The following is a 115110-nucleotide window of genomic DNA, read 5'->3' as shown; positions in this document are numbered from 1 at the left end:
GTACTGTGTAGATCCGAGCGGCCGTAGACTGCACTGAAAGAGTGGGCGGGGTCTATGCTGCAGCCTGGTGTTGCCATGTCGGCGTACTGTAAGCGCTGTAGGGCCAATGTTGGTGGTATAGGGTTCGTTTGGTTTGGCCTCGTTTTCATAGACCTTGCTGCTTGTTTCTCTCGCGAAACCTGGCAACGACGCATGCGATCAAGAGTCCCCCAAACGAAGACACCACCACCACCACCGTGAGGTTACTAGAATTATAGGAGGATGTGTGAATGTACTTTAATGTGAAGACATGTGTTCTTTTATTTATAATATAAATTATAATGGTTTGGGAACACAGGAATGGAATAGGGGGGGCGGCAGTGGCTCAGGGGTAGAGTGGCCGGGTAGAGTGAACTGGAAAACCGCAAGGTTCCCAGTTTGATCCCGGGCTGGGGCGCTCCCCTAGAGTTAGTGTCGAAGTGTCCTTGAGCAAGACGCTGAACCCCTAATTGCTCCCGGTGAACAGGTTGGTGCCTTGCACGGTTTCCTCCGCCATCGGTGTATGAATGTGTGTGTGAATGGGTTAATGGCACAATCAATGTAAAGCGCTTCGGATAGAAGCGCTATATAAATGCACCATTTACCATTTATTTACCAATAGAAAATTTATAAATATAAAGTATATTATCACATTTAAATTTTAATTTAAATCAACAAACCACTGGCATTTAAATGTCGGAGAATGCATAAATCAACAAACCACCGTCATTTAAATGTGTGAATGTGCTTTATATTTATAAATGTTCTATTCCATTTCTGTGTTCCAAAACCATTATAATTTACATTATAAATAAATGATGTATTATTATTATTTACTATTATGCATTTCTAAAAAAAAATCTGAGGCAGAGAATTATTGTTAAATTGACCAATTATATATATATATATATATATATATATATATATATATATATATATATATATATATATATATAGTACTTTACTGTCATTACTTTTTTTTAAAAAGGCGTAATAGTAAATAGTGATTTAAATAATAAAAATCATCAATATAAATCATTTAGATAAATATATGCAAAAAACTTTCGCTATTCAAAAATAGCAGATCTACAAGCTCATAAGCGCCAAGTGCCGCGCTATAGAGACACACGGCCGGAAGCGGAAGGCCTATAATTCACGCCCACTTTTGAGATACTGCCGCTGCTGAGGTCCGTTAGAACGATGAACTGCAACTGCCAATGCAATCCCTATGAGAAGATATGAGAATTAGCCTACTTTTAAAATATTCCTACATTAACTGGAGACGATATTGATTTAAATAAAAATATGTTTCCAAGTGTATGGAGTGTCTTTGTCAACATATCTTCTTGTTTTCTTAATAGTTGATGTGTTTCACATTTAATTTGCCACTTTAACGAGTTACCCACAATGTTAACACAGCAGAGGCGAAACGGCAGACAGACAAGTTGTCGCATTTCAGTGACATCACTGTCTTTACGAGCGCCGAGCGGCGACCAGTGGTGTACCCACACTGTAGAGGAAGGACAGGCGGTCGACTGCCCAACAAAGATCTTGCCTCCCCTAAAAAAAACAAATAACCCAAAACGGTGTCAATGCGTGCTTAATGTCCTCAAAGTCACGCATCCAACAAGTTTTGAACTGAGCAGATTGGACCTTCGTTTCCAGAGATAATGACCAAAACATCTTGAAAACGGACACTTTCGCCAGTTTTCTGGGTATTGAAAACCTCAAGGGATGCGTCCGTGACGTATATACCATGCGACCACTTAAACTCTAGATTTCCGATGCTAGCGGTTTTGACATACTGATGGAGTATATTATAGTTATATTGTGGGTAGTATATCGAGATGGCAGATATGGGACATTAAAAAGGACAAATTAAACAAATGGGACAGTTTATTAGAACACAAAAAAAATCGCTACAGCTTCAAGTTAACCAGTGAAATAACGGTATTTGACAATGCCTCTCATAGAGATTGCATTGAGAGCTGCAGTTCATCGTTCTAACGGACCTGGAGTAGCGGTGCTGGGTCAAAAGTGGGCATGAATTTGTAGGCCTTCCGCTTCCGGCCGTGTGTCTCTATGAGCTTGTAGATCTGCCATTTTAAAAAAATCCTGTGTAGATCTTTTAATACATATTTTTGACCAATAAATTAAATATAATAAATAAATTAAATTGACCAATTATATTTATATATATATATATATATATATATATATATATATATATATATATATATATATATATATATATATATATATATATATAACATATAAAAAAAGGGGTGAACCTTCAAAGAAGGGACTGCACACTCCAGGGAACAGAGATGGACAACTTACTATTGCATAAGTATTTATTAGCACGACGCGTTTCGCCGTGAGCTTCGTCAGGTGCTATACAAAAGTGTGAGTGTTCAATACAGTGACACATATATAGTGCCATTCATTAGGCAGTTCCACCCCTCCAGGCGTGGTATAAATCATTCAATTATTTAAATACATTTCAATACAGGAGAGGGCAGACAAAGATGCTGTATGCACAAACACCAATAAACAAACAGATCAAATAAGGACACATTTAAGGAGAAAAGAAAAAAAATGTATATATATATAAATATATATATATACACATATATGCATACATGTACACATACATACACATATACATACACATACAATTACATACATCAAAAGCAATGTCTATAGTACTGACAAGAAATCACATGCAGATGCAAGGCAACTCATTTATAAATGAAGTCTTTGAGTTAAAAACTTTTAAATTGGGACAAATATCATGGTATAGGCACAATCGGTCAGGATATGGGTTAAGCATGGATCAGGCCAGGTCAGTCAAAACTTTTTGGACTGTTAATTTAAATATAAAGGGCGGTGCAAACATATTTATACAAATAAGCACAGTGTGGTAATAACACATTAATAACTTTTAAGATTTATAGAAAAGGGCTGAGGTCTAAATTCTCATTTAGGCCATTAGGTTCCATTGTATTTAAGGTAAAAATCCAGTGGGCTTCTCTCTGCAAAAGCAGTTTTATCATCATATATATATATATATATATATATATATATATATATATATATATATATATATATATATATATATATATATAGTACAGTACTTTACTCTCATTACTTTAAAAAATCGTAATAGTAAATAGTCATTTAAATAATATAAATCATTTAGATAAATATATGCAAAAAACTTTGGCTATTCAAAAATAGCAGATCTACAAGCACATAAGCGCCAAGTGCCGCGCTATGAGCTTGTAGATCTGCCATTTTTGAAACATCTTGTGTAGATCTTTGAATACATATTTTTGACAACATTTTTAACTCAACTCTTTGTTTCTGGAGGTCCCTGGAACAAAATATTTTACAAACGCTATATTCAAAGATTTGCACACATTTTCACGATTATAAAAAAAAATGTAGCTCAAAGTGAGTGAGGCACTTGATGCCGCGTTATCTGCTACTTTTGAAAAGCCAAAAGACATCTTAAAATGACATTGATGCGTTCCCGGTATTAATGGGTTTTAACCTGCTATTCAATCTCACGGTACACGGCTCAGAATGCAACCAATAAGCCCTGACGCCTGAATACACAGAGTGGTAGAAACAAATGAATGTATGTATGCGTTACACACATACGACACATTCATTTGTTTCTACGGTATTGTGTGCCGTCTATTGGATGTATTGTGCCGTTGTGTGGTGCTGCTGCTGGCCTTGGACTGCAAGTTCCAATATATCGTCTCTGTCGGGTGGAAACCTCATACGTCCAAAACTGTCACTTTTCAGGATTAGAATTCAACAGCATCAAAAGTAGCAGGTCCACAAGCTCGAGCCTGTAGAGCTGCTACTTTTAATGCTTTTGTGTGACGCTGTTTGATCAAGTAGGGCATTCATTTACGAAAATAAAAAACACAAGTTTAATTGTGGAGATAAAAGGTCTATGCCCGACAGCGACGATATCACACGTCTTATGTTACTGACTATTTGTCGAAAAAAAAATTACTGTATCCCGCAAGTTGTCACTGAGCCAGAATACTGCTCAAGTATGATAGTATTGATTGATAGATTTTTTTTATTAGTATTGATTTCTTTATTATTATTATGCTGAATGGCCTTCTATTTAGTAATATTATTATATTACTATTATATATTTCTGTTTTTCATGCTTATCACCCAAACCCAAATGCAAATACAGTTGTTAGAGATCCATGCATTGTATATAAATGTACTTATATGTACACTACAGTCGCCTTTATGAACAGTGTTGGGAAGTAATAAGAGTTACCTAATGTATTTACTTTATTATTTATTTATTATTTACTACTACTAGAGAATTGTTAAGCAGACCAATTATATTTATATAAAGAGTACTTTACTCTCATTACTTTCAAACACTGTTCATAAATTATTTTTTTAACATTTACCAAAAAAATAAAATAAACCAATATACCTGTTTCCAGAATAATCTTTTGTAGTTCTCGCCGATATGGGAGGTAGTTCTCTGTGCTCTCTGTGTCAGAGCGTTTCACTCACTGACTGAATCATGTTGATGTGGCTGAGTTAATTATTATCTCATGGACTTGAAATATTAAAGGGATATTTCACTTTAAAAAAAACTTTGGGTTATTTTTTCGTCTACTCAGCCTTTTGTGAGGCCCCCAGACAGTTTGTACGTTGCTTGATTCAGTATTTAGATATTTGATATTAGACAAATATCCCTTTAACACTCGGTTTCCCAATGTTGCAGCACATACTGTATATCATGAGACTGATTTTGGTAAACGATTAAACTTACGATTTTGCAAGTTTACAGCTTGGCTTGGCTTGGCTTGCCTCATGCCCCGGTAGTGTCAACATTATTGAATAACGCTGATGCAACTCTGATACAAGGTTAGAACAACATGACCATCTATGCTTGTAATAAAATTAGCAACTTGGTGTGATTCTGCTTGATTTTGCCTCATGACCCGGTATTGTCATGACTGACACTTATCATCATGTTTAAGTCACTGTGATACAAGATTAGAATAACCTGACCATCTATGTAATACACTTTGAGACTTGTGGTGTGATAACACCAGCTTTGTTTAAAAGTGACAAACCCTAGGTGTAACGATGTGACACACTCTAGCAAACAACAGAGATTATTAACAACATCAACAAGGTAAGTTAATTTTAGAGTGATATCAATCTTATTGTGATTGTAGAGTAGAATATATGATGTAGTATAACTATGGTCTGAGCCCTGAGCTCGTTGGCAGAGCTCAGGGATCATGCTGCGTTCCATGGAGTCCCCAGCAACATTGGGAATATTGATAAATTCATTATTATTTCAATATCTCACCAATGAGAGAATTTATAACTATATTTTATCATATGGTTCACTCTCTCCACTGCTGTTAACTCCCCACCTACAGTTGAAGAAATCTGTCCTAAATCTAATCTAACAATAACAGTCTTCTCTTATGGGGGTCTCTGGCAAAAAAAAGTATTTTCAAATGGGGGTCCATGGCCTAAAAGATATCAATTTAGGGGTCCTTGACATGAAAAAGCTGTTGTCTTATACAACAATTGACTTCTGATCCAGCAATCTTTATCAGCAGAGTTGTGTGTTATTTGCTATAACATTATGTCTAGGTCACCTAGACATGGTCACATGGTAGATGTAAAAATACAGAGCAGAATTAATTAACTGTTCTTCAAAACATGACATGTCCATTTTAATGCTCCAACTAGGCTAAATGTAAGTAGTTACAGACAGCATAGCTCCTTGAGCAGAGGTGGTAGTGTACACTCCTGCCCAGCAGGGGGCAACATGGGACTACAGAAGGTGAGCATAGATCAATTAATAGTATAATTATTACTATTTCAACTATCACCTCTATGCCTCTATGTTAATGCAAGAACAATACAGATGTGTATCAACCTATGGTATCAACGCTCAGATACTTACAGGTAACAATCCTAAATTAAATGTAAGCATTGCAAAAATGACCTGATAACATTCATGTAGCAGATATTTAGGCCAATGTTTTTATAACAATAACACAGGTAACCAGAACACAAGCCTAAGGGGAAAATATAATGTATAGAGCCATGTATGTTTACTGTTGCTAGGTCATAATATTTTGGTGTGTATTTTCTAACACTAAGTGGAGTAAGTGGCGGTTATTAGATGCACAGGTACAGTGAGGGCAGACTTACAGTAGAGAAACAACATAGCTATTGAATTTGGAATGGAATAAACCTGGTATGTTCAACTCTTTGTAAAACTCGGCTACTTCAATAAATAAACAAAACTGCAAAATCTAATGGGGTTTTGGGTCTGTGTGTATTACTGCACCCTGTGTAGCCTACTGGCAACTGGAAATGGACATTGGAAAAATGGCATTACAAGATCATTAAGTTGACACACCTGCCAAGCTAATATTTACTATGGATGGATATTTTATTAGTCTCGGGCACAAAGTCTAATTTCTACAAAGCTCACCATAAAAAGGCTGTCTCCAACATTGGCAGTGCTGAGTCAATAACCTAGATCTACTGTATTTAAAATATATACTGTAGGCTACACCAAGGTTTTTGAAGGTTTTAGGTAATACTATGGTATACTTACTCATATCATTGTGATGCTAGACAAATCAAACCTATTTATAGCAATTATGTTTTAGGCCTTGAAACACCAGTCCATGAAACACCTGTTTAGTCTCGGTATCAACCTAGTCGGCTTAACCATTTTTCATTTAACAAAACAATATAGTGAATACGTCACTTTCCTGGCTCACTAACACATGTATCCATTCAGAATAAGGGACTGGCATAATTCTGCGGTTTGACACAGTATACATAAAATATGTTGAGGTTGAGAACTAAATATTCTAATGTTGATTTCACAATGATTACTGGCCACAATTAAGCACTAAGCCCTATTTAAAAATAGCAACATATAGCCACAACACACTGTGAGCTTGTAAATAAGTAGGAGGAGTGAAATTAAGGAGTTTATGGTTTCCTTTTGGGAAATGTAGACTGTCTGATATGTTTGAAATGTATGTTTGATATCAGAATTTAACAATTTGATTAAATATGTATGTTAACCACATTAACCCCGGTGTCCCTGATTTGGGAATGTTTGTCCACATCTGTAGGAAAAAAAGTTAATTAAATAATAGTGAAAATAGCAGATCTACATCTAGAAGCTCTCAATGCACTGCATTGAGCTGGTAGACAATGTCTTACAAAGAAGTAAAATGCCACCCTCTGTTTTTCTTTTGTTTTGTTTTTACAAATCAAACCCTGCATGCCAGTATACTTATCTACATGTGAGTTTTGTAGATTGATTTTTTTTAAATTATGTTGCCTTGTTAAAAGTGTTTAAAGTTTTATGTTCTGAAAATTGATATTCCAAAAATAGTCTCTTCATTGAAATGTAATTCTTAAATTAAACAGTGAAACAGTTCAAAAAGTTGTCATAGCAAAGTCTATGCCTAGGAGTGGCCAAGTTTATGCAAAAGTCAGTTAATAAGTAAACCAGTTAAACCAGAAATACACTTGTGTCTACACAAGGAAGTCTTCTTTTACAGTCGCTCATATGGACTGAATATGCACTTGCTGCGGAAAGCTGAGGAGCTGATACGGAAATTAAATTGGTAGGGAACGCAAAAAACAAATTAACAGTTAACCTCAGCTAGGTCTTAGATCTCTATATTAATGCTGTTAACTTATACATAGCCTACATTGCATGTACTTTTAAGAACAGTATTATGGTAGCACATAGCCTACTAGTGCAGTTGTGAGCTGAACCATCTTATTCGGTACGCCTAGAGTTTCAGTCGTGGCTTTTTGTTCTAGTTGACAAATGTTTAGATCATCCTCAGGTTAATATAATCTTTTGTCCTAGTGTGTGTGTGTGTGTGTATGGTATTTGTCCAGAAGAGGTACAGATAGAACTTGATCAATGCTATGCTACACTTAAAACTTGTGTAGGGAGTGTCTTGCTGTGTACTGAATACAGGGAGCAGAAATGCAGGCTACCCTACTGTACGCTTCAGAGACGGACAGTCAAGGTTTACCATGTTTATTGTCACATACAATACAATCCTCAGAGTCTGCTTTCGGCAATTAGAATGGTAGCTTTATGAATGATTGGCTATTATATTTCCACAAAGGCTTGTCATTTAACATTTGAATTGAAATACTTACAATACAGCGGCTATCAGGCTATCATACAGTTATAACCGTTTTTTACACGGCCTGGTTGAATGCTTGATTCTGATTGGTCAATCGTCGGTCATTATTTCTTGATAGTGACCGATGATAATGACCGCTGTCTCATAGACTCAGAGCACCTGCTCATATCAACCTGTGCTGCTTGGTTTTATGCAGTAATCCAACATGACAGCCATGTAGACAACAAACAATGTTATTTACAAATAAACGTTGCTCTTAAGAATGTTTTTGAAAACATTTGAAGTGAGAAATAGACGATGCAATAACCGAAAAGTGATTATATTTGATCCACTACACTTCCTTGTTTATCGTTGCACACCAACGCAAGAATACCAAAACACTCTCCACAAAACACAGTCGCCCCGGGGCAAATCCGGCGGTATTATAGGCAAATCCAGCGGTATATAGAATGGGGGCGAGTGCGTTTTGGGGCGAGTCTTCCGGTTACCTTATGGACTTCGTCTTCCGAGGCGAACTTGTCCGCCCAGCCCAATACTTCTGGAATACTTTCATTGCCGCAAGCAACAAAATACTTTGTTTTGTTTTTACTTTTGGGTCAATTTATTTATTTATTTATTAAGTAGCCGTGTAATAAGCGGGATAATGTATGGGGAGGTGGTCATTATTGAAAATTAAAGCCCTTCAGGGTGATTATCCACCTCCACTATCACGTCGGTGGATAATCACCGGGCTTTAAATTTCAATAATGACCAGCTCCTCATACATTATCCCTTATATATTTTCAATATTTTTACATTACATTATCACTTAACACAAATGCCAATCTACATTGTCATTTTTCTATCCTATGGACCTCAGGCTAGTATAGAACGAGCGACCCCCCCCCATCCATTGAGTTCAATGGACAGGTGGCACCATCTTGTGAAGTTTTCAGCTATTACTTTCAATGGTACTTTTCAATGATGTTCTCTTTCTACATAGGCTACATTCTTTAGAATAAAGCGACATGGCGTGTACAAGTCAGTCTGCTGTGGACTACATCAAGAACACCAGGACCCACCTGGTGGGGGGATTACAAAATCTTTCAATTATTGTGGAGAATCTGTATCAGCGAGGAGTGTTCACTGAGGAGGAGGTCAGTAAAATACAGACAGAGGTTGATGACTTTGATAAAACAAGAGCAATACTGGACCGGGTCACAAACAAAGGGGAGAAAGCCTGCTGTGAATTACTGAGGGTCATTGACAAAACTAGGCAGAGGACCTTAAAGAGCCCTGTATCTGAAAAAGCAGGCTTCACCTCCACTCAGAAGAGCACTTTCGACCTACACCATTGGATCAGCTGCTTTCCTTTCAAATATGATGGGGAAATGGAGATAAACTATTCTCAAGGTAGTGTACTGTATAAAGAGGACAAATTGACAAATACAGTATTGGGACACTTATGTTGATTACATTTTGCAATTTCAATAGAATTGTGATTGTTAAAATATGAACCCATACATGTACTGTATGTAATTGTTAAACAATACTGTTTTTTCAGTCAATTTACAGATGATTAATCTACTGTACTTGCTATTATTTTCATTTTAGGTACAAAACCATGCCACAGATACCAGGCAAAGTTAAAAGCAAAAGCTCTTAAGCTATCAGAAGCTGTGTGGAAACACAGCAACAGCTTTCTAGGCCTACCAAAGGATAAGTATTCAGATCTGTCTTACACGCCACTGGTATTAGACACACATGAAAATGCACCAAATAAAATAATAACATTCAAGAGCAAAAAATGCAAGAAACCCCGCCCTAAAAAAATGAAGACCTACATTCCTGTGGATAAACAAGAAATATCTGTAGATGACTTACTCAAAAGAGATGAGAACAACGTTCTCCTGGTTGGTAAGCCTGGAATTGGAAAGACAACCGCTGCATGTCAAATTCTGAAAATATTGGGAGGAAGAAAGACCAATACCCTAGACTACATGTTCTACTTTGATATGAGAGAAAGGTCCTGCATCACAAATCACATGAGTTTGGAGGATCTTCTCTTCAATACATTTAGTGAACCCGATGAAGGAAAAGAAGAGGTCTTAGCGGACATTCTAAAAATGTTACCATCATTTTTGATGGACTGACCGATCTCTCTTCCCCGGTGATAAAGAGACTTATGGAAAGGGATCTGCTTCCCGATGCAAAGATTGTGATCACATGCAGACCAGAGGTTGAATCAGAAGACTTCCTATCAGACTGGGCTTCTCTCAGAGTGGAGGTGAAAGGCTTCAGCACAAAGTCCATCAGAGAGTACTTGGCTAAGATGTTGAACACTGAGCAGTTGAGCACCGTTTTGAGCAACCTGGAGTTGTTCAGTCTTTGCCATGTCCCAGTATATGCATTGATGGTGGTTTCCTGCTTTTCTTTTACAAATTCTATGGCTCCTCAAGAACCGTGTACTGTAACTGAAATATGCATCCACATTCTCCGTGGTTGCATTCAAAAGCACAGTGGCAAGGCAATACAAAACAAATGTCTAGACAGCTATGTCGGAGACCATCGTGAAGAAATATTTGCTTTGGCAATGGCTGCTTTTCAGGCAACTCAAGGGAAATCTGTAAACTTAACAGGACTGTCTTGTGGAGAAAGCTGTGTTCATTCAGCCTTCCTCAACACACTTGATGTTCAAGTTCGACCTACAGTATGGAAACCATACTGTGCATTTCTCCACTACACCATACAGGAGTTCTTTGCAGGGTTGTGGTTTTTGAAGAATCCTGACAAAATAACTGAACTTTGGCAACAGTGCAGCACTGAACAGATGAAGCACATGAAACATGTGATCCCTTTCGTGTGTGGTTTATGTAGTGAGAAGAATCTTGACATGTTGAAATGTCTGGCTCCAGATCAGCAGCTGAAGGACATATCTAAGACTTTCATCAGAGACGTGGTAGCCAACTTTCTCTTCTCTCCATTGAACCAAGATCATGGTGACACTGATAACAGCAACATACTGTTCTTATGTCAATGCTTGTACGAATATCAGTCCACTGATGCCTGTCTTCACTTTCTGGACAAAGTGGATTATTGCCTTGATTTGAGGGAAGAGAATCTTGATCCTCACCATTGTTGTGCTGTGTCTTATGTAATCAGTCAGTCCTACGAGAGCAAACTAAAACTAAAACTTGGGAACATGGTATCAGAACCAGGACTGCGATTAATACTTGGCTGCCTGAAAAATGTCCAATTGTATGGGTGAGCATGAATTTTGATTTTCACTTTGATATTGCATTAGATGATTATTTATTTTACTCCAGTGGGATTCAAATGTTAAGCTTTTAAATACCAATAGACCATATTCACACAGCGGCCATGAGAAAGTGTCCCTAGTACAAACGTCTCACAACTCTAATCTGCTTCATTTGTCTATATGAAAGTCAGATAAACAAAGTTTAAGTATTATGAGACATAACTAATAATATGTTTTATGATTGCTCCATTTTGCAAAGACTCCTTCATCTAAAATGTGATGGACACTGTCCAGTGTTATAATATTGCTGCTCTATCATTTCCCTCTCATGTTTCAGACGTGATCCAGGATTCTTCCAGCACGTGTGTGAATCCATCACTGTTAGATCCAGAGAGGAGGTGAAACAGCTGGTCTCTCTCCTCCGTCTCTTTGATTTCACCCTGGTGCTGACAGGGAAGTTAATGACCAACACCTGCAAGTCTGTGGGGAAAGTGCTGCAAGTCTGTGGCTCTAGGGTGGATCTGGTCCTGACACCCAGCAAGATCTCTCTCAAAGGAGTTTCACTTCTTTTTAGACATGTAGCAAAAATCCAAAGGCTAGGGTATGTTTTACATTCTGTAAAGATATTCACTATTGTCCTACTGTATAACCAAAATGTTATCTTGGCTGAATTATTTGATGTAGCTAGTTAGGATTAGGAGTGTTCATAACTAAAAGCTTTTCTTTCTTTTCTGTTAATTTTAGATTGTCTGACAGCATGGTATTGCTACTTTTTCGATCAGTAAGAACAGGAGGTTTGCCCCGTCCAGTGGCTGTTAAGGAGCTTTCCCTTCTAAATACCACACCACAATCAGAGAGACAATTGTCCAGGGTTGTTAGTAATGTGGCATCCCTGCTGAGACACTGGGCAGTCACATGTTTGGATATGACCAAGTCCAACATCCATTCAGACCTCCTCCTTCCACTGTTGAGTCACCATGATCAACTGACAATCAAGTAAGTCAGTTTATTCTGTTGAGCCATAAAACGTGTTGAAAAACCTGTACCTACTTTCATTCCAAACATGTTTATTAATTTGTCTACATACATACCCTGATCCATAATTTCATTAGACTGGGTCCAGAGGTTCTGCTGGAGCTTGCTGGTGTTGTGGTCACAGCTCAGGATGAGGACTTGACAATGTCTATCCTGCAGAAGGTTGGTGGGGATATGACTGACTGCTCTCTGCTACACTGGTGCTTTCTTCTCTTTCTGCTACGCCAGTCATCAGCCCGAATGATGATTCTGGACTTGAACAGGATACAGAACATATCAGAGAATATCACAGGGGTTTTAACCTTTCTGGATGGAGCTTTCTTTAAAAGGTGAGTATAAATAATCACTGAATGGAAATACCATTCTAATGTAGTGTAGACTAGATGTGTGGACAATAAGAAATAATAGCATAGTACATCTTACTGTTAAGTGTTACTGTAATTGAAATTCTATAATATTGGGCCTCATTTAACAATATCTTCCTACATTTTTCTTAAATGTGTCAAGAAAGGTTCTAAGAAAAGTCTTTGTCAGATTCATGATGTGTCCTTAAACTGCAGAAAAGTTTGCACCTGTGTCCTTATAATGATGAATCAATTATCCTCCAAAGCATAGCCACAACAATACCCATAAAAAGGCATGAGACTGCAGGGCTGTGTGCAAACAGAAATTACATAGAAATTAAGTTGAAATAATTAAGTCAAGAATGCCTAAACAAAAGTAGCAGTACAGTAGTTCTGAAGTGAAGGTATTTATGCAGAAAGTGAGCAGCAATCGAGCTACAGAATAATATTCAGTAGTGGATATAAAATAACACAAAAAAGATGCATTGGTATTACTCATTCAGTGAGTAACAAACGTTGAGGTAAAAAACAAATAGGTTTGATGCCAAATTTGAGGCCATATGGCATATACTCTGTGTGTGTGTGTGTGTGTGTGTGTGTGTGTGTGTGTGTGTGTGTGTGTGTGTGTGTGTGTGTGTGTGTGTGTGTGTGTGTGTGTGTGTGTGTGTGTGTGTGTGTGTGTGTGCGCGCGCGTGTGTTTGTTTCCAAACGCAGAAGAGAGACGCTGAACACTGGAGGACAGGCTTCCCCAGATATATCTGAGCTGGACCAGCGCAAAGGGGCCATTTTTGGAGAGACAGCAGTCTCTGGTGTGCCGTCAGCTGAGCCTTTGGACACAGACCTGGACGCCATGTCAGAGGTTTCATCTCCTAGGCCATCTACTATCTTAGTATCAGAAGGTAAGCTGTTTTTTCAGAATTAATACAATTTCGTACATTTAATCTAAAAGCTATAGCTATAAAATATGGACAATATGACACATTAAAACAGCAGACCAGTTTGTACCGCTGCCACATTAGTGGTGTACACACCAATGTGTTGTGAATATGTATTCTCTTCTTCAACATATCCATGCATTTAAAAAATATTTCCTAGTTTGTTTTAAAAATGTAAACATTTGCTTTTACTGTATTGACCAAACATTGCATAATTGAAACCTAAAACAATTAAGGTTATTTCAATGGTTTGATTTTTATAAATGTATTTACAGATGAACTCCCACTGAGGCAGCCATCCTCTGAGGCAGAACCTGGCACCTCACAACCAGTACCTTCTTGCAGCACCTCTATGTGTGCACCCAGGACCTGTTCTACTGCCCCATGTCAGATCTCAGATGTGATCCTAGACAGCCAAGTGAGAATTAGCCAAAAGCTTTCGCAGAAATTCAAAATGTTTTCGCAGAAATACAAAATGCTTTCACAGAAATTCAAGATGCTTTCACCATGCTTTCAAGATGCAGACCAAGATATTTCACGGCTAGCCCAAAAGCTTTCACTGGTAGCCCAAATGTTTTCCCAGAGAGTGCAAACGCTTTCCCTATCAACCCAAATGCTTTCACAGCAAACAGTCCAAAAGCATTCACAGATAGTCGAAACGCTTTCACGGACAGCCCAAGGGATTTCACAGAGAGTCCAATGGCGTTCACAGATAGCCGAAACACATTCACAGACAGACAAAACGCTTTCACAGATAGCCGAAACGGATTCACAGATAGCCGAAATGGATTCACAGATAGCCGAAATGGATTCACAGATAGCCGAAATGCTTTCACAGATAACCTACTTGGAAGGTTTTCACTGACACTTACAGTGTATAAGAAATTCAAACAAATAAAGATATGCACGGAAACCAGTTTTATTTTGTGATGCATTTCTTTCTTGAGATTAATTGCAAGCTATAAATAATCAAATTATAAAAGTCTAATTAATTTTAAAACAATTTTATTTACAAACAAGCAATTCATTGCTATCAAATTTGGAAACGATTGTTGTATTGTGTATTTAGCTGATCGAGGTAGTCCATAGGCTCTGTAATGTTTTTTTTCAAGATTAAAACATTTCTCAGCTTCTGCTGGTTATGTAAAGCAGCTTGCCGGCTTGTGTTCATACACATCCAGCATCCTGTTAAGATGCCAATGGTGCACTCAATGGTGGAGCAAGTTCATGCATGCTGCTTATTGAAGGACACCTCCTGAGGGTTGGTGAGTGGCGTCATTAACCAAGGATCCAGGGCATATCCTCAATCCCCCAACAAAACAAGTAATTATGGGAAATAGATGCCCACTGTTGCTGTAATGTATAATTACTCAAAGATACCAATGAGTCATGCATCTCAAGCAGCTCCTTGTTTGAGTCGCATATGCACAGAACGGTTTAAAATGTAGGTGTCTTGTGCACACGGGAGACCACATTCAACAGGTGGTTCTGGGAGTCGCAGATGAGTTGGACACTTATGGAGTGGTATTGCTTGCGACATCTTGCAGCGGCAGTAAATATGCCACCGTGCAAGTAGGCCTACTTTGGTCCTACGTATAAATAATGTGATCAGACACCATTAGCCTCCAATTAGCCTTGGATGGCAGGGTTACCAATTAACGTGAGTTGAAGTGTTAGTGTAGCTGGGATGGGCACGTTTAATTTTTTTGAAAATACCATAATGCTTTGTACAACAAAGAGTAAAAAAAAACAACTATATATATTTTTTTTTTATTTGCTTGAGTGTTGAGTGTACAACGATTCTGTTCTTACCAGAATAAATCACAAATAAGAAAACATTGGTGAATGTCAGTGTCTTCATGAAAACTGCATAAGTGGGTTTTAAGAAGAATCTCGTCTTTAGAACAGTTGGTGAATGAGGAACACTAATCCATGTTTTGAGGCCCAGTCCCAGCTTTGTATTGTGTGCCATCAGAGAGACATGTAATCTTAATATTGTCATAATCGTTCCATGTTGAAAAATGTTAATACAATTCAAATATTTCCCCCAAAATTGCGGAAACAGCAGATCTACTGTACAAGCTGACGCATTATGAGATTGCAGATCTGCTATTTCCACAATTGTTTTGTTATTTTGAAAGTATAACGTTATTAAATATATCAGTCATTTCTTTGTATGTTTACATTATTTGTCATTATCTGCCCTGTTTTGTTTATGAAGAACACAATTTAGAAACACAATTTAATTGTTGTACAGTATGACAATTAATTATCAAGTAAAATTCCATTATCTTGACAGCCCTAATGATACTCTGCTCTTTTTAATCAAACAATCTGACAAAGTGACAGCTACTCTGCTACAAACACTGTACTCTTTGTCACAGTGAACCAACATCAGCAGATGACCTTGATTTCTTTGCTTGATGGTGTTTTGGGTGCCATGTCATCTACTGGTGTTGGTGCACTGTTTTATCAAGTCCAGAGTCAACACCGCAATCTACCAGGAGATTTTAGAGCACTTTGTGCTTCTGTATGTTGACAAGCTTTATGGAGATGCTGATTTCCTTTTCCAGCAGGACTTGGCACCTGCCCACAGTGCCAAAACTACTAGTAACTGGTGCACTGACCATGGTTATTACTGTGCTTAACTGACCAGCCAACTGGCCGGACCTGAACCCGACAGAGAATCTATACTATAGGGCATACATGGGCAACTGGCGGCCCGGGGGCCACATGCGGCCCCCACCTTCACTTATTGCGGCCCGCAGGTTGATATCGGAATACTGATATATTATTGATTTCAGCTGTTACAATTCCAAACATGCAAACATGACCCGCTTTAATTACTTCAGTCTATATTAGTAGCTTAATGACTAGTATTACAATTATATTGTCTTTTTAAAGGGACTACACCATGAATTTTAACTTTATCTTCTTTTTTGTGTGTTTTTGGTCTCCCCTACCTCTCTTCTATCCCCAAAAATACCCCAGTTTGAACACTCAGGCTTTCACAGCAAATCTGGGATTTTCTGAGTATATCTGAGGCTTGATTTAGGCTCAAACCTTTTGAAAAACGTTTGAGGGACATAAACAATATGATATTATTATTATTATTTTTAATTCATGGTGTAGATGCTTTAATGTATTTGTATTTAAGTTCATAAAGTTATATAAGTAAATGCATTTTTAATTAAATACAAATGTTACTTCAAATTACAAAATTTGCAACAAAAAAAAATAAAAATAGCAAAAATAGCAGATCTACAAGCTCAAAACGTGTCGCACTGCGACACGTTTTGAGCTTGTAGATCGGCTATTTTTGCTACTTTTGTGTGACATAGAATGACGAAGTATACGGCATTCATTTTGAAAAAGGTTAAAATACGGAGATAAGAGGTGTCTGCCTGACAGTATATGTGCAATGTGGGCCCCTCTCCATCATCAAAGTTGCCCACCCCTGCTATACGGTATTGTCAAGAGGAGGATGGGAAACAACAGACCCATGAACAGTGTAGATGAGCTGAAGGCTGCATGCTCAAACCTGGGCTTCTAACACCTCATTTATGCTTGCCCTGGTATCCACTGTACATCTGCTACTGTCATTGTCACTAGTTAAAGTGATATTGTTTGTTTAAAACAAAAGTTTTTTGTTATAAGGTTAAAGCACTGTATTCTGATAGTAATCATTGCTAGAGTGTTTGTTCAGTAACAGGAGTCTCCCTGTCTCTCCAACTCTTTAATAAACAGAAAATCCATTTTCAGGTACAGTAGGTGACAAAATGTCAGCCAATCAGGAGAGAGTACCCATTTATCAGCTTCATTTTTATGGTGATCCAGTTCCAATTGTGTCTGCTCATTTATTTGTGTCATCACTTCCAATTTCACTTGTTTAATCTGTATCCTGTTTGAGGTCTCCATCTTGATTGGATAAAATTGATATCCCGACCTGAAACTGCATTTTCTGTTTAATAAAGAGCTGGAGAGACATGGAGACTCCTGTTACTGAACAAACACTCTACAGAAATGAGTACTATCAGAACACAGAGCTATTTACATGTGACACTTATTTTAATCATAGAAAATCACTCTGCAATCTCGTACTGAGGCTATAAAGGTTCACCCAAATGACATTCATTGAGGATTTACTGTAGTTTAGTTTAATTTACTGTAGTTAAGTTTAAAAGATATGATATAAAATTTTAAGAAATCACTATAAAATATATAGACTAGTCTACAACATATGTTATCCCTGTATTCAAAAATGCAGCTTAATCACACGAAACCTCCACAAGAAGGCAGTGTTGCCCAGTGGACTCTAGCTGTGGATGGTTCTACCTTATTGTATCTTATAGTTATGGCTACAATAAAGGAAAAATATGCATAAAGTCTTACATCAGAAACATTTTATGTACAATTATACTATTCCATTTTCCATTACAGCTGAAAACTGTACCTATTAGGGCTGTCCTCCACAAAAAAAAACGAAGTCGACTAAAAGTCAGGAATTTGACGTGCAATAGATTCATTTAATTGACAAATCTGTATGAATCCTGCATATTTTGTTTTATTTTTTTCAGGTATTCGGGGTTGTGAGGTTGAGAACTGAACATTCTAATTATATTATTAACCCTAACCCTAACCCTCTATATTATGCTTATAGACGTTCAGAATTAAAGGGATATATCAATCATTTATAAGAGATGAGCGTGGGGAAAAAATCATACAAAATGAAAAGGTTATAAGACCAAACCAAATTATTCATTGATTAATCAACTTATGATGAAACAGCTCTTAACAATTTTAAGAAAAGTACTCTTTAAGTAAAAGTACCAATACTGCAATATAGAAATACTCTGTTAAAAGTAAAAGTCCAGAATTCAAAATTTACTTGAGTAAAAGTACAAAAGTATTGGCATCAAAATGTACCAAAATAAAAGTACTAAAATGTTTGAAAATAGCTGATCTACAAGCTCACAACACGTCGCGATGCGACGCGTTGTGAGATTGTAGATCGGTTATTTTCAAATAGGTATAAAATAGGGCTCAAGTGGTTAATGTATGTTTTATAATGTAATAATTCATATCTGCAAAGTAACCAGTAACTAAAGTTTTAAAACATTTTTAGTGGAGTAAAAGTACAATATCTTCTTCTGAGATGTAGTGGAGTAGAAGTCAAAGTACTGAGAATTGTAAATACTCCCGTAAATTAAAAAATACCTCAAAATTTGACTTAAGTACAGTACTTGAGTAAATGCACTTAGTTACTTTACACCACTGCACTTAAAGAATCAGGTTCTCATCAAAGCAATTCTCACCAAAGCAATATGCAAAAAAAAAAAGAAAAAAAAGTCCCACTCTATCTTGCTACTGAATCTGTTACCCACAAGGAAGCTGAAGTTGCAGCGCAACCTTGATCACAGATCTGATAAGAATTTGGATGCATGGGGGGAATTCATGCTTTAGAAGGAAAAGTGAGTGGGTCTGCCATTGCTCATGCAACTGCGTAATATCCTGTAAGCAATGGACATCAACGGTTTTGTTGTTGTTATTATTGATTGTGGTGTAAAGTAACTGAGTACATTTACTCAAGTACTGCTCTTACGTACAATTTTGAGATCATTTTTACTTTCTTCAGTGTTTACAATTTTCAATACTTTTACTTCTACTCCACTACGTCTCAGAGGCAAATATTGTACTTTTTTACTCCACTACAACTTCAGTTATTAGTTAATTTGCAGATTTAACCACTTCAGCCCTATATATATTTTGGCCATTTGGAAATAGCAGATCTACAAGCTCACAATGTGCCGCGATGTGACGTATTACGAGCTTGCAGATCTGCTATTTTCAATTCTGAATTGTCATTCTGCACATTGAGTACTTTTACTTTTGGTACTTTATAAGTATATTTTGATGCCAATAATTCTGCACTTCTACTCAAGTACATTTTGAACTTACTTTTACTTGACTTGTAACAGAGTAGTTCTACATTGCAGGATGTGCGCTTTAAAGCCTTTGATCCCCTCACAGTTTTAGTCAGCTTATTAGAGCGCTTCCCTGAGAACGGTGCACCCTAACGGAAGCCACACTGGCTGAAGTGTGAACTTGAACTACCTTCCTGTGTGCTTTTTAGTCTTGACTTCTGAATGAGGAACATGTCTTTTACTACCATGTTTTGTCTTTCTGCCATCTGCCATGCTGACTATATGAAACCGTTCAGAAGTCATTTGCATTAACCCATTGAGACCTGAAGCCGATTCTACATGTCTCCGAAATCTCAACAGTATTCTGAAAAACGTATGTTTCTATATCAGTGGTGCTCAATCTTTTTCGTGTCAAGGACCCCCAAAAGTATATGTATTTGGCCGCGGACCCCCATCAAAATATGTTGTTCCAGGGACCCCCCAGAAGCAAAGATTTGAGTTACAAATGTTCGCTTTAAATATATATATTCAAAGATTTGCACACATTTTCACGATTTTAAAAAAATAGCAGATCTACAAGCTCGTAGCGCGGCACTCGGTGCCGCGCTATGAGCTTGTAGATCTGCTATTTTTGAATAGCCCAAAGTGTAAAATAATGCTTTTTAGCTCAAATCTAAAAATGACACAGTTCCAGGTCTTTATTGGTTAATTTGCCCCGAAACTCGAAAGCAAACCAAAACAAAAAAAGTAATTCCTGAAATCCCTTGAAGCAAAATGAAAAAAGAAAAAAAAAAGAGTAAGCTAGTCACTTTACTGTTATGAGTAAGAGTTTGTGATGGAAGAAGTACTTAGATTTTCTTTACTTGAGTAAAAGTAGCAATACCGCAAGTAAAAGGCCGGTGTTGACATTTTTACTTAAGTTTAAAAAGTACAAAAGTTTTGGCATCAAAATATACTTGACGAGTAGGATTACTTATATTCTTATGCTAATACTTCTGTACTTTTGGGTCGAGTAAAATGGCTGAATACAGGACTTTAACTGTATTCAGACTGTGACAGAGTATTTCTACGCTGTGGTATTGCTACTTTTACTTAACCCATTAAAACCGGGGAAGCATCTGTATCATTTTAGACTTGAGCACTTTGTGCCGCCCTGCGAGCTGGTAGATCTGCTATTTTTGAACATTTTTGAAAAAGTCTTGAAAACATTACTTTTGCTTCTACTCCACTACATCTCAGAGGGAAATATCGTACTTTTTACTCCACTACAATTGAAAACTTTAGTATACGAGTTACTTTGTAGATTTTGATTATTATTACAAAACATACATTAACAAATTCAGCCCTATATACATTTCAGCCATGTAGATCTGCTATTTTCAAAAGATTTTCAAAAAGAGTACTTTCGACTTTTGGTACTTTAAGCACATTTTGATGCCAATACTTTTGTACTTTTTACTCAAGTGCATTTTGAATCCCGGACTTTCACTTGTAACAGAGTATTCCTATATTGCAGTATTGATACTTTTACTTAAGTAAAAAATGGGAGTACTTTTTTCCAACACTGGCCCTCAGGTCTTAAAGGCTAAAAAAGTAAAAAATATATATTTTTTAAAAAGAGCACCTCTTCCACCACGGTGCAGAATGGAGAAGTACACTCCCCCTCTCTGCAGTGGTGGCAGAGGTGTTATGAGCTGATAAGGAAACAGTGGCTGCTAAACGGTAGGTTGCGTGATGTTGCGTCTCACAAGCGGACCCGGCTTTGGACGCGCAGCGCACCAGATAACCTCCACAATCTCCTTCGCAATCCCAGGCGTTCTGTCGTCATTTTTTTTTGGGGATCAATTCACTGCCAACGTGGGAATTCCTTTTCAAAAATGCACCTTCAACGCAAGTCATGCCATCGTGTCATCCTTGGTAAGTGGCATAATACACTGTAACATTGTGACTTGGTTCCAGCGGTGGAAAAAGTACTTTTCTTTTTTTTTTACTTAAGTAAAAGTATCAATACTGCAATGTAGAAGTACTCTGTTACAAGTAAAAGACCGGTATGTATTCAAAATTAACTTGGGTAAAGCTATAAAAGTTTTGGCATCAAAATGTACTTAAAGTACCACAAGTGTAAAAGCAGTCATTATGCAGAATGTCGCATTTCACAAAGGTCAATATGTAAACAAATCTTTTGAAAATAGCCGAGCTATTGTAGATCGGCTATTTTCAAATGGCCGAAATGTATATAGGGCTGAAGTGGTTAGTGCATGTTTTGTATTTATCAAAATCTACAAAGTAACTAGTAACTACAGTTGTCAAATAATTGTAGCGGAGTAAAAGTACAATATTTGCCTCTGAGATGTAGTGGAGTAGAAGTAAAAGTACTGAAAATTGGAGATACTCCAGTAAAGTGAAAATACCTCAAAATTGTACAGTACTTGAGTAAATGTACTTAGTTACTTTACACCACTGGTTGCTGTCATGTTGTATTCCTCATATTGTTTGTTTGTTTATTCTAGGTATGATCATTGTTTACCACTCCTCCTTTTCCCCTGTCACCCAGGTAACAGGTAGGTTGTCTTACTTTCTCACTGACTTTAATCTGTTTATATTGTGATTACATTTTATTTTATTCTATTATAGTGCCAAATCACAAGTTGTCTCAAGACACATGACGTAATAGAGCAGATACCTCATCGTCCCACCCTGAGCGTGCATTTTTGCAACGGTGGCAGACTCTAGGGTGAGAGGTCATCTGCCATGACCGGGTCAAAGGAGACAGAACGAGAGAGAAAAAACGAAAGAGACAGGCAGAGAGAGAGAGAGAGAGAGAGAGAGAGAGAGAGAGAGAGAGAGAGAGACAGAGACACACACACACACACACACACACACACACACACACACACACACACACACACACACACACACACAATCATGGGTAAAGGAAACAGCGCCTACTCCAAATTGAGAGGCTTCCTATAATAGCTGATATTGAGCAGTACCTTGCTAATTGTTTAGCCTAAACTACTAAAGATAAAAAACAAAAGTTTACATCTGTAGCCTAGCTGAGAGATGGTCTGCTCTAGCTGATGATATTTTAGCACTTTGGTTAGGAAGGCTTCCTCTAAGCTGTAATCAAAAGTACAGCCGACCGTGAGAATGAACACCTCCCTATGGTGGTGACATCAGGGGTGTTAGCTGAAATGTTAGAGAACACAGAATCGTCATTACACAGGTTAAACATGCTCGGCTTCACAGTAGAATGCTTATACAGCATGACGGAGGACCTGAAAATAGAAGTGATATCTTTTGATATCAAATCCACTATTCTGTCATGCCTACTTATGTAGAGTCCCCTGTATACACGGCACCCATTTAAGATGTGGGACATGGTTTCAGCTATTTGTTCATGACCATGATGTATACAGTGAGGAGCATGGTTGCCTGGAAACCAGATGGCGAGGTTAAGTTTAGATGGTAAAACCTGCAGCCTCGCTTTCAGAGTAAAGACAACAATGCATTCGTCTAAAGCAACATTTTTGAAGAGACAGAATGGTCCGCAGCAGGGAGACATGCAGTCGTCCCTTGCAACCTCAGCTCAGTCCAGTGTTGTCGCTGCCTTTGCTGTTGTGCCCATAAGAGGCGACCTCGGGCATTAGTCAGTGGGAGTTGGTGTTCTGCTCCACACACAGTCATAGATGCTCTGACAGAGATACTGGAGTCAGATATAAAGTCCTCTGAGCCAGCCATCGCCTCAGAGTTTGACCCTACCCACTTCAAGGTAACATCAGCCCAACAGCACAGATCGTTTAAGTCCGGCCAGTCTGACCACACACCGAAGCCGGGAGAGCGACTGTCTAGCTTCCCACTAGGTTTCCTCCTGAAGCCTAGGAAGCTAGGATCCGAGCCACATGCCAGGGGGACCTGACGTCGTTTTAGGTCCAGGAACAGAGATGAACGTGCAAGCTCTCTCACATACTGGTCATCATTGTTCAGCATATTTAACAAATGGGAGAGCCTCGTAGCAATAATATGAGAGAGCCACCCTCACGTTTACTGTGAAATATAATGTCACGTGTTTAGTGTGTTAAGACCAGTAAATTGTCTCACTAGGTGCACAGTTTTGTCGGTCAAATCACGTAGTGATTTTCGTGGAACATGTACATTGGAGAAAAGATGTTGTACCTTGGCCAATGCTATTATTCTGACTGCCTCCAGTTTCATGATTAGAGGCGATGCGTGGATTAAGTCAAGTCTGCTGGAGTACTCAGAAATGATTACATCGACCTGATCACCCCACTTGCCTGCCACATTAAACTTGTGACCCAAATATGTGTAAGTCTCGTGACGTGAATAGACTTTAAGGGGTTTATTGCACATAGTGAAATCAGTTTCTCTCTCTCTCTCTCTCTCTCTCTCTCTCTGGTGTAAACTAACTAAGTAAATTTACTCAAGTACTGTACTTAAGTACAATTTACTACTTTTACTTTACTGGAGTGTTTCCAATTGTCTATATTTGTACTTCTACTTACTTACTTCTACATCTCAGAGGCAAATATTGCACTTTTACTCCACTATAATTATTTGACAACTTTCACTTTAGCCCTATTTTATACCTAGGCTATTTGAAAATAGCTGATCTACAAGCTCACAACATGTCGCATCACGACGTCTTGTGAGCTTGTAGATCTGCTATTTTCAAACATTTTAGTACTTTTACTTTTGGTACTGTAAGTACATTTTGATACCAATACTTTTGTACTTTTACGCAAGTAACATTTGAATTCCGGACTTTTACTTGTAACAGAGTAACAGAGTACTTCTACATTGCAGTATTGATACTTTTACTTAAGTAAAACATTTTAGTACTTGTTCCACCACTGCGCACACACAGAGAGAGAAGAGAAATAGCGGAACAGAGAGAGAGAGAGAGAGAGAGAGAGAGAGAGAGAGAGAGAGAGAGAGAGAGAGAGAGAGAGAGGGGGGGGGGCAGACACTATATGTCTCAGCAACTTATTTCCTATTATGATCTTATCCTACTTCTAAAGCATTAGTTCCTATAGGGGTCCTTCCTTAGAGGGGGTCCCCAGCAAAATGGTTCATAGCAGATCTACAAGCTCGGGTGCCGCGCTACGAGCTTGTAGATCTGCTATTTTGGAAAAATCATGAAAAAAAAACGTCTTCTTTTTTTAAATGCGAACAATTTTAACACAAAGCTTTGCGTCTGGGGGTCCCTGGCACAACACATTTTCAGGTGGAGGTCCACGGTTACATGCATTATCAATTTGGGGGTCCTTGGCACGAAAAGGTTTGAGAACCACTGCTGTACCACGGCTCCATTTGTACACTGTCAGAGTTACATTAAAGGCATAGTTCACCCAAAAAAAAAAAAACATTGAAAAACCAACGGACCAGCGGTTCCGGTATAGGACACAAAGGAGACTCTTTGTGTCTCCTACCACTGCCGGTCATTAAATTATTGGCTTAGAATGTGACAAAAAGTAAAAAAAACTCTACTCTTTAACAGAGTAGATTGGGGTGTCCCCCCCCCCCCCACCCCAGAGTTGGGTGGGGGTCCGTGGACCAATGGACGTCACACTGAGGGTCCTTGGAATGACAACGTTTGAGAACCATGCGGTTCTATGGGAAACTGAAACTGTGCATTCATTCACAAATCCCTATGCTTTTGTGTGTGTGGTGATTCTGATGGTGTCATTTCCACTAAGACAATGAACTGTGGTTTCCTGCAAATCTGAAATACAGTTAAAAATGACTCAAGACGAGATGCATGTTTACACGCGCATCTTTTGAGATGACATCATCGATCCAATCCAAAACCGCAGCAAACTCATTTTTGAACCATTATGTTTACAGGGAAATGTCCCACGAAAATGAAGAACATCTCCAGATATGAACACTGCATAGCTCAACAAGGTAATAGGAAAATATATATGATTCATCCCAAAATATGAGTCATTTCTCTTTGTGTCCCCAAAGGTTAACTGGATTAATACTTAATACACAATATGAATCATGAGGAAAAACGATAACTTGAAGAACACATAGTGTATAACGATGATGACCTTTTAACGGTTGCTTATCTTCAGTAACTAAGTACAATTACTTAAGTCATTTTTTAAGGTATTTTTTACTTTACTGGAGTAATTCTGATTTTCAGTACTTTTACTTCTACTCCACTACATCTCAGAGGAAAATATTGTACTTTTACTCCATTACAATTACATGAAAACTTTAGTTACTGTAGTTACTTTGCAGATATAAATTATTACATTATAAAACACACATTAACCACTTTAGCCCTATTTTATACCATAGGCTATTTGAAAATAGCAGATCTGCAAACTCACAACGCGTCGCGATGCGTTGTGGGCTTGTAGATCGGCTATTTTCACTTTTTTTTTCGTACTTTTACTTTTGGTACTTAAAATTTTTATACCAATACTTTTGTATTTTTACTCAAGTAAATTTTGAATTCCGGACTTTCACTTGTAACGGAATACTTCTAAATTGCAGTAGTGATGCTTTTACTTAAGTAAAACATTTGAGTACTTTTCCCACCACTGCTAATCTTTCAGATGGAGCGCGTGATTTAGACTGCTTCGGTACAATTACCAAATACCAAAAATCAAGTTATTCAATAAAGGACTGGCAGTGTGTGTGGACGCCTGCAAACGACACACTGAAAAACAATTACACACTCATAATCGTGGAGCAAAAGTAAGTTATTTACGTTTTTTTTTCCTGATTGATTTTGTTATTAATTTACAGAATGGATAAACAGTCAATAGGCCCTATGCACAGCAGCCATATTGTAAGACATTCACAGGTGTTATCAATGATACTAATGAAGGCTCTGTTCCATTCTGGTCAGACGGAGTCAGGGTGCTGATATTGTAGCCTGGTAAACCCTCCCTCCGGAAATCATTTGTAATTTATTTCAGGAGTGAGTCTGGCATGATCGCCCATTCTGCAATATTGGCTGTGGGCTGGAGTTGGGCGGGAGTAATACCGTTGATGATGATCGTTGTTCCCCTTCAGCCAATCAGCAGTGCATTTTACCACCTCCAGACTAATGTGACGCAACGGGACTTTTGAGACGGCCATGCCCAAAATAGGTTTCCTTATTCGGATACATGCGTGTCACTGCCCGCCCCTGCCGGTTCTCTGAATTTGTATTTTTAAATAGGCTCTGTCATGATTAATTGACCACATAAATGAAGTTAAACAACTAAATTCTATCCAAGCGATATCTTAAAAGTAAATTCAGTGCCTCAAAAAAGAAGTTTGAGAGCGTTTTAAAACCTAAAGTAAAAAGTTGAACTGCCCACAGAAAACAATGGCGGCTCGTTCCATTTTTGTCGGCTGCACTCGAACTCGCCACCTGATTGGCCAACTTTCGCTGTCAATCACAGAACGATGAGCGACGACGCTGATAGGCTCGGTTTTTTGGTAATGCGCTAGAAACGCCCAGACAAGCCTTCATGCCAGACTCCTTCCTGAAATCAAATGGAAATGAGATTTTCCGGAGGGAGGGGCTTTACCAGGCTACTGATATTGTGCATGTTGGCTCACTGGAAACACTCCCAAATGGCCCTTTGCGGGTGTGTAACTCTGAGAGTTATGGGGGTCGTGGAAATCTGAAATTCAAAAATCTGAGAACTGTGCTACACTAAATGGAACAGAGCCTTCATTAGTATCACTCGTAACACCTGTGAAGGAAGTGATAATATGGCTGCTGTGCATAGAGCCTATTACAACACAGAACACGCCCCTGAAGTCACAAGTATTAATGTCTGTATATAGTCAGGGAATATTAGCAGAAAAATGGCCAAACCTGAAATAAATTCCGTACCAAGAAATGTCTTCACCAATGTGTTTGTAAAGGTAGCCTAGTAACACAATTCACAAAGGATGCAATTCAATGGACCTCCAACCTCATTGTGAGCTTGGAGGTCCATTCAGATGTTCTTATCAATGATGAACAAAACCTCCTAACTCCACTTTTTGTTTTGTTTTTGTCATTTGAAAAAAAAAAGAAGAAAAAAACAACATTTTGGAGTTAGCTGGTTTCTGCCGGACAGCAGAGATATCTGAGTACTTCTTCCACCACTGTCCCTGCAGCGCGATTTGGGACAAGACCGGTGCTTTGGGTAAACCACATGGAGACGGTCAAAGGGGCGGGATTTGGAGTCCGGCGGCCCTTCGGGGGCGTGGTTTGCCCAAAGCACCGGTCTCGTCCCAAATAGGCTCTATGCACAGCAGCCATATTATCACTTCCTTCACAGGTGTTACCAATGATACTAATGAAGGCTCTGTTCCATTTAGTGTAGCACAGTGGTTTCCACGACCCCCATAACTGAGTGTACAAATGGAACCAAATGGACCCTTACGGGTCCATTTGGTTCCATTTGTACACTCTCAGAGTGACACACCTGTAAGGGGTCATTTGGAAGCCCACTGGAAACAGAGTGTTTCCAGTGGGCCAACATGCACAATATCAGCACCCTGACTCTGTTTGACTAGAATGGAACAGAGCCTTCATTAGTATCATTGGTAACACCTGTGAATGTCTTCATAATATGGCTGCTGTGAATAGAGCCTATCACACGTCCCTGCCACACTCCTCCTTTTCAAATCAATAGAGGGGACAGCCCAGTACTCCCTAGTTTTCCAGACCCCCCCCCCCCCCCCCCTTCTACCAACACACCCACACATCCACCCGTCCCAGACAAAACACATTGGTGAAGAAATTTGGTATGGATTTTTTTTTTAAATATCGCCTGACTAGTGAATGATGTTTGATATCAACCCTATACTGTATCATTGAATTCTGTCTTTTATTTTATTTATTGTAGGAGCAAAACCAGAGTGTACAGCGAGTATAACTTATCCGGAACGAGTCAAAAGATCAACGTATGTTTATCTAACAACGTTTACATGTCAGCTCATGTTATAAATAAGAGTGATCCAAGAAAATGCATGCAGGCATATTTCAGTGGTTTGCCAAGAAACTTTGGTAAGTTTACAAAAATATGTTTTTATTTTTCTTATGTGACAGCATTGTGATAGATGTATTCATTAAAGGGATATTTCACTTAAAAAAAATTGGGTACTTTTATCGTCTACTCAGGCTTTTGTGAGCCCCCCAGACAGTTTTGAAGTTGCTTGATTCAGTATTTATATATTTGATATTCATTTTATCAGACACGCCCCGTTCCTATACAAACTCATTGTAACTTCAAACCCCATTTTTAACATATTAGATTCATCAAAAACACCGTCCTTGGTTCTGGTGACTCATCCTGCCCTCCTAATACGTGAAGGGCCTGTGCTTTATCGATTACATTTTTAATTTATATTATTACACCGTTTTATTGTATTATTCTTCAATTTTGAATATGAATTAAATGAATATCAAATATCTAAATACTGAATCAAGCAACTTAAAAACTGTCTAGGGGGCTCACAAAAGCCAGAGTAGACAATGAAATGACCAAAACATGTTTTGAAAGTGAAATAGCCCTTTAATGTCTCTGTTGGGTGGAAACCTCATATGTCCAAAACTACTACTTTTCAGGATTTAAATTCAAAAGTATCAAAAGTAGCAGACGCTCGAAACGTGTCGCTTGTAGATCTGCTACTTTTGAGTGACGCTGTGATCAAGTAGGACATTCGTTTTAAACACAAAAGGTTAAAATATGGAGACGAGTGGTTTCTTTCCGACCGCGACGATAACCTGAATATGTCTTTGTTTTGTTTTTCCAGTGAGATGTGGTCCTCCACATGACGTGTCTTTTAGACTTCATCCGACACGCCTAGAAGTGACAATGACGTTGGGAAAGGAGATTAAAGCCATCAAAAACTATACAATCAAATATAAGGCACTTATGAAAGGTGCAATGTGGAAAATCAATGTGAGGACAAATTACAATTACAATTTACCATTTACGTGAAAACAATACTTACAGTATATCCTTTAAAGGGATAGTTCACCCCAAAAATATATTTTGGTTTGTTTTTTGTTATTGTCGCATTCCTAAGCCAAAAATTTGATGACCAGAGGACCGGTAGGCGACGGTTCCAGAGGAGACACAAAGGAGACTCTTTGTGTCTCCTACCATTTCCGTAGGAGACACAAAAATGCGTGGGAAATAATTATCCATGAATTCAAGTCTCCATGGGGTGACTAATCGATAGAAAATTTGGGGCTGAACTATCCCTTTAAAGAATATAAGTATTGAATGGACGGATATTCGATCGTGGATATGTTTTTGTTTTTGTCGCATTCCTAAGCCAATAATTTGATGATCAAATTATTGGCTTAGGAATGCGACAAAAACTAAAAAATATCCATGAATTCAAGTCTCCATGCATGGGTGACTAATCGATAGGGAGGAAAAAGTCATTATGGGGTGAACTATCCCTTTAATGACACTTTCCATGTGTTGTCTCTATTTCAAGATGAACAGTATTCCTATTCGCACAATGTGTACACAAGTGTAGGTACAGATGGTCATGCCCTATGTTTGCATGTTTTTAATGTTATGTTGATGTTACTACTGCTGCTATAGTATACTGTATCGTTGCTGTCGGGGCAGAAACTTCTATCTCCATGTTTTATTGCAGCGTTTTGAGCTTGTAGATCTGCTATTTTTGCAATTTTTGAATTTGAATCCTGAAAAGTAACAGTTTTGGACAAATGAGGTTTCCACCCGACAGAGACGATATACCCACCCACCCCCGCCCCTCCTTTTATTGTGTTAGGCTGATGTCGCTACTGCTGAAGGCTTCTTATTTTTTGTCGTGGTTTTATATCATTGTTTTGGGGCAATTTGGCACAGTTTTTTTGCAGACCTTGCCTTTGCTGCTTGTACTAGTTGTATTTGCTAAATTGCAATTATGTGGGGGTCCCCACATCATTTTTTGGGGGGTCCCTAGATGACAGTAAAGTGACAATTTAAGGACTTTTAAGACCTTTAAAAAAAAAGACCATTAATGCATCAAAAGTAATAAGCAAACTTTACTATAAAACTGGTCAAACATTGGCCAAATTGTCAAATAATACAAGAAAGAGGGAAAAAAAAAACGCCTCGCGTTGCTACTTTCACAGCATTGAAAGTACAGAGCACAGAGTCAAACTAAATGTAATGCCTCAACTCCTACAATTCCAAGTGCTTGTCATGGTGGGTGGTCCCCAGTTCAAATATGATTCTTTGGGGGTGGTCGCGCCTTGAAAAGGTTGAGAACCACTGCACTAAAACAACATGTCGTTGTATGTTCCAATACGGTGACAATAAACATCTTATCTGATCTTATCTTCCTTCACATTGTGGGTGAAGCCTCTGTTGGAGATATCCAGCGATAAGGTGACGGTCACAGCCACTGTGGAGAACCTCAACACCTCACTGGGTTATGAAGTGCGAGTCCGCTGTGTCAACAACAGCGACTGTCCACAGTGCCCGTGGAGCCACATGTACACACTGCCTAAACGTGAGTTGGAGCATGAACCATACAACCTTAAGTAAAAGTATCAATACCTTAATGTAGAAATACCCCGTTACAAGTAAAAGTCCGGTGTTCAAAATTTACTTGAGAAAGAGTGCAAAGGTATTGGCATCAAAATGTACATAAAGTACCAAAAGTAAAAGTACTCATCATGCAGTATGTCCCATTTCACAAGTTCGTCATGTATGAAAATCTTTTGAAAATAGCAGATCTACAAGCTCACAATGCGGTGCGATCTGACACATTGTGGGCTTGTAGATCTGCTATTTTCAAATGGCTGAAATATATACAGCTGAAGTGGTTTGTGTGTTTTGTAATAATAATCAAAATCTACAAAGTAACTAGTAACTAAAGTTTTCAAATAATTGCAGTGGAGTAAAAGTATAATATTTGCCTCTGAGATGTAGTGGAGTAGAAGTAAAAGTACAGACATTTGGAAATACTCCAGTACAGTAAAAAAAAATACCTCAAAATTGTACTTAAATAAGGCCTAGGCTACACGTATATGGATCTTTTCATAAACGGATATTTTAGTCCTCCGTTTTTAAAAAGAATCCCTGGCCACATGACAAAGATTTAAAAAAATCCCTGTCCACACGTAGACGCAGAAACGCATTGATCAGCGCCAAGTTTCAAGTTCAGATTTTATATAGGCTACATTTATTTTATATATGAGGGGCCAAATACAAATACATTTTAATCACATGTTAAGGCCCAATACTGCAATAGCTGCATTATTTTAATAGCATACGTGAACAGCATACGTGAACATAAACGAAAACAACATTATTATGGCGCAGCTGCAGCGCAAACAGTAGCCATGGTTCACATGACTCATGGTGCCACCCGAGTCCCTGGTTTATACTGGTGTTTTTTTTTTTTTTTACATTGCCAACTCTCACATGTACATAAACGTTCAGATTTCAAATATAAAGTGCTTACCCCCGAGCCACGGATGTTACAAGGGGATCCGGACCACGATAAGTACCCGTATCTCCCGTATTGTTCAATAAAAAGCATTTTTTTGGTAATGTATCAGAGTGCAATACACCTCCCAACCATTAGTGTCGCATGGTTGAAAGCATCGAAGACAATTTGGAGAAAATGGCCGGCGATTGGATTAAAATGTTTTTTATTGAACAATACGGGAGATACGGGTACTTCGCGATCCGGATCGCCTTATAACGTCCGTGGCTCGGGGGTAAGCACTTTATATTTGACATCTGAACGTTTATGTACATGTGAGAGTTGACAATGTAAAAACAAATCGAACACCACTATAAAGCAGGGACTCTCGGCACCATGACTGTCATGGTATATGCCAGTCATGTTTCAGGGCTGAGTTTTACTTCATCAATTCATTCCATGGGCGGTCGTCCCAAAACTCCCCGCCCCACGCACCTTTGGAGCGGGCCACCCGCGGCCGCTCCATGGTCGCTGGATTTTGACCCGGGGCGATTGTGTAATTAGGACCACAGACCCCACATTCAACCTGTGTGCGCGCCGTGTGCTCTACTCGGCGCAGAGAAAGAGGGTTTTCGTCACACAGTGAATGAGCTACTTTTCCCACCACTGTCTTATTATTAATTATGACATTATTTTGCCATAAATGAGCGTGCCTTGTTTCATAGACTGTAAGTGTTGCTCTCTCTCTCTCTCTCTCTTCATTTATTATTATAATGACCATGAGCGGTCCGGTGTGTATTATTATATTATTATTTATTTATTATTATAATGACCATGTGCGAATGCGCGATGACGTCATCGTTTCTCAAAATCTCCGGATTACATGTCCACATAGATCCACTGAAACGCATGCTTTGGAAAACCTTCACTTATTTATCCGTTCACAAAAATATCCGTTTTAGCGGCCAAAAACACCGTTTGCGTGTGGCTGAAAGGCCCAAACACACACAAAAATGTGCGTTTAGAAAAAGATCCATGTACGTGTAGCCTGTGTACTTAGTTACTTTACACCACTGTAAAGCAGCCCTATATTCTGGACATGTCATAAATGATTGGTGAATATTCGGGCAGAAACAGGCGAACACGCTGCAGAAATAGCTAATCTACAAGCTCACTGCGGTTGTAGATCAGCTATAATACACCCCAATAATTTGACGACCTAATTTCCTACTGACCAGCAGCCCCGTCATTGAATTATTGCAGACAAAAAATGCGACAAAAAAAACTCCATGAATTCAAGTCTTCATGGGGTGTGTTATTGATGGAAAATAATTCATGTTTTGGGTTAACTATTTTCAAAACTTGATTGCTTTTTAAAATGTGGGTTTTCATTACGACCACTAATAGGCTCTATGCACAGCAGCCATATTATCACTTCCTTCACAGGTGTTACCAATGATACTAATGAAGGCTCTGTTCCATTTAGTGTAGCACAGTGGTTTCCACGACCCCCATAACTCTGAGAGTGTACAAATGGAACCAAATGGACCCTTACGGGTCCATTTGGTTCCATTTGTACACTCTCAGAGTTACACACCTTTAAGGGGCCATTTGGAAGGTCATGACCCCAACTTTAGACCCACTGGTGTAGCAGAGTGTTTCCAGTGGGCCAACATGCACAATATCAGCACCCAGACTCTGTTTGACCAGAATGGAACAGAGCCTTCATTAGTATCATTGGTAACACCTGTGAATGTCTTCACAATATGGCTGCTGTGAATAGAGCCTACTATTGCATTATGATAACTATGATAACTGCACTAACTTACTAATCAGTACTAAACACCCAATAATGTTTGCCGATATGGACATGTCATACATCATACACAGAAGTTGAATATTGAACTATAGTGTGGAAAGGATTGGTGTGATAATTATAATTCAATTGAATACTAATTTAAATGGTTTACTTGTATTACTATTATTATTGTTATTATGTTGTATTTAGGACTGACCTCCAAACCTGTCTATCATCACGAACCAAAAGACATAAATACTGGACAAGGGTGGCGACTGCTCCTTCTAAGATGGAAGGTACTGTAAAATGCTTTACGTTTTGATACTGCAATATAGAAATACTCTGTTACAAGTAAAAGTCCGGAATTCAAAATGTTCTTGAGTGAAAGTACAAAAGTTTGGGCATCAAAACGTACTTAAAGTACCAAAAGTAAAAGTACTCATTTTGCAGAATTTGCGATTTCACAAGTTTTCAAAAGCATAACATTTATACAAATATTTTGAAACTAGCAGATCTACAAGCTCACAATGCGTCGCATCGCGACGCATTGTGAGCTTGTAGTCGGCTATTTTCAAAAGGCCGAAATATATATAGGGCTTTAGTGGGTATTGTATGTTTTGTAATAATAATTAAAAAAAGAAAGTGACTATAATATTTGCCTCTGAGACGTAGTGGAGTAGAAGTAAAAGTTCTGCAAATTGGAAATACTCCAGTAAAGTAAAAAAAAATCCTCAAAGCTATAACTAAGTACAGTACTTGAGTAAATCTACTTAGTTACTTTACACCACTGCTATTAACCACATTTAAAGTAAACATTATTCCTGACCTTGCTATTTGTCAGTATCCTGACAGAGACGCGGTCACGGGCTACAGCGTCAGAGTGTGTAAAACCTCAGGAGACGGCCCTGACGTGTGGATGAACACACAGCACCCAGAGATGAGGCTGAACCTGTCTCATTCAGGGTATTATGTGAACATCACGGCCTCAGACGGAGTCAGCACTTCCCCTGCACTAAACCACATCGTACCACCACACGACAACATGCCGGGTGAGTGCTAATTTAAGATAGGTTTCACTTTGCCCTGCACGGCATCCTCTCTATTATGAATACGGTAGTTCCCTCACCACTAGTTCTGTTACCCAGGGCCGTGGTTTGCTGTAGGCAAGGCTATTTTTGAAAAATCGTGAATATTTAAGCAAATCTTTTTTTTTAAAGCAAACATTTGTAACTCAAATCTTTGCTTCTGGGGGGTCCCTGGAACAAAATATTTTGAGATGGGGGTCCGCGGTCACATACATATCATTTTAGGGGTCCTTGACATGAAAAAGTTTGAGAACCACTGATATAGAAGCATACGTTTAAAAAAAAAAAAAAACGGTTAGGATTTAGAAGACATTTGTAGAATATGTATTCAAAGGAAAAAAATCTCCACATCTCCACACTGAAGCCTCTTGAAGCAGTCTACCACAGTGCCCTACGTTTTATCACTGGTGATGATTATCTCACCCATCAATGTATTTTATATGATAAAGTGGGTTGGCCATCTCTCGCAGTTCGTAGAGAGCAACATTGTATTTTATTTATTTATAGGCCTTGTGTGGTAAGCTTCCTTTGTACCTATCTTCGCTTTTAGAACCAAAGGTTACTGGACGTTCAACACGTTCACAAACACACATTAGATATTGCAGTCCACGTAAGAGCAGTGAACAAGGAAAGACTGCTTTCATTTATTACGCTCCACACAAATGGAACAAACGTCAAGACTCTCTGAAACTGGAGCGATTGGTCTCAATAGAGACATTTAGGGTGCTTCTTGAGGACACATTACATAGTAACTGCACCTGTTTCATGTAACACTACAGTATATTTATTTGCATCTGTGATGATTGTAATATGATTCAAATGTTTGTTATTGTTTTTCATTATGTATGTATTTTATATGTTGTATATGCTGTTATCAGGGCGTCCTTGAAAAAGAGAGATTGGTCTCAAAGGGCTTCCCTGAATGAATAAAGGAAAAAGAAAAAGAAAGATTTTCAAAAATGTTCAAGCATTTTTAAAATAGCAGATAGTGCCGCGCTATGAGCTTGTAGATCTGCTATTTTTGAATAGCCAAAGAATTCTAAAATGACACAGATGCATTCCCAGATTAAATGGGCTAATGCTGTGTGAAGCACTTTGTAACTCTGTTTTTAAAAAGTGCTAAACAATCAAAAATGTCTTATTCATATTATTGCTCTGTTGCCTGATTTAATTATTCTACAATAATAATAACCAATGTCGTCCCCCACACACACACAGGTTTGCCAGCTGGAAGTCTGAATGTGACTTTTATCAACGACACATCGTTTAACATCTCCTGGAAACATCATGTAGTGGATGGAGAATGCTACTCCGTGGAATGGGGCACGAGTGGAGAACTTCAAGTTCCAAGTTACAGGTCCTTTTATGTGGAGGACAGCTATAAGGTCGTATACGTCTACGGTGTGTAAGCAAGCCACGTATAGAGTAAAGCCATTAAAACCGGGAAAGCAGTGTCATTTTCGATTTTTCGGAAAACATTTATTTTTGGAAAAATCGCGAAAGTGTTCGAAAACATTTAAACCCTTTAAGTCATGTTCGATTTTAACCATTATCTTATACTTTGGATATTCAAAAATAGCAGATCTACAAGCTTGTAGATCTGCTATTTTTTTTAAATCATGAAGATTTGTGCAAATCTGAATATATATTTTTCTAAATGAACATTTGTAACTTAAATCTTTGCTTCTGGGGATTCTACAAATGTCTTCTAAATCCTAACTTTCATGTCAAGGACCCCCAAAATGTAATGTATTTGGACGCAGACCCCCATCTCAAAATATGTTCCAGGGACCCCCAGAAGCAAAGATTTTAGTAAAAGAATTCGCTTTAAAAATATAAATATATTCAAAGATTTTCACGATTTTTCAAAACAATTGCAGATATGCAAGCTCATAGCACGGCACTCGCTATGAGCCTGTATATCTGCTATTTTTGAATAGCCAAAGTATAAAATAATGGTTAAAGTGGTTACACGGATGCGTTCCCGGTCTTAATGGGTTAATAATTTAGAAGTTTTTAACACAAATCTTCTCTTCTGAACTACGGATGTGGAAGGCATTTGTAGAATCTGCCTCAGGTCTTAATGGGTTAAATATAATGGAGGAATTAAGCTCTGATTCTAACCGGCAAACAATCTTATTTGTGTGTTTGAATAATCAGAGCCCTTTGAGTCTTATAAGAGGTACAACATCACTCTGTATCTGCGAACACGCCGGACAGACAATGAAAGCTGTAACCTTAAAGCCATCAACAACAGCGAGAGCACCTATGGAACTAAACAGGTCTACTTCAAAGAAGGACGTAAGTATGGATGCAACTATACATTCTTTTCATATCAAGTACATGTTGGATTAATCAAATACTCTTAAATAAGATTTTAATATCTATTAATAATTACCTTAATAAACATTGTCATAGTCTTCTTTCAATCATCATTGATCGGATTTATATGTGTTTTGGTAAATTATGGTCCCATTTATTTTAAAATTGACGATAAAGTAGGGAACGGCCAAGGAGGGGCGGGATGATCCGATTGACAAGCTACACAACCAATAGCATTCATTTAGCGATTGATTTCCGGTTGCTTTTTGGTATATATTAAAGATGGCGGATTTGAAATCATTGAAAAATAGGCTTCATTTCACTTCATGAGGTGTGTAGAGTCTGGCGGGGGTCACTTTGTCCATCTCTTTTATACAGTCTATGGTTACAACACAACACCATCGTGCGATAGATCTGATAATTAAGCAATTTTGACGTTTTTTGAAGATAAAAAAGAAAAAAAACATTTTCCTCATTATTGATTATTGTATTAAAATGTAAAAAAAATAAACACATTTTTAAATAATCAATTTGTTAGACTAAATGTTGCACCCCTAGATGTAAATCCATAATCCTCCTGCATTCTGGTAAAAATACTATATTATAATACAGGGGTTTTCAACGTTTTCAGGCCAAGGACCCCTAGCTGAGAGACAGATGAAGCAGGGACCCCCTCTCTATTGTATAAAAATTGTGTTTCAGATTTTACTGTTTTTGTTTACTTGGCCTGCTCTTTCTTCCCTCTAGTCTACACCTATACCCCTTTGCCAAAAAATAGCCGATCTACAAGCTCACAACGCCTCGCAGCGCGAGGCGTTGTGAGCTTGTAGATCTGCTATTTTTTGGCTAAAGTTCTCCTCAGAAAAGGGATGCTAGGGTTCAAGTGGTTAAGGTAAAAAAAAAATCCCATCACACAAAGATTTGGCGGACCCCCTGTAGTAACTCTGAGGACCCCCTGTTGAAGACCCCATATATATTTCCTGTCATTGTGACCCCCACAGCACCGATCAGTGCCCCCACCATCAGCACTCTTGTTACCCAGAATTCCATGCTTCTAGAGTGGTCGCCCATTCCAGAAGAAGACGTCAGAGGCTTTCTGTTGGGTTACACGATCTACTACAACTACACTGACCACGGTGGAACAAAGACTCAGAGAAGTAAGCATGAACCACTCTTAACCCTTTAAGAACCGGGAACGCATCTGTGTCATTTTATAGATTTCTTTGGCTGTTCAAAAAATAGCAGATCTACAAGCTCATAGCTATGAGCACATCTGATATGCTTTTTTATCGTGAAAATGTGTGCAAATATTTGAATATATCTATATTTTAAAGCGAACCTTTGAATATATCAAAATTTTAAAGCGAACATTTTTAACTCTAATCTTTGCGTTCTGGGGGATTCTACAAATGTCTTCTAAATCCTGACAGATTTTTGAAAAATCGATTTGCTATAATCAGTGGTTCTCAAACTTTTTTCATGTGAAGGTAAGGACCCCCAAAATGACATGTAAAATATTTTTCAAGGACCCCCCTTGAACAAAATTTGCTTGAGCACCACTGGAAAACTGTTTAGAAGACATTAGAATCGGCCTCAAGTCTTAATGGGTGAAATAATGTGACTGAGTATTTGTAACCACCGAGTGTATTGCTGTTATTTGGTGTTGTTGCTGTTGCTATTGTTGTTGGGGTATTTGTTATCCAATGGTTCATTAGTTTTAACATGTGCTGTATTATCATTCTTGATTCCAGATATGAGCACACCTCCTGCATCAAAGAGTCAAGAATTACGGGATCTAAACAGTGGTACTGTGTACATAGTCCAGATCTCTGCTTTCACCCGAGCTGGAGAGGGAGTGCGGAGTGCAGAAAAATACGTCCAAACGCATCACCCAGGTACACTCATTTTATTTTTGATTACTCCCAAGGGTGAGCTTATATCATATTATTATTAGGATACCAAAACCCATTACTGTGTCATTTTAGAGTTTTAGCTATAACGATTATTTTATACTTTGGCTATTCAAAAATAGCAGATCTACAAGCTCATGGCGCGGCACCGAGTGGCGCGCCATGAGCTTGTAGCATTTTTTTTAAAATCATGAACATTTGTGTAAATCTTTGAATATATATATTTTTAAAGCGAACATTTGTAACTAAAATCTTTGCTTCAGGGGATTCTACAAATGTCTTCTAAATCCTAACAGTTTTTTTTAAATATATATATATATATATATATATATATATATATATATATATATATATATATATATATATATATATATATATATATATATAGCTATAATCAGTGGTTCTCAAACTTTTTCATGTCAAAGACCCACAATTATATGTTGTTCCAGGGACCCCCGAGACACATTTTCACGATTGTTTTAGAAAAAAATCTGCAAGCTCATATGAATGACACAGTTGCGTTCCCGGATTGAATGGACTACATTTTACATACCTGCATAAGCTTGTGATTTGCAGCCTAAAGCTGGGCTCGCTGTACAGATGTTATACATTCTTAAACAATTTTGAAATCTGGTTGTATCACACACTACAGCAGGGTTCCCCAATTACTTTTCCCCAAGGGCCAAATGATGTCTCGGGTACCAAGCCGAGGGCCACGCGCACAATGCTGTGTTACACTGTGTTATTAAATCCTGTGTTGAGGGTCACACAAGGAAAACAACACTTTTCATAGACCAGGGGTCTATTTCACGAAAGCAGAATTAAATTATCCTGGTTTAAAAGGCAAATCCAGGTTTGACAAGCCTGCGCTGTTCAGCCTGGTTTATTCAGTTCCATGAACGCCAAGCCTGGCTGAGAAGGAGCGACTTTGTCAAGCCAGGATCGTTAAACCAGGCTGAATGTGAGTTCACCTATTCCTATAAAAGACCATGAAAGTCGATAGCAGAATCCTTGAACTTGACCAATCATGGAGCCCAAAACCAGAGCGGCGTTCTTCTCTGTGGCTGAACAGCAGCACTGCAGCAGCTCATGGAATCATACAAGGAAGTAAAATGTATAATAAGCCAGAAAGGAAACACGGCCGCAATAAATATAGATCCAGGGAGAAAGCGTGGCAAAGTATTGCAGACAAATGAAATGCAAAAGTTGTCCAAAAATATGCAACTAATTTATATACAAGTCCATAAATATATAATTCAGTTAGGCTTAAACATGAGGAGTTTATGTGAATATTGGAATTATAATTATAAACACTTAGAATAAGTTTCTAATTTCTAATTTCTAAAATCGAAGATCTACAAGTGAAAAGCTTGCCTTTTGGCAGCCGGGGGTCCCCGGTCCACGGGGGTCAACGGGGGTCAAGGGGGGTCCAGGGGTACACGGGGGCCGGGGGTCAACAGGGGTTCGGGAGTACCCGGCCCCCCGTGTACTCCCGGACCCCCATTGACCCCTGACAGGGGTCCGGGGGTCTGGGGGACCACGGCCACCACGGGGACCCCGTGGACCCCCGGCCGCCATAAGACAATTTCTTTTCGAGCTTGTAGATCTTCGATTTTCGCATAAGAATTGAATAAGTGTGGAAAAACTCATTGGTTTACGATTGGAGTCATTGGACTAACAGCTATTTCACAAAACTTGAAGAACAAGGCACTGGATTAATAAAGCTTGGCTGTTAGCCTGGTCCGGACCAGGCTAACTTCACAGCTAAATTGCCATGGTAACTAAGGCAGGATTGCTTAAATTTTCTTTTGTGAAACTGGATCATGGATAAACATATCCAGGTTTACTGGCTAAGTTAATCTGCCGAGCTAACTCATCTTTCGTGAAACCGATTCCTGGATAATTTAAACCAGGATAGCTGATTAAACCCGGTTTATCCCTAATCCAGGTTTCGTGAAATAGACCCCTGCTTGTTTCTCTCGTGAAATCTGGCAACACTGCAGCCCTGTCCTACAGTGTAAAACTGTTCTTAACATCCATAGTTAAGATGAATCTATAAGATAACCACCAAACTGTAACAGTACTGTCTTTCCTATCCTTCCATAGATAACACTGTTCAAAGAGTTGTTGCCTTGTTATGGCTTGTGGTCGTTTTGGCTGCAACCGCCGTGCTGATATGCGTGATCAAACGATATGGCTGTCCAGATATGTAAGTAAACCATTATATCTGATGCTGTCTACAGCCACTGGCACTGCTGTATTGAGCTTGATGTAGCTGTTGTGCCGTTATTAATCCTAAAGTAAAATGTAAAAAAGTAAAAAATTGAATTTTTGCGTGACGTTGTACAAAGAATATAAAATTGTGGTTAAGATGGACTCAACTAACATTATTCAAGGGAATCATCTAAATATTGTTACCAATATTGTGTTATAGTAGAGCATGTTCCATGCTCAAGTTGTGTAATAGATAGGCTATATTAATACCACACAAAACAATATGTACTTTAAACTGTATGTTGCCTGCTCCTAATAAGAAGACAAAAATGTAAGATCTAGCTGATCTACACGCTACAACGTATCCTGTTGCAACATATTGTGATGCGTTGACAGCTTGCAGGTCTGCTAATTTGAACGATACTAGAGGTTCCGGGCCATCCAAAATTTAATTTTGTCCAATCTGTATGGTAGAGTATGCCATAGGGCTGGTAAATTAATATTCGATATTCAAATATTCCTCGAATATGGGGAACATATGTATATTCAAATATGAAAATGAATAATCATTTTATTTGTGTATGTTTATTTGACAGGGACAATACAAAAAAATTATGTATCAAGTTAAAAATATATATATATATATGTTTTATTGGATCTGAGCATTTGATACATTGTTTTTGTATTGTCCCTGTCAAATAAGCATAATAAAAAAAAAACATTTATTTTTATAATATTCTAATACATTTTAACACATCGGGTGCCAAACACGGTCTGAACCGTGTGTTTACTTAGTGGCGGTGCCGAACACGGTCTGAACCGTGATTTCAGTCTTTTTGTTTTTTTCGTTTTTCTCCGCGCGGGCGGGGCTAGAGCAGCTCTGGGAGCACCCATTGTAATCCTGCGAAGGAAGTGCCAGATCGCTCACCGGAAACACTTTTTTTCCACCCATCCGGTTCCTGTCTATTTCCTACATTGAAACGCCTATATCTCCGAATCTGTTTCCTGTGGGGAAAAACGGTCATGCGCGATGCGCGATTCCCCCCCCGTTGTAACTCGGCAGGGTAATGTTATGGTTCCAGCCTGTAGCCAGGCTCATGGCAGAACATGAATCGATGCTTTTTTTTGCGTGGATTTGCTTGTAACGCACGCGGAAACGACAAACAGCAAAGCGCAGTCAATGGGAGAATGCTGGCACCCACGGTAAGTTGTTATGAAAAAACGCTGGCACCCGATGTGTTAATATCTGCCAATTTTTAAGACCAATATTCAAATGTCATTTCTGAGGAATGTTACCAGCCCTAGTATGCCAATACAATATAACTTATACCATTATTGACACATTTAGATCGTGGCAAAGGTCATGTTCCACCTAGACACAGGATCTGACACGAATTCTGACCTGATCAAGATTCAATTTAATCCCCTGAGCAAGCAGGCAGGCTCAGTGGTAACAATGTGAGCACTTGAGCAGGAAATCGGGTTCAAATCCGGGGTAGAAGTCAGAGGAAAGTTACAAAGTGCTGCTTTAAACTCATCTCCATTCACACCAACATTGTACTAACTACAGTATGTTTTAAAATGTGTCACTGACTCACTGGTCATTAGACTCGGTACCCAGGCTTTTTTTTTCAACATCCTCTTCCTGTCTGATCTGCATCATTTTAATTTCTTTCAGAATAAAGGCAATATTTTGGCCAAATATGCCTAATCCTCACAAAAGCAATGCAATCCAAAAAATACACGGGCCTTGTGAGCTGGTGAGTACATCCTTTACCTTAGTGTTCACACATACACTATTGACCTAGTCAGATTAGACAGAACGTTTTTTAGCATTGTTGTACATTAGGATTGTTTGTACATAAGATATAAGGATGACACAAGGTCCACCACCTGTTTTAACCCATTAGGACCGGGAACGCATCTGTGTCAGAAAGATTTCTTTGGCTATTCAAAAAAAATCGCAGATATACAAGCTCATAGCGCATATATATTTTTGTTTGTCTAACGGTTCTAAATGGGTTAAAAAACAAGCATGTTTTTTATCCACTCAGCAACTCCTGGAGCCTTTCAACCCAGACAACATGGAGGAAGAGAACTCCAACAACAGTCTGCAGATAGTTGAGAAAAGGGCAGAGAGCGCTCCTCTAGCGTCATGTCTTCTCCACGACACCGAAGACCAGGGATTCATCGACTCTCACCTGGACTCAGTCTCTCTCTCACCAGGTGATTAGTCACCATTATTACACAATTGCCTGATAATCACGATCATTTTTTTAACCACTTAAACCCCCACCGGAGTCCCTCATACTGGTCTTTTCCATTTTGTGTTCTTGTGGGGAAAGCTTTCGCTGAAAATGGCTGATCGACAAGCCCACACTCGATCGGAGATTTTCAGCGACAATACGGACGCTGGGGTTTAAGTGGTTAATCATCAGACGATTTTCCAAAATAGCCGAAATAGCAGATCTACGAGCTCACCACGTGTAGATCCGCTATTTCCGCTATTTGAAAACCGTTTCTGAAAGTGTAAAATTATTTAACATTATGGCCTATTTTGGCACTCGTACATTATTTATTTTGCATTATTGCTAGCAGTCATTTCCTTGTAAATGTATTTGTATTTTGTATATTTGTATGTATAATGTATTTACATATCTGCAATTTCAAACAGAAATTACATTTTGACTTAAATTGCGTTCTTATTTGTATGACAATCGTCAACATTTCTTGATGGTTTTACTTTACAAACATTACAGGTGGCTCTTCTGTGGACCGCTTCCACAACCACCTCCCATCCACAGGAGGCAGCAGTGGAGAGCTCTCCCCTGACGTTACGGCACTACGAAGCCCCTTCGACGCGCAGACGGACGCTCAGAGAAGCACCCGCTTCCCGTTCCCCAGTGACTATACCACCATGGAGCTGTTCCAACATGCCGTGCCTCCTCCTGGTTTCGGCAAAGAGAACCCTGGAGCCATGGAGCTTCACACAGACTTCGGCGTTCACACACCAGGACTGGACTACGTGCGGCAGTTTAGCACCAGTCCAACCGCAGACCATGAAGAAGCAGACATATACATACAATGAATCACTTTATTTAACTCTCTGGCGTGTGGCGTCCACATTTTGTTTCAAAATGACCATCCTTTTTTTTTGCCCGGCCACCCTATTTTGGGCATATATTTTTTTTAAAGATCCAATTTTGTTTTAACCTTTTTTTGTACCTTTTTTTAGATCGGCATTTTTTGCTATTCAAAAATGGTTTTCAACGTTCTGATCAAAGTAAAACTCCTTACCGTTCTAGTTAAGATTTGTTTAAAGGTCGGTTGATATTTTTTGGTATTTCTTTAATTTTTGTTAAAGGTTAAAGTACTATATTCTGATTTTGCTACAGAGTGTTTGTTCGGTCACAGGGGTCTCTCCAGCTCTTTAGTAAACAGAATATAGTACATTTTCAGGTAGGTGACAACATTTAGACCAATCAGGAGCACTGAAAATATATTTTCTGTTTATTAAAGAGAGCTTGGGACAAAGCTTTTAATTCGGAACAGAATGAGTGCACCTGTAGTGCACTGAATTGTCCATCGGCAACGCACCAACCGATCTGAATTCACCAACATCCAGAGAGCACTCCACGCTCTCAGAGTATTTCCAAACGCACCCTTAGCGATGCTTCCTAGTTCCTATATATATATATGAATGATAAAATGATTGCTAGCAAACCATTAAGACCGGGAGAAGCATCTGTGCCATTTTTTTATTTGAGCTAAAAAGCATTATTTTACACTTTGGCTATTCAAAAATAGCAGATATACAAGCTCATAGCGTGGCACCGAGTGCCGCCCTATGAACTTGTAGATCTGCTATTCATGAGAAATCGTGAAAATGTGTGCAAATCTTTGAATATAATTTTTTTTGTAACATTTTTTTCCCCAAAAGCGAACATTTGTTACTCAAATCTTTGCTTCTGGGGGTCCCTGGAATAGAATATTTTGAGATGGGGGTCCGCGGCCAAATACATATGCATTTTGGGGTCCTTGACATGAAAAGGTTTGAGAACCACTGACATAGCAACGTACGTTTTTTTTACAAAAAACTGTAAGGATTTAGAAGACATTTTTGTAGAATCGGTTTTGTAGAACCTCAGGTCTTAATGGGTTAAAAGAAGAAAAAAGGCATGAAACTGTGAAATAAAATATTTTCATTTCATTTGGTAAAGAATGTATCAGAGCAGAGAATCTGAGACGCATTAACTGAAGCATAATTCTCTTTATTTGGGTATTTTGTTATGGGAACATATGCAGAGATACATGTTTTGTCAAAGGTACAAATCTTTTCGGAGGTCCCACCCATCCACCTTCCCCAACAGCCGAACTCTTTAAAAACGGTATTAACAAACCTCTACAGTGTCATCGCAAACGTCGCCACCCCAGCAGTGAAGCCAACATAGATTCTACAATATGTATATATGGATATAAAAAATAAAATTCTTTACATTATTATTAAAGATAACAGTTACTTGAGGTGAAAATGCCTTTTTTTTTTTTACCCAAAACAATATTACAAGATACTGTATGGTTTACAGTACCAACCTTGAACTCAGGCCTTAGCCTATGCACCTTGAAAAAGGCCATAGAATGGAATTTGGCTGAGAAGCAATAATGTTTCGCTCATTCTAAAATCTGTAAGCAAAACTAGAGATACTGAAATATATTCAACTTTTAACAAAACTACAATACTGTGTGGGGATAAATTCCAGATACCAGAGGTTTTTTTTTAATATATATATATTTGCCACGTAACACACAACTATGGACTTCTCTCCACCACAAACTTCAGCAAGACAAAATATAACATGCATTTAAAAAAATATTTTTTTTTAAAGGAAATTAACAAAACGTTCAGCAAATATTCAGTCTCTATTCGTCTGTTATTTACTGAAAACAATAGTACTCACAACAATAGTCATTATGCCTTGATAGTTGAAGCTATACAACATCTGGGTTTAGCTAAAGAATACATTTTGAGTAGCGTCCTTGAATAATTCTTCATGTACTAATAATAATTCTTCACATACTGTTGTACAATCGCAGTCTAGGCACTTTGACGTCTCTGTGCTTGAATGTGTTTTTGTTCATCTCTTGACTGTGCATTAGGGCTGGGCAATAAGCCAAAAATATATCCAAGGTAATATTTAGAACCAATTGTGAACCAATTTAGAAGCAAGACTTAACCTTGCTCATATAGGTTATTCGAATGATCGAGAAGCAATTTTTTTCCATATACATGTCAACGAATAGTCAAAAAATAATAATACTTTTCTTTCTTTTATAATCGACTGAATCTATTGTCTGATCGACCACATAACCTTGTCACTATTTAGAAATACTGTGTATTTATTTTTAATATATATATATATAATCTTTCATTAGTAGTAATCAAGGCAAAAGTCCTATTGCCCAGCCCTACTAACGGCCTTGTTATTCTAGCTATATACTGCTGCCTTGTGTGAGATACTGCTGTAAGCAGTCAATAGACATTTTGCGTTGCACCACAATTTACTATTTTACAATACAGGCCCGTTTCATTTTTACTTAAAGTAGAAATTTAAGCAGTTTTGTCTCTGCATTACATCAACGATGGGAACCAAGCAATACGGTGCTTAAACTATGATCTCGCTGTAAACCATAAAGTCATTCAAATGCAAGACCGCTTAGCATGTAAGAGTGATGCCATCCTCCCCAAATATTATTACCACAATAACATACCATAAAATACACATTTTTATATTCTACATATGACAAAAAATAATAATAATTAAAGACGTCCTCTTATATAATAAGCTGCTCATAATCATGTTTTTTCTTATTTTTTAATGAAATACCCACAGGTTCACAGCAATGGTAAAATAGGGAATATTCATTCCCTGATAAATACAGCACTTCCAAGGCATGAAGAAACCAAATCAAAATGTTATTATTAATAACTTACTTATTAATTAACATATTATGTGCCCACCGTCTTTGTTCATTTCTATACTTCAGTGGATCTGGTAAGAAGCTACAAATTGTGGGAACCTCCTGATTTTACAGTCTGTCACCGTCACGGTGGAAACCTTGCATGTCCAAAACCTATTAGGAAATGTAAAGAATATATATATTACCCGTGTTCCAATGGATCCAATGTAGTTATTATTTAGTCACAAGCTCTTGTTAATACTTTTCATTGGTTCAATATTTATAAAACCCACGGACGCACTTTTAACACTTCCAACCTCCTGAGAATATTTTGGGTAAATAGCGAAAATAGCAGATCTACAAGCACACAATGCGTCACAGCTTGTTGTGAGCTGGTAGATCGGCTATTTTTGTTACTTTTGGTGCGATGAATTATAAAATAGGGCATTAATGCAAAAATTAAGTGAAATATGGAGATACAAGGTTTCTGCCTGACGACGACGAGCTGTTCCCTGCAATCAATGAACCGTGGTTACATTTTGTAACTTGTCATCATCATTTTTCATTCAGTACACTTGTGCAACAGTACATTGGAACGTACATTTACATTTATTATGTTTCAAATGATAAGGAATTGGGATGAAAGTAATTATTGATGGACTTGAACCATGGAATATGTTGAACGTCCAGATCCAAATGCTTTGCATGGCAATAGCTGGATGCAAGTTCAAGTGGAAAGGCTTTGATCAAAAGCACTTTGGCAATAAATGATAGCACTTAGATGTTGAACGTGTACCTGATCCATCCGAGACCTTATGTGACAACTGTAACAGGCCACTAAGCATCCTAACAAACGTAGACGTATCCAATGCAAAAATCATAGTCCAGAAGGAAGTCAGAGAGAGCCCCAGCATTACCAGGTTTGCTGTCATTTTTACTGCGTGGCTCCTGGGGGCAAAACCGTCAAAGAAGAGGGTCTGCGTTCGCGACTTATCTCGCAAACCACTGGACCTACAGTAATCAGTGCCAAATGTAGGCCTAGGAAGTAACTCCCTGCATCGTAAATGTTTCTTTAACTTTTTCTTTTTACTTTAATTTCCTCCTCGAAGTCAAAGGAGGTCAGGTCGGGCCGAAAGGTCGCTCAAATTTTGAGTCGTACGTCATAGAAACGTTGATTGATTGATGTCAAAGACCGACCCACAAGAAGGCGTGAGAGCCACACCGTTATTGGCCATCATTATGCTCTGATGATCTTTGCAATGCATTCAAACTATTAAGAAGCAGAGATACACTCTACAATACTTCACACAAGCTGTTCATTGGTTGAGGTTTTACTATGACAGCGGCAGAGGTCGCACTCGGATCTTTTGGATGCAAAAGTAAAACAAAAAAACAACCTCAAGTCGTCCGTGAAGATGAACGAACGGATCCATTCCAACGCTGCAAGTTGCACATGTTTACTCTATGAAAGACAACTGAAAATACAGGCGATTCGGCGACAGCGAAAATACTCGGGTGTTTCTTACTACAGTGGTTCTCAAAGTGGGGTTCAGGGACCCTCTGGGGTTCCTTGAGGAGGGTTCCAAATTGGACCCTTTACAGGGTCTGCAACTCTCAGAGTTATTGGGGGGGTCCTTGAAATTCAAGGTTTGAGAACCACTGTCTTACTAAGGCCCAGATAGAAGTGAACGTGTGTGTGTAAATAAAGATGGTAGAGAGACAGGACTAATTTGAACAGTTTTACTTGTTTTTTTGGCCACGCGGAGCAGCTATGTCCTCTTCTGTGTGCGTCTTGTACCTGCCGTTGTGCTGGGCGCTCGGTGACGACGTCATGTCCTCACTGGGCGTGGCGGAGTCTTCCCTGTCACTTTCATACTGCCTTTCCACCTGAAAAAACAACAACATAACACAACACTGAATGACAGCCATATCACTGGGTGCATTAAAATTGTAATAAAAAACAAACAAACACGTAAGCCGTTTTTTTTGTGTGAGTGTGTGTGTGTGTGTGTGTGTGTGTGTGGCGCAACAATGCAAAAGAAACTGAAATCAAACGCACATAAATTTGTTTACATAACACACATTTTGGCATAGAATTCGAAGATTGCGGAATAGTTGTCTGGCTACGCGATACTACTAAGTGAGTAAGTGAGACAAAAAGTGCATGGTCTGGATGGGAGCGATCTCCAATTCTTTTCAAACCCATCCTTACTGCATAACGCACATGTGAACCAAATTAAATCCTGACCAATCATGATACTTCATTAAAAACGAGAAAACATCTGTGTCACTTTAGATTTGAACCACTTCAACCATATTTTATACTATTCAAAAATAGCAGATCTACAAGGTCACAGCGCGTCACTCTGTGCCACGCAACGAGCTTGTAGATCTGCTATTGTTTTTTTATCAGATTTTTTTTTGTGCAAATCTTTGAATACATACATTTTTTAAAGCGAACATTTTTAACTCAAATCTTTGCTTCCGGGGGTCCCGGAAGATGGGGGTCTACGGCCAAATACATATCATTTTAGGGGTCCTTGACGTGAAAACGTTTGAGCACCAATGATATAGCAACAATAGTTTTTTTCAGAAAACTTAGGATTTTAAAGACATTCGTAGAGTCGGCCTCAGGTCTGAATTGGCTAAGCTTCTTCCTTATTTTGAAGCACACAGAGTCCGCTGCTTGTCGCCTGAAATATGCTTTATGAATACATTTAACTTCCTGTCGTCATGGGAGGTTTACATAACGTAGTGTGACAGAGAACGTGAGAACACTGTGTCCTCTGCCACGCCTCTGTAAAAGTCACACGTCGTCCCCTGCCTTTCACACCGCAAAACGTCTTTGAGTTGTTGCACAATCCATGATGACAGGCTTTCTGCCCAATATACATCACACTGACACTCCATTTAACCCATTAAGACCAGTTTCCTGAAAAACCTCTCTTATCTCCATATTTTAACATTTTCTGTTTTTTTCGTAAATAATTACCGTAATGCCCTACTTCAGGGGTTCTCAACAGGTGGTCCGTGGACCACTTGTGGTCCGTGACGGTATTGCATGTGGTCCCTGACCATGTTTCAAATTTTTTCTTTTTTTTTTTTTCTTCTTCTTGTTCCACGGAACAGTGCATATTACCGACCTGGTGGACCTATGACGACATGTCAATGTTGTCAGTTACTGGGGTATGTCGGAGGTCAAGAAATTCCACAGAAAAGGGGGATTCGAATCTCAAGAAGGGAAAGTGTACCGGATTGCCTGATGGAGTTCATCATCATTAGGAAATGTGCCCATATAATATAGCATGTGTCTGTGTTGTCCATGGACCATTGGTTGAGAAACAGTGCGATGTGTAGACATGGGACGCATGCATAGCAAAGTGTTACCAAAGCACACATCGTAGCTCATATCCCCACCCAACACAACAGGTTGATTCTTAGTCAGGGTGGTGGTCCCTGGTTCACAAATCAGTTGAAAACCCCTGCCCTACTTGATCACTCTACAGCGTCACAAAAGGCATCAAAAGTAGCAGATCTACAAGCTCGAAATGCGGCGCGAAGTGACGCGTTTCGAGCTTGTAGATCTGCTACTTTTGCCATGTTTTAATTTGAATCCTGAAAAGTAACAGTTTTGGACATAAGGTTCCCCATCGACAGAGTACAGTATAGCTAACATCTAAATTGGCACAGACGCTTTCCCAGTTTTAACGGGTTAAGACAAGAAGAAATGGTGCATTTTGGAGAACTGAAAACTGTTATCTTGGGTCAAAAATATCCAGTTCCACATGGCCCTGTATGTTGACTCCCAGCTGAAAGAGTTGGTGCTGCTGGAACAGGCTCTATGCACAGCAGCCCTTTTGGAGAGAAATTGGGCCTCTTCTTACTTCCTTCACAGGTGTTACCAATGATACTAATGAAGGCTCTGTTCCATTCTGGTCAAACAGAGTCAGTGTGCTGAAATTGTGCATGTTGGCTCACTAGAAATACTAGTGGGTCTCAAAGTGTGGTCCAAGGACCCTCATGGTTCCTTGAGGGGGTGTAACTCTGTGAGTGTACAAATGGAACCAAATGGACCCGGGACGCTCTCAGAGTTATGGGGGTCCTTGAAATTAAAAAGTTTGAGAACCACTAAATGGAACAGAGCCTTCATTAGTATCATTGGTAACACCTGTGAAGGAAGCAAGGAAGGGGGCCAATTTCTGTCCAATATGGCTGCTGTGCATAGAGCCTATAGTATTATTAAAAGCAGAACTAAAGTTTGTTGGGTGGTATTGGTCCGTAGCTGCTGCGAGACGCTGTGAATGCAAAGGGGAACGGCGCCCTCTACAGACCTGTTTCACCTATGAGCTAATTGAAACATTAACATCACACTTGGACACGGTGTGATATCCAGTGTAACTGGATACAGAAGGTTTCTCAAACACCCGTCCTTCATACTAACACAAGTCAAAATGCCACATGTCTGTGTAATTGTTAAGATAAATTTGTTGTTTTTAGGTACTGGAACAATTATAGCAGATTTAACACAAGTTGGTATACCATGCATAGTTTATGAGGCCAGTTCAATGACATCAGCCTCACCAACTTCACAGTAGCTGCAGAAACAGTCATTTTAACACACTCCTGACCTCATCAACCTGTCGAGAATGGCGGCTCCAGCAGGGTGCTGCACCATTGAAGGAGTTACAACTACACATACTATTACTATCAAATATATGTAGTGAAATTAATTAATTTAGTTAGAGATCAAAGGGGTTATTATCATCATCAAGGATACGATGATTAGTTTTATAGTTGGTTATATCCGTTTTTAAGCTACAGTATGCCAGACAGCCTTGCTATCATGGGCACTAAGTTTGCCTCCTAGCTTGGCTCTTTTGCCATCTTATTTAACTGCCTTGAAAATGGCCTAATTCTTGTCGCTCGACAAAGTATGAATCGGTCTTAAGTATGCCAGAATAAAGTGAACCATTTGGGAATTCCCACGGTAAACACTTTTTCAAGTTGACGTGTCTTGAACAATAACCGTCTATCTTTAGACGTGCAAATGTCAGCCTTTGTATGACAGAGCAGATGAAGATTTTAAAGTGAACTAAACTTCAGTACGGAACAGAACCACCCCTGCAGTGTGTCGCCGCAGAACAGAATTTTTGCCTCCAGGTCGTGCTGATTGTTATCAGCATAAGATCAGATAGAAAGAAGAAAAAAAAACGTGTCGTCTTTATCAGTGTAACAGATCAAATATGTTTGAAGTTTCCAAAAGGTATCATCTTTTGATTTAGTCCCCAAAAAGTAGGCCAGCGTTCAATGCATTTCATACAATTGAGCAGAAACCTCAAAAGATCACATAAAATAAAGTGTATCTGTCCCCATCTGCTAAATCTGTTCTGCATGAAACCATCAAAACGTGTAGCAAATATAAAAACCACCACTGTAGCACAACACAGAGCAGCAGTAACCATCACATACCTTCTTCCTGAAAGCCCAATGTTAGTTTGAAGATATTTAACCCTTTTTAACCCATTGAAACTGGGATAGCATCTGTGCCATTTTAGATTTTAGCGTTTGCTATTCAAAAATAGCAGATCTACAAGCTCACAGCGCGCCACTTCGCGCTGCGAGCTTGTACATCTGCTAGTTTGAACTTTTTGAAATTTATCTTGAAAGTGTTTTTTTAACATTTTCAGACGGGGGGGGGGGGGTGTTCCACAACCAAATATATATCCATTTTGGGGGTCCTTGGCACGAAAAAGTTTGAGGATCACTGCTTTAGAAGGCATTTCTTGAATCGGCCTCGGGTCTTAATGGGTTAAGATGTAGTGTTTTCTTTACCTTGGTGGGCTTAGTCTTGCGGTTCATCTTCTCATCTCTGCGACTCTTTTTCCTGGAAGTGGAGCGTTCCTTTCTGTCCCTGCTGCGTTCCCTTCTCTTCTCTTTATTCCCCCTGGAAGAGAAATGAATACCGATTATTTCTAAAATAATAGTCAAATTAATATCAATTATTTCACTCTCTATACTCTGTCGACATTTCCTGATATTATAAGCCCTAGTGTGGAAAAAAGGGGGGTGATCTAGTACTGGGGGGACGCTGGTCAACTAGGTATATAGGGTTTAAGTGGTTGTGGATAATTGGATTTTAATACATGCAAAGGAAAGGCAGTGTCACTAGATTAATATCAGAAAGGCAGTGTCACTAAAGTGGGACTAACTTAGATAACAGATCGGGCAGAAACCTTGCATCTCCTCCATACTTAAACTTTGTACGCATTTTGTTCAATGCCCTACTTCGTCTTACATGAGTGATGCGGAAAAACTGGCAAAAAATAGCCGATCTACAAGCAATCTGCCATTTTCCCTGTTATTAAAACGTTTGGAAAATTTAAGTCTGTCCAAAACTGTTACTTTTCAGGATTCAAATGCAAAAATAGCAAAAGTAGCAGCTCCACAAGCTCGAAACGCTTCGCACCGCGTTTCGAGCTTGTAGATCTGCTACTTTTGATGCTTTTGCGTAACTCTGTAGTATGATCAAGTAGGGCGTTAATTTACGGCAAAAAAAAACACAAAAGGTTAGAATATGGATATAAGAGGTTTCTGCCCGACAGCAACAATATATATATCGAACCAAGTAACACTTCTGTGGTCTACAGCCATGAGAAGAAGCACAGACTATGCTGAGGTGTGTTTACCTCCTCGGTGAAGGAGATCTGGCTTTCCTCTTGGGACTCTTGGACCGTTCCTTGCTCCTCCTCTTGTGGCCCCTGACAACATAAAGCACTGGTTCTCAAACATGTTCATGTTCCCATACAAGATTAAAATGTTTCACAATCTTTACAACATTTTTTGAAAACGGCAGTGGCTCAGGGGTAAAGTGGCCGGCAGAGCAGCCGGATGGAAGCCGTGAGGTTTCCAGTTCGATCCCGGGCTCCCCCAGAAGAGTTAAGTGTCCTTGAGCAAGACGCTGAACCCCCTAATTGCTCCCGATGAGCAGGTTGGTGCCTTGCGTGGTTTCCTCCGCCATCGGTGTATGAATGTGTGTGTGAATGGGTGAATGTAATGCACAATCTATGTAAAGAGCTTTGGATAAAAGCTCTATATAAATGCACCATTTACCATTTGTAGAAGTATAAAGGGTTAAAGTGGTTAAACTGATTTTGAGGCTATATTAACACATTTTGCTGGGGACTCCCTGCGGGTCCCCGAACCCCACTTTGAGAACCATAACATAAAGAACCATACCAGTGGGAAAACTAGAACCAGGAGACCTGGTACTGCCAGACCCCTAGTGGTTGAAATCTGAATGGCCGGGCTTCGCATGACGTGTGTCCCTTCTATGTCCCTTCTATGACGACAAAGGGACAGACTTTTTTGGCTGGGTACCCCATAGTATCCCAAGTATCCCATTAATGCTTACATTTTGACCAGGGTCATTAAAACATGACCTAACTAACATCACTAATTAAATGATGAAATGCAATAAAATGCATCAATAAGCCACGCAAGCTCATGGTTTACCGTATTTTTACAGCGGTTAAGAGGGTGGGACGCAAAATGAGTCTGTCTATCTACATCTTTGCATGGTACTGTACCTAGAGCGACTGCGGCTGCGTTTCCCGTCTCTGGACCGAGAGCGTCTCCTGTGGCTGCCTCGAGCACCGCGGGAGTCGGCCACCCTCTGCCCCGACCGCTGAGACGGTTTGCTCCTGAAGTGGACAAAGACCAAAAAAAAAGTCAGTGGACTTTAGGACCTGGCACAAGAGTTCAGTTCAACCAGTGGTTCTCAACCAGTGGGCCGGGGACGACCGGTGGGGCCACGAGGGTATCGCAAGTGGGCCCCCAATTCATTGGCAAAAAACTACGATTATAATGGTAATACAACATTGATAACCCATTAAGACCTGGAACGCATCTGTGTCATTTTTAGATTTGAGCTAAAAAGCATTATTTTACACTTTGGCTATTCAAAAATAGCAGATATACAAGCTCATAGCGCGGCACCGAGTGCCGCGCTATGAGCTTGTAGATCTGCTATTTTCTTTTTTATCGTGAAAATGTGTGCAAATCTTTGAATATATATATTTTTAAAGCGAACATTTTTAACTCAAATCTTTGCTTCTGGGGGTCCCTGGAACAAAATATTTTGAGATGGGGGTCCACGGCCAAATACATATAATTTTGGGGGTCCTTGACATGAAAAAGATTGAGCACAACTGATATAGAAACATACATTTTTAAAAAAAAGTGTGTAATAAGAACTTCAAGTATACAACCTACCGGTAGTTCCATTGATCGGTCAATAAAATAAACATGCTCTGAAAATGCACACAGCCCACCCATCTGACCACTTAAGCGGTCAGGAGGGTGGGCCCGTGACTGCTTTCGATATTTTTCAAGCGGGCCCTGATGCAGAAAAAGGTTGAGAACCACCAGAGTTAAACCACCTAGACGGGGTTTGAATTTGAAGCGTTTCACACCTGTGCTTTGAGCGGGACCTTTTTCTGTGTCTGGAACGGGAGCGTGAGCGGGACCGATGGGACCTCCTGGAATGGCTGGACGAACGTTTCTTCACGTCCACTGGAAGAAGAGGAACACAGGGTTTACACATCAAAACTTCACCGTCACATCACAGGTTCACAGGTGGAAAGTGAAATTATTTTCATACAGGGTTATATGGTATCATTTGCAGTTTTTCGTGGGAAAGGGAAGAGGAATGGAAACAAGGAAAACAGACCAGATATTGCAAATATTCCTGATATGAGAGAGTCAAATATATAGTACACATAATGTGCATGGTTAGAAGAAATGGGCAATGGAATGAGGCAGTTAAAATAGCAGCAGATATAGTAGTAACAGACGGTTTTGCGACACAGCCACAAGATTAGTGCAATAATATTGGGTGCTTGTCACAAAAACGCAACTTCAAATCGGTTTCACTGAACAATCGATACAGTTAGATCATGATAGACCAGTGGTTTTCCGACATGTTGTGCCCAAGTCACACCAATGGGCAAGTAAAAGTCTCACAGCACACTTGTATTCATAGCGAAAATAGTTCATCTATGTGCTCACAACACGTGAGCATGTAGATTTTTTACCTATAATGACATCTCCAAAATAGGCACGCCAGGTTGAAAGTTGTGAATAAACAACATTCTTTTAGGGTATAGAATTTGCCTCTGTATTAGGTATTGAGTGTGCACAAAGTACTGATATAGTCTATAACAAATAATGAATAGGCTCTCTATGCACAGTAGAGGTGTGCATTGGCACTGCCCTCACGATTCAATTCGATTACGATTCACCAGGTAACGATTCGATTACAATTAACCTTGTAATAATTCGATTCGATTCGACGATGCATCGCGATGCATCACACTTTTCTATATTATTGTACAACATGGAAACTTTTTCATCAGTCAATACAAGCAGTCAGATATACTGAACGACATATAAATCTGCCTGCTTCTCTGTGCAATTAGCAACATGATTAAAAAACAAAAATATATATATATATATTAAAAAAATTAAATAAAAAAACATATTTTCTTTTTCAAAATTGATTATTCGATTCATAATTGTCCATGTCCGCATTGCGATTAATCGATTATTCGATTATTTTTTACACCACTAATGCACAGCAGCCATATTTTAAGACATTCACAGGTGTTACCAATGATACTTTTGAAGGGGGAACAGCCTTCCATTTCGACATCCCCCCACTCCGACATTGACTTCTAATTGTCGGAGTGGTGGTACTTTCCCATTTCCATAAACGACCTGCCATTCCGACAGTGTCGGACTGGCAGCATGGCACTTTATTTTTTTTTCATGAGTCCCGCCATTTCGACACGCATCTCTGTGTCTGTCTGTCCGCGCATATAGTCAATAAGATGGTTATTATTATTCATAATTATTCATATTATTATTATAAAGACAAACAGTGCATGACTGACGGACAGAAAGCCTTCTCGAATGATGCCCCGTTGAAATAATATCAAAACGAAATCATATAATGCTTGTATAACGTCCCATGTGTATTGCATTATAATCATTATCATCATAATATTAATCAAATAGACATGTGTGGCACGCGTGTGTCATGCGCAATTACGCGTGACTGCAACCATCATATAACAAATAACATAGCAGGCACAGTGGCAACTGGATCAAATGGATCAAGCTCGCGGCACAGTGCGCCGCACCCGTTATTTTTTACCTAATCAGATGATGAGAGAGAGGTGTGCGCTTCTTATGGTATAAGAACTATACAGCGACTGGACTGACATGACCTTTTAACACTGCCAACTTTCCTACTCATTCCTGTGTGCGACCAACCAACCACACCCCATTTACAGAAGGAATATGCTATATGTCTGCTATTTAGCTGGCCAGTAAACTCCACTTGTCTTGGACGAATGCCATTGAAATAGCCTAAACACCTTATTTAATAGCCTACTGATGAAGCATTTGCCTTCATCAGATAAATACTAATGTTACTGGCCTATTTGAAGAATGAACTGTCCGGACCTGGACCATGACATGTATTTGGGCTGCTGTGCGTAAAATGGATTGTTTAGCTATTTTATGACAATAATAATAATAATTATAATAATGATCATCATCATCATAATAATCATAATTTAATGGCCGCTTGTTCCCCGGCCGCACACAACTCGCTACAAACAAGACAGTCACCGAAACCTACGATCAATGGCATCCATTCATGCCTTGTGCGTCTGTCTACAAACTAAGTGCCTTTGATCCTAATCACCTTTTATGTGTGCGCGAATGGGCCATCAAGTTTGTCTGATCTCCCAGTGGGGAGTTAACGACCGCTGTTGATTCATTGACTGAAGCAATCCACACCTACTAAATTGTTTGTTTTTTTTCCTCGAAAGCAAAGACTCATGGAGAAATCATGATGTCATCTCAATCAGCTCAATCAATCATGATTGAATGGCAGTAGTGTATGGCCACCGTAAGTCCTTCGATCCCAACTCTCTTTGATGTCAAGTGGGCCATCAGGACGTTTGCTCTCCCAGAGGGAGTTAATGAGCGCACATAAGTGTGTGTGCCACGTATGATATGGACTGCACATTATGTTTGATTTGGATGCACCAATTGAGTGATTCACACCTATTTATTTGTTTATTCCTGAAATTATAAGCAGTGCATTTAAGTTGTTTATTGCCTTTTAGTTTACTACTTATTGAAATGTAATGAATTGTTTCCCTGCTTAACTGTTTATTATATATATATATATATATATATATATATATATATATATATATATATATATATATATATATATATATATATATATATATATATATATATATATTATTCGATGCTTTAATTCAGGGGTAGGCCTACTCAACAGGCGGACCGCGGTCCATTTTTTCCCCCCAAAATATTATTTGTAGGTCAGGCCATTAATCTGCGAATTACCGCGACCACGAGTCAGAATTTTTCTTGTATTCATTTCATGCAGCGCTATGCATGTGGACTGACACAGAGGAGAGGAGGGCGGGATGGAGATACGGGGGCAGACAGAGTTTGAGACGAGGGTGAGAAAGATGACACCTCCAATCTTATACAGTGTATGTGAGGACGTAGTTGAACACAGCTGACGAGCTGCGCTATTGATATGCTAAGTAGCCAGGTACTCGCTCGGCGCACGGATCGAGTGGGACGCATTCTTGCATGCACGCTCGTGCACCTCGCGTGCACGCGCGTGCACATCCGTGCATGTGCCTGCGCCTCCCCTGGCCAAATAAGTGGTTGCACGCCGTGCAACCGCGTCCACTGAGCATTGCACCCCTGCCCACAGGTCACGTTATCAATCAGTGGGGGGGACAACACCACAGGGTAATCAGATAGAGAAAAACATCTAATAGATACAGTGTTCAACATTTAGGCCTACATATCCACAAAACAACAGTGAAAAAAACACAAATGGACACTTGATTAATAACATCTATAGAAAACAGAATTTAAATAATCAGGTAGGCTACATTAAACATAGGAAACAACAGTTATAATTAAAGAAAGTGGCTGATTGGGAAGTCCTCATTCATTCCTTTAGGAGACATAGTGTAGGGTGTAGGCGGCCTAAATCCAAAAAGATTCCCGCTGTAGCAGCAATCTAAGATCTCCTCCTCGTCTAGGGCATGTTCAATCCCCTGATATCTGTGAGTGGCCACATTGTGCTTAGCGGACATGAAGTGCATTGCAACTGCATGGGCTCTTTGGATCTTGGTTGCGAATGCTGCTTCTGTGTTCGGAAATGCGTGTCTTTAGCGCCCTGTTGGTCTTACCAACATATCCTCGACCGCATGGGCATTTTAGCAGGTGTTTAACATTTTTGGTTGTGCATGTTATAGTGCCCTTGATATCAAAACGTTTCCCCCCGTTAGTGGGTGCGTAAACCTTTCGGTGAAATGACATTGCGCAACGGGCGCATCTGTAATTGCCTTCGGGGATTTGAGTCAAAAAAGACGATTCTGGCATTTTGGGGATGATATCCGATTTGACAACTGATTGTCTTATATTAGGAGGATGTTTATAGACAACTCTGGGCATGTCCTTGAAAGTAGTGGCCAATTTTGGGTCGCTACTGAGGATATACCAATTGTTCTTTTTGTGTGCGTTCAAACTCCTTACCAAGGGCTGAATATTGTACAATGCATAAGGGACCGTTACTTAGGGAGGCGTCCCGTTTGGACTGTATAGGGTCATATCATACAGGAAAATAAACTAGAGAGTTCACAGAATAAATACAAATTTGAATACAGTATTATTTGACAGACATGGCTATAGCCAACATGTTACTGATTATTTGGAATGATATATTATTGCAGCTGCAATATTGATTGTAATGGATTCATAAAACTCTGGAGAGGAAAAGGGCGCGCACACAGTGCACCATGCGTAATGGAGCGAGGGAGGGAGTGTTATGGGCTGTTTTTCCAACAATTTATAATACATCTGCAGCATTTCATTCATAGTCTAATGTTAAAGTCCGTTGTTACTCACGCCATGGCCCTCTCAGAAGCATTGCAGGTCAAATCCAAGACATATTGTAGTAGGCTACAGTCAATATAGTCTAATAGGCTGCTTTTAAATCTACAATAAAATGACAACGGATTGTCCCCTCTCCTGTTTGTCGTTCTGTGATGAGTTTTACTTTTTTCATAATATCAACCATTAAGCACAGTCAGCTGGCTGGTGTCAATTATCTTTCTATACTCAATGACAGCTGACGGAGGAGACTCAGGAGAGTAGCCTAGACCTCAAAACAATAAAATAACCAAATAAATATATACCGGGCAATTATATCAATGAGAGAGCGAGAACGAGAGAGAGAGAGAGGCTGTAGGCCTATATAGGCTATAGCCTATATAGGCCTACATGAGAGAACATTAAACGACAACTAGTACAGTGAGTGTGCCCAGTCCAACCACAACAGCACTACAACTACAAGGGACATTCCAATATAAACGTAAGTTGCAGCGGGGATATCATTATGCGGTATGCTACATTAGAGGCAGTTGTGCATCATTGATCAAATAAGCAACACATTTAATATAAGCCCAGATGATTCCAGCCAGGAGGAAAGAACGGGAGAGTAGGAGAGAGGAGAGTGAGAGAAAATGGGAGAGAGAGAAGGTACCAAAAGCTTTTTCTTTTCTTTCTTTTTTTTGCGTGTTTGCGCAGCCCGCACCATCCCGCACTGCGATAATTGCCTCTGAAATCTTGACTCTCCCGCTCGCCGTCCACGCTCGCAGTCCAACCCGCGGGCTACGGGTCAGCCCGTTCATAACTAGTGCCTAGGAACACCTCGGTATTTGGCGCAGGGTGGATGGAGGCCCCAACGGAGGTCTCACCCTTGGCCAAAGTCAAGTCGGAATGGTGGGTCGTTTGAAAACTATGGAAAGTGCCTCCACTCCGACAGTTAGAATATGTCGAAATGGTGACATGTCGAAATGGCGACATGTCGAATTGCCGACATGTCGGGATGGCGACATGTCGAATTGCCGACATGTAACCTTTTGAAGGCTCTGTTCCATTCTGGTCAGACGGAGTCAGGGTGCTGATATTGTGCATGTTGGCTCACTGGAAACACTCCCAAATGGCCCTTTACGGGTGTGTAACTCTCCGAGTTATGGGGGTCGTGGAAAACTGAAATTCAAAAATCTGAGAACTACTGTGCTACACTAAATGGAACAGAGCCTTCATTAGTATCATTGGTAACACCTGTGAAGGAAGCGATATGGCTGCCGTGCATAGAGCCTATTACTTTTTTTGTAGTTTGCAATATATTGAAATATTAATGTGTGGCTGTCACAAAATCCTAAGGCACACATAGATTTGGTAACCACTGTGGTAGACCATAGGTGGTGGTGTACCTGGTTCTAAGACAGCAGCGATAGTGGACGACATCTCCTTCACTCTCTTCATGACCGTCTCCATTTCTTTAGCAGCAGCCTGGGGGGTCAGCTCTGGAGGCTTCACGATGGCATTGTTGGAATGGTTAATCCTGAAAAACGCGTCACAAAAAAATGCAGTTGACCAATGAGAAACAGCACAACACCCAGTTGACCAATGAGAAGCACAGCACTAAGCCCAGATGACCAATCCCATCAAAGATGACATATGCCAAAACCCATATAGTGAATAAAAACAAGCATTTGCTACACAATTATGTCCGCTACTTTTCAACTACACATTACATGAACACTAGTGTCCCCTAATTCTGGCCATGTCATAATAGGCAAACATTTTGTGAAAATAGGCAAACATCCACCAAAAATTGCAGATTTACAAGCTCGCAACACATTGTGTGGTTTTAGATGAGCTATTTTCGGCAAAGAGATTTGGTGCAGAAGGGGGATAAGTAAGTAGTTGAGCCCTATATGCTTTGCCGTAAGACAAAGAGCTAAAATAGCTACTAGCTCACAACTTTTTTAAACGATTTTCACATACAATGACATTCCCAAAATAGGGATGCCAGGCTGAAAGTGGTTAATAACATCTAGAGATGAACATACGTATAATGTTATGAGATGATATAAAACAGCAGCATACTTCAAGGGTCTGTCTCCGAACATGACTCCGTTGAAGGTCAGGGCTCTGGCCACAGACACCTGGTCTACAAACTCTACGAAGGCGAAGCGCGTGGGCTGGGTCTCGTCTCCTGCCATGCGCACAAACTTCACGTCTCCAACCTGCTTGAAGAACTCCAGCAGCTGCTCTGCAGTGGTGGTCTACGGAGGAAACACCAACATGTCAACAATACAAGGCAACTGTGCCGTAAGCTGGTATAAATGCATCTTGGAGGGAACGAGTGATCATCTAAAACAGGGGTTCTCAACCTTTACAGGCCGCGACCCCCCCAAAATTGTCATATTTTCTGGGGACCCGCCAAATGAAACATATTCTAACAGGGGACCCCCCACCCTGACAAGCACTTGGAATGTTACAGTACATAAAAATGTTCAGTTCCACGGATAAATATTGTGAAAATAGCAGATATACAAGCTCACAATGCTTGTATATAGGCCAGTCTATGATGTCAATCATGCATCCATGATCTATTTAAATAACTAGACCTATAATAATCCTGTGGGAGAAACACAGTTTTCAGCTTCACCCAGCTGATTGCTGCCCAAGTGTTCAGACTTGAAGTGCCGGAGCAACGTCTCTGCTCTGTACCGGGTGTTATACTCAAATGTGACAGTGTGACCCTATACAATCTGGTCAAAATGTCTGCGTTTTTATTAGTGTGGTTGCCCAACAGGGCAACCAGACTATAGTACTCTATACACTTTATTTCTTTATTTATTTATAGATAAACTTTTTTTCAAACCGGATCTCCTCCCACAGGAATCGTGCGCTTGTATTTTGCTAAGAGATTGGTTAAATAGTTTAATTGATATTGATTTATTAGTGCATTAAATTTCCCCATCCACTTTAATGTAAAAGTGAAAAAAATCACATTCAAGTATTTTTTTCTCAGAAACCGTAAGAGCTAGAGTTACTAGATTTGGAGGAAAGGTTCATAATATTGTCCGAAATTATTTTAAAAATAATTAAACCAATCGGCCTCATGGTGGCGCTATAACAGCCCCCTTTACGTTTTGGCCCATAACTTTTGAACCGTAGGTCGTAAAATCAAAATTTCTTTTCACCTGGATTCCTTGGGTCACTACGCATCTCCCCATATAGGCCACGCCCATTTGCGTCAGGATAGATTTTTTGATATTGATTTATTTCTGCATTAAATTCCCCCATCCACTTTAATGGGAATTGCAAAAACTCCCATTCAAGTATTTTTTTCTCGGAAACCGTAAGGGCTACAGTTACAAGATTTGGAGGAGAGGTTAATAGTTTTTTGCGAAATTATTAAAAAAATAATCACACCAGTCGGCCACATGGTGGCGCTATAACAGCCCACTTTACCTTTTGGCCTATAACTCTTGAACCGTATGTCGTAAAATCAAAATTTCTTTTTCCCTGGATTCCTTGGGTCATTACGCATCTCCCCATATAGGTCACGTCCATTTGCGTCAGGATAGATTTTTTGATATTGATTTATTAGTGCATTAAATTTCCCCATCCACTTTAATGGGAATTGCAAAAACTCCCATTCAAGTATTTTTTTCTCAGAAACCGTAAGAGCTACAGTTACCACATTTGGAAGGGAGGTTCATAATTTAGTCCAAAATTATTAGAAAAATAATTACACCAATCGGCCACATGGTGGCGCTATAACAGTCCACTTTACCTTTTGGCCTATAACTCTTGAACCGTAGCTCGTAAAATCAAAATTTCTTTTCACCTGGATTCCTTGGGTCCCGACGCATCTCCCCATATAGGCCACGCCCATTTGCGTCAGGATAGATTTTCCGCCATTTTGAATTTCCTTCAAAACACACTTTTTGCTCCTTTTCCTTCAATTTTTTTCCAAATCTCACACAAATCGGTACACGTGATCTATGGACCCATGCGATAAACCTATCCAAGTGGAATTTTGATAGTCCGTACCGTTCGTCCGTAAATGGCTTCCAAAGTTAGCGGGAGGGGCCGTTTGACAAAAAATGCCAAAAATCACGAACGAAACGTCCGGTCAATCCCAAATTTGAATCACATGTCAAGGGTGGTATACTACACCAATCCCCAAAAGGATTTCCACATTGATCCATAGGGGGCGCCACGAATGCTCCAAATGTAACCGTTTGATGCAAAAACCTTATTTTGGGGGGATCGATCCTCTCAAAATGAAACGCAAGCCATCTCAGGAGTGACGACACAATGTAATTGGCGCAGCCTCCGACGTTATTCCTCCCGGCGTATTCCTCGAGTCCCGGCGGCCGCGACCCGCGACCGGCGTCGGCGCAACCACACTCTGCAATTTCCCCGGAATTGCGACGCGTCTAGTTGTTTTTGTTTTCTATCGTGTTTTTATGTGATTTCTACGCAGATTTTGTTGTTCATAACTTAGGATAAAGTAGGATGCGGCCAGCTGACCATGCAAAAAGGCGGTGTCCTTGGATTACATTTTTTGTTACTGCGATCTTTCTTAACACATTGGCTGCCAAGAACGCAGATCTGCGTTCATTTGCGCAAAAGCCCGTTGGCTGCCAAGGACGCAGATCTGCGTTCTTTCAAAAAAAAAAAAAAATTCAATTTTTTTTTTTTTTTTTAAACCCAAAGACCAAGGAGATATGATTTACCAAAGATTTAGACTCCCAGACACTTCCTTGTAACTTAAAACTTAAAAATGATGTATCTCGGCTCCTAAGTGCTTTTTTTTCTCATTGAAAAAGTCTGGCAGCCTACTGTGGGGAAAATTTTAAAAAGCTGGCAGCCAATGTGTTAACTCATTCAGTGCCAAGCTTATTTATTCATGTTAATGGAATTTTGGTTCTGAGTGCCACAGCCAAAATTCATTGTAAAAAAAAAGTGCATAGGAAGCGAGATACAGCCTTTTTAAGTTATAGGTTAAACAAGGAGTGGATGGAGCAGCAAATCTTCAAATCATCATATCTTGGGATCTGAACATGTTTTTCCCCCCAAAAAAAAAAAAAAAAAAAAAAAACTTTTATTTTGATTTTTTTTTTTTATTTTGAATTTTTTTTTATGACGGATTTGACGGATTGTGGCGCTCTGGGCGTCAGGCCACGTGACGGATTTGACGGATTGTGGCACTCAATGAGTTAACATGGAATTTGTTGTTGACAACAGTACATGTGTGTCCCATGGTCTGAGTTGGATGCGTCTTTTCTTAAATTGGATGCGTCAGAGACACAGAACGCAGGCCTATCAGCGTCACTGAGACAGACGACCGCATTGCCGACGTCTGGCCTCTTACAGAGCCATGCCGCTCACCTGTGAGTTGAGGTTGCCGACGTAGACGGTCCTTCTGATCTCGTCTATTTTAGAAGGATCCACGTTGCCCATGAGGGGAGGAGGGTTGAGCACTGACGCTGCTGCTGCCGTCTGGTCCACCATGGCTGCAGACACCCGGCTCACCAGCGGCAGAGTCAGTGCCGGTGGCTGAAACATACATACAGAACATGTTGTCACTCACTCACACAGGTACAAGCAGTGAAATGGTCTGCAAGACTCAAATGTTTTACTTAAGTAAAAGTATCGATACTGCAATGCAGAAGTACTGTTACAAGTAATAGTCCGGAATTAAAAATGTACTTGAGTAAAAGTGCAAAACTATTGGTATCAAAATGTACTTAAAGTACAAAAGTAAAAGTACTAAAATGTTTGAAAATAGCCAATCTACAAGCTCACAACGCGTCGCAATGAATATAATAGGGCTAAAGTGGTTAATGTATATTTTATAATGTAATCATTTATATCTGCAAAGTAACTAGTAACTAACGAAATAAAAAGAACCCTTTTGATCCCGTCATTCTTGAATGCAACCCTTCGCTCCTCAATGTTTGTTGTTGTGTTTTATGGGGTCAACGGCAACGCACCAGAGGAGTCTGAGTGCGGTGGCAACAAAAACAGTTAGTTCGACGAATTCAAATACTCAAAAAAAAAAGCCTAGAGCAGGGGTGGGCAACTTTGATGATGGAGAGGGCCACTATATTTCCACACTCACTCCAGAGGGCCACATTGCATGTACTGAATCTTCGTATTTTAACCTTTTTCGCCATTCTATGTCACACAAAAGTAGCAAAAACTGCCGATCTACAAGCTCAAAACGCGTCGCAGTGCGGCGCGTTTTGAGCTATTTTTGAATTGGAATCCAGAATATTTTTTTGCCATTTTTGAATTGGAATCCTGAAAAGTTACATTTTTATTTAATTTCAAATGCATTTAGTTATACTTAATGAATTTAAGTAATGCTAAGTATAACTTAATGTTATACGTAGTTATACTTTATTAACAGGGGTGCACATAACTTTTTAGGTCTGGTACGCAGAAGAGCACCTGGACATGTGACTTGGTGCGCATGGCGCATGGCGCCCGTCCCGGGGGCGAGAAGAAAAGGACGCTCTGCTTCTAAATTCCGCCGATTTTCGCCGTTTTTTTTTTCTCACGCTGTTAGATAAAGCCCCCAAGGTTGGTGCCCTGTGCTGCTGCGCTGATTTTATCCGCCAGATTGGGACGTTCACGGCATATTTTGCACCATTACGGTGCGTTTATCATCGGTGACGAGTGCCTCTAACAGCCGCTGCTGGCTGCGTGCACGCAGCGAGGCGATGCGAGGCGACGCGAGTCATATCTCTACCCCTGTGCCTAATGGCTGTACATGGAGCCGACGGGTGCTTTAGAGTGATTGTGTGAGTGTGGCTTCAGGAAGTAAATTCCTAGCCTCGATCTCCAGGCTTTTATTTTTTAGTTTTGCTAAAAAATAAAAGTTTGGAAATTCCTGTCCCAGCTGTTGGTGCGCAAAAGCGCCTCACGTCGCCTGATGTGGTGCGCATTTTTTATTTTGGGTGCGCATGCGCACCTGCGCACCAGTTATGTGCACCCCTGTTTATTAACTTAAATACAAATACATTGGACATAGAAAAGACAATAGAATTTTAATACTAGTCATTAAGCTACTAATATAGACTGAAGTAATTAAAGCGGGTCATGTTTGCATGTTCGGAATTGTAACAGCTGAAATCAATAATATATCAGTATTCCGATATTAACCTCAGGCCGCATTTAGTGAAGGTGGGGGCCGCATGTGGCCCCCGGGCCGCCAGTTGCCCATGTATGGCCTAGAGAGCTTGTATATAGGCTATTTTCAGTGTGCGACATGCTTTAATTGAAGACTTCTATGCAATAGGCTCTATGCACAGCAGCCATATTGGACAGAAATTGGGCCCCTTCCTCGCTTCCTTCACAGGTGTTACCAATGACACTAATGAAAGCTCTGTTCCATTTAGTGTAGCACAGCGGTTCTCAAACTTTTTAATTTCAAGGACCGCCATAACTCTGAGTGTACAAATGGAACCAAATGGAACCAAATGGACCCGGGAGGGTCCCTGGACCACACTTTGAGACCCACTAGTATTTCTAGTGAGCCAACATGCAACAATATCAGCACCCTGACTCTGTTTGACCAGAATGGAACAGAGCCTTCATTAGTATCATTGGTAACACCTGTGAAGGAAGTCAGACGAGGCCCAATTTTTCTCCAAAATAGCTGCTGTGCATAGAGCCTATTAAAATGACCGAAATCAGTCGTGGCGCGTGGACACGAGAATTTGAATCCATGCGACACTGCAAAGCATCCTCACCGTCTGAATGGGAGTTGGGGTAGGAATGGGAAGCAGTCCCCCGCCAGGAATCAGACTGGGCACTGGTGCGGCCGGGGCCAACAGAGACAAGGCCTTGCTCTCCTCCGGGATCTTCCCTGTAGGACAGGAAGCAGGCGTTACAACGGGAAATAACGGCTAAACTGTCCTCTCTGTCTCCTCTATGTCTGCAAAATTAGCCCACTGTTATTCTAGAGAGAAAGAGAGCATACACTTCCTCATATACAGCCTACAAAGTACGGGTGTGTAATAGTTTCTACGCATGATTTTACTGGAAGACCGAGCATCATCCTCACTTTGGTACAAGTAAGCTATTCTCAGTGAACTTGAAATAGTATTGGCAATGAACTTCACAAATCCTAGCTGTTTCTTTCACAAACAAAATAATTGTAATGTTTTTTTTTTTTGTCCTTGGTTTCTTTTCATAGATCAAAAACGAAAAGAAAAGAACAAAGTAATGCAGATAATGAGTCAACACTTTGGTGTATGGGTCACCTGTACTGGAAACATATTGGTCATGAACCATACGATATCAAGCATGGGGCGCTTTCTTTTCCCTGGGCGATCGTTTGGTTTCGCAGTGTGGAAAGGTGTGCAACACAAGACAACCCCAATGGCTGCATCACTAATAGCACACAGGACATCAAATACAGAAAAGAACAACAATTTTAAGAGAAGTGTAGGAAATGTTAACCAAGACTTAGCTCAGAAACAACCGATTAGGATTATTCTTTTTCATCTCATTCCTGGTTAAATGAGCTTTTTATTTAACTGGAGCAATGGTGGGGCAAGCTACTGTTGTACTATAAGCATCATGGCTACTGTATGCATCAAACCAGTTATCAAGAGGAATAAAAAGTCAACCGAAGAATCTAAATCAGAATTGAAGGCACTAAATATGATTGACCATATATTTAAAACACAAGCCTGTTCTTTCCTTGTTTCCAGTGCTAGTCGATATTATGTTCAAACAAATGGCGTAGACTAAAGCATCAATGCCTGAGTCACAGCTTTGAATTAAAAAAAAAGAAGAAGAGTAAAATAAGTTACGAATCCCATTATTGTTTTTCACGTGTCATTACTGCTAAGTGCTTCTTTAACGCTCAAAACGGCAATAGAAAAATCTGGCATAAACACTGGAACGATGAAAGACTTATTTGAGCAATGACGCGCCAATATATCGTGTCTGGGGACTACCAAGGGTCCAAAATGGACCTTTGCAGGTCTGTAACTCTGAGTGGGTACAAATGGAACCAAATGGACCCGTACGGGTCCATTTGGTTCCATTTGTACACTCTCAGAGTTAAACAAACTCTTTTACAGAGTATATTGGGGTCCCAGAGATTGAATAAAAATGAAAAATGCTATCAAATGGGGGTCTGTTGTGGTCTAATGCAGATCAAACTGAAGCTAAAAAGGTTGAGAATGGCTGCGATATATACTTCCTGCCGACGAGGCAACAGGTGGGTTTCTGGCTAAGACACTATCATGACTAGACACTAGTAATAGCATCCTGACTAGACGCTAGATCTATAAGCAAGAGTAGGAGACAAAGAGCGTTAGGTGTTAGTGATCTCTTCACAGAACTCCCATGTGTGCCACACACACATTTCCCCGGTCTGAGCGCCTTGGAAACCTGCATAGAATACAATCAAACACAACGTTGCAAGCTGCAGAAGTAGAGAAACAGAGGGGGGGTGGGACAAAAAATTCAAAACAAACCAAAAAAAAACAAAACAAATAATGCTAGAGACAGGGCAATACTGCAGTTTCTAGACAGAGAGAGCAGAGAGTGGACAACATGTGAAAGTATGAAAGGAAAACAAAAGAAAAAAATAATAAAAAATTAAATAAAACAAAATAAAAAGAGACAAGGTGTCCATCTTGGAAGGTTCAGCGGGCTTATGCTCCTGGTCACATTCCCCCCTTGCAGGCTGCGGTGGCCCATCGGGGATAGTGGCTTGGAAAACAAAGCCTGACTCAGGCTAGTGTAGTAGTGTAACAGCTGGGCCAGCTAGTATCTGATATGCACACATAATCACACAGAAAAAACATACAAAACCAAATTAATAAACTCAGTAGCCAATCCTGCAACCAAGTCACGTTGGACAAAAAAAGCATTTTCAACGTTAAAGAGGAGATACAGCTCTTTTTTTTTTTTAAATGTACATAAAAAGGGAACAACACTGTCGCCAAAAGAAAAATAAATAAAACAAAAATAACAAACAAATAAACAAAAAGGAGAAAAAGAGAAAAAAAAAGATGGAGTTAGCCTTTTTGTCATAGCTATTTTACCATTTCCCTGAAACAATTAGTGTAATTAGGATTATGAGAGAATAAAAAAGGAAAACTAACAGAACACCACTTGGTATAGCTACTTAAAATCACTAATGGTTTCTGAAAACCAGTGTTTACAGAGATGAAAACCCACATAAAGCGTTGTCACTTACTCTAACTAGAATTTTAGATAACTGGAATAGCGTCCGCTGTTAAACAGAGTTACTGCGATGTTGTGGTGTTGTATGTTGGCATGTAATCCCAGAAAGGCTGATATTCCATACAGCCATACAACACTCAATAACATTTTGTGGAGGGATTCATCTCTGCTGCATTTTGAATTGTAGCGCTGTGTGTGTAATCACCAAATAATTAATTGCTGCGACAGGTGGTCAGCTCTCGTCATAAATTATCTATTCCAATTCCCTTCAATAGCAGAAAACGTAAAAACATCTCCACTTGTGTGTGCTCCGTGTATGCCCTCCACATACGATGAAATTGTATGAGTGCGTGATTTATTGATTTAATGTATCTGTATGTCTCTGCTACCTCCCCTCCCCCAAACAAGCAAACCTAATTTACAAAAACAAACACATGGCACTCAGTTACACACATTTACACTCAAAGGACCACAATGGAAATAAGCTCTCAGGCTTTTCTGTGTCTTATCCAGATATGTACAAGAATATGGTAATTTTTTGTCAAAACATCAATCAATAATCAATCAAAGCTCACTTATACATATAATGTTTAGTGCTGCTTTGAACGCCATCTCGTCATGAGAATGTGGTCCATGTGAATCTCATGGAAAGTGGAGACATTTTACACGTGTTTTCTACCACGACTTTCAAAGGGTTTGACGCTAGAGTAAGAGCTGACCACCACAGTCTCAGCGATTCATTATTAGTTTCCTACAAACAAGAGCGCTACGAATTACAATGCCACAGATAAATGAATTCCCTCCACGAATTGGCACTGAAAGTTCTATGGATGTATATATGCAGCGTATGGGATATCAACCGGTCTAGGGCAAGTTGGCAGATACTGTACAAGCCGTCTACACTAGTATGTAGTCAAATAATGTACGCAGCACATAGGACAACGTAAGAGCACGTGGATGGAACAGCAACTGCTACGAGCGAACTCCTCACACCATTCATTCATTCTTACCAAACAAACAGTCAGCAACTATGTACATTTGTATTTGCATATTTTGATACTTTGATACTTTTATTGCACTACATCTCAGAGGTAAAGAATGTACTTGTAATGCACTACAATACATTATTTGACAGGTTTAGTTGCTATGCAGATTTAGAGTATTAACAAATGAGCCCTATTTTGTCCTTTGGCTATTCAAAAATAGCCAATCTTACAAGCTCAACGTTGTGAGCTTTTAGAGCGGCTATTTTTTTTAGAAAGCACTTACTTGCGTACTTTCACTTTAGTACTGTAAATATATTTCGATGCAAATGCTTTTGTAGTTAACGCTTATAAGTACAATTTTGAATACAGGACTTTAGCTTGGAACAGAGTATTTCTACATTGTGGTATTGCTACTTCTTCCACCACTAGGCCTGTCACAATTATTACATAATCTCCTAATAGCAATTATTTGAGATGATCGCAATTTTGTTTTGCATAATCATCAATCATTTCCATGTTAAAATGTTCTTTTTTTTTTTTAAATAGTGGTAATAGCAGATCTACAAGCTCAAAACGCATCGCGATGCTATTTCCACTATCAATGTTTATTTTTTAAGTATAAGATTATTTGTCATATCTGCACTGTGCTCCTTTAGTTTACGAAGGCTAAAAGCCAAAACAGAAATGTAATTTTTATTCACAACGTTCCAATAATGTTTAACGACAGAAACGCATTTAAATCGCTGATCGCAATTATTTGAGCGAACAATTAATCGTCTAGTAAAATGTCATAATCGTGACAGCCCTAATCGACCACAACAAACAGGATGCAGTACTGAATCCATTGTGACAACATTAAGCCCCATGTTTGATCAACAGTTAATGTCATGTAATCACTCACCTTCCGCACAGGGGACAACAATGAGAGCTCTGTCAATAAAAACAGTATTGGTTAGATGCTGCGCCACCCCAACACTGGAAGACTCTCGGTACTTAATGTAACACACTTTGGACGAGAAAGACAGAGGTGCATTGCTGGAAAAGAAGAAACAGAAAAAAACAAAGCTTTTATTAGCTCAATATGCACTGAGGCCACACAAAAAAAAACATTTAATTCAAAGCACTATTCATGAATAAAATTAAATGGAATGTTTATGTTTTGCCTATGACGTCATGCCCAAAATAGGGACACCAGGTAGAAAGTGGTTAATGTGAAAATATATTAATAATAACAATATTAATAATAATAATAAACTATTTGTATTACACTTTTTAAAAACAGAGTTACAAAGAACTTCACATTACAGCATTAAATATAAAAACAAACATGTTGTATAAAACGTGATTTAAAGAGCAAAATATGTGTGTCTTTATGTACACGCGACGTTGGGCACTTGGAAAAGCGCTATTATTATTACTACTATTGAAGCAGAAAGATAAATCAATAAAATGAAAAATGATTTCCCTGAAACGATTAGTGTAATTATGATTATAAGAGAATACAAAAATTAAACTTAACAGAAAACCACTCGGTATAGCTACTTAAAACCAGTGTTTACGGAGACGAAACCCCCCACATGAAGAGTGTGTTTATGTGAAGGCCGCGGGTAGAGCCGGGTCGTTTCCTAGATCGCTCGCGCCGGCCCAGGGTCACACTTACTCGGGCGGGCAGAGCCACAGCTCCTCGGTGGCCCCGAGGAAGCCAAGCAATAATAACAACAATAATAATAAAACTATTTGTATTACACGTTTTAAAACAGAGTTACAACGTGCTACACACAGCATTACACATATATATATATATATATATATATATATATATATATTTTTTTTTTTTTTTTTTTTTTTAAAGAGCATAATATGATGGATGTGTGTTTATGTGAAGGCCGCGGGTAGAGCCGGGCCGTTCCCTAGTCGCTCGCGCCGGCCCAGGGTCACACTTACTCGGGCGGGTAGAGCCGCAGCTCCTCGGTGTCCCCGAGGAAGCCGAATAATAATAAATAATAATAGTAATAATATGTATTTTATTTGTATTACACTTTTTTTAAACAGAGTTAGACCTACAACGCGCTACACACAGCATTAAATATAAAAACATCTTTAAAAAAAGAGCAGCATAGGATGTGTGTTTATGCAAAGGCCGCGGGTGGAGCCGGGCCGTTTCCTAGTGGCTCGCGCCGGCCCCAGGGTCACACTTACTCGGGCGGGTAGAGCCGCAGCTCCTCGATGTCCCCGAGGAAGCCGAACAACGTGCGCATCTGCTCGCTGCTCACCGCGGACGACAGGTTCGTGACTTGAACGACAGCGGTGGTTCCTGATATTATTCCACTCATTTTTTTATATATATATAAATACACAGTAATAGTAATAAATTAACGCGAATGTGTTTCTCTTTTAGGTTGTGTTGATGATTTGTGTTGTTAGTGAATAATACTATCCGCTCTGCTTTCCGGTACAAAATACAGTGATGCCAGATTCTGTGAGAGAAATAAGCAACACGGGTCTATGAAAACAAGCCCAAAAGAAGCACTTTTAGGCCAGTGGTTTTTCATGCTGTCAAGGACCCCCAAATTGACACTTATTAGCCTGCGGACCCCCATTTGAAAAGATATGCCTCAGGGAACCCCATAAGAGAAGATTTTTACGGCTCTAGCAGTGATTCTCAACCATCTTAATTTCAAGGACCCCCATTTTGACATGCAAGAAGCTACGGACCCCATTCAATGGCATTTCTATATCTGAGACCCCAATTTATATCCTAAAATCAATGACAAATTTAACTCTGAGAGTGTTAAGATGGAACCAAATGGACCCGTCAGGGTTCCATTTGTACACTCTCAGAGTTACATACCCTATAAGGGTCCATTTGGTTCCTTACTATCCATCATTTGGCTGGGGACCCCCTGGAACTCCCTCAAGGACCCCTGGGGGTCTCCGGACCCCACTTTGAGAACCAAAGCTTTAGGCCACATGAGCACTTTTAATCTATAACGGCTATTTGAAAATAGCAGATCTACAATCTCGCTGCACTTTGGAAACATGCCCAAAAAAACGCAACAGGCATCTTTAGAGAAAAAAAACAAGCCCCAAGTTGCTTATAATAAGCAGACATGGCAACGCTGTACAAATGGTTTCTTTTTTGTTTTTGTTTTTAAACTATAGCGCCTCCCCAAGGTATGGATGTCCTAGTGCAGTGGTGGTGGTGATCGTGCCCGCTATGGTGCCCGCGCACGTAACGTACGCGCGCGTTCACGTGCATGCGCGCTAAAGAAGGGTTTCATCAGGATGGGGGAAATATATATTAGTGTTTTTCACATAATTTCTGCATAATGAGTACTTTCTACTTTTGGTTCTTTAAGTACATTTTGATACCAATACTTTTGTACTTTTACTCAAGTCAATTTTGAATTCTGGACTTTTACTATATTTTTACATTGCAGTATTGATACTTTTAGTTAAGTAAAACATGTGAGTACTTTTTCCACCACTGAACAGTTCTTTGTTGATGCAATACCCCCTTTTGAGCAGCAGGGCACAGCAAACATCCGTGTTACATAAAAGTACACATAAAACAAACAAACAAACGAAAACAACGCTTAACAGACACTTAGAAATAAACACATACGTCGTGTTTGTTTATCTAATGCAGTCGAAAAAGTACTCAAATGTTTTATTTAAGTAAAAGTACCAATACTGTCCAATAGTCCAGAATTCAAAATGTAATAAAATAAAAGTTACAAGTACAAAAGTATTGGCATCAAAATATACTTAAAGTAACAAAGTAAAAGTACTAAAATATTTGAAAATAGCATACACATTTGTATGTATAAAATAGGCCTAAAGTGGTTAATGTATGTTTTATATTAATAATTTATATATGACAAGTAGTAACTAAAGTTTTCAAATCATTGTAGTGGAGTAAAAGTAGCCTACAATATTTGTCCCCGAAATGTATTGGAGTAGAAGTAAAAGTATTGGAGATTGGAAATACTCAAGTACAAATATACCCCACAAATTTACTTAAGTACTTAAGTAAATGTACTTACTTTTCACCACTGATCTAACGTTAGGTGTTTTATTTGTTGTTTTTAGTTTTTGTCAACACTTTTAAGAACATAACAATGATAATGTTGACTCTGACTTTAGTCTTTTACTGGCAAAATGTACTGTTTGGCTTCAGAATAGTAGGCTAATAAGAAGTAAAATGAGGAATTCATAATTCATTTGATCATTATTCTAGCTAAATTTCATATACAGAAATCCAAATTTAGTCATTCCAAACCCTCATTCTTTGTATCTGAGATTGAAGCCAGTACATTAAAATAATGTGACTCAAAAAATAAGAAAGCTGCAAGAAACTTTTTGTGTTCACTCTTTAATGTTTTCTGCTAGTAAATCCCCCTGGCTCTGATGATGTTATATAGATGTATTGATAACTTCTTTGTTTGTGTATGTTGTTTGTGTTTGTTCGTATTGTATTTCATGAGACTATTAATAAAGATTTGAAAAAAAAGAGAAAAAAAACGCACCGTGGGACGTTGCCATGGTTTTGATTGGTTGATGAACGGTCGGGAACGTCACGCACGGCTTTCGTAGCAGTGCCAGTGAGTGACGTAGCGTCGACGTTGCACGCAATCGCTTACATTGTAAACTAAACAGGTGACGTTGCCATGTTTTATTTTTTTCATTTGTTGACAAATGTTGCATATAAAAAGCAGCTCACCTCAGCCATGTTAATATTGATCAGAGTGACATCAGTGCAACATGGAGGAGGTTCCACAAGGCTGGACGGTGGTCCGGCCATTAGGAAAAGGAAGCTTCGGAGAGGTGAAACTGCTGGTGAACCAGCAGACTAAGGATGCTGTCGCCATGAAAGTGGTGGACGCCCCATGGTTCTTTCAGTGCTTTCAGTGCTTCACGCTGTTCGCTGTCCTGCACGAGGTCCGCATTCACAAGGACCTCGACCACGCCAACATCGTGCGCTTCTTTGAACACCGGAGGAAGGGTCCGACGGTCTATCTGTTCCTGGAGTACTGCAGCGGAGGGGCGCTGTTCGACCGGCTGAAGCCCGGTGTGGGGCTGGAAGAGCGAGAAGCGCACAGGTACTTTGAGCAGCTGATCGCGGCCGTGGAGTACCTGCACGCCGTGGGCGTCATGCACGGGGACATCAAGCCCGAGAACATACTGCTGGACGACAAGGACAACCTGAAGCTGGCGGATTTTGGTTCGGCACGAGTGTTTCGTCCCAAAGGCCACAGCAGCGAGCGCCTTTTCACCTTGCGGGGCGGGACGTACGCGTACATGGCTCCGGAGGTTCTCGTCCAAAAAACATGGAACAGGGTCCGGCCCGTGGACGTGTGGGCCTGCGGGGTCGTTCTCACCGACATGCTGACCGGAGATCGGCCCTGGGAGCTGTCCATCGAGAGCTGTCAGAAGTATCAAGACTGGCTCAAGGTCAAGGAGAAAATCTACCTACCACCTTGGAACAAGATCCGATCCGCACCGCTCAGTCTGTTGTCTAAACTACTGCTGGCCAGTCCAGAGGGCCGCATCTCCATCCCGGACATTAAGAGACACCGTTGGTTCACCCAGAAGACCCATACAGCAGGTTGAGGGGGAGAGGGCGGAGGAGGAAGACATGAACATCACCATGTTGGTGGAGATGCCTGTAATCTAGGAGAGAATGACTCACCTGAAGAGGGCGCTGAAGGACCCTCTTCACCTGCCAGAGAAACAGCAGCACTACTGTCCAAACCCAGGAACTACAAACAGTAGCAATACCACAATATGAAAGTTCTCTGTTATTAGTAAAAGTCCTGTATTCAAAATTAAACCTGGTTAAAAGTACAAAAAAAAAAGTATCGTCATCAAAAGTAGGACCCCATGGAACAGTAGCCTTCACTGCGGTGAAGGCTAATGGGCATCCGTAATAAACAATAAACAAAAAAACGAAGTGAAAGTACACAGCTTTTTACACGTTTGTCAAACGTGAATTCAAGTCTCCATGGGGTGACTAATCGACAGAAAAAAAGTCATTTTGGGGGTGAACTATCCCTTTAAGTACTACGTTAGGCACTTTGATTTGAGTATTTTTTTTTTTTATACATACTTCAACTCATACTTACATCTCTGAAGTAAAAAATTTACTTTCTAACTGCAGTAAAATTATTTGACAGCTTTAGTTACTTTGCAGATTCAGATTACTAAAGATTCAGGCCGCTATGCTGCCCTCACACTTACGTCACACTGCCGATCCGACTGATATGCCCAAATATGTATATCTCCGTATCTGTCAGTCCTTGTTCCATTAATGCCCATATATGGAGATTCTGATGTCATTAAAATATGCCCATTATGGGCATGCCCCTTTTGTGCCCATATAGAGCCGACTTGTTTCGATTTGTTTGTGCCTGATGCCATATGACGTCACATTGAGGTTAGACAACACACTCCATATTTGGGCGAGCTCCTTTGGGAACTCCTTTTATGGTTATGGCTGAGTCATGTTGACATGAGCGTGACATCAGAGGTCCGCCCACCAGCCGTTTGCCCGCCCTCCCATTGCCTATATTTTTAATATAGGATTAATACAAAACATATTTTAACCAATTACGCCCTATTTATACTTTGTCTATTAGAAAATAGCCGATCGACAAGACTACAGTCACAATGCAACACATTAGAGTGTATTCGAGTGTTTCTTCTGTAACATTGATTGATTGATTGATTGAATACTTTATTAGCATTTAGCACAGGAAAGTACAGTTCAATACAAGGTCAGGATATTTAAAACCCAATAAATCCTATGGCTTGTTTCCATTGGGGTCCTTTTGTATTCAATTCATAGATCGTTTAATGGCATACAGATATACTACTATGCAAAACATAACAACAGAAGTCTCCTTGTGCGCTTGTTGAAAAATCAAAGTACTTTTACTTTAGAACTGTAAGTATATTTTGATGCCAATACAGAGTATTTTATATTGTTATATTATATTGTTATATTATATTGTAGTTGTATTGCAACTTTTACTTGAGTAAAAGTCCTGAGTAGGCCTACTTCTTCCACCACTAGTGGTGGCAGTAAAGGGTTAACAGCTACAGCATGATGAGGAGGAAATCTAGTGAAAGTGAAACTGGTTTGGTGGCAGCAACACACTCTCTACTAAACCTTCTTTCAACACGACGTTTTACACGAATAGGTCAACTGACAGCTTAAACACTGGTGAGTAACAAAGATAATGATTTATATTATTATTAATAATATTTACAAATGGATCCAAAAATAATCTTGCCATATTTTCATATTCAATTCCCCAGTCCAATCTTTGGTAAAACTAAAATAAAAAAACAAGGTGAGTAACCATAAAGTACAGAATAGCCTAATCAGTCAGTTAATATATGACCCAGATCAGATTCAGAACTAGAGAAGTGTGCTCCTCTGACCGCAGATCTCTGCCAGTTCTGGTTGACTATCCAGGGCCTGCAAATGATACCCAATCGATCGGAGAGGAATCTGAAAAATCTGACAGATCCATCTTAATCACATGACTTCAGAGACAATGTGTAGTGTAGGCTACCAATTTAGCATAAAGGGTGTTTTGAAGAAAACGCAAAATGTCATAATATCTTGTCAAGTTGTCAGACGGAAATGGGCAAGACCTAATAGTTGCTTTTTTTAAATGCATGTACAGTTCAAGAGATGTAGGCTAAAAAGGGAAGTGGCCTGTTATAGTGCCACCATGAGGCTAATTTGAAACATTTGGGGTGGAGGTTATTCGTTGGCGTACTGGGAGTGTGTGAGCAAAGTTTCACGCCGGTCAGTCCAGTGGTGTCAGAGATGAGCTGCTCACAGACACAGACGGACCAGGGCAAAAGCATAATTTCCGGCCAACTAAACAACATTTCTTTCACTTTTATTCTCAGTGTGTAGAAATGGCGTCTGCCAGCTGTCTCCTGTCTGAAGAGCAGTTCCTGTGTTCTGTCTGGATGTGTTCACTGATCCAATCACCACTCCATGTGGACAGAACTACTGCAAAACCTGCATCACACATTACTGGGACACTAAGGATGTGTGTCAGTGTCCACTATGTAACAAAACCTTCTTTACGAGACCAGAATTCTCTGTTAATAAGATCTTCTCTGAGATGGCTGATCAGTTAAGGAAGTCAAAACAGCTGAAAACACCTTCCAACACAAACCAAGATACTGCTAAACTAGAGGAAGTCTCCTGTGACGTCTGTACTGAGACCAAACTCAAAGCCCTGAAGTCCTGCTTGGTGTGTCTGACCTCCTACTGTGAGACTCACCTGGAGCCTCATCAGAGACTCACAGGGTTAAAACGACACAAACTAATCAACCCTGTGAAGAACCTGGAAGACTTTATGTGTCAGAAACATGACAGACCTCTGGAGCTGTTCTGTAAGACTGACCTCATGTGTGTTTGTCAGTTCTGCACCGAGTCAGACCACAAGTTACATCAAATTGTCTCTCTGGAAAAAGAATTTAAAGAAAAGAGGGCTGAGCTGGGAAAGACAGAGAATGAAGTTCAGCAGATGATCCAGGAGAGACAAGTGAAGATTCAGGAGGTCCAACACTCTGTAGAGCTCAGTGTAAGCGCCCTCGATGTAAAGGATGAAGCGGATTGGTTTCAACGGGTGTTTTTATTTTCTTTGGAAGCACCATGGATCAACACCGTGAAAACTATGAGAAAGAGAATAAATACTTTTACAAAATGTATCAAATATTTCATAGTTTCATACAACAATAAAAGCAGTGCATTTGAATCAATTACTTCAGTACAATTCAACAATAAAATACTTTAAGTCGATTGTAATTCAGTGATTCAATATAAGCAAGGTAATTTAACATAGAAACCCAAAAAGACATAAAGCAAAATGCATCATAGCCAAAGTATCAAGACCCAAACAAAACGAAGTAATTAAGCCCAAAGTAAATAACAAAGGAAAACCAACAAACAATCCTATACCTTGCTCCGGCTATCGAGGGGCTAGTAAGTTGTTTGAATGCCACCTGGAACCTTCATTCATCGTCACCCATCATAATAGTTGCCTGTCAACATTGATCACAGCAGCACTGTGGAAAATACAAACTGCTCAGTACACTGAAGCTACACATGTCTGGATTCAACATTTATCAAAATAAGTGCGAGGCATTTCCAACAAACATACCGTGTTGCTCTGTGCTAGGGACACACACGCCGTCTCTTTCTCATGTCACAGACTGAGTGTGAATGCATGGGAGTGTGTGAAGCGAGCTGGTTTAATTGCGTGCCGGTGCGGTGGCAGGACGTTTCAAAATAAAGGTAAACCAAATGTACAGGAAGTGTCAAAATAAAGGTATCCCAAAATAACGTAAACAAACAGAACAACTTCAAACCAAAATAATTGAAGTTAAAACCAGCAAGTGTCCCCGACACTTACACTCAGTAAGAAAGATGCAGACAGAGAGATAGCAGACAGTGTGCAGATATTCACTTCTCTGATCAAATGTATTGAGAGAAGCCAGGCTGAGCTCATTGATGTGATTGAAGAGAAGCAGAAAACAACAGAGAAACAGGCTGAAGGCTTCATCAAGGAGCTGCTACAAGAAATCACTGAATTAAAGAAGAGAAGCTCTGAGCTGAAGCAGCTCTCACACACTGAAGACCACCTCCACCTCCTCCAGAACTTCACATCCATCAACACCCCTCCACCCACCAAGGACTGGACAATGGTCAATGTCCTTCAGTCTTCATATGTGGGGACTGTGAGGACAGCTGTGGCTCAGCTGGAGAAGACACTCAGTCAAGAGATGGAGAATAACCTGTGTGATGCAGAGCTGAGGAGGTTCCAGCAATATGCAGTGGATGTAACTCTGGACCCTGATACAGCACATCCCTCTCTCATCCTGTCTGAGGATGGAAGACAAGTGAGTTGTGGAAACATAATGAAGAATCTCCCAGAAAACAAAGAGAGATTCTCTCAATGTGCCAATGTCTTAGGAAAACAAAGCTTCTCAGGAAGGTTTTACTATGAGGTTCAGGTTAAAGGCAAGACTTCCTGGGATGTAGGAGTGGCCAGAGAGTCCATCAACAGGAAGGGAAAAATCAAACTGAGTCCCAACAATGGTTACTGGGATATACGGTTGAGGGATGGAAATGAGTACAGGGCTGCTGCTGGCCCTCCTGTCCTCCTCCCTGTCAGAGAGAAGGTCCAGAAAGTGGGAGTGTTTGTGGATTATGAGGAGGGTCTGGTCTCCTTTTATGATGTGGAGGCCAGAGTTCATCTCTACTCTTTCACTGGCTGCACCTTCACTGAGAAACTACATCCATTCTTCAGTCCCAGTCTTAATGATGATGGTAACAACTCTAGCCCTCTGATCATCTCTCCTGTCAATCACACAGATTAGACTAATCCTCAGTTTGACATGAAAAGGTTAGTTTTCATTTAGGAATCAAATGTGTGTATAGAAGGGTTCATTTACAGGTTTATTGTCGTAATGAGGAGATTGATGTGAGGTTTATTGTCAGTCAAGCTACTGTACATGCATTATATTGAAACGCATCAAGAACTTAACTTTAAATGTTTGAATTACAAACAAAACGATTGTGGTAAATTGAAACAGATAACATTAGAATTTCATGGGTGGCCTCAATGAGATATTAAGAACATTAATACACTGTACAAAAAAGACACACACAAACACAATTTAAGAATGTATTTATGTCCACATATACAAGGACACATATTTACAAGGTGCTGTATAAAAATACAATCAGCTAATCCCAGACAAATACCCAAACACCCCTCAGGGGTATGGACGTCTTCACCATATTTTCACAGAGGCCTATACAGCACAGAGTTTTTCAAGCCGTTTTGCTGCTTTTTTGGGCATCCCAAGTTGTTGGAAGCCTCTTAAGGCCAAATTTGTCTCTGGGATGAAGTGGATTAGAAATATGAAGTATTAAAATTACTTGTATAGTACTTGAGTGAAAGTACTTATAGTTAATTTCCACCATTAATTTCCACAAGTGGTTACATGCCAAATGTACATAATGCTGCAGTCGCACAATTCATGGCCACAATGCAGTGAGCTTTTAATGAAAGTACTAATGTTTCACCACAAAGGGTGTTCTTCGGGATATGCAACGAAAATGGCAGATCTCCAAGCTCACCACACACATAGCAGCCCAGGGACACTGGGATATTGTTTTGGAGAGAAATTGGGCTTTTTCCTTACTTCCTTCAAAGGTGTTACCAATGATAATAATGAACACTCTGCTACACCAGTGGGTCTCAAAGTGTGGTCCAGGGACCATCATGGTTCCTTGAGGGGGTTCCAAATGTCCCCTTAAAGGTGTGTAACTCTGAGAATGCACAGTCCATTTGGTTCCATTTGTACACTCTCAGAGTTACGGGGGTCCTTAAATTAAAAGGTTTGAGAACCACTGTGCTACATGAATTGGAACAAAGCCTTCATTAGTATCATTGGTAAAACCTGTGAATAGGCCCATTTTCTTTCCAATATGGCTGCTGTGCATAGAGCCTGTTGGTCTTTCAATGTGGACTCGAACGTCTCGAAGGTTCCATTTGTGCGCTCCTGCTGTGAGGAGAGGGAGAGGGAGGAGGAGGAAGGACCTCTTCACCTGCCAGAGAAACAGCAGCACTACTGTCAAAACCCAGGAACGCAATACCACAATATGAAAATCCTCTGTTGCAAGTGAAGGTTCTGCATTCAAAATGTAACTTCGTTTTTGAAAATAGCCGATCTACTTATTGTATCATTATCATTGTTTTATTGTATTATATATTATCATTACCTGTGAGTATTACTGTTTTATTGCATTAATGTATTGTTACCTGTGGTGACAACAGTGAATAAACTCATTACACAGTAAAATCCTGAATGGTCATTATTTAACTCAACATGTTAAGGGTACATTTGCGCATGTATGACCCAGTGGGTCCTGTTACATGTAGTTAACCACTTACTTACACCCAATATGGTTGAGCTTAGCCCCTCAGGGCTCTGTACTAGTGTATTTTCTGTTATTGTGGAGAAAGCTTGCTGAAAATAGCCAATCGACAAGCTCACAACCACGCTGCGACGCGTTGTGAGCTCGTAGATCTGCTATTTTCAGCAATAGGCTGGGGTGTTTAAGTGCTTAAACTAACCACATGGGTTTATATCATTTCTAGTGTTAGTGTTATTAAATATACAGCCACAGTTTGTCTGTATTGTCGTCAGAGTATTTCAGCTACTTGTTAAATAGAGTTCAGTTCTTGTAACGGTGTGACATTTTGATGAACTTATTCTCCTCATCTATTCCCTGTATGAAACAGTTGGTCACCAGCATCAGTTTATGTCACTGGTTCTTAAACATTTTCATGTCAGGAATCACAAATGAATGTATTTGGCCACATAGACCCCCATCTGAAAAGGTTTTGTGCCAGGCACCCCCATAAGAGAAGATTTATGTAAACATTTTTCTAAATGAAGAAATTCACACATTTTCAAGATTTTTCAATCATTTTCTAAAATAGTTGATCACAAGCCCACAACAATTGTTAGTTCAAGAGTCTAAATGGCTGAAGTATAAACCAGGAAGATTAATCTGAACATATCATATTCCAGGTGGCAGTAAAGGGTTAACAGCTACAGCACAAGGAGGAGTTCCTTAGTGACGGAAATCCAGTGAAAAGAGTAAACAGTGAAACTAGTTTGGTGGCAACAACACACTCAATACTAAACCTTTCAACACGACGTTTTACACAACTCTGACAACCTTCAAACTGGTGAGTAATAAAGATAATGATTAATAATTCATTAAGAGAGAATAATATTTATATTAAAATATATCCATCCATAGATGATCTAGCCCTGGTGCTAGCCCTAGCCATCGCCCGTCTGTCACAAGAGTCATGGCGCTACTTGTTCCTGGTTTCTGAAATCTCTACATTTACAACCCCTACATCTACATAAATGTTCAGATTTCAAATATAAAGTGCTTACCCCACGGCCACGGATGTAACAAGTTACAACGCCTGGATCTAAGTACCCGTATCCTCCGTATTGTTTAATAAAAAGCATTTTAATCGGATTGGTGGCCATTTTCTCAGAATTTTCTCCATATGCTTTCAACTACGCGACCCTATCGGTTGGGAGGTGTACTGCACTCTGATACATTATAGCTCAAAGAAAAAATGGCCCCCGATAGGAGTAAAATGCTTTTTATTGAACAATACGGAAGATACGGGTACTTAGACCAGGGCGATTTAACTTGTTACATCCATAACCGTGGGGTTAGCACTAATATTTGAAATCTAAACGTTTATGTAGATGTACGGGTTGTAAATTTAGAAATTTCAAAAACTACGAAAGTAGCGCCATGACTGTCATGATGATATGAAAGTCATGTTTCAGGGCTAGATCCTTCCTTATTTCCATTTTCAATTCCCCAGTCCAATCTTTGGTAAAACTGTTTTTTTTATGGCTAGTTATTATGGAGTACAGTCTATGTGTGTCAGTTAATATGACCCAAGATTAGATTCACATCTAGAGAAGTGTGCTCCTCTGACCGCAGATCTCTGCCAGGCCTGGTTGACTATCCAAGGCTTGCAAATCATAGCCAATCGATCGGGGAGGAATCTGAAAAATATGACAGATCCGCCTCAATCATATCACTTCAGAGACAATGTGTAGTGTATCAATTTAGCAAAAAGGGTGTTTTAGTTTAGTAATTTTATATATTCCAAAAACGTTTTTAAAATAATTGCACACACAAAAATTGCAAACACTTCGTGTTGTATGCTTGTAGATCAGCTATTTTTGTAAAATGTTTGATAATGTATGAATATCTTTCCACATGGAAACGATTATGACAATTATACAAAATAATTGCGATTATCTCAAATAATTGCAATCAGACAATTATGTAATAATTGTGACAGGCCTACTGGAACGATGGAACGAGAAAATGGCCGCCACTGCTATGCCCTATAGTTACACCATGAGCCAAGGAATCCAGGAGAAGTGTTTTTTATGTATTACATTTTTTACTGCATGATGTACAGTTCAAGAGTTGTAAGCTAAAAAGGGAAGTGCCTGTTATAGTGCACCATGAGGCTAATTTTAGAGGGTGGAGGTTATTCCTTAGCCTACTGGGAGTGTGTGAGCAAAGTTTCACGCCGATCAGTCCAGTGGTGCGGTGCCACAGATTAGCTGTTCACAGAAACACAGACGGACCAGGGCAAAAACATAATTTCCGGCCAACTAAACAACATTTCTTTCACTTTTATTCTCAGTGTGTAGAAATGGCGTCTGCCAGCTGTCTCCTGTCTGAAGAGCAGTTCCTGTGTTCCATCTGTCTGGATGTGTTCACTGATCCAATCACCACTCCATGTGGACACAACTACTGCAAAACCTGCATCACACAGTACTGGGACACTAAGGATGTGTGTCAGTGTCCACTATGTAACAAAACCTTCAATACGAGACCAGAATTCTCTGTTAATAAGATCTTCTCTGAGATGGCTGATCAGCTAAGGAAGTCAAAGCAGCTGAAAACGCCTTCCAACACAAACCAAGATCCTGCTAAACTAAAGGAAGTCTCCTGTGACGTCTGTACTGAGACCAAACTCAAAGCCCTGAAGTCCTGCTTGGTGTGTCTGATCTCCTACTGTGAGACTCACCTGGAGCCTCATCTGAGACTAGCAGCGTTTAAACGACACAAACTCATCAACCCTGTAAAGAACTTGGAAGTCTTAATGTGTCAGAAACATGACAGACCTCTGGAGCTGTTCTGTAAGACTGACCTCATGTGTATTTGTCAGTTCTGTTTGTCAGAGTCAGACCACAAGTTACATCAAATTGTCTCTCTGGAAAAAGAATTTGAAGAAAAGAAGGCTGAGCTGGGAAAGACAGAGGCTGAAGTTCAGAAGATGATCCAGGAGAGACAAGTGAAGATTCAGGAGGTCCAACACTCTGTAGAGCTGAGTAAGAAAGATGCAGACAGAGAGATAGCAGACAGTGTGCATATCTTCACTTCTCTGGTCAGCTGTATTGAGAGAAGCCAGGCTGAGCTCATTGATGTGATTGAAGAGAAGCAGAAAACAACAGAGAAACAGGCTGACGGCTTCATCAAGGAGCTGCAACAAGAAATCACTGAATTAAAGAAGAGAAGCTCTGAGCTGAAGCAGCTCTCACACACTGAAGACCACCTCCACCTCCTCCAGAACTTCACATCCATCAACACCGTTCCACCCATCAAGGACTGGACAACGGTCAATGTCCTTCAGTCTTCATATGTGGGGACTGTGAGGACAGCTGTGGCTCAGCTGGAGAAGACACTCGGTCAAGAGATGGAGAATAACCTGCGTGATGCTGAGCTGAAGAGGATCAAGCGATATGCAGTGGATGTAACTCTGGACCCCGATACAGCACACTGTGAACTCATCCTGTCTGAGGATGGAAAACAAGTGAGTCATTGTAACATAAGAAATAATCTCCCAGAAAACAAAGAGAGATTCTCTCCATGTGTCAATATCTTAGGAAAACAAAGCTTCTCCTCGGGAAGGTTTTACTATGAGATTCAGGTTAAAGGGAAGACTGGCTGGAGTTTAGGTGTGGTCAGTGAGTCCATCAACAGGAAGGGAGATATCACACCGACCCCCAACAATGGTTACTGGTCTATATGGTTGAGGAATAGAAAAGAGTACAAGGCTCTTGCTGGCCCTTCTGTCCTCCTCCCTGTAAGAGAGGAGGTCCAGAAAGTAGGAGTGTTTGTGGATTATGAGGAGGGTCTGGTCTCCTTTTATGATGTGGAGACCAGAGTCCATCTCTACTCTTTCACTGGCTGCACCTTCACTGACAAACTACATCCATTCTTCAGTCCCAGTCTTAATTATAGTGGTCAAAACTCTGCTCCTCTGATCATCTCTCCTGTCAATCGCACAGATTAGACTAATCCTTGGCTTTACATGAATGATTAGTTTTCATGTAAGAATCAAATGTGATAGAAGGGTTCATTTACAGGTTTATTGTGCTAATGAAGAGACTGATGTGAGGTTTATTGTCAGTCAAGCTATTGAACTCTAACACATGCATTCTATTGAAACACAATAACTAAACTTTACATGCCTGAATAAATACCAAAGACTATTGTGGTAAAGTGAGTGCTTAATTTGATTAAGTATTTAGCTTCATCCCTTTCTGTGTGAGTGTAGAATTGTTTATATGTCTTTGGTACAAGTAAGTATATCTAATGGCATTCAGGTTTTAAGTTGAACTTTACATTTTTGTTTATAATGTGCAGGATTCATATCTTATATCAGGAATAAAACAACATTTTATTGTCAGTCTTGTAATACTACTACTACACAACATTTAATTTAAACTATGCAAAGATTCTGCAATGATTGTTATTAATTGTCTCTTTCATTGTTGTTATTTTGTTATTAATTATAGAAGATGGAAATTGACTCTTCAAAATAAAATAAAAAATAGTTTTTCTCAACACAGACTCAGAGTTGCGTACATAAAGTTTGAGTGATTTCGGGTTTTTGGGCGTGTGACGTGTTGTCACGTTGATGAATGTGTATTTGTGTGTACATAATGTTTTTTTTGCATGCCTTGGATTTGTTAGAGAAGAAGAAGAATATGACAATAACATATTATTTGGTGGTTTTACAAATAAATATTCATGGGAGCATTATCCAGTGTTCAGACTCTTCATTTTTCTGCCTTTCACCCGTTCTTCTGTCCTGCACCTGGTATTTTATTGTTTGGATGTGCAGTAGGCTATATGGATTCTTTTATGTTAAACTATTCTATTTATATTTGACCATTTTAATGTCAGTACATATTTTTGTAAACTTTCTGCCCTGCCACAGGAGCATTGTCATTGGCAAGTCAGTAATATATACTAGATCAGTGGTTCGGGTTGGCAGTCCCCGAATTATTTTGATGATTAGCTTAATCTGATCTGATCAACATTTTTTTCTCACTCAACAGTAAACAAACCAACATACAGTATAGGTGTATACAAGGTATCTGAAAAAAATTTAAGTTACAATTTCATGACTTTTAAGACCTTTTTAATACCTAATTGGCCAAATTGTCAAATATTACGTCAGAAAGAGGCAAACAGCCGATCTTCAAGCTCACAACACCTCGTGCTGCAAGGTGTTGTGAGCTCGTAGATCGGCTATTTTCATATTTATTTATCTGTGGAGCCGAGTCATACTAAATGTAATGACTACAATTTCAAGTGCTTGTCAGGGTGGGTGGTCCCCACTTCAAATATGATTATTTTGGGGGGTCGCAGCCTGAAAGGTTTGGGAACCCTTACAGTAGATCCCAGAAGCCGGACAGAGAAGGCGGCCGATTGGCTTGTCAGAATCCCAGACTTCCCTTACCTCGGCCACAACTACTTCATCCTAGGGGATCTCCCCTTGGGAGATGCCCGGTAGGCATCCGTTCTAGATGTCTGAACCACCTTAACTGGCTCCTATCAACAGTAGTGATTCTCCTAAATATCTATCTACTCTATCTATCTATCACTGACAGAGAAGGAAGAGGCCTACAGTACTGAAACTATTCCCATGTGAATTTATATCAGTTCAGTGTAAACACTAAATATGTGTTGATTATTTCTTTCTCTGTGATGCTTCAAGTCTGACCACCAATGCGGATGAAAACTCAATCTTTCATGCATTCCTTATTGTACAAGAAACGAATGATTGAGTTTTCGCATAAGGTTTATACGTTATTGATCCAATTCAGAGACATACAATCATATAATAAAATGCCAGATAATATTAGAATTTCATGGGATGAGATATTAAAGGTAGGGTAAGTGATATTTTATGGTATTTTTTTTTTGTTAAAAAGGTTAAAGTACTATATATTCTGATAGTAATCATTGCTACAGAGCGTTTGTTCGGTCACAGGGGTCTCTCCAGCTCTTTAGTAAATAGAATATATGTACATTTTCCAGGTAGGTGACACATTTTAAGCCAATCAGGAGAGAGCACTGAAAATATGAAGGTGAAGGTTCTGCATTCAAAATTAAACTCATGTAAAAGTACAAAAGTATTGTCATCAAAAGTAGGACCCCAGGAACAGTAGCTTTCACTGCGGTGAAGACTAATGGGGATCCGTAATAAGCAATAAACCAAAGTGAAAGTACACTTTTTACACGTTTGTCAAATGTTTTTGAAAATAGACGATCTATTTATGGCATCATTATTATTGTTTTATTGTATTATCTTATTGTTACCTGTGGTGTCAACAGTGAATAAACTGATTACACAGTAAAATCCTGAATGTCCTGAATGATTTAACTCAACATGTTATTTACACATGTATGACCCAGTGGGTCCTGATATATGTAGTTAAACACTTACTTACACCCAATATGGTTGGGAAAGATTTTGCTGAAAATAGACGATCTACGTTGTGAGCTTGTAGATCTGTTAATTTCATTAAAAGGATGTTTAAGTGGTTAAACCAACCACATGGTTGTATCATTTCTATAGTGTTAGTGTTATTAAATACATAGCCACAGTTTGTCAAGATTTTTCAATCATCTTCTAAAATATTCGATTTACAAGCCCACAACAATTACAAGGTCAAGAGTCTTATAATCTGAGTTCCCAGAAGTTTTCGCCAGCTCTGGCGAGGAACTTCTGGGCCACAGCCCTGGTATTTGTGGGCGGGATGTACGTCACGCTCTGAATCTGAGCGGACACGCCTCTTACCGGTCTGAGAGCTGTGCAACTCGTCTAAAAAGTCCGACGAGAGGCAAACAGCAGTACACAACAATGGCGGCCGAAATTTCTCAAGGGGAAATTGCTTCCCGTCGATCCTATTTAGATGCATCACCCACTGCATGTGGATCCCGCCCCCTTTTCTTCATTGGCTGTTGATTTGAATCACAACGCAGTGGCCGCGCCCCTGCTGTCCAAGCTCCGACGCTAACCCTCCCAGACTAAGAGTCTTATGGCTGAAGTATAAAATAGGGTTGAAGGAAGTTAAACAGATTAATGTGAACATATCACTATGTTCCATAAGTAACAAAATATGAATGACATTCTGAGCTTATAATTCTGCTATTTCTGAAACCATGTGTGATGAAAACAAGTTATGATCTTGTACAAATGTTGTGCTACCTTCAAACAGAGCCCCTGATCTTTGATGCCCCCCTCCGTGGGGGCACGGACCCCAGCTTGGGAAACACTCATGAGGATATGAGATAAGGGGTAGAGAAGAGTGTAGACTAGTTGTGGAAAGTAATTAATTACATTACTCAAGTACTGTACTTAAAGGGATAGTTCACCCAAAAAAATACTTTTTTCCTATTGATTAGTTACCCCATGGAGACTTGAATTCATGGATATTGTTTTGTTTTTGTTGCATTCCTAACCAGCGGACTAGTAGGCAGCGGTTCCGGTAGGACTCTTTGTGTCTCCTACCAGAACCGCTGCCGGTCATCAAATTAGTGTCCATGGGGTGAGTAATGGATAGAAAAAAAGTCATTTTGGGGGTGAACTATCCCTTTCAGTACAATGTTAGGCACTTTGATTTGAGTAATTATTTTTTTTTTATACATACTTCAACTCCACTACATCTCTGAAGCAAATAATGTACTTTTTAACTGCAGTAAAAGTATTTGACAGCTTTAGTTACTTTTCAGATTTAGATTACAAAAGGTTCAGGCCGCTATGCTGCCCTCACACCTACAGTGCGTCGCACTGCCGATCCGACTTATATGCCCAAATATGGAAATCTTACATATCCTTGTCCCTTTAATGCCTATTTATGGAGATACCTGCCTGATGTCATCAGTATATGCATTCTGGTATACCCATATATGGATATCTCTGTATCTGTCAGTCCTTGTTCCTTTTATGGCCATATATGGAGATCCCTGATGTCATTAGTATATGCCCATTATGGGCATGCCCCCTTTGTGCTCATAGAGAGCTTGTTTCGGCCTGATGCCATGACGACACACAACACACTCCATATTTGGGCGAGCTCCATTGGGAACTCCTTATATGGTTATGGCTGAGTCCCGCCCGCCCTCTCATTAGCCAATATTTTTAATATAGGATTAATACAAAACATACTTTTAACCAATTAAGCCCTATTTTATACTTTGTCTATTAGAAAATAACCAATCTACAAGTCTGCAGTCACAATGCAACACGTTGAAGTGTATTAGAGTGTTTCTTCTGTAAGATTGATTGATTGATTGATTGAATACTTTATTAGCAGTTTGTACAGGAAAGTACAGTTCAATACAAGGTCAGCCAAGATATTTAAAACCCAAGAAAGCCTATGGCTTGTTTCCATTGGGGTCCTTTGTATTCAATTCATAGATACATTTAATGACAGACAGATATACACTACTATGCAAAACATCATAAAAACAGAAGTCTCCCAGTGCGCTTGTTGAAAAATCTGAGTACTTTTACTTTGGAACTGTAAGTATATTTTGATGCCAATACAGAGTATTTTATATTGTTGTATTGCAACTTTTACTTGAGTAAAAGTTCTGAGTAGGCCTACTTCTTCCACCACTGGTGGTGGCAGTAAAGGGTTAACAGCTACAGCACAAGGAGGAGGTTCTTGGAAATCTAGTGAAACGAAACGTATCAGTGAAACTGGTTCGGTGGCAGCAACACACTCTCTACAAAACCTTCTTTCAACACGACGTTTTACACAAATACTGACAACTTAAACACTGGTGAGTAATAAAGATAATGATTTATTATATTATTATTAATAATATTTACAATAAAATGTATCCAGACATGATCTTGCCCTATTTTCATATTCAATTCCCCAGTCCAATCTTTGGTAAAACAAAAACAAAAAAACAAGGCGAGTAACCATGAAGTACAGAATAGCCTGTGGTGTTTCAGTTAATATATGACCCAGATCAGATTCACAACTAGAGAAGTGTGCTCCTCTGACCGCAGATCTCTTCCAGGCCTGGTTGACTATCCAGGGCCTGCAAATCATAATGTGGTAAATTGATACACATATATAAGGACTTATAGAGCCAATCTGAACACACACACACAGAGACATGAGGCTGATATTGAGTGGTCTACAGCACATTCCAGAGAACACTAGATGTCCAGTTCAAAGGATGCTTCCCAGAGGGCATCTGACCTTAGCTGACCTTTAGGGTCTTGGGGTGTTGTTCTTCTGCACAATGGACACACACAGAAGAAGAGATGTAGCACACACACCTAGCTCCGTGCACATCCAATGTATGCAAGTACACACACACACATGTGAAGTCTGCCTATAAATAATGTGAGGACAAAGAAACCGTCCCACACCGTCCCTTCTTCCCCTTCTTCCCCTTCTTGTTCTTGCCTTGCCCTTCTTGTCCCTTGTCCTTGCCCTTCTTCTTCTTGCTCTGTTCTGTTCCGGCCACACCATGTAGCAGCAAGGCTGACATGTGCTCCTGTGCTCTGTACTCTGTTTTGTCCAATAAATCGACTTGAGGAACATTACTGGTCTGGACCTTTCAACTTCTTCTCCTTATTGTAATAGACTACAATTGGCGAACCAGCAATATACAATAATTTGGCGAACCAGCCAGGACGTGTAAATGGTTTGGTCTTCTTTAGACAACAGTGCTGGACACTGGAGTGTCTGTGACCGTTCCACACGAGAAGAACTTGAGAAGAGGAGTACAAGCTGTGATTTTCTTTTGGGAAGAAGATTTTTTTGAAAGAACATCCGGACCAGATGCAGACCATCTTCCTGCACAGATGCAGACCCACCAGAGGAGCAGGCTATGGGAAATTGACAAGAACTGATTTTCAACAGATCTACGATGGAACCTCACAGCGCTAACCCTGTGATGACACTAGAACTCAACCTCACAGCATCAACCCCTGTGACGACATGGAAGAAAAGAAGTAAAAAGAGGGTTACAGGAAAACTTCAGAGTAGTATGGACAGAGGACAGCAGCATGTTAGCTTGCTAGCTGCACAGACAGCTGCAGCAAGGATGCAACCAGGGAACAGCACTCAGCACTGAGGGGCACAGATGGCCCCCACCCATTCTTTGCCTATGCCACAGGATCCATCTCTCCTCCGTGTGACTGGACTTTGTGTTTGTGGACTGGATGGAAGGTTTAACATGTTTCAATGTTTGTCTGTCTTTTCAACAGGTTGTTTGTTGATGTTATATGTTTTGTTGATATTTAGCTGACTAAATTGAAATGAGGAGTATTAGAGGAAAGTTGACATGTGGAATAAAAAGAGTCAACAAGGTATTTGCCACGAATGTGAAGATTATTTGTTTTTATGGCCTAACCTCTGGCATTTTAACATTTCAATTGAGCGGGTCCGACAGAGGTTCGGAAGCTCTTGGCCTTGGAAAACAGAGATTTAAAGTACAAACAGATGTATTATCTTACATATCCTAAATTTGAAGATTGGGGAGAGTTTTTACACACAAACCAGCAGATCTACTATTCTGTAAGTGAGTGACGACGAAGCTGTATCAACTAGTGTTTTGTTGAATGAATGAATGTTGGTTATATGTTTGTGATAATGGTGATTTAAACTGCGGAGTGTTTGGCTGCCGTTTTATTGCAGTGTTGTAAAGGATTTTGTTTCACTCTCTGGTCTCTTGTATCAAATGTGGAGTTTTTTATTTTCGTTGTTGAGCTACTGGGAACTGTTGAGTTGCAGCCGAGGGCTGCTACTTATTCACTGAAAACTGTGGTTTTCCGTGAGATTGTGATGTTGTGAATATGTTTAACATTTTTTCCTAGAGTTTAAGGAACAGAGAGACCTGCACACTGATTGGAAGGGGAATGCATTTTGATGCGACGTGAGCATCCTATGTATTTTCTGTGAATAAGATTTTCTGAGTTGTTTTATTTTTAAGCTTGTTTTATTGGGGAATAAGTTCCAGTGTTGCCGGTTATCGTCAGACGAGCGTCATGTGATCCATGGCTACGCAGTGATCATAAGCCGACACGTTTCTAAATACTGATATTCTTGCATGATTTGTGAAACAGTTTGTCCATTTTTATTTGAAATTGAATGTGAATCACCTTATGACAATACTGTGTAATCTTGATGCCTGTTTTTATGTTTGTCTGATTGTGTCCCAGTACTTTGTCTATCAAGGGGGGCCTATGAGATGTTGTGGTGTGATGAGTTCTGTCTTTTTGAGGAGTATGTTTTTGAATGATGGTTTTCTTATTTGAGTTTGATTTTCTTTGTTGTACCCTTGTTTACGAAGGACCAATAGGGCCCTCCGTAGGGGGGAATGTGGTAAATTGATACACATATATAAGGACTTATAGAGCCAATCTGAACACACACACACAGAGACATGAGGCTGATATTGAGTGGTCTACAGCACATTCCAGAGAACACTAGATGTCCAGTTCAAAGGATGCTTCCCAGAGGGCATCTGACCTTAGCTGACCTTTAGGGTCTTGGGGTGTTGTTCTTCTGCACAATGGACACACACAGAAGAAGAGATGTAGCACACACACCTAGCTCCGTGCACATCCAATGTATGCAAGTACACACACACACATGTGAAGTCTGCCTATAAATAATGTGAGGACAAAGAAACCGTCCCACACCGTCCCTTCTTCCCCTTCTTCCCCTTCTTGTTCTTGCCTTGCCCTTCTTGTCCCTTGTCCTTGCCCTTCTTCTTCTTGCTCTGTTCTGTTCCGGCCACACCATGTAGCAGCAAGGCTGACATGTGCTCCTGTGCTCTGTACTCTGTTTTGTCCAATAAATCGACTTGAGGAACATTACTGGTCTGGACCTTTCAACTTCTTCTCCTTATTGTAATAGACTACAATTGGCGAACCAGCAATATACAATAATAGCCAATCGATCGGAAAGGAATCTGAAAAATATGACATATCCATCTCAATCACATGACTTCATAGACAATGTGTAGTGTACCAATTTAGGAAAAAGGGTGTTTTGAATATCTTGTCAGGCAGAAATGGGCATGGCCTATGGGTGCATCATGAGCCAAGGAGTGCTTTTTTTGGGCGGTGCAACCGCCCCTATATGTGAGGTTTGGACATCGACATTCGCTGCACTGTGATTGGCCACCATTGTACCCCCCCACCCATTGCACCCCCCCAACCCTGCGCTGTGATTGGCCACCATTGTACCCCCCTAACCCTGCACCGTGATTGGCCACCATGACTCTATTCAGGACTGTGATTGGCTAGAAACACATGACACATGTGCATAGCCCTATAAATAGGACTATTCACTTAAAAGAACACATTTATGTTTTTTTTTTAAGTGAATCACTTCCATCACTGTGATGACCACTGTGACCACACCGCCCACTTCACACTGGGTGTGATTTTTATATTTTTGAGTGAGCTTCCATCACTGTGATGACCACTAGCTGTAATATGATTGGCTGACTTTATTGGCTGACTCTATTCAGGACTGTGATTGGCTAGTGAAACACATGACACATGTGCATAGCCCTATAAATAGGACTATGCACTTAAAAAGAAACACATTTATGTTTTTTTAAGTGAATCACCCATTGTGGGTGGAAGTATTCCATCACTGTGATGACCACACACCGCCCACTTCACACTGGGTGTGATTTTTGAGTGGTGCCAACCACTCCTATATCTGACTTTGTCTGTGTGTCCGTCCGTATGTATGTATGTCCAATAAACAAACATTGATGGCAACATCAATACGGGGCTCATCAAAGGCACCACTCTTCACACAGGGTGTGATTTTTCGCGGCGCTAGACGCTCTATACCTGACTTTGTCCGTGTGCGTCAACGTTCTGATTGGTCAGGTGCGTCAACAAAGTGATTGGTCAAGCTTCACGTGACACATGGCTATAAACACATTATAAACACATATCGATGACAAAATGTATCAAAGGCGCCGCTACCTTCACACAGGGTGTGATTTTTATTACTGTATGATGTACAGTTCAAGAGTTGTAGTCTAAAAGGGGAAGTGGCCTGTTATAGTGCCACCATGAGGCCAATTTGAACCATTTGGTGGAGGTAAGAGGAGGGTATTCCTTGGCCTACTAGTGTGTGAGCAAAGTTCCGCAAAGTTTCCGGGGCATTTACCCAAGCCCCCAGAGTTGTTGAGAAACATTGAAGCCGCCACCCCAGTGGCCAAAGCTGGAACTGCAGGCGGGGAGAAATACATGCACGAGCAAAACATACTGAGAGATATTTATATATATAGATATAAATATGTAAACATATTATACATAAGTACATATGCATTTACATATACATAGGCATCTCGAGTGTATTTAATAAATATCTCGCGTTCAATCCTTGACACACAGGCTGCCGTAGAACGCAAAAAGGACACTAGTGCGCATGCTCATAACTCTATGTGTGGTCAAAATCGAACCAATAATTCTTCTTCCAGCAGGCTTCCGGGTGCTTCAAAACGCCAGTGAGCACATTCATTGAAACGATAGCTGGGGGCGGGGCAATCCACCCTCTAGTTATATTATACCTCTATGCATTTACCGCACTGTACTGTACATAGCACCATCTCCATTGCCGTTTGCGAGAGGGCCCCGCCCCCCTCCTTGCGCTACGCCACTGTCTGCTCACAGTAACAGACGGACAAGGGCAAAAACATAATTTCCGGCCAACTAAACTAAATTTGTTTCACTTTTATTCTCATTGTGTAGAAATGGCATCTGCCTGCTGTCTCCTGTCTGAAGAGCAGTTCCTGTGTTCTATCTGTCTGGATGTGTTCACTGATCCAATCACCACTCCATGTGGACACAACTACTGCAACACCTGCATCACACATTACTGGGACACTAAGGATGTCTGTCTGTGTCCACTATGTAAAGAAACATTCTACAGGAGACCAAAATGCTCAGTTAATAAAGTCCTCTCTGAGATGGCTGATCAGTTCAGGAAGTCAAAGCAGCTGGAAACACCTTCCAACACAAACCAAGATACTGCTAAACCAGATGAAGTCTCCTGTGACGTCTGTACTGAGACCAAACACAAAGCCCTGAAGTCCTGCTTGGTGTGTCTGACCTCCTACTGTGAGACTCACCTGGAGCCTCATCAGAGACTCACAGGGTTAAAACGACACAAACTAATCAACCCTGTAAAGAACCTGGAAGACTTTATGTGTAAGAAACATGACAGACCTCTGGAGCTGTTCTGTAAGACTGACTGCATGTGTGTTTGTCAGTTCTGTTTGTCAGAGTCAGACCACAAGTTCCATCAAATTGTATCTCTGGAAAAAGAATTTGAAGAAAAGAAGGCTGAGCTGGGAAAGACAGAATCTAAAGTTCAGCAGATGATCCAGGAGAGACAAGTGAAGATTCAGGAGGTCCAACACTCAGTAGAGATCAGTAAGAAAGATGCACACAGAGAGATAGCAGACAGTATGCAGGTTTTCACTTCTCTGATCAGCTGTATTGAGAGAAGTCAGGTTGAGCTCATTGATGTGATTGAAGAGAAGCAGAAAACAACAGAGAAACAGGCTGAAGGCTTCATCAAGGAGCTGCAACACGAAATCACTGAATTAAAGACGAGAAGCTCTGAGCTGAAGCAGCTCTCACACACTGAAGATCACCTCCACCTCCTCCAGAACTTCACATCCATCAACACCTCTCCACCCACCAAGAACTGGACAAAGGTCAATTTCCATCAGTCTTCATATGTGGGGACTGTGAGGACAGCTGTGGCTCAGCTGGAGAAGACACTCAGTCAAGAGATGGAGAAGAACCTGTGTGATGCTGAGCTGAGGAGGATCCAGCAATATTCAGTGGATGTAACTCTGGACCCTGATACAGCACACTGTGCACTCATCCTGTCTGAGGATGGAAAACAAGTGACTCATGGAAACATAAAAAAGAATCTCCCAAACAGCAAAGAGAGATTCTCTTCATGTGTCAGTGTCTTAGGAAAACAAAGCTTCTCCTCAGGAAGGTTTTACTATGAGGTTCAGGTTAAAGGGAAGACTGAGCGGGATTTAGGAGTGGTCAGAGAGTCCATCCAGAGGAAGGGAGTGATCACACCGACCCCCAACAATGGTTACTGGTCTATAGCGTTGAGGAATGGAAACGAGTACCAGGCTCGTTCTGACCCTGCTGTCCTCCTCCCTGTAAGAGAGGAGCTCCAGAAAGTGGGAGTGTTTGTGGATTATGAGGAGGGTCTGGTCTCCTTTTATGATGTGGAGACCAGAGTTCATCTCTACTCTTTCACTGGCTGCACCTTCACTGAGAAACTCTATCCATTATTCAGTCCATGTCTTAATAATAATGGAAAGAACTCTGCTCCTCTGATCATCTCTCCTGTCAATCATACAGATTAGACTAATCCTAGGCTTTACATGAAAGGTTAGTTTTCATGTAAGAAACAAATGTGTATAGAAGGGTTCATTTACAGGTTTATTACTAATGAAGAGATTGATGTGAGGTTTATTGTCAGTCAAGCAGTGTACTCTAACACATGTATTCTGTATTCCTATTCAAACACATGTCTGAATTACAGCCAAAGACTATTAAATTGAGCGCTTTTGAGCAAGTAATTACCTTAGAATCTATTCCCTGTCTGTGAGTCTGTATGTGTTTCTTATGTACAGTATATTTTATTTTATGGCATTCAGCTTTAAATGAAACTACTGTGCATTAAGTTTGAGTGATTTGTTTTTTTTTTATGTTATCACGTTGATGAATGTATATTTTAATTGGTGTGCATCTAACGAGGAATTGTGCCAACATGTTTTGCATGTCTGGGATTTGCTAGAGAAGAAGAGTTAACTTCTATGTTGAAACAATGACAATACATAAAATATTATTTGGTGGTTTTACAATAAATATTCATGGGAGCATTATCCAGTGTGCAGACTCTATTTTTCTATCTTTCACCTGTTCTTCTGTCCTGCACCTGGTATTTTATTGTTTGGATGTGCAGTAGGCTAGATGTATTATTTTATGTTAATGTATTATGTTTATATTTGATCATTTTGATGTACAGTAGCCTACATGTTTTTGTAAACTTTCTGCCCTGCCACAGGAGCATTGTCATTGGCTAGTCAGTAGTATACAGTAGATCCCATAAGCCAGACAGACAGGTGGCTGATTGACTTGTCAGAATCCCAGACTTCCCTTACCTCGGCCACATTAACTACTACATCCAGGGGATCCTGAGGCGTTCCCAGGCCAGCATGGAGATCTTACCACCCCCCCCCCCCCCCCCCCATCTGGTCCTTGTGTCTGCCAGGGGGTCTCCTCCCAGTGGTAGTGGACCAACATTGACTGTGTCTCTCTGCTACTGCTCTGCTGCTCACACAACATAGACTGCACTGCCCTCTACTGACCACTGGCAGTATGAACTAGTCCATTATGTTCTAATAATATGGAGTTGAATACATTGGTTTATTCAGAGAATGCATTCTGAAACACATAGAGTAAAGCAACAGTTTACATACAGGGATTAAGTCACTCCCCTCAGGGGAGGGGGGTAGGGGGAGAGAGAGAGAGCTTTGACCTGACCTTATGTCTTAGTACTAGTAGGCACTGGGCAGCAGTGGTGTAAAGGAACTGTACATTTACTCAAGTACTTTACTTAAGTACATTTTTGAGGTCATTTTACTTTACTTATTTTGACCATAACAATATCAGAAATAAATTCCACATACCCCAATTAGTCAAAATGGAAGTTGGATTTTCATCTTAGCCGATAGCGGCCGTATTTGATCTCACTATGATGGACAAGCACCTCTGTGATTTTTCATGTCTACTCAGTTCAAGTGAGAAATTCCCCCAACACCAAATTGCCAACAGGTCTACAGGCCAGGTACTGGACTATCAGGCCTGGGATCGAACCTGGACCAACAGGGGGCTGCTGCTCCCCAGGTAGGCTCTCTAACAATTCAGCTAGGCCGGCTCCAATTACAATGGTTCTGCTTAAAACTGGTGGAAACGCAAGGCCTCTCGCCGGTTCCGTGAAAAGACCAATGTTCCAAGAATCTAGAACGTAACCAGTTATAGAACCAATGTTATTTTAGGTGGAAAAGGAGCCTGATAGTGTATAAATGGAACCTATAGTTATACACCAGTAAGGGGCCATTTTTAACCTTGGGAACCATGAGGGTCCCTAGACCCAAATTTCAGACCCACTGGTGCTGTGTTCCAATTTTGAATGGAACACAACCTTAATTAGCAGCATTGCTAACACCTGAAGGGAAGTAAGGAAGAGGCCCAATGTCTTTCCAATATGGCTGCTGTGCATAGAGCCCATTGGTGCAGCGGCATCCAGCATTAGCTGCTCACAGACAGCGGGTTGGCCCACCTGGGCAGGGGGGACATTCGCCAAGAATAGACGATCTACAAGCTCAGCTATTTTTGGTTAAAATAGATTTGGTGTAGAGGGAAGAAAGCGGTCAAAGTAACAGTTGTAACTCATTCCAGTTCTCTAAACGCACACACCCCCCCCAATGGAATTTATATGTTCTTATACTTTTGACATGGCGAGCTTGGTGCCCTGGTCTACAGCCTCTAAAGCCGACTGTTAGGTTAGTGTGAGGTTAGGTTTAGTTATAATGGGGTCAGTCAGACCAACGGGATGTCGGAATAATGGACCGTCTGAATTATATGGTACCAAAGCCTGTGAATGATTCTGCGTATGTTTGTTTTGAGGGGTTTTGTCCTGTAATTGTAAATCTTCATGTATGTGAACCTGTGTAACATTCCTGCCTCTTGGTCAGTGAATGCTTGCAAAAGAAACTTTGTCTCAAAGCAATTTTCAGTGGTTAAATAATAATTATATTATACAAACTAACTAACAGACTCACTCAGACAGACACACTCACAGATAGACTCATGATGGGGTGAAAACATAAGTCTTTGCCTCCCGGCCTGGTGAAGACAAAACTCTAGACATTTTGCTTGTGTTTTAACATACAGGCCATATCTTAGGCAAATCCCCACACCCCCCTTAAATCCATATAAATGAAGGCTAATTCTGAAAGAGAATTAGTTTATTATTTTCCACAGGTTACTTCAGAAACATTATATTTATGTACAAAATATGGAATGTCGGATAAATGCATGTCAATCATTACCTTACTGTAGCCATTGTCCAGAGAAATCTTTTAAACACTAGCTATATTGTACATTAAAAGGGCGTCTCTGGCTCGCAGTTATTGCTGGTTTTACAAACTCAGGTCTCTAATGCCATAATTAATTAATTCTTCTTTGATCAATTTTTTAAAAGTATTTACAATTTGATTAGTAATGTCTAAAATTCACAGGAGACTGCTAAATAAATAAGAACAATATGGGAGCGTAAAAAAGAGACCAACTTGGATGAAGACCACACTGGATTTTTTTTTTTTTTGCGATGAAAGTAAAGAAAATGACCAAAAGATGTTGTTAAAATCTTTTGTAAATGATATAAAAATTGTTCACAAATGTTCAAGATGTTTCAATTATCTTCTAAAATAGTTGATCTACAAGCCCACAACAATTACACAACAAGAGTCTAATGGTTGAAGTATAAAATAGGGTTGAAGGGGTTAAAGTTTTTTTATACTTATATTTTTATACCAAACCTATTTTATAATTTAACTGTTAAACACAGTGTGTGTGTGTGTGTGTGTGTGTGTGTGTGTGTGTGTGTGTGTGTGTGTGTGTGTGTGTGTGTGTGTGTGCACGCGTGCGCGTGCGTACGTGTTATACAACAAACGTATTGATCCAATTCAGGGTCATGGACATAAACTCAATAGGTGGCCTCAATGAGAAATAACACATATTTACACAATTAATAAAATATACAAAAGCAAACGGCACACAGTAGCAAGGTCACATGCACACACGCACACACGCAAGCATGCACAGTGCACACAGCCACGTGCACGCGCACAGCCATGAGCCTACAGCACATGGAGGAGTTCCTCAGTGACGGAAATCAAGTCAAACGAAAGTTAACAGTGAAAAGTTTGGTGTCAACAACACACTCTCTACTAAACCTTTCAACACGACGTTTTACACAACTCTGACAACTTAAACACTGGTGAGTAATAAAGATAATGATTAATTATTCATTAAGAGAGACTAACATTTACATTAAAATGTATCCAGGCATGATATATCTTGCCCCATGGTCCACATGACGCTCGTCTGACGTCTGTCACAAGCGTCATGGCGCTACTTGTTCCTGGTGTTTGAAATGTCTGCATTTACCATTTACATCCCTTACATCTACATGAACGTTCAGATTTCAAATATAAAGTGCTTACCCCACGGCCATGGATGTTACAAGTTAAAACGCCTGGGTCTGTACCCGTACCTCCGAGCCCTGAAACATTATTTGTCATATCATGACATGACTATCATGATATGAACTATATGGGCTAAAAAAATGGCCACAGAAGGGGGGCGTGGTTATAGCACAAGTTGTATATAGTTTAGTATGTTGCGTTCCAGACCCCATTCATTTTTCTCATAGGTATTTCCAAAAATATTTATATCAATTATTTTAAGCCTAGAAACAAGCCATCTAGGATCCTGGTGATTCATGACGTTTGATTCTGTGAAAAAACATATTTGAAAACCGTAAAACAAAGAGTATTTAAATATAGTATATCATAATTAAAGGGATATGTCACTTTCAAAAAAACTTTGGGTCATTTTAATGTCTACTCAGGCTTTTGTTGAGCACCCCGGACCGTTTTTAAGTTGCTTGATTCAGTATTTAGATATTTGATAGTCATTTTATCAGACACGCCCCCTTCCTATACAAACCCATTATAACTTCAAACTCCATTTTTAACATGTTAGATTAATCAAACACACCTGTCCTTGGTTCTGGTGACTCACACTGCCCTCCTAATACGCGAGGGGGCCGTGTTTTTTTTATTCTTTTTTCATTTATTTTATTATTTTTTTTTATTGTATCTAATATTTTCATTTAAAAAAAAAAACATTAAAAATTAATGAAAAAGGTTATTGAAAAAACACGGCCCCCTCGCATATTAGGAGGATAGGGTGAGTCACCAGAACCAAGGACGGGTGTTTTTGATGAATCTAACATGTTAAAAATGGAGTTGAAGTTATAATGGGTTTGTATAGGATGGGGGCGTGTCTGATAAAATGAATATCAAATATCTAAATACTGAATCAAGCAACTTAAAAACTGTCTGGGGGCCTCACAAACGTCTGAGTAGACGATAAAATGACCCAAAGTTTTTTTTTTAAAGTGAAATATCCCTTTAAATATAAAAACATTCTTTTTCACAGAATGAAATGTTTTATGGTCATGAATCACCAGGATCCTGGATGGCTTGATTATAGGCTTAAATATTTTTGGAAATCTCTATGGGAAAAATGAATGGGGTCTGGAACGATGGAAGTGTTTTTTTATATTTTAAAAGTTTTACTGCATGATGTACAGTACAGCTCAAGAGTTGTAAGCTAAAAAGGGAAGTGGCCTGTTATAGTGCCACCTTGAGGCTAATTTTAGGGGGTGGAGGTTATTCATTGGCCTACTGGGAGTGTGTGAGCTAAGTTTCACGATGGTCAGTCCAGTGGTGTCAGAGATCAGCTCTGCTCACAGAAACACAGACGGACCAGGGCAAAAACATAATTTACAGCCAACTAAACAACATTTTTATCACTTTTATTCTCATTTTGTGTAGAAATGGCGTCTGCCAGCTGTCTCCTGTCTGAAGAGCAGTTCCTGTGTTCCATCTGTCTGGATGTGTTCACCGATCCAATCACCACTCCATGTGGACACAACTACTGCAAAACCTGCATCACACATTACTGGGACACTAAGGATGTGTGTCAGTGTCCACTATGTAACAAAACCTTCTATACGAGACCAGAATTCTCTGTTAATAAGATCTTCTCTGAGATGGCTGATCAGCTAAGGAAGTCTAAGCAGCTGAAAACACCTTCCAACACAAACCAAGATCCTGCTAAACTAGATGAAGTCTCCTGTGACGTCTGTACTGAGACCAAACACAAAGCCCTGAAGTCCTGCTTGGTGTGTCTGATCTCCTACTGTGAGACTCACCTGGAGCCTCATCAGAGACTAGCAACGTTTAAACGACACAAACTCATTGACCCTGTGAAGAACCTGGAAGACTTTATGTGTCAGAAACATGACAGACCTCTGGAGCTGTTCTGTAAGACTGACCAAATGTGTGTTTGTCAGTTCTGCACCGAGTCAGACCACAAGTTACATCAAATTGTCTCTCTGGAAAAAGAATTTGAAGAAAAGAAGGCTGAGCTGGGAAAGACAGAGACTGAAGTTCAGCAGATGATCCAGGAGAGACAAGTAAAGATTCAGGAGTTCCAACACTCAGTAGAGCTCAGTAAGAAAGATGCAGACAGAGAGATAGCAGACAGTGTGCAGATCTTCACTTCTCTGGTCAAATGTATTGAGAGAAGCCAAGCTGAGCTCATTGATGTGATTGAAGAGAAGCAGAAAACAACAGAGAGACAGGCTGAATGCTTCATTAAAGAGCTGCTACAGGAAATCACTGACTTAGAGAAGAGATGCTCTGAGTTGAAGCAGCTCTCACACACTGAAGACCACCTCCACCTCCTCCAGAACTTCACATCCATCAACACCCCTCCACCCATCAAGGACTGGAGAAAGGTCAATGTCCATCAGTCTTCATATGTGGGGACTGTGAGGACAGCTGTGGCTCAGCCTGAGAAGACACTCAGTCAAGAGATGAAGAAGCTGCGTGATGCTGAGCTGAGGAGGATCCAGAGATATGCAGTGGATGTAACTCTGGACCCTGATACAGCAAATCCCTGGCTCATCCTGTCTGAGGATGGGAAACAAGTGAGTTGTGGAAACATAAAGAAGAATCTCCCAGACAACCCAGAGAGATTCTCTCCATGTTCCTGTGTCTTAGGAAAACAAAGATTCTCCTCAGGAAGGTTTTACTATGAGGTTCAGGTTAAAGGGAAGACTGGCTGGAGTTTAGGAGTGATCAGAGAGTCCATCAACAGGAAGGGAACGATCAGACCGAAAACCGACAATGGTTACTGGTCGGTGAACTTGAGGAAAGGACATGAGTACAGGGCTACTGCTGGCCCTGCTGTCCCCCTCCCTGTAAGAGAGGAGGTCCAGAAAGTGGGAGTGTTTGTGGATTATGAGGAGGGTCTGGTCTCCTTTTATGATGTGGAGACCAGAGTTCATCTCTACTCTTTCACTGGCTGCACCTTCACTGAGAAACTACATCCATACTTCAATCCCAGTCTTAATAACGATGGTGAAAACTCTGCTCCTCTGATCATCTCTCCTGTCAATCATACAGAAGACTAATCCTAGGCTTTACATGAAAGGTTAGTTTTCAAGTAAGAAACATATATGTGTATAAGGGTTCATTTGCATGTTATTATCATCAAAAAGAGATGGATGCAAGGTTTATTGTCAGTCAAGTCAATATATATAATATACATATATAGTCAATCAAGCTATTGAACTGTATCACATATTATTTTGACACGTATTCTATTGAAACAAAATAACTTAATTTTACATGTCTGAATTACAGCCTGAAGACTATTAAATTGAGTCCTTCATTTCAGCAAGTATATATTTCAGAATCTATTCCCCGTCTGTAAGACTGTAATTGTCTGTGTTTCTTACGTACAGTATATTTTGCTTTGTGGCATTCAGGTTTAAATTAAACTACTGTGCAGGATTATTATCTATCAGGATTAAAACAGTTTTTTGTCAGTCTTTTTTTGTCAGTTTATTGTTTACTATTACTACTGTACATAACATTTAATTGAAAATAGGAATGCAAAGATTCTGCAAGGATTATGTTATTCTCTTATGTAGTATAAAAGTAGTTATCAATTATGCTATCAATGATAGAAAATGGAAATTGTGATTCTTCAAAAGAAATCAGCTATTGTAATTATGTGCAGATTGTTTTTTTCTCAGTGCAGAGTTGCATACATTAAGTTTGCGTGATTTGGGGTTTTTGGGTTGTATTGTCACGTTGATGAATGTATATTTTGCTGTACATCTAACAAGGAATTGTGCCAACATGTTTTGCATGTCTGGGATTTGCTAGAGAAGAAGAGTTCTATGTTTGAAACAAAGACAATAACATATTAATTGGCGGTTTTATAATAAATATTCATGGGAGCATTATCCAGTGTGCAGACTCTATTTTTCTGTCTTTCACCTGTTCTTCTATCCTGAGTCCTGCACTTGCTATTTTATTGTTTGGATGTGCAGTACATGTATTATATTTATATTTATGTATTATATCTATATTTGATCATTGTGATGTACAGTACATATTTTTGTAAACTTTCTGCCCTGCCACAGGAGCATTGTCATTGGCTAGTCAGTAGTATACAGTAGATCCCATAAGCCGGACAGACAGGTGGCTGACTGGCTTGTCAGAATCCCAGACTTCCCTTACCTCGGCCACTCTAACTACATCCAGGGGATCCTGAGGCATTCCCAGGCCAGCATGGAGTTATTATCCCCCCATCTGGTCCTTTTGTCTGCCAGGGGGTCTCCTCCCAGTGGGACGTGGACCAAGAACCTGGGGAGACCCTCAGGAGGCATCCGTACTAGATGCCTGAACCACCTTAACTCCATACAGCCCTTGTCTGCCATCACAGCCATCTCTTCTGTCAGCAGGCCTTAGAGGCCTGACAGTTTAAACAGCTCTTTGTCACTGATGGAGCCAGCATACAGGTCTGAAATGAAGGTGACTGCTCTATGAGGAGCCGTCCCAATCAGGCCCTTCAGGGTGATATGAGACTGTAGTTTAGAGAACAGTTCACTTTGCAGAGGCAGACTTTCTGGATGTTGGCATCTCAGCTGTGTGCAGTTAACAATTACCTACCAAATCAAAGTAACATCAGAAATTATTTTTCACACTTCAAAGTGATCCCCTGCTGCAACGTTTAAGTGATAACCAGTCAGAATGAGTATGAGAATGAGTTCAGGTTTTAATAATGTAATAACTGGAGATACTTTCAACATTGACTGTGTCTCTCTGCTACTGCTCTGCTGCTCACACAACATGAAGACTGCACTGCCATCTACTGACCACTGACAGTATGAACTAGTCTATTATGTTCTATTAGGGAGTTCAATACATTGGTTGATTCAGAGAATGCATTCTGAGACACAGAGTAAAGCAACAGTTTACATACAGGGATTAAGTCACTCCCCGAGAGAGAGAGAGAGACCTTTGACCTTTGACCTTATGTCTTTGTACTAGGCACTGGGCAGCATTGGTGTAAAGTAACTGTACATTTACTCAAGTACAGTTTTTGTACTGTTTCCATTATTTTACTTCTACACCACTACATCTCAAAGGCAAATATTGTACTCCACTTTAATTTTTCGAAAACTTTAGTTACTACAGTAGTTACTTTGTACATTTTGATCACAAGCGACGTGCTGTGAGCTTGTAGATCTGCTATTTTCAAAGGATTTTTATACATTTTGAAAACTTGTGAATTGGGACATTCTGCATAACGAGTACTTTTACTTTCTACTTGTAACAGACTATTTCTACAATAGGGTATTGATACTTTAACTTACAGGTAAGTAAAATATTTGAATACTTCTTCCATCACTGCCGGGTAGTAGCCTGGTAAACCCCTCCCTCCGGTTATCTCATTTCTATTTACGGTTACTGCTATGGAAAACTCAAATATGATGATGATAATGAACTATATGAACTGTGTCTTTAATGACAAGATAATTTGTTAATTGTCTTGTCAAACACTTCAAACGATAAAAATACTACATTAAATTAAATGTATCATGCTCAACAGAATAACAGGTGAGATACAGACAAATAGAGTCTTCACACTGGATAATGTTCCCATGAACATTTATTGTAAAACCACCTAATAAATAATATCTTATTGTCATTGTTTGGAGCATCAAACTCGTCCTCACTTCATGCAACAATGACATGATAGATGAACACCAAAATATACATTAATCAACGTGACAACATACTGAACCCCAAACCCCCAAATCACCAGTCTTAACTTATACCCTCTATACTTAGGGAAACAAACCCGAGTTGGCACTGTACTTGGTGCGCTCTTTTTTCCCTCTACACCAAATCTCTTCACCAAAAATAGCCGTTCTACAAGCTTACAATGCTGTGGTTAATGTCTGCATTGAATACACAGGCATATGAACATAAGTACAAAGCTGTAAAATAAAGTAGAAGTCAAGACTGATTTGATTCCTTATAGATATTAATCTTGCACATTAATAAACAAAACATGCTTAACTTAAACATGAATGCCAAAACAATCAAGTCTGATAGAAATATAAACAATTCTACAGTCTCACACATTGGAATAATATGGTAATAATGTAGACCTTATAATAATTAATCCTGCAGGGGGAATTCTGTTTCACTGAGCTGATGGCTGCTCAGATGGTCATATCGAGTGCTCACGTGGGGGAGCACTCGTAGCCACGATGCAGGATTTATTTGAATGAGAAACCAACCTTTTGGCCCAGCAAGGTCTTCTTCAGGGAGAGACACAGCAGAAAAAACAACCTCACATTCATAGGGGAGGTAAGGACACAGGTGATCTCCATTGGAGGTGCGCTTGCAATCAAGATTCAATCAAGCAGCCCTGCAATAATGCACTTGTCAAATACATCAAGAATATGCTTCTAAATGTACAGAATATATTAATAATAATAATAATAGCTTGAATTTATATAGCACCTTTCATAAACCAACGGACGCTTTACATCAAAAACAATGAACAACTAACAGACAAAGAAACAAACAAAAATGTTCAACAAACAACTATATGCCATAAGCCTGAGAGAATAGGTGTCTTTTCAAGGCAGCTTTAAAAGAGTTCAGTGTTGGTAGTCAGGGGATATTAGCAGAATATTTTCCAATCTTGGAATAAATTCCTTACCAAAAAAAATCTTCACCAATGTGTTTGTAAAGGTGTCTAGTAACACATCTCACAAAGACTGAAATTCAGTATCCCTAGGAGAATTTTTGACAGCTCCTTAAAGTTGGGGTACCCACCATAACCTTGGTTTAAAAAAAATCCAAAAATAAATCCAAATTTAATTCTGTTTTAAGTAGCATGTGAGGTGTCAAACTAGGGTGTTTTTATGATTCTGAATCCATTGCAATCATTTGTTTTGCACCAAAACCACTCCTAAAAACGGCCATAGCCATGTATACTTTTTGTGTAAAAGCCCATTGAGATTGGCCCGTTTTTAGCCCAAGGAGTGGTTTTGGTGCAAAACAAATGATTGCAATGGACTCAGAATCATAAAAAGACCTTAGTTTGACACCTCACATGCTACTTAAAACAGAATTAAATTTTGATTTTTTTTTGGGGGGGGGGGGGGGGGGGGGGGTTTAACCAAGGTTATGGATGGTCCTACCCCAACTTTAAGGAGCTGTCAAAAATTCTCCTAGGGATACTGAATTTCAGTCTTTGTGAGATGTGTTACTATACACCTTTGCAAACACATTGGTGAAGATTTTTTTTTGGTAAGGAATTTATTCCAAGACTTTTTTAATATCCCCTGACTATGGAGCATGGCGCATTAAAGATAATCATTTAAAAACTTGGCAAGTTAACATGATGTACAGAATATCCTATATGTGTTTCAGTTAATATGACCGAGATCAGATTAACAACTATAGAGTGTGCTCCTCTAACCGCAGATCTCATACCAGGGCCTGCAAATCATAGCCAATTGATCGGAAAAGGAATATTTACACAATTAATACAATATACAAAAACGGCACACAGTAGCAAGGTCGCATGCACGCACGCACGCAAGCATGCACAATGCACACAGCCACGTGCACGCGCACAGCTATACCAGGAAGATAAATCTGAACATATTATGTTCCAGGTGGCAGTAAAGGGTTAACAGCTACAGCACAAGGAGGAGTTCCTCAGTGACGGAAATCTAGTGAAACGAGAGTAAACAGTGAAAAGTTTGGTGGCAACAACACACTCTCTACTAAACCTTTCATTCAACACGACGTTTTACACAACTCTGACAACTTAAACACTGGTGAGTAATAAAGATAAAGATGTATTATTCATTAAGAGAGACTAATATTTACATTAAAATGTATCCAGACATGATCTTGCCCTAGCCATGGTCCACATGACGCTCGTCCGACGTCTGTCACAAGCGTCATGGCGCTACTTGTTCCTGGTGTTTGAAATGTCTGCATTTACAACCCGCACATCTACATGAACGTTCAGATTTCAAATATAAAGTTCTAACCCCACGGCCATGGATGTTACAAGTTAAAACGCCTGGGTCTGTCCGTTTCTCCGAGCCCTGAAACATTATTTGTCAAATCATGACATGACTGTCATGATATGAATTATATGGACTAAACAAAAATTGGCCACAGAAGGGGCGCGTGGTTATAGCACAAGTTATACAAAGTTTAGTATGTTGCGTTCCAGACCCCATTCATTTTTCTCATAGATATTTCCAAAAATATTTATATCAATTATTTTAAGCCTAGAAACAAGCCATCTAGGATCTAGCCCTAGAATGTCTGTGATCTTACATGCATTTCATGTGTTACAAATACACAGTCATAGATCACCCTCGCCGACGCGCTGTGTAGTGACGATCTGCGCGGCCATAAAAGTGCTCTAAACTCCGTCTGTACTCACCCAATAATTAATTCCTAAGACTTGGAGTCATATTTTGTCCTCTGGTTTCATATCCATTTGAAAGTTCTGCCAGAAAACGTGTGTTTAGTCAAATATCTCCACTTTTCCACGAGCTGCACACGGACGACTTTCTGTACGGGCGAGGGGCCCGGGAATGAGTGCTGGACTGAATATATGTAAACTTCCTTTAGGACGCACAAATGTTTGGGACACACAATTGGCAGATGGAGTGATTCATTACCCCGCACCAATCACAAGCACCTGTCAATTGTGTTCCCCATTCGTTTGTGCTTCCCTGTGTCAATTTGTTATGACGTTTTAAATGTGGTCCTTCAGTCAAGTCCGTGCCCCTCGCCCGTACAGAAAGTCGTCCGTGTGCAGCTCGTGGAGATATTTGACTAAACACACGTTTTCTGGCAGAACTTTCAAATGGATATGAAACCAGAGGACAAAATATGACTCCAAGTCTTAGGAATTAATTATTGGGTGAGTACAGACGGAGTTTAGAGCACTTTTATGGCCGCGCAGATCGTCACTACACAGCGCGTCGGCGAGGGTGATCTATGACTGTGTATTTGGAATACATGAAATGTATGTAAGATCACAGACATTCTAGGGCTATCTAGGATCCTGGTGATTCATGACGTTTGATTCTGTGAAAAAACACATTTGAAAACCGTAAAACAAAGAGTATTTAAATATATTATATCATAATTAAAGGGATATTTCACTTTCAAAAAAAAATTGGGTCATTTTAATGTCTACTCAGGTTTTGTGAGCACCCCGGACCGTTTTTAAGTTGCTTGATTCAGTATTTAGATATTTGATATTCATTTTATCAGACACGCCCCCTTCCTATACAAACCCATTATAACTTCAAACTCCATTTTTAACATGTTAGATTCATCAAAAACACCCGTCCTTGGTTCTGGTGACTCACACTGCCCTCCTAATACGCGAGGGGGCCGTGTTTGATTATTTTTTCATTTATTTTATTCAATTTTTTTATTGTATTTAATATTTTCATTAAAAAAAAAAAACACATTAAAAATTAATGAAAAAGGTTATTGAAAAAACACGGCCCCCTCGTGTATTAGGAGATCAAATATCTAAATACTGAATCAAGCAACTTAAAAACTGTCTGGGGGGCTCACAAACGTCTGAGTAGACGATAAAATGACCCAAAGTTTTTTTTGAAAGTGAAATATCCCTTTCAATATAAAACCATTCTTTTTCACAGAATGAAATGTTTTATGGTCATGAATCACCAGGACCCCGGATGGCTTGATTATAGGCTTAAATATTTTTGGAAATCTCTGTGTGAAAAATTAATGGGGTCTGGAACGATGGAAGTGTTTTTTGTTTACATTTTTTTACTGCATGATGTACAGCTCAAGAGTTGTAAGCTAAAAAGGGAAGTGGCCTGTTATAGTGCACCATGAGGCTAATTTTAGGGGGTGGAGGTTATTCATTGGCCTACTAGGAGTGTGTGAGCTAAGTTTCACGCTGGTCAGTCCAGTGGTGTCAGATATTAGCTGCTCACAGAAACACAGACGGACCAGGGCAAAAACATAATTTCCGCCCAACTAAACAACATTTTTATCACTTTTATTTTCAGTGTGTAGAAATGGCGTCTGCCAGCTGTCTCCTGTCTGAAGAGCAGTTCCTGTGTTCTATCTGTCTGGATGTGTTCACTGATCCAATCACCACTCCATGTGGACACAACTACTGCAACAGCTGCATCACACATTACTGGGACACTAAGGATGTGTGTAAGTGTCCACTATGTAACAAAACCTTCTATACGAGACCAGAATTCTCTGTTAATAAGATCTTCTCTGAGATGGCTGATCAGTTAAGGAAGTCAAAGCAGCTGAAAACACCTTCCAACACAAACCAAGATACTGCTAAACTAGAGGAAGTCTACTGTGACGTCTGTACTGAGACCAAACACAAAGCCCTGAAGTCCTGCTTGGTGTGTCTGACCTCCTACTGTGAGACTCACCTGGAGCCTCATCAGAGACTCACAGGGTTAAAACGACACAAACTGATCAACCCTGTGAAGAACCTGGAAGTCTTAATGTGTCAGAAACATGACAGACCTCTGGAGCTGTTCTGTAAGACTGACCTCATGTGTATTTGTCAGTTCTGTTTGTCAGAGTCAGACCACAAGTTGCATCAAATTGTCTCTCTGGAAAAAGAATTTGAAGAAAAGAAGGCTGAGCTGGGAAAGACAGAGGCTGAAGTTCAGCAGATGATCCAGGAGAGACAAGTGAAGATTCAGGAGGTCCAACACTCAGTAGAGCTCAGTAAGAAAGATGCAGACAGAGAGATAGCAGACAGTGTGCAGATCTTCACTTCTCTGATCAAATGTATTGAGAGAACCCAGGCTGAGCTCATTGATGTGATTGAAGAGAAGCAGAAAACAACAGAGAAACAGGCTGAAGGCTTCATCAAGGAGCTGCTACAAGAAATCACTGAATTAAAGAAGAGAAGCTCTGAGCTGAATCAGCTCTCACACACTGAAGACCACCTCCACCTCCTCCAGAACTTCACATCCATCAACACCCCTCCACCCACCAAGGACTGGACAACGGTCAATGTCCTTCAGTCTTCATATGTGGGGACTGTGAGGACAGCTGTGGCTCAGCTGGAGAAGACACTCAGTCAAGAGATGGAGAATAACCTGTGTGATGCTGAGCTGAGGAGGATCCAGCGATATGCAGTGGATGTAACTCTGGACCCTGATACAGCACATCCCTCTCTCATCCTGTCTGAGGAGGGAAAACAAGTGAGTCATGGAAACATAAGAAAGAATCTCCCAGGCAACAAAGAGAGATTCTCTCCATGTGTCAATGTTTTAGGAAAACAAAGCTTCTCTTCAGGAAGGTTTTACTATGAGGTTCAGGTTAAAGGGAAGACTGGCTGGGATTTAGGAGTGGCCAGAGAGTCCATCAACAGGAAGGGACAGATCATACTGGACCCCAACAATGGTTGCTGGTCTATATGGTTGAGAAATGGAAATGAGTACAAGGCTCTTGCTGGCCCTTCTGTCCTCCTCCCTGTCAGAGAGGAGGTCCAGAAAGTGGGAGTGTTTGTTGATTATGAGGAGGGTCTGGTCTCCTTTTATGATGTGGAGACCAGAGTTCATCTCTACTCTTTCACTGGCTGCACCTTCACTGAGAAACTATATCCATACTTTAGTCCACTTTTTAATAATAATGGTAAAAACTCAGCTCCTCTGATCATCTCTCCTGTCAATCACACAGATTAGACTAATCATTGGCTTTACATGAAAGGTAAGTTGTTTTCATGTAAGAAACAAATGTGTGTATAGAAGGGTTCATTTACAGGTTTATTGTGCTAATGAAGAGATTGATGTGAGGTTTATTATCAGTTAAGCTATTGAACTCTAACACATGCATTCTATTGAAACACAAGAACTTAATTTTACATGTCCGAATTACAACCAAAGACTATTGTGGTAAAATGAGTTTGTTTAATCTCATGTTTAATGTTTAATTAGATTAAGTATTCAATATACATCCCTTTCTGTGAGACTGTAGAATAGTAGAAAAAAGTAAGTATATTGTATGGCATTCAGGTGTAAGTTAAACTTTTTTGTTTTTGTTTATTATGCAGGATTAATATCTGTCAGGAATAAAACAAACTTTTATTGTCAGTCTTGTAATACTACTAATACACAACATTTAATTGAAACTATGCAAAGATTCTGCAATGAGTATGTTGTTAACTGTCTCTTTTATGTACTGTAGTTATAAA

General features: G+C 39.8%; 4 protein-coding genes and 2 pseudogenes across 7 annotated transcripts; 5 read left to right on the top strand and 1 right to left on the bottom strand.

Annotated features, from left to right (window-relative positions):
- Window positions 1-7598: 7598 nt before the first annotated feature.
- Window positions 7599-12868, top strand: LOC311038092 (nucleotide-binding oligomerization domain-containing protein 1-like; annotated as a pseudogene). Its single transcript, XR_014602942.1, has 6 exons — window positions 7599-7697; window positions 9220-9629; window positions 9831-11480; window positions 11813-12076; window positions 12220-12471; window positions 12588-12868. The product of XR_014602942.1 is annotated as a nucleotide-binding oligomerization domain-containing protein 1-like (transcript).
- An 8572-nt stretch (window positions 12869-21440) lies between these two features.
- On the top strand, window positions 21441-45497 carry LOC311038020 (leukemia inhibitory factor receptor). The gene is made up of 17 exons (XM_084047315.1): window positions 21441-21630; window positions 22224-22274; window positions 25579-25638; window positions 26301-26442; window positions 28581-28741; window positions 29491-29639; window positions 31065-31215; window positions 34145-34230; window positions 34776-34983; window positions 36238-36420; window positions 37180-37320; window positions 38343-38498; window positions 39093-39236; window positions 41358-41460; window positions 43144-43225; window positions 43520-43691; window positions 44225-45497. The coding sequence occupies exons 1-17, from the start codon at window positions 21591-21593 to the stop codon at window positions 44551-44553; spliced, it is 2358 nt and encodes a 785-aa protein (XP_083903441.1). The 5' UTR covers window positions 21441-21590; the 3' UTR covers window positions 44554-45497.
- Window positions 45498-45717: 220 nt separating this feature from the next.
- On the bottom strand, window positions 45718-74055 carry srek1 (splicing regulatory glutamine/lysine-rich protein 1). Of its 2 annotated transcripts, XM_084047444.1 has the most exons (11): window positions 73820-74055; window positions 72522-72655; window positions 68180-68295; window positions 65811-65978; window positions 62508-62686; window positions 61829-61959; window positions 55895-55994; window positions 55010-55123; window positions 54110-54181; window positions 53256-53367; window positions 45718-49310 (listed from the first exon to the last, which is right to left on the bottom strand). In XM_084047444.1, exons 1-11 carry the CDS (start codon window positions 73951-73953, stop codon window positions 49164-49166), a joined length of 1407 nt encoding a protein of 468 aa, XP_083903570.1. In that variant the 5' UTR covers window positions 73954-74055; the 3' UTR covers window positions 45718-49163. The 2 variants fall into 2 exon arrangements, with proteins under 2 accessions (XP_083903570.1, XP_083903571.1); XM_084047445.1 differs by lacking the exons at window positions 72522-72655; window positions 73820-74055 and adding an exon at window positions 68693-72516 and having other exon boundaries at window positions 45719-49310.
- A 5500-nt stretch (window positions 74056-79555) lies between these two features.
- LOC311038102 (E3 ubiquitin-protein ligase TRIM39-like) lies at window positions 79556-82195 on the top strand (annotated as a pseudogene). The gene is made up of 2 exons: window positions 79556-80232; window positions 81071-82195. The product of its transcript is annotated as an E3 ubiquitin-protein ligase TRIM39-like (transcript).
- Window positions 82196-84317: 2122 nt separating this feature from the next.
- LOC311038019 (uncharacterized protein) lies at window positions 84318-99283 on the top strand. Its single transcript, XM_084047314.1, has 4 exons — window positions 84318-84417; window positions 85927-87580; window positions 92292-92372; window positions 97336-99283. The coding sequence occupies exons 2-4, from the start codon at window positions 85936-85938 to the stop codon at window positions 98982-98984; spliced, it is 3375 nt and encodes a 1124-aa protein (XP_083903440.1). The 5' UTR covers window positions 84318-84417; window positions 85927-85935; the 3' UTR covers window positions 98985-99283.
- A 3332-nt stretch (window positions 99284-102615) lies between these two features.
- On the top strand, window positions 102616-114802 carry LOC311038018 (uncharacterized protein). The gene is made up of 4 exons (XM_084047313.1): window positions 102616-102688; window positions 104313-105948; window positions 107168-107291; window positions 112952-114802. Exons 2-4 carry the CDS (start codon window positions 104315-104317, stop codon window positions 114599-114601), a joined length of 3408 nt encoding a protein of 1135 aa, XP_083903439.1. The 5' UTR covers window positions 102616-102688; window positions 104313-104314; the 3' UTR covers window positions 114602-114802.
- Window positions 114803-115110: the final 308 nt, after the last annotated feature.

This window comes from Gymnoscopelus microlampas (genome assembly GCF_963454915.1).
Source record: "Gymnoscopelus microlampas genome assembly, chromosome: 21".
Lineage (NCBI taxonomy): Eukaryota > Metazoa > Chordata > Actinopteri > Myctophiformes > Myctophidae > Gymnoscopelus > Gymnoscopelus microlampas.
The sequence above is the reverse complement of the archived record's forward strand: the minus strand, read 5'-3'. Positions and strand labels throughout refer to the sequence as shown.

What these genes read in the sequence shown, in the direction of transcription:
- LOC311038020 (XM_084047315.1), top strand. Translation starts at nt 21,591, where the DNA reads ATGCACCTTCAACGCAAGTCATGCCATCGTGTCATCCTTG. An exon ending in TGGTTTGCCAAGAAACTTTG is followed by an intron (nt 28,742 to 29,490) that starts GTAAGTTTACAA and finishes TTGTTTTTCCAG; the next exon opens with TGAGATGTGGTCCTCCACAT. An exon ending in CGATATGGCTGTCCAGATAT is followed by an intron (nt 41,461 to 43,143) that starts GTAAGTAAACCA and finishes AATTTCTTTCAG; the next exon opens with AATAAAGGCAATATTTTGGC.
- srek1 (XM_084047444.1), bottom strand. Translation starts at nt 73,953, where the DNA reads ATGAGTGGAATAATATCAGGAACCACCGCTGTCGTTCAAGTCACGAAC. An exon ending in CCCCAACTCCCATTCAGACG is followed by an intron (nt 65,979 to 68,179) that starts GTGAGGATGCTT and finishes TGTATGTTTCAG; the next exon opens with CCACCGGCACTGACTCTGCC. An exon ending in TTCGGAGACAGACCCTTGAA is followed by an intron (nt 61,960 to 62,507) that starts GTATGCTGCTGT and finishes CGCGTTTTTCAG; the next exon opens with GATTAACCATTCCAACAATG.
- LOC311038019 (XM_084047314.1), top strand. Translation starts at nt 85,936, where the DNA reads ATGGCGTCTGCCAGCTGTCTCCTGTCTGAAGAGCAGTTCCTGTGTTCC. An exon ending in TCCTGTCAATCGCACAGATT is followed by an intron (nt 87,581 to 92,291) that starts AGACTAATCCTT and finishes ATCAGTGAAACT; the next exon opens with GGTTCGGTGGCAGCAACACA. An exon ending in TACTGACAACTTAAACACTG is followed by an intron (nt 92,373 to 97,335) that starts GTGAGTAATAAA and finishes CTCATTGTGTAG; the next exon opens with AAATGGCATCTGCCTGCTGT.
- LOC311038018 (XM_084047313.1), top strand. Translation starts at nt 104,315, where the DNA reads ATGGCGTCTGCCAGCTGTCTCCTGTCTGAAGAGCAGTTCCTGTGTTCC. An exon ending in ATCTCTCCTGTCAATCATAC is followed by an intron (nt 105,949 to 107,167) that starts AGAAGACTAATC and finishes TTTGTCTGCCAG; the next exon opens with GGGGTCTCCTCCCAGTGGGA. An exon ending in CCATCACAGCCATCTCTTCT is followed by an intron (nt 107,292 to 112,951) that starts GTCAGCAGGCCT and finishes TTTCAGTGTGTA; the next exon opens with GAAATGGCGTCTGCCAGCTG.